Raw genomic sequence first — 143,277 nt, 5'->3', positions numbered from 1 at the left:
TTATTCGTTTTCTTTAAGTTACAAAAGCTAGTATTGGCATTTTATAAAAATTTCAAATATAAATAGCTAAAGCTCTTCCTTTAAACTGTCTCATGCTAAATTTCATAACAGGTAGGCAATATGAAGAGTTTGGTATAAATTTTCTCAGACTTAAAAAAATGCAATATATATATATGATAGTATCTTGCTTTTTTCATTCAAAACAACTCGGCCAAGGGACTGTAATTACGTAACCATTTTCCTATGGAAGAACACTTAGGTTGCTTAAAATCCTTCCCTGTTACACACAATGCTGCAAACAACATTTTGGTACACAGAAATCGCTTGTTCTGGCTATTCTTTGTCCCTTGCATTTCCGTATGAATTTTAGGATCAGCTCGTCAATTTCTGCAAAAAAGCGCTGCTGGGGTTTGAGAGTGATTTCAGTGAATGTGTATATAAACTTGGGGGCGCACTGCCACCTTAAAAGTATTACGTCTTCCAACCCAGAAACATGAAATATCTTTCCATTTATTTAGGTCTTTGTTAGTTTCTTTCAACAATGTTCTATAGTTTTCAGTCTTGCATTCCTTTTGCCAAGTTTGTTCCTAAGTATTTTATTCTTTTTGATGTTACTGTAAATGGAATCATTTTCTTATTTTAGGATTGTTCATTGCTGGTGTACAGAAATACAATTGATTTTTATATACTTATCTTGTATCCTACAACTTTGCTGAACTAATTTATTGATTCTAATAATTTTTTGGTGTGAATTTGTTAGGATTTTCTATATACAAGATCACGTGATCTGTGAAAAGAAAGAGTTTCCTTCTTACTTTCCAATTTCCTTTCTTCCTTTTTGTTGCCTAATTTCCCTGGTTAAAACCTTAAAATTCTGAATGGTTGATGCTAGTATAAAAAAATTATTTTTGCATATTGACCTTGTATCCTGTAACCTTGCTAAATTTACTTAGTATGTTCTTGTAGTTTTGTAGATTCCTTGGATCCTTGGAATTTTATACATAAACAATCAAGTTATTTGTGACTACAGACAATTTAATTCCCTCCTTTTCGATCTTCATGTCTTTTCTTTCATTTGCCTTTAATGCACTAGTTAGAATGTACAGTAAAATGCTGAATAGAAGTGGAGAGTGGACATCTTTGTTTTGTTCCAGGTCTTATGGATAAAGCATTCAATATTTCACAATTAAGCATGTTGTTAGCTGTAGCTTTTTCCATACATACTCTTTTTTTAAAAAAAAGATTTATTTTTATTTATTTATTTACCTATCTGTCTATCTTGGCTGTGCCGGGTCTTAGCTGTGGCATGCATGCAGGATCTAGTTCCTTAGCCAGGGATTGAACCCAGGCCCCCTGCATTGGGAGCGTGGAGTCTTACCCACTGGACCTCCAGGGAAGTCCCTAGATACTCTTTATCTGGTTGAGGAAGTTTCCTTCTTTTTCAAATTTGCAGAGTTATGGCTTTTCTCCTTTATCCTTTATATGATGAATTACAATGATTGATTTTCCAGTGTTAAGCCAACTTCATATTCCTGAGATAAACTGAAACTTGGTCATTAAGGCATTATCCCTTTTTATAGATTGCTAGATTTGAATTGCTAAAATTTCTTGAGGATTTTTGTGTCTATGTTCACGAACAATACCAATTTGTAATTTTCGTTTCTGTAATGTCTTTGTTAGATTTTGGTATCAGGTTATGATGGCCTCATAAAATGAACTAGGAAATGAATATTCCTTGTTTATTTTCTGAAAGAATATTTGTGTTAGGTTTTTCTTAAATGTGTGATATGATTCACCAGTGAAGCCACCTGGGCCTGGAGTTTTCCGTGTGAAAATGTTTTTGATAACACATTTAATTTCTGTAACATAGAACTATTCATATTTTCTATTTCATCTTATGTCAATCTGGTAAGTTGTATTTTTTCAAGGGATTTGTCCATTTCATCAATTATTGAATTTGTCATAAAGTTATTCATAATACTCTCTTGGTAGCATTTTAATATCCATAGGCTCTCTTTCCATCTTGATACTGGGATTTTGTTTTCTCTTATTTTTCTCCAGTCTGGATAGGAGATGATCAAATTTGTTTCCAAAAAAACCAACTTTTGGTTTTATTTTTTTTCTACCAGCTGTCTTACCCCCAGCCCCCATCCTATTTGCTCTTATTTTTATTATTTCATTTTTCTACTTGCTTTTGGTTTACCTTGCTCTTACTTTTCTGCCTTCTTAGGGTAGAATCTTAGATCACTGATTCTAAACCTTTTTTCTTTTAATGTATGCATTTGAAGCTATAATTTTCCCCATAAGCACTGCTTTAGATGCATCTTGCATATTTTGAAATGCTATATTTTCATTATCATTTAGTTCAATATCTTCTCTAATTTCCCTTGTGATTTCTGCTTTGATACCTAAAATATCTTGCTGTTACTGCTTTAAATTTTAATTCTACTGTGATCAGAGATTATACCCTGTAAGATTCCAACTTCCTGAAATTTATTGAAATTTGTTTTATGGCCCAGTATCTTAGTGAATGTAGCATTGTGCACTTAAAAAGAATGTGTATTTCATAATCACATTTATGATTATTATGTCTTCCTGATAAAATGATCCCCTTATCATTATGAAATGTTCCCTCTTATTTCCAGCAGTGTTCTTTGGCTTGTAGTCTACTTTATCTGATATTACCATAGCCACTCTTTTTTATGTTTAATGCAGATTGCATGTATATTGTTTTCCACTCTTTCACTTTCAACCTATCTGTGTCTTTATACTTAAAGTGCATTTGGGGGGACTTCCCTGGCAGTACAGTGGTTAAGACTCCACACTTCCACTGCTGGGGGTGAGGGTTCGATCCCTGATCGGAGAACTAAGATCCTGCATGCCCCACAGTGTGGCCAAAAAAATTTTTAAAGTGCATTCTTTTGTAAATAGCATGTGGTTGGGCTTTGCTTCTTTACTTATTCTGACAGTCTCTGCCATTTAATTGGAGTGTTTAGTCTCTTTTCATTTGATGTACTTACTTATTCTGACAATCTCTGCCATTTAATTGGAGTGTTTAGTCTCTTTTCATTTGATGTACTTATTGATATGGTTGGATTTGGGTCTATCATTTTACTATCTGTCCCAACACTTTCTCCCTGTTCTCTCTTTCCTGCCTTCTTTTAAGTAGTATTTTTAGATTAAGTAAATGTTTTCAGAATTCCATTTTAGTATACATATATTTAATTTATATATTCCAATTCCATTTTAGCTATATATCTCTCTGCATTAAAAAAAATGGTTACTCTAGAATTATATGTCCTTAACTTTTCAGTCTATTTAGAGTTAATATTGTACCACTTCATGTAGCAACATTCCAACCTGTATGTAAGTTATATTTTATGTAAGACAATGTTATAATTTTGTTCTGTTTTTAAAAAATGTTATTATTTATTTATTTATTTAGGCTGCACTGGGTCTTTTAGTTGCGGCATGTGGACTTCTTACTTGTGGCAGGTGAACTCTTAGTTGCGGCATGACAACTCTTAGTTGCAGCATGCATGTGGGACCTAGTTCCCCGACCAGGGATCAAACTCGGGCCCTCTGGACTGGGAGCGTGGAGTCTTACCCAATGGACCATCAGGGAAGTCCCTATGATTTTGTTTTAAACAGTCATATCTGTTTTAATAAAGTTAAGACAAAAAAATGGTTTTGTATTTATCATATATGGTGCCTTTTATTACTTTTCTAAGAGTTGAGTTTCCACCTGGCATTATTTTTCTTCAGCCTGAAAAACTTCCTTTTTCATGTGGCATAGGTCTCTGGCCCACCTGGTATTATTTTTCTTCAGCCTGAAAAACCCTCTTTCACGCAGTACAGGAAGCTATGACTCCTTTTACTTTTTGTTATCTGAAAATGTCTTGATTTCATCTTCATCTTGAAGGATCTTTTTGCTGAATACAGAATTTCAGTTGACAGAGCTTTCCTTTTAGTAACTTAGAGAAGACATTCCCCTGTCTTTTGGCTTCTGTAATTTCTGACGAGTAGTAAACAATCATTCATATCCCTGCATACAATGTGTTTTTTTCTCATAGCTTTCAAGATTTTGTTTATTTTTATCTTCAGTAATTTGATTATGATGTGCTTGGGTGGCTTTCTGTGTATCTACCCTGCTTGGAGTTCACTAAGATTCTATTCTATTTATTTATTTATTTATCTATCTATCTATCTATCTATCTTGGGCTTGGAGTTCACTAAGATTTAAAAAAAATCTATCTACCTACCTATCTGTTTACTTATTTATGGCTGCATTAGGTCTTCGTTGCTCTGTGAGGGCTTTCTCTAGTTGCAGCGAGCGGGGGCTACTCTTCATTGTGGTGCATGGGCTTCTCATTGTGGTGGCTTCTCTTGTAGCAGAGCACAGGCTCTAGGCGTGCAGGCTTCAGTAGTTGTGGCACATGGGCTTAGTTGCTCCGCAGCATGTGGGTGGGATCTTCCTGGACCAGGGCTCGAACCCATGTCCCCTGCATTGGCAGGCGGATTCCTAACCACTGCACCACCAGGGAAGCCCTCACTAAGATTCTTAAATATGTAAATTATGTTTTTCACAAGCTTGAGAAATTCTTGGCCATTACCTTTTCAAACATATTTTTTGCCCATTCTCCTACTCCACTCTTTGTGGGACTCCCAATTACACGTGTGTTAGACCTTCTGATACTGTTTCATGGATCAATGAGGTTCTTTTTTAAACATCTTTTTTTCCTTTTTGTCTTAAGAATAGACACTTCCTAGTAATTTACTTTCAGGTTCACCAAATCTTCCTACTGTCATTTCCAATCTGCTGTTAAGCCTATCCAGTGAATTTTCTATTTCAGATATTGTGTTTTTCAGTTCCAGATTTTCCATTGGTTCTTTTTAATTATCAATAGTTTCTAACTCTGCTGAGATTTCCTATCCCATCATGAGCGTATCTTCCTTTATCTATGAACACAATTATAATTGCTTAAAATCCTTTCTGCTAGTTCCCACAACTGGGTTGCTTCAAGGCTGGTCTCCACTGATGGTCTTTTAACTTTTCACTGTTTCTTTGTATGATTAGTAATTTTGGGTTGTATGCTGGACCTTATGAATAACATGCTGTAGTAACCCTGGACTGTATCATGCTTCTTTTTTTTTTTTTTACACCTTCAGAGAATGTTTCACTAGAGAATTTCAAAGCACTCCCCAGCGCCTCACTTTCTGTAACTGGACAAACACAAGACAATTATGAAACTGTATGGCAACAAATCTCAAATGGGCTGAACCAAAGGTGGAAACTCAGGATTATTAGTGCTTCTAAGACCCACAATTTATCCTCATTGGAAAACACGCCCTATGCAACATGAAAAGTAAATTTCATATAACACATGATTTTAAACCAGGCAGTCTCAGTGGTTAAAAATAAACAAATTCGTTCATATCTATCTTAGCATTTAATATACTCAAAAATGTGAATTATTTAATAAACAAGCTAAAACATGTTCACTGTTTTTGGATTTGAAAATGTGCTGTCAATTTGAAATCACACGTTCGTTAGATCTGTATCAGGAGACAAACCATCCTGCCTTATCAGGCCTGCATGTGGCAGAGTGAGCCCTGCCCCCTCACCACTCCACCCACCCCCACAAAGAAGAGTCCAACCACAGCAGAGCCAATATAATGATTAGACGTATCAAATGTAAACATTATTTTCCCTTTAAAGTATTCTCAAAATTTGGCCAAACTCAGTATTTAATACGAAAACCCGGCCTCACAGCAGTGATGCCTGTGGGACTATTTCTGGCATTCTCTTGCCTTATCAGATCACCCATAACAAAGACAGTCTAGAAAGAGGCCCGTGCCCTCTTTCAATTCAAAGGTTAGAACTGAAGTAAAGGCAGAGCAAGAGGAAACACACAAACACATCCTCAAACACACCCACACAAACTGCGGCAACTTTCACATCTGACATGACTGAATTTCATTCCAAGCAGGTTTTAATGATAGCTTTGCTATTTAGAAAATTCAAGTTAAATGCTCAAGTAAGGATGTTTCAATGCAAGAGGAAAACAGCGGCTACAATCTTAAAATTTTACTCCAAAATGGAATCAAGACCGACTCTGGCTGGTGGAGACCAGGTGGCAGGGACAGGCAGGTCCCATCCTCCTAAACCTGCACTGCTGAGAACCACAAGCTCCAGGCACTGCTAAGGGTGTTTGATCTCCACCATAAACTTAAGGTGTGATGATTTTCCCTTTTCCTCTGAGAGATCAGTTGGAGAGGACATGATGCAGGAATAACAGTTTTACGTTTTGGGTGAGAAAGTGCTACGCTGCACAGATTTGCTTAAAAAATTTGATTCTGGCAAGCTTCAGGTAAAAATCATTTTTAAAGGTCAATTTTTCATTTACATATAAACAATACATCTTACTTACATATACATGACCCAATTTTCATTCAGCTTTCTTCATGTGAAGTCTACATTTTAACTGGTATGTAACCGTTATATACGTCTTTATAGAAAGACACAAGCAGTTCTGATGATAACAGTTTGTCTCCACATTGAGAACTGAATATAGTTAAAACCTCAATGAATAACAAAGATGAAGACCTAGAGTTAAATCTGTGGAGGGCTGCATCAGCTATTCAAGGAGAGAGCAGCTGCATCTAAACACAAAGCAAGGATGACTGAAGACATGGACGACTGCTTAACGCTGCTACAGACGTGAAATTCTTATACTGGATTCATTTTTTCTTTTCAAAAAACACTGATTTTTCTAGTGATGTTTAACTTTAAAACGTTATCTTAGTTCTTTAACCCTCAAAGAACTGCTATATTTAGGCTGCTAACCAAAAAAATAATCAAGAGCATGTACATTTGTCCATAGTCTCCAAGGGTTAAAGTGCAGGAACTGTCTATAACCTGGTATATAAGGCACCCTATTCCACTTTTTTCTTAAAAGAAGCCTTTCCTTTGGTCTCTTGCAGTTTTTCACTGAGCCTGTCCTTTGTCTCCTCCAGCTTCTCTGTGAGGAGCTCCTTTGTCTCCTCCATCCTGTCTTGTGGATACTCCTTCACAGGAGGTGGCATCGACATGTAGCCGCGGCTGCGCAGATACTTCACAGTGAAGGAGGTCCCCCCCAGGGTCACAGTGTACCGTGTAGGCGTTGCAATCTTCAACAGGGCATATGCTGTTAGTGCATTTCCACTCTGGGAATTTTTCAGAATGTTTACTACGCTGTCAGGTAACCCAGTAAGTTCTAGAAACTTTCCCATATTATCTAAATGTTTTCTTTTTTAAAAAATAAATTTATTTATTTTTATTTATTTTATTTTTGGCTGTGTTGGGTCTTTGTTGCTGTGCGCGGGCCTTCTCTAGTTGCAGCGAGAGAGGGCTACTCTTTGTTGCGGTGCGCCGGCTTCTCATTGTGGTGGCTTCTCTTTGTTGCGGAGCACGGGCTCTAGGCGCACAGGCTTCAGTTGTTGTGACACGTGGGCTCAGCAGTTACGGCTCGCGGGCTCTAGAGCACAGGCTCAGTAGTTGTGGCGCACGGGCTTAGTTGCTCCACAGCACGTGGACCAGGGCTTGAAACTTTGTCCCCTGCATTGGCAGGCGGATTCTTAACCACTGTGCCACCAGGGAAGCCCTAAATGTTGTCTTAAATCGTTGGTAAGGACTAACTCATCTGTCTTGTAAAGGATCAGGTTCTTCCTTTTTTTGGAGGGAGTTCCTGGGGATGTAGCACTGGATGACAGAACCCTCTGGGATAAGATATCCTGCTCCCACTGTTTATGGTGAAGGACCCCTGGTTGGCATGTATGAGCAATGAATGGCTTCCTTTCCTTTGCAGCACACTGGGCAGCAGGTAAGTGCAGCCATCGTTTCCGAGGGCCCGGTACCCAAACCACTCTGGATTCCGACGTATATAAAAGTAATGGTTCCTATATGTTTTGACAGTGTCCCCAAAGACCAGCTTTATCTGGTTCCATGCATGTCCTACATGCCAGTCGGAATACAGTCTTTGGTACATTTCATTGCATTTTGAAGAACAGAGATTGATGGATTTCAGCTTCTATAGAGACTCAGGACCTGAGGCCGCTGTCGCCGCTCCCTGCTGTGCGGCTGCTCCGAGCCCCCCCACCGTCCCTCCAGAGTGACAAGCCGAGTGTGGGTCAGGGTGCTGGAAGCTGCGGGCTCAGGCGACTCAGCTTCCAGCCCGCCCACCCGACACACCAGCCCCACCAGCCACCCGCTCGCACCCGCTCTTGCCGGTGCCCTCAGTACGGCCTGATTGTTTTTTAAAGCAACAATTAGTATGGCTGAACTCAAGATCTGTGCACAGTTCATAAACAGAATTTGGGGCTCCCCCTCTGTACTTCTTTCCAGGATTTCCCCCTCATTTTCTGGTGCTATGGTAGCTTCCAAGTATATCATCTGGTTATTCAAGCTAGTGACCACACTAAGACTGTGGGGGTTTTTTTGTTTTTGTTTTCAATAAATTTATTTTCGGCTGCATCGGGTCTTCGTTGCTTCGCGTGGTCTTTCTCTAGTTGCGGTGAGCGGGGGCCACTCCTTGTTGCGGTGCGCGGGCTTCTCACTGCGGTGGCTTCTCTTGTTGTGGAGCACGGGCTCTAGGCGTGTGGGCTTCAGTAGTTGTGGCTCGCAGGCTCTAGAGCGCAGGCTCAGTAGTTGTGGCGCACAGGCTTCATTGCTCTGTGGCATGTGGGATCTTCCTGGAACAGGGCTCGAACCCATGTCCCCTGCATTGGCAGGCGGATTCTTAACCACTACACCACCAGGGAAGTCCCTAGACTGTGATTTTTTTTTTAATCGAGTTTTAGCCCTTGCACTCCCACATCAACCGGGGCTTGCCCTCAGGTAAAAAAAACCATGCAAAAACCGTTTATTTATCCGAGCAGCACCCTATACTTCCAAGTGTCAACTCCCTTCCAGTGTCTGCCTGCTTTGCTCACTCTCCTGTGCCTTCAGGTCATTGCTTCTTATATTTATCTTATAAACCAGAGCGTACAGTTATTATTTGTTGAAGGGTTAGTACGAGGGAAACCATTCTGCCATTACTAGAAGTAAATGCAATCACTTTAAATTTTATCGTTAAGAACAGAGTTATGAATTTAACTCTTCCAGTTTTAATCACATTCTGGAGTTTTAATTTGCAATGTTTTTATTTTCTAAGTACCTGATAATAATATTTTTATTATTCCTTAATCAAGTAGTTATTTAAAAGAGTGCTTTAAATTTCCAAGTAATTAGGGTTTTTTTGTTCTTAATATGAATTTTTAGTTTTATTGTATTATGGTCAGAAAATGTGGCCTGTACAATTTCCCTTTCTTTGAATTTTATTAATAATTTTTGGTTGCTGAATATTTGATAATTTTGTCTGAGAAGAAGATTATATATCAATTAACTCTATCTTATTAAAAGAGTTTGTGTGAAAAAAAAAAAAAAAAAAAGAGTTTGTGTGTTGATAGAGTTTAAAAAAAGCATTTAAAGTACCTGTGGTTTTCAAACAATTTTTTTGGTGCCATGGAAGCTTTTGTTCAAAAGAAATACTTATTCATTTACAAATAAAACAGATCATAAAACAGAACAGCGCTGGTTCTACTTGGGAGGTGGAGGTGTGGAGTGGTGGGAAGCTAGAGCCCAGCCCACTAGATTCTTCTTTCCTTTTGGCTACCTGTGGAGATTCTTTAAAGATGGAAGAGGAGTGGTTCAGGAGTGGTAATGTGAAGGACTCAACGTGCTGTTGCTGGCTTTGACGATGTGCACTATGAGCCAAGGAATGCAGTTTCTCTAAAAACTGGGAATGGCTCTCAGCTTTTAGCCAACAAGAAAACAGGGACCTCGGTCTTACAACCATAAGGAACTAAATTCTGCCAACAGCTCAAAGGAGCAGAAAACGGATTCTCTAGTCTCTAGAAAGGAACACAGCCTGCTGACACCTTGATTTTAGTCACGAAAACTTTACCAGACTTCTAACCTACAGAACTATAAGATAATAAATCTATGTTGTTTTAAGCCACTAAGTTTGCGGCAATTGTTACGACAGAAACAGAAAGCTAATACATAGGTATGGATCATTTTTAATATTTAAACTACACCCCTATCTTGGCCTATCACCATTCCAGCCAAGTTTACACTGCTTATCACTGTTATAGAATACATAGGTCCATATACATAAATTAACATAAAAACATTGAGTATTTTTAAATTGCTAATGTGTTAATGACTTCAGATACTATGCATAATGCCATCTCTGTCAGTATTCCTAGAAACTGTTATACTTTGATTTGCAGGAAGGAAACGAATTTTGTAAAAGTTGTTCTTCTTGGTATTATGTTTTTCAATCAGGTATCTACCTTGTTTTAAAAATAGATGATAAATTCCAGAGCCATTGGATAATCCAAGGATGGGAAAAGCATGTCCCTGAAATAGATCAAGAGCTCACCTTCATTTATCAAATACCTAGCTTTCAGAGATACTCACTTATTCAAATCAATTTCGTAAGTTTGCATATGAGGTTTATCTCCAGTCTTGTCTGGGTCCCATCGATAGATGGCAAATTTCTTCATTCGAGGAGCTGTGGCTGCAGCTGTCTGGGCCCCACGGCAGGCCTAAAATTTAAAAAGTTCACAAGAAGGAAAAAAAAATCATTAAAAATGCAAGATAAATCCTTCTATTTAGTTGCCACTATAAACTGCAATACTGGAAACAAACCCACACATTACTGACACAGTCTTGGGATAGGCAGTCATCCAATATCCAACACACAATAAGTACCTGTAATATGCCAGACATGGTGCTGGGGGCTGGTGAAATGGTGCTTAATGAAACAGACATAGTCTTTGCCCTTGCAGAATCTACTTTGTAGTGAACAAGAAGAGAAATGAAATATTCACAATAAAGTGGAGAGAGGGAAGAATGCAGCAGAGACTTGCCCTAGTCTAAGTGGTCGGGGAAGGCTCTATAAATGATACTTAAGCTGAGGCTTGATGTATAGCGATGAAGGGGAAGGAGAACAGGGTGTTATAAACCTAGGAACAACACATGTAGAGGCCCGGGTGGGGGAGAGCACAGGCACCTGTGAGGACGGAGAGAAGTCCACTGTAAAGCAGGGTGACTTGACAAGGGATGGAAGAGTGGCAGACTCAAGGAAGTTAAGAAAGACTTGTAAGTTTTGATTTTATCCTAAGAGCAATAAGAAGCTAATAAAAATTTATCAGGTGGGTGACACAATCATTTTTATTTTTGAGAAGAATATCACTGGCTTACAAAGGAAGAATTGTCACATGACATCTGGGGAAACCAGTTAGAAAGCCACTGCAGTTGTCAAAATGAGATGCTGGTGTTTTTAGATTAGGTGTCTTAGTCTGGGCCATTGTAAAAAAATCCGAAGACTGGGTGGTTTAAACAACAATCATTTACTTCTCACAGTTTTGGAGGCTGGGAAGCCCAAAATCAAGGTGTCAGCAGATCTGATGTCTAGTGAGGACCTTCTTGGTTTGCAGAGAGCTACATTCCTGCTCTATCTTCACATGTTGGAAAGCGATCTCATGTCTTTTCCTCTTTTAATAAAGGCATTAATCCTATCATACAGGTCCTACCCTCACGACCTAATTTAACCCTAATTCCCTCTCATAGGCCCCATTTTCAAATACCACCACAGTGGGGATTAGGGCTTCCACATATGAATTTTGGAGGAACACAAACATTCCATCCATAGCATTATGGCAGGAAACAAGACAAAGAATATTGTATCTTAAAATAAATTTAGGGAACTAACAAACAGCTGAGACCTGCTCTCTCTGATGATTCTGTTCCATCTCCTGGGCACTTACAGTCCCTGCCAGTGGGTTTCACACAGCGAGCCAAGGAATCCTAGAGTGCCACCCAAGGGCTGCCGGGATAGGATAAGGTTAAGAGGGTAGGCCTGACTTCTCTCACTCCTTCAGCCAGAACAGCCTCCCCATAAAAACATATTTGCAAAAAGGGTGCTGTTGCTCAAAAAAAAGTTTTATATTTAAGTTTATACTCATTAAAAAAACCACTATTATTGCCTGGCACCAAATTAAATGCTTTATATTAATTACTCCATTGAATCTTCATTTTAAAGATGAGAAAAATGAGGCTCTGAGATCAAGTGATGGGCCCATGATTACAGAGCTGGTTGAGTGGAGCCAGGATTGGAACCCAGGTCTGTCTGTCTGGCTCCAGAACCCATGTTCCTAAACACTGTACTATTCATTTGTGAATATTCTCAGGTCTCTTCTTGGTGCTGTTTTCTTCTCTTTACGTCTTAACTCCTTAAGGGCAGGTGTATTAGTTAGGGTTCTCCAGAGAAACAGAACCAATGGTGTATACATATATATACACATATATGAAAACAGATTTATTATAAGGAATTGGCTCACGTGATTACAGGGGATAACAAGTCTCAAGATCTGCAGTTGGCAAGCTGGAGAGCCAATGGTATAGTTCTAGTCCAAAGGCCAGCAGGCTCAAGACCCAGGAAGAGTCGTTATTTCAAGTCCAAAGGCAAGAAAAAAAATCAGTGTCTTAGTTTGAAAGCAGTCAGGCAGGAGGAACTTCCTCTTATTCGAAGGAGGGTCAGCCTTTTGTTCTACTGAGGCCTTCAGTTGATTGGATAAGGCTCATCCATGTTAGGGAGGGTAATGTGCATTACTCAGTCTATCAATTTTTTAAATTTAATTTAAAATTTTTAATACAATTTTATTTTTTTACTTTATTTTCTGGCTGCGCTGTGTGGCTTGTGGGATCTTAGTTCCCCGACTAGGGATTGAATGCCGGTCCTCGGCAGTGAAAGCGCGGAGTCCTAACCACTTACTGTATACAGTAGGTCCCCTACATAAGAACCTTCAAGTTGCAAACCTTCAAGTTGCAAAGGTGCGAACGTGCATCTGGTTCCAGCAAGGAACCATCTCCCACCTCCTCTCCCTCCTCCCGTCAGTAGCTCTTCTTGCCTGTTCACTCGATGCCAGCCCCTGTACGCCAGCTGTTATACTGTACTACGGTACTTTTAAGGTACTGTACTGTAAGACTAAAAATGTCATCTTTTGTGTTTGTTTTTTATGTATTATTTGTGTGAAAAGTATTACAAACCTATTACAGTACAATATAGCCGATGGTGTTAGTTGGGTACCCAGGCTAACTTTGTTGGACTTACGAACGTGCTCTCGAACGGAACTTGTTCGTATGTAAGGGACTTAACTGTAATGCTAAGCTGCCCCCACCCCATAGTCCTTGAAGCCCTTTTGCATTTAGGCAGATGAAACAAGGTCTCAACAAGTCCTGCTGAGCTTCCACTATGGTGATGAGGGATCCTGCCAGTCCAAAGAGCACTTATAAGTTGAAGATAGAAATATTCAGATGGTATTCCAGGCCAGCTATTTCTCTTATACACTGTTAAAGAAAGTAAAAACTCTTAAGGTTAACTGAGTAATTACAAGAAATGCAATGGAGTTTATTACTTGCTGGCAAAAACCGCCCCAAATTAAGTGAAGCTGAAAATATCAGCTCTCAGCATAAAAGAAGAGGATGTATGAAGAAAATAAAAGTGAAGGTGAGGATGAAAGCTGTATTTTATCTTACCACCAAGCTGGCTAAGATCCTTAATAAAAGGAAAGTCATTTCTACAAATGAACACTTTTCACTAGGGGCTCCATTGTGAAATGACAGGAATGTTTGGCTAATGCCACCTTGTGGTGTTTAAGAGGAAGTGGAGGAAGTGAAAAGATTCCTGAAGACATTACTATTATTTTTTTTTGGCCGCGCTGCATGGCTTTCGGGATCTTAGTTGCCCGGAACCTGCAACCTCGGCAGTGAAAGCGTGGAGTCCTAATCACTGGACCACCAGGGAATTCCCTCTTGAAGATATTAGCTCCAGTGGCTTTTGCTTGCTTAACACACCCCCTTTTTTGTTTTTGTTAATTTAATGAGGTATATTCATTACAATAAAATTCACTAATTTTAAGTGTATAATTTGATGAGTTTTGATAAAGTTATATAACTTCTACCACAATTATGATAGAATATTTCCATTCAGAAAGTTCTCTAGTGTTTCTTTGCAGTCAGCGCTCTCTCCCTACCCCTGGCAATTGATCGGCTTTCTATCACTACAGATTTGCCTCTTATAGAATTTCATATACTTGCCATGTGACAGTACATCTTGAGTCTAGCTTCTTTCACTCAACACGATGCTCTGAGATTCATTCATGTTGTTGCGTATGTCCATAGATTTGTTAGTTTTTTAAATTACACTTCTCATTTGGAAATAACTGTAGAATCACATGCATTTATAAGAAATAATACTGAGATCCCGTGTACTCTTCACTCAATTTCCCCCAGTGGTAACACTGTACAAAACTACAGCACAGTATCATAACCAGAGTATTACCACTGATATAGTCCAGGTACAGAACATTATTTCCATCCCGGCAAAGATCCACTTTTACAGCCACAGCCATGCCCCTCAGGCCTCCCATTCCTACTCCTTCACCCCTAGCAATCACTAATCTGTTACATTTCTGTAATTTTGTCATTTTAAGAATGTTATATAATGTAATCATCTCATATGTAATTTTGGGAGACTGGTTTTTTTTCCATTCAGCATAACTTTCTAGAGACTCAGCCAAGTTATGTGCCTCAACAGTCATTTCTTTTTATTACCACGTAGTGTTCCATGGTCTGATGCACCTCAGTTTGTTAAGCCATTCACCCACTGAAGGATATGCAGGTTGTTTCCAGGTTTGGGCTATCATGAGTAAAGTTTAATGAACATTTGTGGACAAGTTTCTGTGTGAACATAAGTCTCCATTTCTCTAGGATAAATGCCCAGGAGTGTAATTGCTGGGTTGTATGGTAGTTATATGTTTAACTTTTTAAGAAACTGCTAAACTGTTTCACAGAGTGGGCGGCTGCTATGCCTGCGGCAGGTAGTAGGGGGAAAGGGATAAAATGCCTTTAAAAAATATACAGGGGGGCTTCCCTGGTGGCGCAGCGGTTAAGAATCTGCCTGCCAATGCAGGGGACACAGGTTTGAGCCCTGGTCTGGGAAGATCCCACATGCCGCAGAACAACTAAGCCCGTGAACCACAACTACTGGGCCCGCGCTCTAGAGCCCGCGAGCCACAACTACTTAGCCCACGAACCACAACAAGCCCGTGCGCCTAGAGCCTGTGCTCCACAACAAGAGAAGCCACCGCAATGAGAAGCCCGCGCACCGCTACAAAGAGTAGCCCCTGCTTGCCACAACCAGAGAAAGCCTGTGTTCAGCAACGAAGACCCAATGCAGCCAAAAAAAAAAAAAAAAAAAAAAAAAATTAAAACAAACAAACAAAAAACCCATACAACAGAGTATCTGAAGGCGATAAAGCCCAACATAAGTTTTGGGGTACCCCAAAGTGTCACTAATTTTTTTCCAAAACAACTAATTTAAATTCATTTTGAGTTTTGTATACAACGTATTTTATACAACATTTGGTGGGGTAAGGGGGGGCTAAAAGGAATGAAGAGAGAAGATACTGAAATCAAAATGGCCAGGGCAGGTTGTGGTTCTAAAAGTGATGGAACTTTGTTCATCTTGAGGGCTGAACTAAGAGTTAATCCACAGGATTATGGGAGCTGTGATTAAAACAACATTCCCCAAACAAAGAAATCTAAAAATTTGTTCTGTAGGTGTCTATGTAGTAGAAAGTAATAATAATAGCTTTCATCACTCAGCCCTTACCACGTGCCAGATGTCGTACTAAATTATGTCTAATCTTTACAACATCTCTATGAGGAAAGTTTTTTATTCTTAATTAAAAAATGAGAATAAGGTCATATAACAGAAGAGCCAGTATTCAAACATAGGTCATCTGACTCCAAAGTCCAACCTTGTAGCTGCTATATAGTGGTGAGAATGCAAATCCAAAACAGAACAGCACAAAAAGATAATTCCTCTCCCCCAAAAGATCCACAGAGCAAAAGTTTTTACTCTACTTATACAATCAGCAAGATTTTAGGCGGTAGTTGGTCCAGATATAGTCATTCACTTATTTGTTCAACTACTATGCTCCAGGGACTGTTCTGGGCTTTGGGGGAATCAAGGACCAAACAGACATACATCCCAGTCCTGTGCAGCTTACACAGTGATTGGAGGAGATGCACACAAATAAAACCTATAGTTTGTCAGGTGGTGATAAATGCCATGATGGGGGTGGAGGGAGGGGTAGAAGGGGAATAGGGATCCTGGAGACAACTCTAAATGGGGTGGCCAGGGAAGACTTCACTGAAAAGCTGACACTTGAGCAAAGACCCAAAGGAGGTGAGTAAGCAAGCCACACATAAATCTAGGGGAAGAGCACAGAACGCAGAGGGAGCACGGAGCACAAAGATCTTCAGGCGGGAATGTGTCTGAAGAGAAACGAGGCGCCGGTGGTAGCTGAGAATGGAGTGAGTGAGAGGGACAGGGACAGGAGAGGAAATCAGGACGTTAATGGAAGAACCAAACCACGCAGGGCCTTGGAAGGACTTTTGCTTCTACCCCGAGTAAGATGGGAAACTACTGGAAGGTTTTGAGAAGAGGAGTGACAAAGACAAGTTTTGAAAGGATCATGTTGTCTCCTGTTTTGAGAACCAACTGTAGAGGTGCAAAGATGAAAGCAAGAAAAGCAGGAAGTAACTGCGATAATCAGCTACGAGATGATGATGGCTTGAACGAGGCTGGTGGCTGTGGAAATGGTGAAAAGTGGTTAGTTTTTAAATACACTTTAAGAAGGAGCTGACAGATTTGCTTACAGATTGGGAGTGAGGCAAAGAGTAAGGATGACTCCGAAGTTTTTGGCCCAAGCCACGTGAAGGGTGAAGTTGTCATCAACTGCGATGGGAGGGAAAGTTGGTGTGTGTGGCAGGATTTTGGTTTTAGGCAAGCAAAGTTTATTAAATATCCATGAGGAGATTTTGAGAATATAGTTGGGTGGCCATCTGAATCTGAAGATTTGGGGTGAAGTCTGGGCTGGAGACATAAATTTAGGAGGTATCTAAAGCCCAAAGGAGTGTCTATAAAGACGAGGCCTAAGGACTGAGCCACAGCATTTAGAACTTGGGGCAAAAAGGAGAAATCAGCAAAGGGAGACAGAAAGAACTGCCAACGTGCAAGGGGGAAAACCTGAAGCCTGGGATGTCCTGGGAGTCAGGCCAAAAAAAGTGTTTTGAGGAGGGAGTGAACAATATGCTTCGGAGAGCAAAGTACCATGAGAACTGAGGACTGACGTTGGATTTAATAAAGCCAAGGTCACTGGTGACCCTGACCCAAGTACTTTCCGTGAAGTGGTAAGCGTGAAAAGTCTGACTGGAATAGGTTCATGGGAAGATGTGGGGAGATGAACTGTGGTCAGCGAGTTTAGACACCTCTTGAGACATTTTTCTGTAAAGATGAGTGGAGAACTGGGGTGGTGGCTGGATCCAGCTTTTCTTTGTTTTTTAAGACGGAAGAAATTACACCATGCTGTGTGCTGCTGATCCAACAGAGAAGGAAAACCTGACAAGGCAGGGGAGAGGGGAGACTTTCTGGAGAGCTATCTTTGCCTCTTTATTTTTTCACATACAAATCTTGTGGGGTCTTAGTTCCCTGACCAGGGATTGAACCCATGACCCCTGCAATGGAAGCGTGGAGTCTTAACCACTGGACAGCCAGGGAATTCTCACGGAGAGCTATCTTTATTTTTTTATTTTTTAAATTTATTTATTTATTTAATTTTTTATTTTTGGCTGTGTTGGGTCTTTGTTGCTGCACGTGGGCTTTCTCCAGTTGTGGTGAGCTGGGGCTACTCTTCATTGCAGTGCACGGACTTCTCACTGTCGTGGCTTCTCTTGCTGCAGAGCATGGGCTCTAGGTGCGCAGGCTTCAGTAGTTGTGGCAAGTGGGCTCAATAGTTGTGGCGCACGGGCTTAGCTGCTCCGCGGCATATGGGATCTTCCCCGGCCAGGGCTCGAACCCATGTCCCTTGCATTGGCAGGAGATTCTTAACCACTGAGCTGCCAGGGAAGCCCTGGAGAGCTATCTTTGAATAAGCAGTGGGACAGAGAGCACGAGTGAAGGGCAGCCACTGGAGTGCTGCCGACTGTCCCACAGGAACAGGCAGAAAAGGAGGATATACAGGAGGAAGTGGGGAGGTGGGCAAAAATTTGAGTTTTTTTTTCTTTGTAGCCTGTCCAGAAATTTATACCACAAACCCATGACCAAGGTGGCGGGGGGGGGGGCGGTCCTTCAAAAGCATTTCTACCTCAATCTACAAAACTAGTGAGTATTCAAGGCTTAGCGCACCTTTGTAGGAAATCTTGGATAAGATGAAACCCACAGTTTATAATTTAAGGGAAGACGCAAGATCATCAACAACTGGACTGAAACCGGATGGAGGATGAGAAGGGGGAATTCTGTATCATGCTGAAGGCAGCTTGTTATGTCCCTAGGAAATCTTCCTTAAGGAGCAGGCTTGGAGCTAGATGTGTGAGTGGCATGGGTCCAAATCCAAGCTCTACCACTTAGTAGCTGGATGTTCTTTGGCAAATTACTTAACCTTTCTGATTTTATTTCCTCTTTGGTAAGAAGGTTGGGAGTATTAAAATCTACCTCATAGGATTAACTAGAGGGCCAAGTTTCTAGCATGGCTCAGAAAATAAGTTCTGCTTTCTAGTATTGGCAACCGTATCAGTTCTCGTATTATTCCGATTGGCAGATAGGTATCCTAAGCCCTGCCAGTGCTAGGAGCAATGACACACAACTGAAAGTAGGTGGTAATTGCCTTCAAGGAATACAGAGTCTAGATGAAGAAATGAGGCAACAACACAAACAACAGTTAATACATTACAGTTAAATACAGGCAGAACTGTGGTTCGGTGGTGCAAACTAAATAAAAGGAATTCACAAGAGAAATCCTACTGTGTCCTAGACTCCTAGGAACCTGAATGTACTCAGAGCTAATACACCAAGCTCATTACTTTTTAGGTGGCTTTTGTGGGTCTGAATTCATATTCCTACAAGTGGGTGCATGTGTGGGGGAATCTTCTATTTTCTCTGCCCTCGGGAGGCCCTACAAGGGCCTCACTTGGAATTACAACACTGACCTATGAAACCAGCCTTTCCTATAATTCATGCTTGGAAGAGGGACCTGAGCTTTAGAACTCACTCTCATTGGTGGGGCTCTCACAACTTAATTGCTTGCTCAGCAGCTATAAAAGGAACTGGTAAAAATGTCGTTATCAATCACCAATTTAATGTTCAGAGGGCACCAGCTTGAGGTTCTGGTAGGCAGTCCTCTTTCTCAGCCCTCCTTCTCAGGAAGACTGTAAAATGACTTGTCTAAGTTCACGTATAGCATAGTGGAAAGAGCCAGCATTAGAAGATGGGCCATACGCACGGTGCTGTGCAGCCAGAGCAGTTAAAATGAGACGTATTCTCATGGGAGTGCAAGAAGAGGAGAGGACCGAATATTTCTTGTACATCTACCATGTGCCCAGATCTGTGCTAGGAGTTTTTCACACATTATGTTCAAAACACTGAGTTTAGGTCCTGGAACAACTGGTTCTTGGCTGTGATATTTTTGAGCAAGTAAAAAAATCTTCTTTCTGGGGCCTCAGTTTTCAAATCTCTAAAAAGGAGGTTAGAATTCCTGCTCACCCACCTTACAGGGTTTTTTCAGGAGCCTAGAGGAGGAAAAAAGACTTGAAAGGTATTTGTAATACCTCAGTCCCTGATATACACAGATTGCAATGGCAGTTTCCCTTCCCCTTCTACCTGTTTCCATTTAGAATGCAGATCTGAAGTGTGTAGTTTCCTGACAATACAAGGGGCGTGGAGGAAACGTATCAATGCACCCGCAATAATATAAACAAGAGCAGTGCCAAGCTCTGTACCTGTTATCCAAGCCCAAACTCTGTCGGTATTATGATACGTCCTTTACAGACAGGGATACTGACAGGATGACGCTGCTTTAAAGAACCCAGATAGATCCTCAGGGGGCTGAGTGGATTTTCCTCCGTTTCTCACTTCCCCTCTTTACTGAGCCCTCAACCTTTGCACCCCGGAGGAGTGCCTCGCCTCCCAGTCCCATACTTCACGCTCCGGCGGTTCTTTCTCAGAGGGGATGGTTTGGTGGCAGAAAAAGGGCTTGGCGTTCAAATGTTTGGACTCGAATTCTGCTTCCAAGCCAGTCGTCACTCGCTCGCCATGTGACCTTGGGCAATTCAAGTCCCCTCTCTGAACTTCTTTTTTATTCTTATGTCTAAAAAAGTCCTCTCCGCCCAGACCAACTCACAGGCTGCAGAGAGGTGCAGAAATATAACCAGCAGGGATGCTCCCGTCCAAAATCAGAGCCCTGAGCAAGCGGGAACTGCTATCCTCCTCCCTGAGGCCTGGCCCTGTGCGCCCCTCAATCTCCTCCGCCGCCCCCTCAACTGCAAGCCATCTCTGGACTTTCATCCCTGCCCTTCCCACCCCAGAGCCGAAGCTCACCTGCAGGCAGGCTCTGCCAAGGGTTGTGGCCGGGAACCGGCGCCTCAAGGAGACTGCGACCACCGCCGCCATCTTGGATCCTGACGTCGAGCCCCACCCCTTAACCCCTGTCACGCTCCGCCGGCGTCCCGCCGAGCACCGCGGCACCGAGCCAGGATCCACCGAGGACCCGCTAGCCGCGCAGGAGCCACCGAGTGGGAGGCGGCTTCCGGTTTTCTGAGCGGGAGGAGGGAAGGAGGAGAAAGCCAACAAGAGCGTGCGCAGTTGCGGTGGGCTCAGCGCATGCCCACTTGGCTTCCCGCGTTGGAAGGTGACCTTCCTCAAGGAAGGGGGCGGAGTCTGAAAAGGAGGGCAGTGGAAAGGGGGTGGGACAAAGAGCATGATGGGGCGGAGCCATCTGATACAAGTCTTAAATCCGATTTTTTTTTTTTTTTTTTTTTTATGCGGTACGCGGGCTTCTCACTGTTGTGGCCTCTCCCGTTGCGGAGAACAGGCTCCAGACGCGCAGGCTCAGCGGCCATGGCTCACGGGCCCAGCCGCTTCGCAGCATGTGGGATCTTCTCGGACCAGGGCACGAACCTGCGTCCCCTGCATCGGCAGGCGGACTCTCAACCACTGCGCCACCAGGGAAGCCCCTTATCCCGATTTTAACCCCTTTCTTCCTGAACATTTATCAATCAATCGCGTCACTCAACTCTGTCGCTGAGTTCTGTCAGACACAGTGCGGTTTGCCTGAGACTGTCCAGGTTTCAACACTCCCACATTCTGAGAACCCCCTTAGTGGCGGGCAAATCAGGGGGGTTGGTGAATGAGCCGAGGGGACTTCAAAGATGACCGACAGAAGTGTCATTCATTCATTCATTAATTCTGATCTCGGGTGGCCTCCGCCTTGCAGCGGCTTGAAAGAGGGTTTCAGTTCCTGGCCAGTGATTGAGGTTAGGTCGCAGCGGTGAGAGCACGAAAACTAGCCACTAGACCACTGGTCAGTGGCAAGGCCTTGTTTCTTCAGCTTTGCAGAAAAAGAATTCCCACAAAGATGGAAAGTAGTGAAAAAGTAAAGTGTTTATTAGGAGAAAAAAAAGAGTACAGTACGTGTGGATAGATACACGGGCGGACTCATAGAGAGAATCGCACCCTTTTGGTTTGAATCACTTTTATGGGGCATTTCTTCCGGGTTTCCTTTGATTAGTCATCTTGCTTTGCCTGGTTCTGAGTCGGTATTTGGTATATCTCAGGGTCCTCCCCTGTGTGCGTGCACATCTCTTAGCCAAGATGGATTGTAGTGAAGAGGCCTATGGGTACTTCACATCACTTACTATGAGGTGGTGCCCCCCTCCTCCCTTTTTGACCTCCAAGGAGCCCTTCTTTTTTCTTTCTTTTTTTTTTTGCGGTACGCGGGCCTCTCACTGTTGTGGCCTCTCCCGTTGCGGAGAACAGGCTCCGGACGCGCAGGCTCAGCGGCCATGGCTCACGGGCCCAGCTGCTCTGCGGCATGTGGGATCTTCCCGGACCGGGGCACGAACCCGTGTCCCCTGCATCGGCAGGCGGACTCTCAAACACTGTGCCACCAGGGAAGCCCCCAAGGAGCCTTTCTGCACGTGTGTAGTCGAGGAGGTCTCCCTGATTCCAAGAATGAGGAATAGGTGGTCTTTTATCTCTTATCTGGTCAGGGCCCAACTCCTCCATCATCCTGTTTTTATGGAGTTTCTGCTATCATGGAGTTTCTGTCCACAGGGGAGAAACTGTTCAGCCTGGGGCCCATCTGTCTCCTGCCTCAATTCATTTGTTTGTTCGTTCCTTCGTTTGTTCAAAAATCTGCATGGAGCACCTATTATGTGCCAGGAGCTGGGGTGCTACAATGTGTGAACAAGCCAGGCGTGGTTGCTGCCCTCACTGAATTTACTCTCAAATAGGCAAGCAACTGGACAATTGCAATACAGTAAGCTCTGTTCTGTAAAAGAGGGGTGAGAAGGGAACCAGGCCCTTCATGGCTTAGCCATTTAGTGTCAGAAACCATTTCTTGAACACCTGCTATGTACCAGACGTTATGATCCATCATCTTACATAATCCCCACAACAGTCCTATGAAAGTGTCGTGTGTGTGAGTGTGTTTTTTTTTAAATTACTTTTTACTGGAGTATAGTTGCTTTACAATGTTGTGTTAGTTTCTGCCGTGCAGCAAAGCGAATCAGTTATACGTATATATATAGCCACACTTTTTTTAGATTTCCTTCCCATTTAGATCACCGCAGAGCATTGAGTAGAGTTCCCTGTGCTCTACAGTAGTTGTGTGACTGTGTTTTAAGGCTCCATTTCAGTCATATCAGCTGCTTTTTCCAGACCCCTGCTTAGGTCATCTCAGACCTGGGACCTGGGACCTGAGACCCTTTTCTGCAGTGCTTGTACCTGGACAAATGGCTCCTGGAGCAACAAAATATAAAGAAACTATAAGGGACTAAAAATAACTGCATTCATGTGCAGTTTGGGCAAATGATGGACAACAAGATACAAAAAGACCAAAAACCCAACTGCCGCTTCTGAAGAGCCAGGAGCAAAAGCAGGGTACCGCGCATGCCCCCTGCACTCACCACCACCAAAGGGGAGGGCAGACCCCCTAAGCCACCCCTCCGGCCTGACCCCTGGACACACCCCTACCCAGCTCACCCCTCCTCAGTGAGCCAGCAAGTGTTCTCGCTCCCTCCTGCTGCAGCAGGAGCCCCAATAAAGCCTTGCCTGAATTTCTTGTCTGGCCTTTTATCAATTTCTATTAAGGAGGCCAAGAACACAGATCGGTAACAACTCTGGGGGCTTGGTTGCCTTGGGCAGGTGTGGCCTCTGTCTTCCAAGTCACATGGTCTCTTCAGTCACCTCCCGCAGTTTATGTACTTAGCTAACTTTGCAGGTACCTGTGTTTCCCAGGATGATGTTTTTCCTTCTCCGCCCACTTGTTTTTGACATATGAAAGGCAGGTTTTTATTTTTCTTTTCTTTCTTTATTTAATAAATTTATTTATTTATGTTTTATTTTTGGCTGCGTTAGGTCTTCGTTGCTGTGTGCAGACTTTCTCTAGTTGCGGCGAGCGGGGGCTACTCTTCGTTGCGGCGCGCGGGCTTCTTATTGCGGTGGCTTCTCTTGTTGCGGAGTATGAGCTCTAGGCACGCGGGCTTCAGTAGTTGTGGCTCGCGGGTTCTAGAGCGCAGGCTCAGTAGTTGCGGCATACGGGTTTAGTTGCTCCACGGCATGTGGGATCTTCCCGGACCAGCGCTCGAACCCGTGTCCCCTGCATTGGCAGGTGGAGTCTTAACCACTGCGCCACCAGGGAAGTCCAAGAAAGGCACCTTTTTATTTTTTTATATATATATTTAAAATACTTATTTTGATTTATTTGGCTGCGCCGGGTCTTAATTGCGGCACATGGGATCTTTATTGCCGCACGCACGATCTTCTTTGCCGCACACGGGAGATCTTTAGTTGCGGCATGCAGGATCTAGTTCCCTGACCAGGGATCAAACCTGGGCCCCCTGCATTGGGAGCGTGAAGTCTTAGCCATTGGACCACCAGGGAAGTCCCTGAAAGGCACCTTTTTAAAACATTGAGGGAGTTCCCTGGTGGTCTAATGGTTAGGATTCGGCACTTTCACTGCGAAGGCCAGGGTTCAGTCCCTGATCAGGGAAATGAGATCCTGCAAGCTGCGTGGCATGGCCAAAAGAAAAAAAAAATTGAGGTTATAGGTTATGTATAATATTATATAAGTTTCAGGTGTATGACACGATTCACAAAATTTAAAGGTTATGCTCCATTTATAGTTATTATAGAGTATTGGGTATGTTCCCTGTATTGTACTATATATCCTTGTAGCTTGTTTATTTTTCTTAGTAGTTTGTACTTCTTAATCCCCTACCCTTGTGAAAGGCACCTTTTTATATTCTTTGGCTTCCACAATCACATAATTTAGATGCTACTGGGGAAATTAGGGTGGCCAAATGAATTGGTGGATGAGGCTTAGTTTCTGGAGTCCTGGGCTAGAACTGCCATGTGGCCTCATTAGAGGAGGTGTGTAGTGAGGCCACAAGAAACAGCCAGGGGCTTCCCTGGTGGCGCAGTAGTTGAGAGTCCACCTGCCGATGCGGGGGACACGGGTTCGTGTCCCGGTCTGGGAAGATCCCACATGCCGTGGAGCGGCTGGGCCCGTGAGCCATGGCCGCTGAGCCTGCGCGTCTGGAGCCTGTTCTCCGCAACGGGAGAGGCCACAACAGTGAGAGGCCCACGTACCGCAAAAAAAAAAAAAAAAAAAAAGAAACAGTCAGGACCCTTGGGTCTAACCTTGAATCTTCCCCTGGAGACTGTGTGACCTTGGACTAGTCCCTCCCCATCTCTGGCCTGTAGTTCCCTTGCCTGTATCATCAGGGTGTTGTGCCAGCTGATTTAAGATTCTGTGATTCATATGGCTGCCTTGGGGGGCTGCCTTGGGCGGCTGCCCTAGGGGTAACTGGTGACAGGGCTGTGGTCACCTTGACTTTTCACTGGGGCTGACCCCGCACTGGAATAGGGCTCCTCCAAGTCTGCCTCAAGGGGCTACCCAAATTGGATGAACTCATGGGAAGATTATCACCCTCCCTTGAAGTCCTCCTGGTTGCATTACCTTCTGAGATGAAGGAAGAGTGACCTCTCCTTCTGAGTGATGTGTTTCTAGAGAATTGGTCCTGTAGGCATTTGCAGGGTTCTTTCTTCTCAGAGGCAGATGCCACTCCTAGGTTAGTGACTACCCTTTTACTTTGCCCAGTCACCTTGGAAAAAGCAGTCTGAGGCCAGCGGGAGTGAGACCTTGATTTATGGAGGTGCTCTTGGTGCCAATGGGCCCATGCGCCCTGCAGTCACATCATTCCTGGGCTTCATGGGGATTTGGGGAGCTCAAATTTATGGAGAAATAAATTCCTGGGCGGCTGTACCTCTGCCCTGAACTTTGGGATTCCAGAAAGGCACAACTATGGGAGGACTTAGAGATTTTCATGGCCTGCTCCTGACATATCTTCCCAAGGTGTCTGTGATAAGACCCAAAGTTATTTGGTTTGTTTCCACTTGTCTAGCTAATGAAGTACTGCTTTTCGCCGGTTAGCTAGAGGCTTTATGTTTATTCTGAACTTCATCACTCACAAATGTGTTTACATAAGCAGTCTCCTTTAGTCCTCATAACAACTTTTTTTGGGGTTGGCATAACTAACTCCATTTTACAGACTTCAGTCTTTGGATAACGAGAAAGCTGAACAATTATGGGTGGGGATCTTGCTTCAGGACCTCTTTCTTCTCCAAGGGCTGGAAATTAAAAAGTAAAACCAAAAAGCATAGAATCAATTGTCATTTGTACACTCAACTATGTTTTGAGTGTCTTGTGATTTAGGGCAACCAGACTGGATTCCCTCCAGGCATAGGGCTAAGGAAAGCTGAATTTAGGGGGGAAATACCTGATGATTTTATAGCCTGGGAGAGTTTTGTCTCTGAGAAAAACTCACTCCACCCCCATAGATCCCTGTGCTGGGACTCAGGGGCCTTCTCATCCAAAATTCAGAATTTTATTTGCCTTCGACTAATGGGCCATCGTCTTCCATCTCTCTGGCTGACCCTCTCTCGTTTCCAGCCGTCTTCTGAGCATTCCCACCTGGGGTCCCAGTGGCCTCCAAGACTGGCCCCTCCTGTCTCGTCTCTCCCTGTGATAAAACCAGCTCTGCTCCCCTCCTTGTTCCTCACCTCCAAGCCTTTGCTCACTTCCATATTGGGATCTGGGGTGCCATTTCCTCCTTTTCCATGTGGCCAGTTCCTCACCATTTAAGATTCAGCTCCAACTTTCTCCTCCCTAGGAAATCACCTCTTGTCCACCTCCATTGAAACATCCTCTGCATCTGCCATCCATGTACATAACACCTGGTTTAGCAATTACCCATTTATATGTCTGTCTCCCCAGACTGTGGGCATGTTGACGGCATGGCCTATTCACTTTATTTTCCTTGTAGAACTTATTGCTATCTGCAGTAAGTTTGTTTTTAATTCTTTACGAATATATTTATCGTCTGAACTTCTCACACCAGAGGTCAAGAACTATGTCTATCTTGTTCACTGTTGTGTCCCCAGAGCCTGGCACGGTGACCGGGCACCCAGAAGGTGGCCAGAAAACATTTAATGAATGAACAAATGCGTCTTTGTCTCCAAAGTGCCTGGCTCGGGACCTAGCACATAGTAGGTATGTAGTCAGTATTGGTTGAAGGAAGGAGTAAATAAAAACAAAGGGTGAGCTGTCCCTGTTCCTTGTAGAAGGTGAAAAGAGAGATGGGGTTAAGGGTGGGTTGTTTGGGGAGAAGGGAGCCCAGTGGAGACCCAGGCAGCTTTAATCTCTGGGCCAGGACTAGTGCAAGGTGAGTGCACAGAATTTAAGATGGTCAAAAAACTCGGTTCATTAAGATAAGTAATATTTTAGTGCACTATTAAAAAAATGCAAAAAAATTCATGACGAACAAAACATCAAAATTTTTTTTTTTTTTAGCTTAAGTGGAGTAGATACTCCCATTTATGAAGTTCTTTACATCCAGATAACAGTTCTTTGGAGAGACAGTTATTATCACATTCATTCATCAAATGGTCACTGCGTGCCTCTGTGTGGCAGGCACTTTTCTAGGCGTCAAGCATTCAGTGGTGAGCAAAGCAGACCAGTTCCTGACTTCACAGGCCTCAATACCCTTCCTTTCACTTAAAAGGAGTGGAAACCCCTAAAAGCTCACGGTCTGCCTCAAATCCTCCACGTCATAAACGGCAGAACCAGTTCCCCTAAATCAGGAATTCTTAACTCGAAATCCGTGTTGGGTGCTCTTGTAACATTAAAACATCAAAATTTTGAGTAAAGGAAGTATTCTCCAAGAAAAACCAGAGAACTGAGTCAGTCAGGGGAACTGGGAGCAATCACCCTGGTTCCTTTTTGTCCTGGTGAAGACCAGAGTCTACTCTTCCTTTACTTATTTTTAGTAACTTCTCCATCTTATCTTAGTCTTGCTAACCCCTGTTTGTTTCCCTGAAGTTAGCATTAGAGACCTTTTAGGATACGTCAGGAGGGTTGGGTGCTTTTGCAGGGACCAGAGTGAAGGAAGGAGTGAGCCTGGGTGGGCAGGAATGGTGGAGGAAACGGATGGTGGTGATCACAGCCCAGGCCTCCACCTGGTCCAGCCCTCTGATCTATGGGGGGTGGGGGGAGGTGGGGGGTGGGGGGAGGGGGAAAGCAGGACACCCTTACAGAGAGGCTGGGGGCTGAGTCACGGTAGGAGACAAAGTTAGACAGAAGGGACTCCTTCCTTCCCTTCAGCTGTAGAAAGAGTCCCTTCTGTGGATCAGTGTGAGCAGGTCCACCACTGTGAGATTTGCAAACATCTGGGCTCCTCCAAGTATATCCCAGCTCTCTGCCTGGGGTATTTTGCTTCCGGGGAGCAGCGTAATTCGGCACCGTGGGGCTCTAGGGAGAAGAGGAGGCGAAAACTGTCTCCCAGAATTGGAATAGACATAGTTGGTAAATCAAAATGCTTTCGGGCTGCCTGGCCCCGATTTCCTCCAGCCCCTGCCCCAGCCCTGCCTGTGCTTGCTCTCAGAGAAGCCCTTCTCCCTCTGCTGGGTCACTCCGTCGTCATCTTTACTATTGTTCAAGATGCCAGTGACAGTGATAATGGGGCTGTTGCTGCTACTGCCTCTGCTGGTAGTAGCTGCCGCATTTGGAAGACTTACTGTGTACCAGGCCCTCTGCAGAGCAGTTTGGGTGCATTTTCTCTCTCTGATCATTACAGCAACTTCACGAGGTAGGGGTTTTTGTCCTTTACAGTTGAGGCAACTGAGGCTCAGAGAGGGTCAACAACTCACCCTAAGTCACACAGCGAGGAGGTGAGATGGCTGGGCTATGGACATGCCCCCAAGGCCCATGGGAACACAGTGGTTGCAGCCCCTCTGGTTTACCTGCAGAGGGCACCCCTGCCTCACAGAACTGCCCAGGGCTCCCTATCAGCCCTTTCCAACCTGCCCTTAGAAAGGACTTATCTAAACCCTCTCCCTTCCACCCTCACTATATAAGTAGACTTCTCAAAATATTCTGTCTGAGTGGGATGGGGACAATCATATGCTACAGACTTCTCCATTTCATGAGCAGTCTCTATGAACTCCCGGAGCAAAAATGTCACAAGCCACCCCCATTCCAGATGGGGCTGTGTTTCACACAGCTGAAGTCAGCTCAGCTGCTGGGACTTAGCAAGTGGCCTGAGGCCTTCTGGGGACTGTCACGTTGGTGGACCCTATAGCACCACACACATACACACACACACACACACACTCACAAATTAGAGCTCACCCACACTGCCAACCTCTGTCTCGCTCTCATCTTCTTGCCACATCACCAGCATACTCTCAAATTAGCAGTTAATTTGGTCTTCTGGATGTGTGTGGGTGTGTGCTTTTTAAACACAGTATGTGATAAAACTCCCTTTCCAGCTGAATCTGAATTTTGAACACCCCTTTGTATCAGAGACAGAACCATGTAAATGAAATGCAAAAAGGGAATGGTGGTAAATTTCATTTGTAACGGCTAGATATCGGCTCAGTGAAAGCAAAAGAAGTCAGAGGGATGCAGAATATTAAAAGCAAGTTGACTTTCCAGAGAGGCAGGGAGATGGAATGGTTAAGTATCCAGTTCTTTGGGAGGTTCAGATCCTGTTATATCAGTCATTTTAATTTATTTATTATGGAGATTTTTTTCTTTATTGAGAAACTTAAGACTTGGGTACATCAAACAAAACCAATTTTGGGAGGAAAAAATCAAAACTCACAATAGAAAAAAAAGTTAACACTGTCTGGGCCATATCAGAACCCAGAGAATATATTCTTTTAATTGAAAAATTCTAGGCATGTCATAATTGACCTTTTGATACAAAATGACCTACTAAATTCGCAATTTGTGGTTCTTGGTGTTGAGGTCCGTAGGACAAGCTAGAAAGTCTTCAAAGCTTAAGCTGAATTCCATGAGGGTTTATTTGGCTTGTGAATCGCTTTGTCCTTGCCTAAGAGGTAGCAGCAGCAACAGCACCCACCTTCTGGGCACCTTCTTTCTTGGCACGATGAGCCTGTAGGACTGCCACAGTTTCATCCACGTGGGAGCAGAGAGACTCGGGGACTCCAGCACGTGTAGCAGCTCCGAGTTGTCAATCTCCAGCAGCATCCCCGTAATCTTCCCGGCCAGGTTTGAGTGCATCGTCTGGATGAGCAGGAGCAAACGTTCACCCAGCGTCTGCTTCTGCTCCTTGGGGGGGGGGGTGCTGCGGCCAGCACGGAGGCGGTCAGTGGCTCCTGCCCCTGCACATGGACCGCATGCTTGGGTGCCTGCAGGGGCTGGATGGCAGGGTGAGGGCTGCGGACACTGGAGACGTATTTGTAAGGTGCAACAGCCCGAGCAGCAGCGGCAGCAACAGCAGCACGAGGCGCTAGGTTCTGCCCAGCTGCGGGAACACCTCCAGACTGGCAGCTGTCAGTCGGCCCTTGCTGGGTGGCACCAGCCCCACCAAAGTCCATAGCCAAGCGGTCTGGGCACTCAGACCCGACTCTCTGAGCGGTAGTAGGGAGGCCGCGAGAGGCCAGAGCATTACCAGTAGGAGCCAGATGGCGAAGAGCTGGACGAGGCCCAGACTGGCGTATAGCACTTGGCATTCCTTGGAAGCCTTGAGGTCTCCCACCTTGCTGCAGCGTGGATTAGGCCTCATCTGTGCTAACTGGTTAGGTAATACGGAGGTCTTCCCTGGGCCTGTGGAACTGCTGGCAGAAAGTAGCCCCCAGCTGCTGGAACTGATTTCAGATGGCATTGGCGGGGAGCGCTCTCATCCCGGCCACCCACTGCATATACTGCTTGGTCAGCTGAGCCTTTCTCTCTTCCTTTCTCTGGGCCAGGGTGACATACAGTGGCTTGAAGCCCATGATGTGTCCGTTCATCTCCGTGACTGCTTTGGTTGCCTCTTCAGGGGATGAGAAGCAGACAAAGGCAAACCCTTTGCTTCTCCCATCCTCCAGCATCACCTTGGCACTGCTGATTGATCCAAAAGGAGAGAACTTTTTCCTTAACTTCTCACCATCAATGGTGTCATCCGCGTTCTTAATGTAGAGATTCACCCCCTGATAGCGACTAATTCTCTCCTGTTTGAGCTGTTCAAATTTTCGCTTTAACTCGGCCTGCCGTTCCACTTTCTTCTGTGCACGGCCGACGAAAATGACTTTCCCACTCATTTCTTTTCCGTTCATCTCTTCCACGGCCTTATCGGCATCCTCGGGTTTTTTGTAACTCACAAAGCCAAAGCCTTTGGATTTCCCACTGGGATCTCTCGTCACCTTGACACTTAGAGTCTTACCAAACTGGCTGAATAGCTCTTTCAGGCTCTCATCATCCACCTCTTCCCCAGAGTTTTCAATATAAACATTGGTGAATTCCTTGGCTTTGGCTCCAAGCTCAGCTTCCCGCTCTTTTCGATACTTGAATCTGCCCACAAACACTCCGCGGTCATCGAGGAGCACGCCGTTCATCCTCTCGATGACCTTGTCGGCAGCCTCCTGGGTCTCAAAGTGGACAAAGGCATAAGCCTTAGAGCCGTTCTCATCGCACACCACCTTGCAGGACAATGTTTCCGAAAGCGGAAAAAGTATCATACGGTGCCTTGTTATCTATATGTCCAGGTTCTTGATGAAGGTATTTCCCACACCAAATTTTCAAAGAGGGATCCCTCTGAGCCCACATGATATGGATTGGCTTTCCCTTAATCACGTCAAAGTTCACGGTATCCAAGGCCCGCTCCGCGAAAGCTGTCTGCTAGAAGTTGATGTAGGCATAACCCAGGGAGTGGCGGGTGAGCATATCGCGGCAGGGCCAGATGGACAGCACAGGCCCCGCAGGACTGAACTTTTCGTTCAGCATGGCCTCGGTGACGTCCGAGTACAGGTCACCCACGTACAGGGGGACCCTGGGGTAGCTGCTGGCCGCAGCGTTCATCTCCCCACCACCCCGAGCCCCGCCAGGAGGACTTCTTAGAGGGACCACACAGGACAAAGGGGGCTCACCTCCGAGCCGTGGCCCGTGCCGCGGCTCACAGGTGGCAGTGAAGCTCAGAGAAGCTGGAGTCGGCTCCGAGGGGAGGGCCTGAGAGGAGTTCGGGGACAGCCCGGACGAGAATGCCAAACCGCAGACAAAAGGCTCTCAAAAACAATATGGCCCTCTCTGGGAGTTTGTAAGTTTCAGCTGTCCTGGTCTGGAAGCTCCCAATTTCAAAAAATGAAAAAAATTAAAACGGGGACTGCCCTCCAAATTACAAAAATTCTTCCAGAGGCAACCCAGTGGTGCCCATGGCGGCCTCCGGAACGTGCGTTTCTCTATAAATATAGGCCTCGGGCTCCCGGCAGTTTAAGATTACAGCAGCCCGGGGAAGAGGGAAACCAAATACTTGTTGGTGCCCACTCGGCAAGCCCGGGGCAGTCAGAGCGCGCAGCTGCCTCCCACACGCCTGGCTGGAGAAGGGCTGCGTGGACACGTGGAGCGCGGAGGCCGGCAGGCGCGGGGCTGCCACGCTGCGCGGCGGGGCGGCGGGTGGAGGCGCGTGAACACGGGCGCCCGAGCGGCTCACCATTGCACCAACGGACGGGGACCGATGGATGCCTAGGTGCGGCGGCAGCAGGCAGGCCGGAAGCGTGCAAAAGTGACTGCCCCGCGCGTCCTACGAGGAGGACTCGCTCTTTTCTTTCTTTCTTTCTTTTCTTTTAAGATTTAAAAAAAAAATTATTTATTTAATTTATTTATTTTTGGCTGTGGTGGGTCTTCGTAGCTGCGCGCAGGCTTCTCTAGTTGCGGCGCGTGGGCTTCTCATTGCGGTGGCTTTTCTTGTTGTGGAGCACGGGCTCTAGGCGCACGGGCTTCAGTAGTTGTGGGTCGCAGGCTCAGTAGTTGTGGCGCACGGGCTTAGTTGCTCCGCGGCGTGTGGGATCCTCCCGGACCAGGGCTCGAACCTGTGTCCCTTTCATTGGCAGGCGGATTCTTAACCACTGCACCACCAGGGAAGTCCCTGGTGGATTTTAAAGCGTTTTGGTTTTTTTTTTTTTTTTTTAAATCCTTTTCTCTTTTTTTTTCTTCAGGCTGCTAGGCCCGAAAGCGGTGGAGGCTGCAGCGACCCGGGGCGGAGAGAGGACAGCCATTTATTACGTGACCTTCAGCAAGTTACTTAACCTCTCTATGCCTTAGTTTCCTATTGTGTAAAATGGGGAGAAAAAAATCATAGTCACCTCACAGGGAGGAGGAGAAAATGAATTAGTATCTGTAAGGAGCTATCAATTTTCAACTGGTGGTGGGAAGCCCAGCTGGGGGGAGAAAAAAGGTAAAAGAGAACTGTGAATTATTAGGAGAAAGAGATTATGCTAATCAGGATGGAAAGACTTCAGCATAAATAGATGCCAAGGGTTTCAGGCAGCTTTAAAAACTTATTTAAAAGTACATATGTAATTAAATTCTCACTGTGTAAAAATTTCAAGCAACACAGATAAATTTTAAATCCCCTCAGTCACGCTTCTTTTCCCAGAGGTGATTACTATTGTCAGTTTCATGGGATTGCTCCCATACCTTTTTCTTTGCGTGTGTATACACATGTATGTGTCTACGGAAATCCATGGCTTTGCTTTTTTATATATCAACTGCTCTGTCTTGGAGCTCTTTCCATGTCAGTACACATAGATCTATTTCATCTTACATGCTACAAAATATATAAATGGGATGTAACATGGTTTGATCATTCCTCAGGTAGTTTCTTTTTTAAAAAAATTTTATGTTATGTGTATTTTTAAAAAATATTTTATTTATTTACTTATTTATTTAGTTGCGGCAGGCGGGCTCCTTAGTTGTGGCATGCGAACTCTTAGTTGCACATGCATGTGGGATCTAGTTCCCTGGCCAGGGATCAAATCTGGGCCCTCTGTATTGGGAGCACGGAGTCGTAACCACTGCGCCACCAGGGAAATCCCTCCTCAGGTAGTTTCTTAATAGCAACAAAGGAATATATGTTACTGTCCTCTTTCTAAATACAGGATTGGTCATGTGACTGCAGCAGCCCCAAACCTTCAGGGGGTTCCCATTGCTCAAAACCTAGTATTTCCAATATGACTTCAGTCTATATCTTTGCCATTCCCTATACTCACCATTTCTCAAGCTTGTCATATACTTACACCCCTTTGTGTCCTTGCTCAGCTCGGCAGCCTTTCTTCCCTTCTCTGCCCAGTCATGCGTTCCTGCATTCATTCAACAGTCTAGCCCAGATGAACACCAAGGCCGCCCTTGGTCACTCTCCTGGCTGGAAATAATTGTGTGTGTGTGCGTGCGCACGCGAGTATGTACGATTCCACAGCTTTTGTGCCTTATTCATTCCTCCATTCAGCAAATATTTATCAAGTGTCTATTCCATCTGTTTGCCTCTTTGTTCTCCTGTCTCCCTGACTCTCTCAGTTCCTTGAGGGATGAGATCATGTCTCAGACACAGGGTTTTCAGGGAGAAGAGACATCCTGGTTTGCTCAGCATGGTCCCAGTCTTCATCTGTTAAACTGGCAGAATTATTAGTAGTGCCCCCTTTCATTCTGGCTTAGATGAAAAATTATATGATCACTCCAGTTTTACACACAATAGATGCTTACAGTAATATTAACAAAAAAGAATGAATGGGTGGATGAATGACTATAATTTACATTTCATGATTGTGAGATGCCATCTGACTCTGAGCGGAAGACTTGAGAGCATATTCTGTATTATGTAGAAGTTATTTCACTTTGGGCTCTATTGCCTTTGAAGGGTTTACAGGAATCCTATAATCTCCAGACACTTGCTTGCAGGTAGCAGGTGTTCTCGTTATAAGATTCGAAATAGTTCATCTAGTATGCTAAAAAATGACAAGTGCAAAGGCAGCATTTATGAAGAAAAGAATGATGACTCATTGAACCTGGGTTAGAAAGTTGTTCCTAAGATGAGGTAGTCAAGAGCAGGGGTTCAGCGGGCGAGCTCTGGAATCAGACCACTTGGGTACAACAAATCCAGGTTCTGCTGCTTCCTGCTGTGTAAACTGGAGCAAGTCACTTCCTCTCTGAGCCTCAGTTTCCTCATCTATAAAGTGGGGATAATTCTCACAGCTTTGTTGTGAGAATTAGATGAGATGATGAATGCAAACTATTAGGCTGAACTATATGAAATCATCTCTATTTGACCCTTGTGACCTTTAAAAATGGCATTTCATATAGTTCAACCTGGCAGGTGCCTGACAGGTAGTCAGTGTTTGAGAAATGGTGGCTATTATTACCTCATCTGATTGGGCTATTTCTGCTTCCATTGCCTAGCTGAAGAGGCGTTTCATTGTTTTATTCAAAACATATTTGCTGAGCACTGACTATGTGCCAGGAACTGCCATCGGGAGGAAAACAAAGCAGTCCTTTTAAAGGTGTCTTTTAACACTTCAGTGGCAGAGAAGCTTATGAGTAGGGCCCTAGAATGCCAGTCAGAGACTGTCCTTAAAGGGTTATCATGGGGTTTACCTGTGACTGTGATAAAGTGGGCCTTAGCTTGCAGACCGTGAGGGGCTGAGGCAAAAGCAAACTGAACTGGGTAGTTTGCTTAGAGACTAGCTAGAGACCAGGCCTTTGCTTTCTCAGAAGTCAGGGCTGAACTGGAGCCCAGCTGGCTGGGGGGTGAGGCATAGGTAAAAAACCAGATTGCCACATCAGCCAGGCTTGAGGCAAGGCTGCAGAACTAAGCTCTCTGCCTGGACATGTCTTTTTCTGGTTGTCCGGCTAGAGGAAAGATTCCACATGCTGCCATTTGGTGTCACCGCACTGTATTGAGTTACCAATAACATTGCCGTCAGTCCCCTGGAGCTGATGCCACTTGGGCAAGGATCCCGGATAAGTCCCACTGGGCAGGCAGAGTTCATCGCTGGCTGCTCTTTTGTTTAGGGGGGGGAGGGATCCCACTCCCACAGGCTTTTGGCTATGTCAGGGTCTGGATCAGATCCTATCTGGAATGAAGGGGCTGAGATAATGGGGACCCCAACTCCCCTCACCTGGGAACCAAAGACATCTTACATTAAAATGCAGAATCAAGTTGTATCCCGGGGAATGATGAGGGAAAAGAGGCTAGAGGTGAGGGAATTATGTTTTCCCTTTCCATGGGGCTGGTGGGGATTCGCTTCCTAAAGTGGGCAGAGGGGACTTGGCCAAAGGCACTCCCCTTGCTAAGAGAGAGGCCAGTCCTGGTAACGTGGCAGCAGCCACGGTTCAGGCAAGAGGACCTTCTGAAGGGACAAGGCTCTGTACACCAGGGCCAGGGAGGGCCGATGTCTATCTTCTGTCTCCCTCTCTGGTATTATAACAATCAACTTTTAGGAATTCCCTGGCAGTCCAGTGGATAGGACTCTGCACTTTCACTGCTGCGAGCATGGGTTCGATCGCTGGTCGGGGAACTAAGATCCCGCAAGCTATGTGGTGCAGTCAAAATCAAAAACAAAAAAACCCCCAGTCAGTTTTTGTTAGCATTGCAGTTGGCCTAGCTGGATTCTGGGGATTTAAGGAATGTGCCTATTTCTATAACTGGGACTCAGCCTGGTAGAGAGGATTCTACAACTGCGCCTTCCAATGTGATCCGCTTGTGGTTAGTCTTCAGAGAGAGGTGATATAAGTATGTAACATATGTCAGCTTTCAAAGACTTACTACCAAAGAAGAGAACGTGAAATATTTCATTAATATTTCAAAATTTTGGTTACCTGTCAAAATGATAATTTGGATATACTGCAATAAAGAAGACATTATTAAATTAACTTCACCTGTTTTTCACTTTTTAAAATGTGGCTACCAGGAAATTTAAAATTACATATGGGGCTTGCATTGTATTTCTTTTCTTTTCTTTTTTTTAAGGGGATGGGGAGCTCTCTGGGAACTCTTGTTTTGTTTTATAAATTTATTTATTTATTTTTGGCTGCGTTGGGTCTTCATTGCTGCGCGCGGGCTTTCTCTAGTTGCGGCAAGCCGAGACTACTCTTCATTGCGGTGCGCTGGCTTCTCATTCCGGTGGCTTCTCTTATTGCGGAGCATGGGCTCTAGGCGCGTGGGCTTCAGTAGTTGTGGCACACGGGCTCAGTAGTTGCGGCTTGCGGGCTCTAGAGCGCAGGCTCAGTGGTTGTGGCTCACGGGCTTTGTTGCTCCGTGGCATGTGGCATCTTCCTGGACCAGGGCTTGAACCCGTGTCCCCTGCATTGGCGGGCGGATTCTTAACCACTCTGCCATCAGGGAAGCCCCTTGCATTGTATTTCTATTGGAAGGTGCTGTTCTAGACGTCTCAGGGTGACTTTCAGCAATCCTGAGGTGAGTGAGTGGCCAAGATGTGAAAACACCAGCAGGATGGGTTTAACACACCAGCATCCCTTGGGGAGTCTTAGAAATAGGTGCATCAGGAAAACCCCATAGAAGATTGGCTTGGGCCACATTAGTTGGGTAAAAAAGGGAAGAATGACCTCAGAGGGCTGGACCCATGGGCTAAGTCCAGGAATAAGTGAACTAGTGATTTTCATTTTGCAGTGGCCTTTGTAAATGGCTGCGTCAGAACATCTGTCCAGAAACCCAAGATGGGGCTGAGGGGTAAGAACCCCCCAGGTGCATTCCAAAGTGCTTGGAAGTGGCTTCTAGGTGTAGCAACCAACGAGGTGGTTCTATTTTAGAGCCTCGGGGGTTTGTTCACAAAGACCCTGTTAGATCGTGGCTATGTTGTATGGATTTTATACCATGGGTCAAATCATAAATACCCACGTGCAACAATTCCATATTACGAGAACATGATATTACTCAGAGCAGTGGACACAGTCAGTGCTCTGTCCAGATCCTTTTCTGGCCCATTCCCCAGCTCTTGTGACTCTGCTGCTAAAAACTACAGCTGTGGAGAATTCCCTGGTGGTCCAGTGGTTAGGACTCTGCGCTATCACTGCCGCCAAGGGTGCGGGTTCAATCTTTGATCAGGGAACTAAGATCCTGCAAGCCATACGGTGTGGCAAAAAACAAAACAAAACAAAACTACAGCTGCATGATTGCCCATAGGCTACGGATGCCCCCCTTGCCTGTTCAGAGAGCCAAAGTCCCCATAGCTAATGACCGACTCGTGTAGGTACACGAAACTCGGCCTCCAGATGGAACAACTGAGCTGCCATTTATGCTCTAGAGCTCTCCTGTGACCAGGCTGAGGCTACATCTGAAATCACACTGTTGGCTTCTTCCTGTTCCTGGCCCTGCTCCCTCCACTCCCTTCCTGGTTTCTCCTGGAGGCTCTTCCTTAATAAGTCACTTGTTCCCAAATGCTCACCTCGGGGTCTGCTTTTGGGGAGCCCCACCAGAAACACTGTCAGACTTTACTGTGGGTGTTGGTCTTGACCTTGGGTGGTGGCCATTTAATACACACCTACTGAATGCATATGGGAGTCCAAACCCTTGAGATACCCTTGCTGAGAGCCCTGACCCTGTGTGCAGAGGGGCAGGAGCTGGAGGACCGGGAGAGGGCCCGCGTATGGCCTGCCTCCTTCCAGGCCGTGGCCGTGAAGCAACCATGAACATCACACCAACAGCCACATGACTTCCCATCTGACCATTTATTTTCTTGCTCTTTACTCAGGTTCTTCCCCAAACGTCTTTTGATCTCCAGCATGGCCTCTCATCCAGAAAAAGCTGAAACTGTGCCCCACTTCTTGCCATCTTCATGATACCCCCTGCTCTCTTATACAAAGTATTTCAAAATAAAGATTGAAACAGGAACTTAGCTGAGTTTTGCAACACAGAAGTGTATTCTAGGTCTACATTTATAGAAAGTGGTGGGTGGGGAAGACTGATGAGCCCGGGGGGACTGGGGGAGATGTCCGTGCCAAGGGTAGTCACATGAGTGGGCAAGCAAGATGGGAATGAGTGAGTCCTGGGGGCTCCAGAATCATCAGAAGTTACTTATTGATGGGGAGAGCCTTAGAAAAATCTAGAAACACATACTGTCTCCACCTGGGAAGCACTCACTTCCCTTTAAGGCAGACTAGAAAAAAATGAAAGCCCCAAAACCCATATTAACCAAACACACACACACACACACACACACACACACACACACACACACACACACCAAAGTCTAAGTCTCCAGATAAACATCCACAAATAGGCACTTGGTGTCTTCAGCTCTGGGGTTGGAGAGATCTGGGGCTTTGGCCCCCAAAGGCAGGAGCCACTGTCCCCAAAGGGGGGGACAACAGCTTCTGAAGGCTCTGGGGTCTGATCTGTTAGGTGGTACTGGCCCAGCTGGATGGGAAGGAGGCCTGTTTAAAGAAGACCCAACCCCCTCATTTCACTGAGATAGTGACTTGCTGGAAGCTCTGTGTCCTGTGCATTTCCTGAATATAGCGAATTGGTATTTCTAAAGAGCACATCCCTGAAAGGGCAAATGCTGGCCATTTAAGTGTGGGCATCTCAGGTTGGGAACTGACCGGCTCCATGAGGCAGGGGCCAGATGCAGCTTGCTACTAAGCACCGTGTCCTCGGGGCCCACCACTGCGCCTGGCACTTAAGGAGGCATACAATATATGTTTGCTGAATGAGTGAATAATCCAAGAAGAAAATCCCATTCTCTAAGAATACAAATTTACAACATTTTCATTGGTTATATATCAGTTCCTCTCTAACCCTCAAAGTGGAATTATAATTCACTTCTTCTCCTGAATCAGCTGGCCTTAAAGGAATCTTTTTTAGCTGAAACTGAGTCTTTTCAGTTGGAGCCAGAGAATGAATCTCATTATGTCCAAATGAGAGGGTCTTCAGCAAATGCACTGAGAAACTTCAATGGGATAATCAATCCGTCTCTAAGGCCAGCAGCTGGCCCAGAACTGGCTGTTCAGGCCGGAGGTTAGGACAGGGTCTTTATGTGTTGGATCTGAGGTCTGGAGAGGAGAGGCAGGTCTTTCATTGTGTCCTGGGGGAAGGTCTGAGCCTGGCTGGTGGGGAAGAAGTCCTTGTCTAGCTGTCTGGAGAGACGGCATTGGAATAGGAAGTGGAGGCTGTGAGAGGAGGGAGGTTAGGGACTGGCCAGAGAATCGAGGACCCAGCAAGAGAAGATGGATATGGCTCACCCTGGAGCATCTTGATACAGTGAACTCTCAGGCCACAAGGATGCTGGTGTGGGGAGCAACCCCCAAGCATCTGGGAGAGCCTGGGTCCATGAGAAAGAAGAAGCATAAGAATCTTGTAAACAGGGAAGGCTGCTCTGATAAAATCCACTTCCAGGGAAGGTTGTGAGCTCAATTACTGGACCCTCAGGGAGTCTAAGTCTAAGGAGGCTATAGCCAACGGTGTCTACGCGGCAGAGGGAAAGCCAAGGGGATTTGACAGAGGCTGTTAAGGAATGAATAATTGGGGGTGTCCAGGTGGCCAAGGGAGGTGAATTTCAAAGGAGGATGACAGTTCAAGGTACATCTGGGGTTCCAGAATCCCTTTCCATACCATCTACCTTGACCCACAAGGCATGGCTACAGGGACAACTGGTCATCCCAGAACCTCCTTCCCTTCTCCCCTCATTCAGTTTTGGACAAGAGACTAAAGATTCTTTGGGGAAGGGTTTGGGTAAAGCGGTTTTTGTTTTGTTTTGTTTTTCACGTCAGGGCTATACAGACACTGGCCAAATGTCCAGCTATTTTCGGGAAGGACAGCATGGAGGCTCAGGGGGTGACTTCGTGGACCCTGAGGCCCTTCTGAGGGAAGGCAAGGCACAGATATCTCAAATCCCCTCCCCGCGTCTGGAGGACGTGGCCTCCAGTCCACGTCAGGCAGGGGGATTCTCTGGGGGTGTGAAGAGTCTGGAGAACTCAAGGAAGGAGGGAGGTGCCCAGGCCCCTGTAGTGTGAACCCTGACAGTCAGATTTTCTCCTTCTTCTAATACGAGTGCCTGACTCAGTTTTGATTGCTGAACATCCACTTCAAACATGGCGATCTTGAGTAAACACGTTGCCAGCCACACAACTACATGAAGAGCCAGGCCGCCTCCCCCTACTGCGGCTCCTTTCTTTTAGAGATCTTGATTGCTTTTGATAACTGACCATTTGGGCCACCTGCCTTTTTCCTCTTTCCTCGCTTTAAATTCCCACTCTTATGCTTTAAATTCACCAATAAAGAGTGAGCCCTCGAAATCCTAGGCCCTCACCCTCAACTCCCGTAAAAGCAGAACCCCAGTTCCGTGGGTTCTCTCTCTCTCTCCCCATGACCTCACTGTGTGGCCCCAGGTGTGCCAGGTTATTTCCAGGTCCTGTAAGTAAAAAAAAAATGAAAAGTAATAAACGTTTCCCCCCAAGTTTCCTGATAGTTATTGCTGAAGCGCATTTTGCAATCATAATAAAAACCACAAGGGTTGGTCCAGCCTCAACACTGGTTGTTGATGGGCTGTGACAGGCACACAACAGACCCCTGCAGGTCAGGGTACCATGTGCCACCACTTGAAGGGGAAGGGCTTCCTTCGTACGTTGGTGCCGCAGTGCACCTCCCCCAGAAATTTGTGGTAGGCGGAGATGTCATCCACGAAGGTGCAGCAGAGGCCCAGGGGCTCCAGCAGGGAGCGCACATGTGTCTCCAGGCAGCACACCTCCTCAACCTGGGGCCCAAATGGCTTGGGGATGCCCAGGTCCTTGCTGAGCACAATCATGTTCACCTGCAACAAGGAAGCGGGGGCCACAGCTCCGTTTAGTGAGCACCTACTATGCCCCGCCCTGTTCTAAGCTCACTGAACCCTCCCAACAACCCTATGAAGTAGGGATTGTGATTATCCCCATTTTACAGAGGAGGAACTGAGGCTCGGGGGGGCTAAGCAACTCATACATGGCAGAGCTGAGTGGAAAACGAGTCAACCCACTCCTGTATTATGTGTATGTCCATGCATGTGCATGCGGCTATATATGTACGCGTCAGCGTGTGCATTGCATGCATGTGTGTATGTGTGTTTTCATGTGTGTACATGTGTGTATATATGTATCTATGTGTGTGTGTACGTGTGTTCTAACCTCCTTCTATCACATAGAAGACTCTGCTCTATGATAACAAGAATCCCTCCTGTCTATAAAGGCCTTTTTAATTTACAAGACACTCTCCAATCTGTTAAAGGATCCCCCAGGACCCCAGGGGGCAGCTAGAATAAGGATATCACCCCAGAAGGGAATGAGGCCCAGAGAGGGCGAGTGCCTGGGGTGGGTGGGAGGCCACACAGCAACTCAGCCGGGACTGGGACCCGGGCCTCCTGATTGGACAGCCTCAGCCGAGGGGTCCCTCTGGATCTGGCTGCCCCTGACTGGCCTGGATGAGGTTTGGGGTCCAGAGCGCCTCACCATGTTTGGGAAGAAGGCTCTGGCCTGGCGGTCCTCGTCCATCTTGAAGAGGGCAGGCAGGTCGATGATGTCCTGCTCCATCAGCCCCAGCTCCTTCTTGAGGATGTCGCGGTTCCAGTCCAGGCAGCGCTGGGCGACGGGGAAGAAGGGAGGGCAGGCGAGTGAGGGGACACCCCTGCCACCTTTGTCAACCTCACCCCTGCCTGCAGGGCACCCGGCACTCCAGGGAGAGTGTCAACCTCACCCCGGCACTCCAGCACGCGCCGACCTCTCTGGTGCCCCTCCCACCAGTAATGGTAGTAATAAAGAGAACGAGAGAGAAGATTACAGAAATAATACTAGAAAATCGCAGAAATAACACTAGTGAGGGCTCATTTACTGAGCACCACCTACTACAAGCCAGACCCTGTGCTAAGTTCTTGCTATGCAGCATCTCATTGAATCCTTAGGCTGTCCCGTGTGGTGAGAATAACAGTGACAATGATTTTGATTAATAATAATTAAAACTAATATGTACAAGAACCCTAAGTGTACTGTTCTAAGTGCTTTACATACATTACTTATTTAAGCCTCAACCTCATGAGGTAGACACTATTATTAGCCCCTTATTAGAGACTCTACCCAAAACGTAGAGCCCTTAGTGAGTTGCCCAAGGTCCAACTGCCAAAACGAGGGGCCATGATTTGACCTCAGATCTACCCGATGCCAAAAAATGTCCACGGAGGGGAGTTACAATAAAGTCAACTTTCAAACAGCCAGTGAGGCATTATGTGAACTTTGGGAAGCTCTGCAGTTGCTTCTACAGCCTCCACTCCACCCCTCCCCCTGAAATGTAGCAGCCCGTTATTGGGTTGGGTTGACTACATCCTCCCCTCCTGGTGACAGCTAATTAGTGGACCCTTGCCCCTGCCTCTTTGCTCCAGTGATTGGTTCAAGGATGGGCAATAAACCAGGATTAAGGGAATCAGTATATGGAATTCCCCTGGCTACAATAATTGGTTCAGGTTGGCACAATCAGAGTGAAATGCAAAGCTTTTGTTTAATTGTTGGGGGCACAGACCTCCCTCTTTGTGGATGGTGTGCTGGATGGATGTGAGACCTTGAACTGTTGCAGCTATCCTCCTGTCATGAGGGCACCTGTAGAGCCCAAGAAGTGCAGAGAAATGGAGCTGGAGCCCTGATCAACCTGTGCCTGAAATCCATCCCACTGCTGGGCTTCCTACTCACATGAGTCAATTCAGCCATTTAAAAAAGCCAGTTTGAGTTTTTAAATTTAAACTTGATACTCTAAATGTGCCCATGCAGGGCTTCCTTGGTGGCACAGTGGTTGAGAATCCACCTGCCAATTCAGGGGACATGGGTTCGAGCCCTGGTCCGGGAAGATCCCCCATGCCACGGAGCAACTAAGCCCGTGCGCCACAACTAGTGAGCCTGAGTGCCACAGCTACTGAAGCCCGTGCACCTAGAGCCTGTGCTCTGTAACGAGAGAAGCCACCGCAGTGAGAAGCCCACGCACCACAACGAAGAGTAGCCCCTGCTCGCCGCAGCTAGAGAAAGCCCGCGTGCAGCAACGAAGACCCAAAGCAGCTAAATAAATAAGTAAGTAAATAAATAAATAAAGAGAGATCTAATTCAACTAAATATGACCCTTTTGACTGGTATCTACTTCTGGATACCATCTTTGAGATTTAGGGACTCCAAAGGTGGGATTCATCCTTAGATAGAAAACTCCAGGGATCTCTGATCCCCTAAAACAAATAAAAATTCATGGCATGTGTTTACATATGAAATTTTCTGGAGAGCAGGTCTGTAGTTGTCATCATATTTTAATGAGTGTGGGTCTCCCCCAAATGCTGTGGGCTGTAGCCTTACAGAGCCCTTGGCTCTTTAGGAAGGCTGATACACCTTCCTTCCCAGGTCTCCTGTCTGCTTCTAGCCTCCACTGACCTGCTTTGTCACCCCATTCAGCCTCCAGTTTAGAGGCGTAAACCAGAAAGGCTGGACCGAACGCTTATTGAGGTCCTTCCCTCTGTCATGTGCCCTGAACCCTTGGCCATTCCCTATGGAAGCCCCGAGGATGTGACAGGTGCCATTGGTCATAGACTTGTCCCTCCCACAGGCCCCTGCCCCGCCCTCACCTGGAAGTACTGGTTCTCCTGCACGAGGCTCTCGTTGGACAGAATCTTGTTGATGGTGATTCGCTTGCTGCTCATCCCGCCCAAGCCTGTGGGGGTCAGAGGACAGGGGACAGTCTAGCTTTAGGTGTCCAGGCTGGGGCACAGGAGGGCAACCCCAGGGGTAACTCCTTTCCGCAGGGTTGGCCATGTCACCTGGGCCAGGGAAGGGGTGGCAGCTGTCTTGCTCTCTCTCTGGCCAGAGGGTAGGGTGGCACAAGAAGCCTGCTTCTAAGGATGAGCAGCAGACCAGAGGGAGTGTGGCAGAAGCAGGATGCCAAGGGGTGTCACCCTTCCTGTTTTCCAGACCTGCCTCATGCTTGGCCCTTGTCCTGGTCTATGCCTACATCTGCCTCCTATTCCATCAGGATGGCCCACGTGGCTTCTGGCTTGATTAGTGATACCTAATGCTCATGGAGCGCCTGCTATGTGGCAGGTAGTCTTCTAGATATTTACATGGATTAACTCAATAATCCTCCCCACATTTCTATAAGGTAGCTTCCAGCATTAAGGATGAAGAAATGGAGGCACAGAGAAGTTACACGACTCGTCCAAGGTCTTACAGCTAGTGGCAGAGCCCGTAAGCACACCAGGCAGTCTGATTCCAGAGCCTAAGCTATTAACTCTTTTTTTTCCCTGCCTGATGCTGGTCCGCTGTGCTTCCTAGTCCTGTAGGTTGTTAGTGGCAAAGAGATCGGTGCTGTTGCACCCTGTACCTGAGCTGTCTCCACACCACCCCTTGGACCTATTTGTACAAAGATAATAGTTCCTATATCCTTATGGGTAGCTTTGAGGGGTTAATAGAGAAAGAAGCCTCCAGGAAGTCAAGACTCATGCCTGCCAATCTAAAAAAAATTTCCTATCGGTGGGAATTAAAAAATGACAGTGGTCTTAAGTTGGTCTTGTCCATCCCAGACACCTGTCACTATCAGGAACACTGCCTTTCGACATGGAGGGTGGTAATGTATGTAAGTATCAACCAGCCTGAGGGGTGCAGACTTTTGGGAGCAGGTGGATTAGAGACGCCAACCTGAAAGGTGTCAACAGGGAATGTAGGAAGAGCACAGAAGAAATTGTCATGGCCTCTCTAACCTGGCTCACCGTCTGCGCCCGATCAGCTTTGTCTCTTTCCACGATTAGTTTAAGGGCAAAGCTCATCCCCGCCTGTCGTCCACCCCAGTCACGGGGCTGTTGGGTTAAGCAGGTGATTCCCACTCCGGGACTGACAGTGATGACGTCTGACTGTACGTCACGGCTGTCCACCCCCACTTTTCTTCCTACCCCTCAAGTGCATTATGTATATTCTTTTCTATCTCCCTCTCGAAAACACAAGCTCCTTGGACACAGATTGCGTGTCCATTTTGAACCGTTTAACTCTCCTTGGGGTCTGGTGCCATTTGAAGTATACACTAGGTCCCGAAGAAGCACTAGGCACTGCTGGTGGTCATAAGGGGCAGTGGGCAGCTCGATGGTCCCGTTGGCCACAGCGAGGGTCACAGAGGCCAGGGCTGCTTCCCACCACGGTGACCTCACAGCCCCAGGGTGGGCCGGATGTCCAGGAAGTGGAGCTGGGTGTTCAGGGACAAGGCACTCATCTGCCCTGTCCTCCCAAGGGTCTCTCTGGGGAGCTCAGCTCCCTGCTCCCTGCCAAGGCCCTGAGGGCACTCACCTTTGAACATGATGGCCTCCCCATGGCCCTCCTTCTGCTTCTCTCGGAAGAGCTTGTAGCAGGCCGAGGTGCTGGCCATGAGCATCCGGAATTCCTGTGAGAGACCATTCAGAGGGCCAGTGTCAGCAGAGAGGAGGTGGCCAAGAAACGTGAAGAAGCCCCCGCTCTCAGCCCCCGGGGTCCCACCTGCATATCGTCTCAAGCCACTCTCTGCCGAGCAAAGGCTGCCTGGCAGGGTTTTCTCTATTTCAGAGGAATATTTCTCACCCTTCCTGCTATAGAAACTCCTCCACCTCAGCAACGCCATCGAGTCAAAGCTCAGAGTCAAAGGTGACCTTGGACAGAGAGGAAGAGCTTCTCCAAGTGGCCAAGAGGCCAGGCCATTTGCACCAAATTTCCAGGGTTTGAAGTTGCAGCTGTTTCTTTTCACTTCTTGGGAAATGAAAGAACCCCTTTCCAGAGCCCCAAGCCCATACCCCATTGCTCTCTAGAGCATTATGGCCAGTACAGTGGCCACCAGCCCTGTGGGATTATTGGACACTTGACTTGTGGCTGGTCTGACTTGAGATGTGCTAAGAGTAAAATACACACCTGATTCTGAACACTTATATAAAAAAGAATGTAAAATCTCTCATGAATAATTTTTATAATGACTACATGCTGAGGCGCTAATATTTTGGATTTATTGGGTTAAACATTTACCTGCCACAGCAACAACGTGCAAACCAGCTTCAGCCTACTTCCTTCTTCCTCTCTGCGGTTGTCTTCCTCTAGATACCCCTCTCTGTTGACAAGAGCTGGTAGTACAGGGGTTCTGCACTATCCTATTCACTCCAGCCTCAGGGACCAGCTCACCTTTGTGCCTGGGATGGGGACGAATGTCATGAACTCATCTACATGGCCCACGGTCAGCCAGTCCGAGTAGAGCTCCACGGGGGCCTGCACCTGCTGGGCCTGCAGGAAGTCCCTCACCACCTTGGTCATCCTCCGACCACCAGACCTGGGGTGGGGTTGGGGAGGAGACAGTTCTTCAGAAGGTTGCCCACTGTGCCTGTCTCACCAGAGGGTCTGCAGGAGGAGTTCAGACTCTAGAATCTAGCCTGGACCCAGAATAGCATTGGCGGAAAAGTCATGGGAAGGAGCCTGAGTTGCAGAGACCCTGGCACAGGCAGAAAGGTGTTTGAGCCCAAGGGGAAAAGGAGGAGTTAGCTGTAGCCATGGTCTGTGTGAAGAGCATAGAGCCCATTCTTTGGCCACTGAGGGTGTCAGTAGGTGTAAGAAGCCAGCTTCTCTGCTCAGGGATCCCTCATGGACTGCTGGAGGGGGCTAGGACACAGGCATGATTCCAAAATCTTCCCTAGCCTATGTACCTCTTCGCTGTTAACTTCTCAACTTCAATCATTTCAAGTGACACCTCTTCCAGGAAGCCCTTCCTGACTTCCACACTCCCTGAGGTCTTCAATCTCCCCATTACCCTTATAATATAACCCCAAAACCTCACAGTGGTCAACAAATGCCTCTGTGATCTGGCCCCTGCCTGTCCCTCCTACCTCATCTTCCTCCCTTCCTCCTTGTTCTGTTTGCTCTAGCCACATGCTAAACTTGTTACCAAGGTTTTGTCCTTTCTGTTCCTTCTATCTGGAATGCTCCTTCCCTTTGATCTTCCCATGGCTGCTTCCTTCTCATCATCTGAGCCTCAATTCCAAAGTCACTTCCTCAAAACCACAAAAGCCAAAGTGCCCCTGCCTCATCACTCTTTATCACGTACCCTATTTTATCTTCTTCATTGCACCTATTAGCACTCAGAAGTATCTTATTTATTTGCTTAATTCCATGTTTATTGTCTACACTGCCTCCATACCTAATGGAAAACTTCCTGAGAGCTGGGACTTTGTCTGTTTTGCTCACTGCTGTCTCCCTGAAGCCCAGAACAATACCTGGCACAGAGAAGACTCTCAATAGATATTTGTCTCTAAGAAGACCCCCCGTGATCTCCCCTAAGGGGGTTAGGGACCCCTCCTTGGGTTTCTCTGACTCTGTATCATTCTATCACTGTACACACCCTCTGTTTCATGTCTGTGATCTCCACCATCTCCTGGAAGGTGGCGGCTGGGCTTCATGTTTAGAACCCCATGTCTGACATAGGGCTTGGTGCTTGGCTGGTGCCTGGGAAATACCTGCTGAATGGATGAGTGACTGTTGAGTGGAGGGAGAAGGAGGGCAGGGTGAGCAAATGGTCACTGTCTGTGTCAGTGGCCTGCCGCAGAAGGTAGAGAATCCCATGTGGCTTATAGGGACTTGGTGCCCAAATCCTGGCTGGTCCCACATGTGCAGGTTCCTGGCAGCCCTTTTGTGAAGTGAGGACCCACAGTGCTCACTCTCTCCCCAGCAACTGCTCTAAGGAAGGCTCTGCCTTCTCATCGACTGGTGGGTGACCTGGGGAGGGAGTAAAGGTGTTGTTGACAGGCCAGGGAGCCAGGGACTCAGGCTTTGGGGCAGAGCCATGTCTTCTCATGTGTCTTTTGTGAATGGGCACCCCCGAGGATTTGTTGGTGTGCTCCCACTGATCCTCTTTCGGTACTCCTTCTCTGAACTCCTTCATCCCTTCCCCACTTTCTTTATAACCCCATTATATTCCCTCCCATTTTGGGAAGAGGGTTATTTATTTAGTTTTGTATTAGGTCCTAATTCATACTAAGATGTAAAGGCTAACTTGGTTTTCTTTCCAAGAGTGTCTGTATCTTGTCAGAGAGTCATGGGAGAGGTTAATTCTCCCAGCCAATCACTCCATGTATGAGCAACCCAGTCTGCTCCTAAAGGGAAACAATAACTCCCACTGCCCCCCACCCCCACTGCCCGCAGGCCCACCCTGGCTTCTCTTACAGAGGAAAGCTGCTCCCGATGAGGATCCGGCCCAGGGGGTATGTCTTGCCATTCACGGTCACTGGCGGACTGACCTCTAGGTTCCCAAAGGAATCAAGGCTGGTGACAGGCTCAAAGAGGGGCTCCCGGGTCACGTAGCCAAAATCTGGGCCCTGGGCAAGAGACACCCGTTGTTAGTCTCTTGCGGCCAGGAGCCCTTAGCCCCAACCCAGCCACCCTCTGATGACCACTTTTCACTACCTTTGGTCTGGCTCTGTGAGCACTTAGCTTCTAGGGGGGTCACCCATGCTCTTCTTATTCCCACTGATGAGCAGGACCCTGGCATGGGGAGGCTGAGTTTGTGAGTATGTCAGTATGAGTGTGAGAATGAATGTGAATATACGAGTGTCTGTGTGTGTGTATACATCTGGGTCTCTGGGTGTGCCTCTATTTCTTAAACACGGAGACATATTGGTGATTTCTGGTTTGGTCCTCATTTTGTGCTATTGACATCCCCACTCATCTCTTAATGTGAGCAAGAAATGGACTTTTGCTGTTGTCAGCTATTGAGATACGGGGGCTGTTTGTTACTGCAGTCTTACCAAGTGAAAGCTGACCAATACATGCAGGAATGGCAGATATGTAACATATATACCATCCCAACCCATTCCCAGCTAACCCTATTTATTCATATTTATATCTGGAGCCCAGATATAGCCTCAGAATCCTTCTTAGCACAGAGCTCCAACAGACTGCAGTTACATGACATAACCCCAGTGACGCACCCTGAATTTTAAGTTTCCTTTCATGATTTTTTGGTAAAAAAGTAGGGATCTTGCTTGGGAGCTTGCACTGGGGCTGGAACTAAGCTTGTCTGACACAAATCCTTGCTAATAAAAACCAAAGAGTGAGAAGATGTGGCTTATCCTGGCCCAGCTTAGAGGCTCAAGAGACAGCTGTGCCCAGTAGGGTGAATGGCTGCAGCTTAGTGCTTTCTCGCCTATGAGCCCCAGATGGCAAGGTGAGACTCGCCAGAGGCTGGGGCAGCTGGGGCTTTACAGCCTCACATGGGCAGGCAGGCATGCAGCACAAAGTTAGGCTTGGCCCAGGCCTCCAGGAATAATGCAGTCTGGGGGCCTTGGTACTAGGCCAGCCTGGAACTCTGAAGGCAGGTGGTGACCTGGGAAGAAAGAGTAAGAGAAGGATCTGAGAGGCCTTGGTTCTCCTGCCTGCTGGCTGGTTTGACTATCCCTCATGTTAGAGGAAGTGGACAGTCCTCACCGAGGACAGTGTCCAGGGCTGTGGAATGAGAACAAGAACAGCAGCTAATAATAGTCATTGTATCAGGAGCAGCACGGATGCCTTATATAATGCTTCCAATCTTCACAATAAGCCTGTGAGATGGATACTGTTTCTATCCCCATTTTACAGATGAGCAAACTGAGGCTTGAGGAGGTTAAGGTGTTTGCCCAAGGTCACATTGCTGCTAAGGGGTGGAACTGGGGCTCAAGGCCAGATCTGTCTGGCATTCCAGAGCTTTGTGCTCACACCACCGGCTGTGCCATCTCCCTGTGATGAAGGGACTAGGTTAGTGAATGTTCTCAAGAAGCAGGTGTGGACCTGGCAAAGGGTTGCCTCTGAGCAGCCCTGATGTCTCACAGGAGGCTGCCCTGTGTGTGACCTTGGCAAAGCCACCTGATCTACCCAGTCTGTTTTGTGTTCTGTTCAAGCCTCCCCCTGTCTGTTCAGGGTGGAAGGTGAGGACAAAGACAACTAATTTTGGTTCTGTCCTCATTCAGTTGGTTGTTGAGGGCATAAAAGGAGAGTGGTAATGACCTCTAGAATCGAGGGTGGGGGTCAGATGGCTTTTTAAAAAACTCATGAACTGAAAAAAATCACAGATTTAATGAGCTTTGAAGTTGGAACCATGCTTTTCAACAATTGCTTAACTATAATTTTCCTCTCTGAAACTTATTTTGCTGTAAGTTGGAGGTGGGGCAATGTCAGGAGTCAGGCCTCTGTCTCCCATAGCTCTCATTTGCCATGAGAGGACTCTCCATGTTTTGGAAAAGCATCAGTTATCAGAGCAGGAAAGGATGTTAGAGATTACTATACCAACTGACCCATTTTGCAGATGAGAAGATGGAGGCAACAGACGAATATGCAGTAAACTGATTTGCCAGGGGTGCCCAAGGCCTCCCGACCACTCTGTCCTGTAAGAGTCCCAGGATTGTGCCCTCCCTCATCCCCCAAGGTGGTCCTCAGCATCGCACCAGGAGCTGCTTCACTGGGAAATCCTTCAGGTTTCCATCTCTGGGGGAGTCCAGAACCACAGGGAAGCCTTTGTGGGGGGCCTCGATGTAGCCAAACTCGATTTCATCCTGTGGGGACACCGGGAAGAGCTATCAGACGAGCCCCGGGGGCCACCAGTGAATACTAGCCAGCCTCCCCAGTTCTCCCAAGTACATGATGGCAGTGGTTTCTTACATATCCCTCCTTAGATAGTCTCTGCGCATCCCCAGCATGTTTGTACTCATACTGACCCCATTTTAAAAAACATAACTGGTAACATCTGTACACATTTTCCTGCAAGTAATACCTTAACTGGAAGTGCATTCTTTATTTATAGATTGGCTTCTTTTTAGCTGATGTATATAGTACTCCACAGAAAGGCTGTCCAATCATATGGTCACCCCCTTGCCCCGTGGATGGACATTTAGGTTGTTTTACAGTCTTCTGCTACCCTAAGAAGCTGCAGTGAATTACCTTGTACATTTCTGTCCCTGTGTACACGTGCATGTGTGATCTGAGGACAGAACTTGCATACGTGGAGCAGCTGGGCGCCAGGGCATTGACATTAAGCTACCTCTTCTTGCCTGAGCCCTGGACCGCATCCTTCCCAGCTTGGGGTTCCTTACCTGGATCCAGCGATCTCCCCGGTTCATGTATTGGAAGCAGACCTTCAGTTCACAGTTGGTTTTCTCAACCAGGTTCTTCACCTCTTTCAGGAACAAGTAATTGTCCTTCATGCTGAGAAGTGTAGGAAGAGGGGGAGGCCAAGAGGGAGGGTGAGGAGGGATGAGGGCCAGCCCACTGAGGTGGCAACAGCAGTTGGCATCTCTGGGCTGTGCTGGGCAGATGAGGCCACATCTGTGTTCAAAGGCACCTTTGCAAAGGCCACTGGAGTCAAGGGCCAAGCAAACTCATCCCCTCATGCAGTGTTTACCAAAGTCATGAACAAACAAAACGAGGAGGGGAATTCTCACCCTCACCTGCCCCAAAGTCTTACATCTCTGACTCCCCAGATTTCCAAGGAAGAGCTATGCCTAGCATGGAGGCAGGGGATGGGTCCAGGACAGCAGGGGTGTGTGGCCAGGTGGTGTGGCCAGTATCACCTGCAGGCACTTCTTTCCCCTGCTGTAGCTGTCTAGCACATAATAGATGCTCAGTTAAAGAATTGCTGGATGAATAAGATGAGTTGAATATCCATTGTAGAGAAAGGTTCCTGACTACATGGTATGGGCCAAGAAGGTATGGGAAAGAAATGCTAGCTATTATTATTATTATTTTTTTTTGCGGTACGTGGGCCTCTCACTGTTGTGGACTCTCCCCCTGCAGAGCACAGGCTCCGGACGCGCAGGCCCAGCGGCCACGGCTCACGGGCCCAGCCGCTCCGCGGCACGTGGGATCCTCCCAGACCGGGGCACGAACCCGTATCCCCTGCATTGGCAGGCGGACTCCCAACCACTGCACCACCAGGGAAGCCCGCTAGCTATTATTTTTTAGAGCACAAAAACTCTGTGCCAGGACTTTGGATGAATACTTCACCTGCTTCATCTCACTTAATCATCACAGTGACTCTGTGATGTGAGCGTCTCAGAGAAACAGAGGCACAGAGAGGCCAAGTGAGTTGCTCAAGGTCACACAGTTGGTAAGTAACAGAGCATGATCTGAACTCAGGTCTGTCTGCCCCTGAAGCCCCAGCTTTAGCCACTCTCTGCGCTGTGCCTAATGCTTACCAGCACACAAACACCGACAAAGGAGGCAGGGTGTTGGGGGTCATGATCCACGGAGCAATCCGGAATGTCACGGTGTCCGTGAAGATGGGTGTGAGGGGGATCTCCTGGGCATGGGAGAGAAGAGGAGGGGATCAAAAAGTCTTGTCAGGGTGCTTTTCACTCCTGCCTAACAAAGTAGATGAAACCAATAACAGTAGTACCTCAGGGAGCGCTTACGGTGTGCCAGGTCCTATTTTTACATGTGAGATTTCATTTCTGCCTTACAATAACCCCAGAGGGTAGATAGTATTATAATCCTTGTTTTATAGATGGGGAAACCAAGTCACATAGCTGTCCAAGGTCACATGGTTAGTAAGTGGTAGAGCCTGTATATAAGCCCGGGCAGTCTGGCTGCCGAGCCCGTACTCTCAACCACTGTCTGATCTCGCTGCATCAAAGTTCTCTTCCTGAAATCGGCTCACATGATGGCTGAACCAGCCCCGGCCTTCCTCTGTTTTTGCTCTGGGCACCTTGCCCTTTTCTATATGTGAGTGTTATAATGTTATTGGGGGAAATTTTGATATGTCCACATTGCTCTTTAAGGAAAGGTTCGGGAAGCTTGCCTGCAACTTGAAGGAAGATGAGATGATTCCTTTGCATGGCTGGCTTTGGAAAGCTACAGGAAACCGGGCCCCTGCCCTCGGTGGGGAGGATGGAGGTGGCCTTTCCTGTATGGGTCTGCCTTTTAAAAAAATTATTTATTTATTTTTATTTATTTATTTTTGGCCGCACTGCACGGCATGCAGGATCTCAGTTCCCTGACCAGGGATCGAACCTGTGCGCCCTGCAGTGGAAGCACAGAGCCCTAACCACTGGACCTCCAGGGAAGTCCCCCGGGGTCTGCCTTTTGAGGGTCCGCTGGAGGGGGCCACTCTGAGAGACCCTGATGGCCAGGTTGCTCCAGGCACTGGGGGAGCAGGAGAAGCCCTCTCCCCACCCCCTCCTGTTAGCTCTGCTTTTCTTGCCTTTCCCTTTTCCCAACGACTTGAGGCTGCTTTGTGAATGAGATCTCACAAGCTTGTATGCTCACAGCCACCCTGGGAAGCAGCAATATTTGTCATTTCTGTTTTCCAGATGGGGCAACTAAGGCATAGGGAGTAAATTCACTTGCCCAATGTCTCATGGGCTCAAACCTGGGCCATCTGACTCCAGAGCCCATAAATTCTAAGCCCTGGACCACGGGCTCATAAATCTAAGCGAGACCTAGCTTCACCTTCGGCAGAGCCCGTGGCCTCCTGCCTCAAAGCGGTCCGGGGATGAAACTGGGGAGCAAACCCTGTGTCTGAGAGGGCAACCAGGTCCCTCCCTATATCTGAACAAAGCTGGGTGGGCCTGAGGGGTAGGGGTCTGGGGCTGCAGTTTTTGATGAGAGGTCCTTGTGGGCAGGACACATCCTAGGCTGGGGGGTGGGGGGCTTCTCCTCGGGAGGGGAAGGTGCTCTCCTTCTCGTCCAGTTTCCCAAAACCAAGAGCAAAGGTGGGTGAGATGTCTGGCCACAGGGAAGGGACATGGCCTGCGATTGGGATTTGGGGTTCGGCCTGTGGTCAGAGTTGGTAGAACCCACAGCTAGGGTGTGGGACCAGGCAGGGAGGGAAGGCACATGTGTGTGGCCTACTTTGCTTCTCGCGCTAACCATTGGCACTCTGTGCCTCAGAACTAGGCCCGCTCTCTGCAGGGAGGAGGCCAGACCAGGGACAGGCATGAGGTAAGAGAAAATCACCTGGAGAGAATCCGGGGGAGTAGGTACAGTAAGGAGGAACCCCCGGAGCATAGCTCAGAGGACGCTGGCAGACACATGTGGATGGTGGGGCATCCGGGTCTCCAAGCCTGGACCCCCTCCCCTTGGAGCTTTGAGGGGAGTAGAGCATACTGGGGATCCCCCTGGGAGTGGCCCTCTAGAAGGAGCCCCACCTGGCCCGCAGGGCAGCCCCTCCTGGTAGAGGCCCGGAGCCCTCACCTCGGCCATATACTCCAGCAGGCTGACGTGGATGGAGACCAGGCCCGAGAAGCCCTCGTCGGGAAAACGCAGGCCTTCCACAAAGAACAGCAGCTCGGCAGAGCCGCCCGTGTACTTGACCACGTGGTAGAGCTTCCGGCGGCCCAGGATGTGGATATAACGCTGGCCGAAAAACGGGTCTGGAGGGAGAAGGACCAAGGTCAGGCCCCACCCACAACCGTCCGTGGGGCGGGGTCACTGATGGGGGACGCGATGGAAGAGTAGCCTGTCCTCTAGACACAGAGAGAAAAGCACGAGCAGAAAATGCCACCAGAAGGGCCGTGGCCTGGTCATCTTCCCAGCACTGCAGGGCCCCAGCCATGTGGCACTCAGCCAGACACCCTTCCTGGCTTCTGGCTTCCTTGCCTATAAAGTGAGCTAACTCTCCCAGGAAGGGGACACGAAATGATAGCAGCTGAGGACCGGGCAGCCAGTGATGTCAAGGAAGGGAATTATTGTTCCCATTTTACAGAGGAGGAAACAGTCCCAGAAATAAGAAATGGCTTGTCCGGAGTCACATAGCCAGTAAGTGGCTGAGCTGGGACTCAAATCCCTGTCTAGTTCTGAACCCCGACCTCTCCTCTCCTTTATATAAATAAAACACCAAAGTGTCCATTTGTGCCCCAAATTCTCCTCCATATAATGCAAGCCACATTGGTGTGTGGGTCTCTGGCTGCACGTTTTTGTGGCTGGTTTCTCCCACGCTCCTGCCCCACTGAAACCACCCAGCTCTTCACAGCGCTGTTCCCCCTGCTTGGAAGAGTTATCTCCCTCCTTCTTTCAGGCCTTCTGGGAATCACAGCCAGATCCCCCAGAGACCAAGCCAGGGGCTCTGTCTGGAGTTTCCGCAGCCCCCGTCCTTCCCCATCACAGCCTTTAAATGGACATGATCTCAGTGTTTAGTTGTTGGCTCTGAGAGACTGTCACCTGCATGGGGGCTGAGACAGGCCCGGTCCAGGGCAGGTTGTATTTAATAAATATCTACTGAATGAACCAATGGCTCCCATACCACTCCCCATGGGAGACTTTTCAGGCCAATTTAGAGCACATGTGTTGAATTACTACTCTGTGACCACATGGACACGGACCTCTGGGGGACACAGAGATGGGCAAGATGCAGCCCCTCTGTCTAGGAGCAGTGCTCAGCTGATAAGATGGCACAGATGTGGGAAGCGTCATAGTAGAGCTACGGGGTGAGAGAGCCCGTGGGGTTACTGGGGTGAGGAGGACAGGGGAAGGGAGGCGGGGTGGGAGGCGTTTGAGCAGAGAAAGGCAGACTTTGAGATGCCCCTGAGGGCGGCAGAGGTGGGGTGCGGTGAGGAGAGGAGATACTTGCATTGCCCAAGGCATGGAGGTAGGACCCTATGCAGTTCCAGAAGGAGTTTCTTTATGCCCTGCAGAGCTGGAAGGGCAGAATCAGGCTCAGCTTAGTACTGTTGTCAACAACAATGGGTATGATTATTGACCAGTCACCTGAGGGCTAGAGCATGTAACTAGAACAGTCCTGGCATGAATAGGGTGCTTGATTAAAACTTGCAAAATGAACGGAGGAACCAGCAAAGCCCAGGCTCAGGATGGTTCCTCACGTAGGACAATGTGCTCAACTAGACCCTGGTTATACATCTCATTAAGGGTGGGTTACCTTATTGGTTATGACTTCCAGAGTCAGAGAGATGCGGGTTCAAGTACCTCTCTGGCTTACAAGCTGCAAAACCTCAGGGAATTCACTTAACCTCCCTGAGCCTCAGTTTACTCATCTGTTAAATGGGGGATAATAACACTTATGCCACAGGGTCCTTGCAAGATAAAATGACAGCATCAGCAATTGAGGTAAGCTCGGTAACCAAGGGTAACCATTGGTAACACAGCTAGGACTTGCTGGTATTACTACTATGAGAGCCCATGAATGTGTCAGCACACCCCTTACTGCAAAATTCATGACCTTTTCATTGAATGGCTTAGGAACAGAAGGCAAAGAAAAATACCTCACCTCACCTTCCCTTAGATGGGCCCAAGAAATGAGGCATATAGTCTCAGACACTGGGTGTCCCAAGGAACAGCTCAAGACAGAAGGTGAAGTCCTTCTCACTCAGAAAAGACAACATATGCCTTGTGTCCCAATCACTAAGTAGATCCAGATGGCTCTGCATAATTAAAAAAATTCTCCCCCAGGCACCCAGGCCCTCCAATGTCCACCTGTCCCAGGCTGCACTTGAACTGGTGCTAGGAAAGAGATCCTCAGGCCTGGAAGCTGACTTGTCTTTGCAGAAAACTCCAAAACTTTCCCAGGGCTCTGGGCAGTTAGGTGGTGTGTGTGTGTGTGTGTGTGTGTGTGTGTGTGTGTGTGTGTGTGTGCGCTCCACCTGGGCCTGGGAGGGTGGGGGTCTGGCAGGGGAGCTGGGCCAGATGGAAGGATGCGTTCTTGCCAATCTGCATGCAGTTTTTTCCCCTCTATGGCCTGCAATTTACATGTGCCTCTCTTTCTAGTGTCTTGGGCCAGCTCTAGGTAGATTGATGACTTAGCGGAAACAATCCAGCCACTGTCCCGAGGAGCCTCCTTCCACCATCCCCCGTCCCAGCTGGGTGCAGTCCTGCCTGAGTGTGGCCTCTCCCTGCAGGAGCCAACAATGACCCTCTATTGAGCAGCCCACGTGCCTTGGGCTGGGCCCCGCCAGCCACCCTGACTTCTCCTTAGCCCCAGGCATCAGCCCTGCAGGCTGGCATGTGGCATAACCCTTCTGGTCACTTTGGAGCCATTCCACCTCCCAAGGAGACTCTTTGATAGTGTGGCCATCTGTCCTGGTTTGCCTGGGATTGAGGGGTTTCCTGGAACGAGGGATTTTTAGAGCTAAAACCAGGAAAATCCTGGGCAAACTGGGACAAGTCGGTCACTGCACCCTGGCAGGAAGAGGTCAGGTCCCAACTTTGGGATCCTGAGGCAGCATCTGAGGCTGGAGCACAGACACCTGGGTCCTCCTAACAGCACTGGAGACACCTGTCCACTGCAATCATTATATAGTAAGTCCCCTACATACGAACCTTCAAGTTGCGAAATTTCAAAGATGCGAACGTGCGTTCCATCAATATCCGGTGTAAGTGAAACTGCAGCTTGCCCTCGGATTGTGTTAGTTGGGTACCTAGGTTAACTTTGTTGGACTTATGAACAAGTTGGACCTACGAACGCTCTCTTGGAACGGAATTCGTCCGTATGTAGGGGACTCACTGTAATTAATAATCATAATAATAACCCCCCAAAAGCAAGAGAGAGTGTTCCACGGGCCGGCTACTGAGTGCTGACACATGTTCCTTATCTAATCTCTATCACCAGCGGGAACTGTCAGGCCTCTCCTTAGCCCCACGCCACATCACAGAAGAGGAACCCAAGGCCTGGGCTGGTAAGTAGACTTGCCCAGATCCAGGATTTGAACCTTCTGGGCTCTAGAGCTCCCTCTCAGGGTCCCTCAGCCTCCAGCCCAGCCCCCTGCCCTTGGGGGACACAGGTGACACATGACATTCATGTAACACAACATATTCTTATCCACAGGTGTACATGGATTTTGATAAAACCCCAAAATGCCTGCACGGATGAAAAGGAAGAAGAGGCAACTGTACCACAGATGAATTATTTTTCATCCTGTTTAGTGTGGCACTGAGTATTCACCCAGGATTCCAATTCTGTGGGAAACTGACGATTCTGGGATCATCGCTGCATCAGTAACACCGCCCCTCCCCCCACATTGCAAGATGGCAGCCCAGATGAGACAGACTGGGGAACAGCATCTCAAAGCACTCACAGCAGTGGCTCCTCCTTTTCTTGTCTGCTCAGGACCCATCTCGATGGCAGTGAGGGAGAGGGATGTGATTAAGGGCCAGATCTCAATCCACTGTCATCAACAAAAAGACGCTCTAGATAATGTCCAGGTGTCACCAGCAGCAACAGGTTGAGGGTCACAATACGACACAGTGTGGTTGAGAAGCCGAGATCCTGCTTGTCCCCTTCCTGTCCGGCCGGCAGCCCCATCCCCCGTGGCAACCCTGGCCTGGACAGGGTAAGCATCAACATCCCCGGCCCACTTAGGCAGCGGAGCCGGCCTGGCTCTGGGGACATTCCAACCTGCGTGAGGTCACTGCCCGAGCCCAGGGCGGATCAGGAGGTGGACTGGCTTCAGGTGGCAGCTGGGTCCACTGCTGTCCTGGCTAAATCCCTCCCTGAGGTGAGGGTGCAGGGCCACTGGGACCAAGTCCTCATGGCGACTGCTCTTAGTGGGCCTGGTCAGAGGAGGGCCCCAGAGCTAGGCTGGAGACCCTGGGCCCCCCAGAGAGCTGGGCATGCGGGGGAGGCCTCACCCTGCACCACAGTAAATGATTTTGCGGAGACAGCTTTTTAATACATAAATCAGACCTTGACAGTCACTTGCTTAAAACCTTCTAACGGCTTTCCAGTGCACTTGGAATAAAATGCAAGCCCTCTCTGCATGCGCTGGCCCCTGCCCAGTTCGCTGACCTTGACTCCAACACATCTCCCTCCTCCGGTCTTCTGTCTGTTCCTCCAATACTGGTTCCCTCCTCCAGGCTTTGTACACGCTGTTCCCTCTGCTTACAACACTCTTCCCTCAGCTCATGAACGGCTGGTTCTTTCTCATGGTTGCTTTGGTTCTCAACTCAAACGTCACCTGCTCGGAGAGGCCTTGCCGGACCATCTAGGCTAGCGGTGCCTCGCCTCTGCCCCTGCCGTTTTCTACTGCTTGGTCTGTGTCATTTCCTCCAATTGTGCTTTCTGTTATGTTTCCTTCATTAGACCGTCTCCTTCCCGAAGGCAGGGTGTGATGGCAGAGTTCACCCAGGGATCCCGGCACTGAGACCAGCACCTGGCACTGAGGGGGCTCGACACCGATTCACAGAAGGAACGAGACAGAGCAGGCAGCTGCGGGGATTAGCTCCATGGCGGAAGCACGTTCCTGACTCACTGGGGACCCAGGAGGCCCTGTCCTTGGCAAGAGGACCAAGGGGTCCGCTCCTTGAAGGTGCCCACAGCATCATCACGGGCTCTTTAAAAGTCAGGGGCAGTTCTCATGTTCAGAAAGTCTGAGATGAGCAGAAAACACCTGGTGGGGGTGGGAGGGAGTGGGTACCTGCCTCAGGTATCATGAAGGTGATGTGATTCTGGGAAAGATGGACCTCAAAAGCCCTTCCTCCCCTGGTTCACGTGGAACTCCTCAAGGTTCCACATAAATCTGTCACTGCCAACTCCTTTGAGGGAGGAGAGATCTATCCCACGGGTCCTCTTGACTTCACAGGACAATGGTGGTCCTGGTTACCATTACCAAGAAGCTGGCCCTCTCCAGTCACCTGCACCTGTGACTACTAAGGGGAGGGGTCTGGGGAGCCTTAGAGGGAGGAGCTGGGCCCCCGAGGGGTATCTCAGAGAGCACTGACTGGATGGGAACTGCAGGAGGGCCAGGCTGGGGACACTCACTCTCCACGTAGAACACGCCCACTTTGTCCGAGTCCGACATGGAAATGTAGAGAACGATCTCGTATCCGGTGGGGAGGTGGTCGGGGCCTTTGGTCCGCAGGATCATCTGGGACATGTCCTTGAGGTCTGAGGGGTGGATGCATGAGGAGGTTAGAATTAAGAGAATTGCGTTGGGGCGGGGTGGGGGCGTGGGGGAACTGGATGAAGGTGGTCAAAAGGTACACACTTCCAGTTGTAAGATAAATAAGTTACCAGGGATGTAATGTACAACATGATTAATGTAATTAACACGGCTGTATGTTATATATGAAAGTTGTTGACAGTAAATCCTAAGAGTTCTTATCACAATTTTGTTTTTCTACTTCTTTAATTTTGTACCTATATGAGATGATGGATGTTTACTAAACTTATTGTAATACTCACTTCATGATGTATGGAAATCAAATCATTATGCTGTATACCTTAAACTTAGACAGTGTTGTATGTCAATTATATCTTAATTAAAAAAACAAAGGAGAATTGTGGCTGGAATGTTGGCCTGTTACTTTTATAATCAGGACAAAGCAAACCCCAAACCTGTGTATTATGAAAAAGCATAAGAAGTAGTTGTTATCTCCAACACTACAGATGACTTCCTATAACCTTTTGGGAACTTCCTTCTGCTCCTTTTTCTACATATGTACAACTTCTTAAAAAACATGGTTCCAGGGACTTCCCTGGTGGCGCAGTGGTTGAGAGTCCGCCTGCCAATGCAGGGGACACGGGTTCGTGCCCCGGTCCGGGAAGATCCCACATGCCGCAGAGCAGCTAGGCCCATGAGCCATGGCCGCTGGGCCTGCGTGTCCGGAGCCTGTGCTCCGCAACAGGAGAGGCCACAGCAGTGAGAGGCCTGCGTACCGCAAAAGAAAAAAAAAAAAAAAAAAAAGAAAAAGAATCCGTCTGCCAATGCAGGGGACACGGGTTACAGCCCTGGTCCAGCAAGATACCACATACTGCAGAGCAACTAAGCCCGTGTGCCACAACTACTGAGCCTGAGCTCTAGAGCCTGTGAGCCACAACTACTGAACCCACGTGCCACAACTACTGAAGCCCGCACTCCTAGAGCCCGTGCTCCACAACAAGAGAAGCCACTGCAATGAGAAGCCCGCGCACCTCAACAAAGAGTAGCCCCTGCTCACCACAACTAGAAAAAGCCCGTGCAGAGCAACAAAGACCCAATGCAGCCAAAAATAAATAAATAAAAGAATTTATAAAACAAAACAAAACAAACAAAAAAACTTTAAAACAAAAAAACATGGTTTCAATTGAACTATATCAATAGTTTTATTGTCTGTTTTTAGCAGGAGTGGATACCTGAGTCCACCATCCTCAGGAGACCCAAGGTCACACCTGCCTCACCCTTGGCCCAGCCCAAGACTTATCATAAGTGTTTTCATTGCTCCTCCCTTCTCCCCACCCCAAGCTCAAGTGTGGATCCTGTGGTACCTTCCTTGCTGTAGACTTTCTCATCGCTGCAGTCCTCTCTGGGTAACCAGGGTGTGTCTCGGTCACAGTTCACCAGCAGGATGGCTCCCTGCCCCTCAGGGCCCCAGGTCCAGGATGCCTGCATTGGCGAGGAGAGAGGTCAGTGCTGTCTTCTCTATCTTCTGACAGATATTCTCATCCCCAGCGCAGACCCCATAGGACACTGGAGAGACAGACCCAGGATGAGACTCTTGCAGCCACTACCCGGGAATGTAAATTGGTGCAGCCATTATGCAAAACAGCATGGAGGCTCCTCAAAAAACTAAAAATAGAGTTGCCATATGATCCAGCAATCCCATTCCTGGGCATATACCCAGACAAAACTATAATTCGAAAAGATACATGTACCTCTATGTTCACAGCAGCACAATAGGCAAGACATGGAAACAACCTAAATGTCCATTGACAGATGAATGGATAAAGAAGATGTGGTATAAATAAATAAATAAATAAACAAACATAATACACACACACACACACACACACACACACACACACACACACAATGGAATATTACTCAGCCATTAAAAGGAATGAAATAATGCCATTTGCAGCAACATGGATGGACCTAGAGATTATCATACTAAGTCAGAAAGAGAAAGACAAATACAATACGATATCACTTATATGTGGAATCTAAAATATGACACAAATGAACCTATCTATGAACCAGAAACAGACTCACAGACACAGAGAACAGCCTTGTGGTTGCCAGCGGGGAGGTAGGGTGGGGGAGGGAAGGATTGGGAGTTTGGGTTTAGCAGGTGAGAACTGTTATATATAGGATGGGTAACAATGAGGTCTTACTGTATAGCACAGGGAACTCTATTCAATATCCTGAGATAAACCATAATGGAAAAGACTATACATATATAATATATGTCAAACTGAGTCACTTTGCTGTACAGCAGAAATTAAACACAACTTTGTAAATCAACTATACTTCAATAAAGTAAAAAGGGAACCCTCTTACACTGTTGGTGGGAATGTAAACTGGTGCAGCCACTATGGAGAACAGTATGGAGGTTCCTCAAAAAACTAAAAACAGAGTTGCCATATGATCCAGCAATCCCTCTCCTGGGCATATATTGGACAAAACCATAATTCAAAAAGATACATGTACCCCTATGTTCATAGCAGCACTAGTCACAATAGCCAAGACGTGGAAATGACCTAAATGTCCGTCAACAGACGAACGGATAAAGAAGATGTGGTACATATACACAATGGAATATTACTCAGCCATTAAAAAGAATGAAATAATGCCATTTGCAGTAACATGGATGGACCTAGAGATTATCATGCTAAGTAAGTCAGAAAGAGAAAGACAAATACCATATGATATCACTTATATGTGGAATCTAAAATATGACGCAAATGAAGATATTTATGAAACAAAAAACAGATTCACAAATATAGAGAATACACTTGTGGTTGCCAAGGGGGAGGTGGGGTGGGGGAAGGAAGGAGTGGGAGTTTGGGGTTAGCAGATGTAAACTTGTAATATATAGGATGGATAAACAACAAGGTCCTACTGTATAGCACAGGGAACTATATTCAATATCCTGGGATAAACTATAAGGGAAAGGAATATGAAAAAGAATATATACATGTATAACTGAGTCACTTTGCTGTACAGCAGAAATTAAACACAATATTGTAAATCAACTATACTTCAATAAAATTAAAAAAAATATTTATGGGATGAGTAAAGAACGTATGAAACTTCACTGGCTCAGATGGAGGAAGCCTGGGTAAGTTCAGACCCACAGGGACTGGGTGACTCCCCAGCTCCTCAGCGGAGGTTGGATGCCTCAGAGGCCTCAGTGGTGCCTACTGGCACGTAGCTTGGCCATGGACACAGAGAACATATGTGTGGGGCTGCCTTGCCCTCAGGAAGGCAGGGCTGGGGCAGAGCCCCCTGAGAAGCCTGGGGGAAGGGGCTCCCCTATAGGCCTGAGGACATGCAGAGAGTCTGCAGCTGGCTGCTAGGCCCCAGGCTTCTCAATGGGCTGTATTTATTTAGCTTTTTAAAGTATCCATCTCCATATAATTTAAACCAGACTTTATGTTGTTATTATAAAAGAAATGTATGGGGGCTTCCCTGGTGGCGCAGTGGTTGAGAGTCCGCCTGCCGATTCAGGAGACGCGGGTTCGTGCCCCGGTCCGGGAAGATCCCACATGCCGCGGAGCGGCTGGGCCCGTGAGCCATGGCCACTGAACCTGTGCGTCCAGAGCCTGCGCTCTGTAACGGGAGAGGCCACAACAGTGAGAGGCCCACGTACCGCAAAAAAAAAAAAAAAAAAAAGTAATGTATGGCCATGGCAAAAATTTAAATGCCATACAAGGGCAGAAAATGGAAAAAAGAAGTCTGGATGTGCATAGAGCAAAACCAGCAGAGCTTAAAAATGGGGTTGAGGAAAAAGTAGGAATCAACGACTTGGAGAACACAATGCTATCTGTCTGCACAAGTTAAAAATACACACACGCAAACCACACGGCATGTTTCGCAAGAATCACAAGAACAGAAAGTGATGTGTTAAAACCATTGAAGTGCTCCTTTGTAGGGGAGCAGAATGGGAGTGGGGAATGCAGGATCAAAGAGAATAAATGAATGAATGAATGAACAAATGAATGAATGATGAATGAACGAATAAATGAAAAACTAAAAACGGGAGAGGGGTTGTGCAGGCACCATTAAAGATGATGTGCCTTGAATTGGGAACGATTAATGCAATCTTCTGCTCCCCATGGTCCAAAAAAAAAAGGCAAAATAATAAGAGCAAATGCTTTGGCAGTACTTCCTCTGTGGCAGGACATTCCTCCTTTCCACCAACTCTATGAACTGGGCGTCCCCATCCTGTGGATGGGAGCCACTGAGACTCGGGAACCTGCTCCATCGCTGTCCCTCTAAGGAGCTTGCTCCTTGGTGGGCTCTGCCATTGGAGTGTGTGTCTGGGAACCTGTCTCCTCATCTGTAAAATGACAGTCGTTGAAGCTTGCTGGGAGGACCACCGCTGCCTGCAGGACCCAGCCTGGGGCTCTGGCCCGGGAAGCCCCCCGTTCAGTCTGCCCTTGTAGCAAGGTACCTTTTTTGGGTTGTTCTTTTCCACCACGCCGTCCCGGTCTGCATCCACATCCAAGGAGATCTCTGGGGACAGACACATGGGTGAGTTGCTGAGCCTGCCAGACTGGGTGGGGCTGGGACAGGAGGAAGATTAGGGTGGGATTAGGGTGCAGCTCACCCATTTGCTTGGTTCCCAGAAGGGGAGTGCCTTGCTGAGGGCATCTTAGCCAACCCCCTACCTCAACACCCCACTGCGGCATGGAAACACCAGCAGATACCGTGCAGACTGCGCAGCTCTTGGAGGGGCTGCCAGGTGGGTCAGGGATCTCTCACCCCTTTACTGTTCCTCAGTCAATTCTGGGTGGTGGATGGGATGAGCCTCACTGGACAGATTTGGGAGCCTCGGTTCAGAGAGGCCAAGTCACGTGCGCAGGGGCACACAGGTCGCATTAGCAGAACTGAAGCACACACTGCATCTGGTCTGAATCGAAGCCACTGCGTCTGGTCTGAATCGAAGCTCATATTTTGAAAACTTTCATAGGATTCCCTACCTGCCTTTCCTAGTCTGACCTAGGCATGTGTGCACACGTGCACGTGTGTGCGTTTCTCTCCCAGAACTCCTGGTGGTCTAGGGCCCACCTCTAAGGACTGAGGGTTTTACTTTGGGTGGGAAACTGGGTCTTCAACGCCTCTTGATCTGAGGGTGCCCAAGAGGCCAGACCACCAGATAGAGGATCCACTGCAGGGTCCCTGTTTATCCTTTCTCTTGGGGGAGGGACCTTCTCTATCCCTCGGGCTGCTGTGGGGACCGTGTGGGGCATTGAAATGAGCCCAAGGTTTAGTACCAGACGGTGCTGGGCTTCAACCTTGGTTCTCTGCTTATAAGCTGTGTGGCTTTGGGCAGGTTAGACAGCTTCTCTGAGCCCCAGTTTCTTTATCTGAAAAGTGGGGCCCTTTCCAGTTAGATGAGTTGCCCTAATTGCAATGGTGGGCACTACTGCCACTTCGAGCCGGATTTCTGTTGTCGTTGCTGTGGGAGCCGTCCTGTGCACTGTAGGGTGGTAAGCAGCATCCCTGGCCTCTGCCCCCTGGATGCCAGTAACTCCCCCCAGCAATGACGACCGAAATGTCTCCAGATATTGCCAAGTGTCCTTTGGAAGGCAACATGGCTCCCTGAGTTACAGACCGACGGGGCGGGGCAGGGGAGTTGTTGGGAAGGTGGTGGGCGTGACACATGAGATAAGCTGGGTTCAGGCCCCTGAACTGCCCCCAGTGGGCTCGGCCTCATGCTGAGCATGACTTGGACCGAGGTAGGAGTTGGGTGGGAATGAATGGATTCCTGGGCAGTACCCCTGGCAGGCGTGCTTTCTCCCTGAAGAGGCAGAAACATCTCCTCTCTCTCTCCTAAGTCGGGGGATTATATTCAGGGCCTCCCTTTGCCCACAGCCCGATTCCCTCTTAACCCTGGTTGTGGCTCTTCTGGGTTTCAAAGGAGGTAGGAGCAGGGGGGCTTTAAGGGCACCTGGTCCTTGGAGAGGCAGCACTCCCACCTCTGCAGCCCCACTGTCAGGCGCTATAGGAAATAGTTAAATAAACTCTTCCCATTGATCCCATTCACGCAGCAAATCACTGTTGAGCCTCTACTGTGTTCCAGGCACCACACAAGTTGTGGGGACCAGTGGTGGGCAATCAGGGCCCCGTGCCTGCTCCCAAGAAGCCCCCAGGCCTATGAGATAAATATTGTTCCCATTTTGCAGGTGAGCAAACCCAGACTTGGAGACGTCACCTGTCAGCAAATTGGGCTGATGAGCTGGGAGGCTGGTGCAGGATAAGAATTCTAGGGAGAAAGCCAAGAAGGCGGCACCACCAGCTACTGTTAAAGAGGCTGATGTAAACTTGTAATATATAGGATGGATAAACAACAAGGTCCTGGAGGAACAATATTGATTTTGGCTCCCAGACCTACCTTCATGAACTTTCCAGCGGGACACTCCCTAGGGAATGCTGCCTTTCGGGGAGGCTGGCTTCCTGAAGCTCCTGCCTGGGGACCGGCTGCAGACCCAGCCTCCTCCAGGAATCACTCTTTGCTTTTCAAGATAACAATCTCTCCTGCGCGTATAGTTCTTTGTGGACGGTACAGCACTTCCCATGTGTGTTTTCCCTTCAATTGCCCCCCTCTCCACCCAGCCACCCGTACCATACAGATGAGGAAACAGAGGCACCCAGCAGGGCATTGACCATGAAGTCCCCAGAGAGTGCAGAGCCAGGGGTCCCGCTCGGGTCTCTGACTCCAGACTCCTGCCTTTGGCCGTTCCCTCCACTGTCTGAGGCTGACCTCTACCCTGGGCTGTTTCCAAAACCCAAGCCTGCCTTTCAAGACCAGGACTTGCTCCGCTGAAGTTCAGGGAAGTTGGCCACTTCCCCACCCTGGCAGCCGTGTGGCTTTGGTCTCTAGGCTGCAAGGTGGTTCCACATCACGGATCCTGTGGTCTGTGAAAGCAGTGGGGCACAGGAGAGAAATTATGAAGCACTTCATTGTGCTTTACTTCATTACTTACTTTTTTTTTTTGGCCGTGCAGCGCAGGTTGTGGCATCTTAGTTCCCTGACCAGGGATTAAACCCAGGCCATGCAGTGAAAGCACTGAGCCCTAACCACTGGACTGCCAGGGAACTCCCCACTATGAATTTCTTAAATTAAATTTTTAAATCAATGTAATATTTGCACAGTGCAAAAAACAAAAAAAAATCAGAGTACCAAATAGCTTCTAAAAAAACCCAGGAGTTCCTTGTCCAGCCTGTCCCCTCACCTGCCTGAGGCAATCTCTATAATACCAAATAACATGCTTATTGCTCTTTCTGGGTTTAATAAATTCAGACAAGTTTCACTGACTTCCCATTATGAAATTCAGGCATTGCGTAATGGGGATCCCTTATCGCCCACCTCCCGACCTCCCACGGTGCTCGACACGTTCTCTCTTATGACCCATGACCCAACTTCACAGTCAACTGGAATGGCTTCCTCTCCCCTCCACCCTCCCTCAGAAACACCCTCAAGCTATAAGCCATCCCTCAAGGACTTCTCCCCTTCAAAGCTTCCCCCAATGTCCAATTTAACTAGATTCCAAGGGATGGTCTGTGTGGGGACGGGAGCAGGGCGGGCATGGTCTGCGCAGGGCTCTGGCCTCCCGGGATGGCTCTGTCTTCCCTGGGGGAGGAGGGAGAGGACATCTGTTTCAGGGCCTCTGGGGTCCAGACATTTCCCAGAGGCTCTGAATCCTACCTCAGCTCCCCAGAATAGCCCCAAGGTGTCAGGTGGCACCTGGGTTATGGGGCAGATTAACTGGAAATGTCACTGGGATTGGGTTCAAGGCAGTCTGCCCTGAGGATCAAAACACTGCCTCGGCTTTGACACAGAGGCATAAGAGTTTCGGCGGGCTGCCGGTCCCCATGGACAGTGGCAGGGTGCCGGGCCTTCTTGCCTAACAGGGCAGCTTGGGGAGGAAGGATTCTCTTCCCCAACAGCCAACTAGGGCAGTTATCCTCAGCTCTCCGGAGGGGATGCAAGGAATGAGGGCCTTAGGCTGATGCTAAAAATTCTCAAGGCTCCTGTACATGTGCTGCTCTCATTGCCAGGACCACAGCAAAGAGGGTGAGATTATTCCTCCCTCCGAGATCCCTCCCCTCCCACTTTCCCCCTTAACCTGGAGGGCTTGGCAAATCAGCCCTAAATGGGGGCTCAGAGGCCCTCAGGGATCAATGAGCTCAAAACTCTCATTTTATAGCTGGGAAAAAGGAGGTCTAGGGAATTCCCTGGGGGTCCAGTGATTAAGACTCTGCAGTTCCACTGCCGTGGGCCCGGGTTCAATCCCTCGTTGGGGAACTAAGATCCTGCAAGCTGTGTGGTACAGCCAAAAAAAAAAAAATGAGGTCTGGAGGGGGAGGGCATATAACAGGTTTTTGGCAGGACTGGGACCAAGACCCACAGTCTGATTTGGCCAAGGGCATTATAGTTTCGCTCTCGAACCCCAGGAGGAAGACTGAGGTACAGGAAGGATCCTCAGCTTCACCCAGGCAGAGGGAAAATGGGCTGCCCCAAGAGGAAGGGAGGAAAGCAAAGAGCATCGACTGAGCACCCAGCCCACGCCAGGCCCTCGGGACGCGCCATCCCACTGAACCCTTGTAAACACTGTGCAAGAGTGCACCGTGAATCGCATTTTGTAGATGAGGAAACAGGCTCAGGGTGGTGGTCACAATGTGGCTGGACGAGGCAGAGCCAGAACACCGTCCACTCTGAAGTCAGGGATGTTTTTGGCTCAGCGTGGACTCAGCACAGAACTAGGGTGAGACAGACTCAGATACATCCTTGGGGGCAGCCCCACCATCCTGGGACATTCAGAGCGTTCCTGCCTCTGAGGTGTTGCCCCTGCATGATTACTCAGGGCATGGGGCTCAGGGGCTCCTGGGGTAGATGCCTGAGGGAATATGGGACCCGGAGGGGTCAGATAGACCAGTGGGTCTCAAAAGAAACCCAATTTTCACTAGGATTGCTGGTGGAACAGGAAACGCAAGTTCAATGGGGTGAGTTTTTCATAAAGCTTTATTTCTGCAATGTAAACGACTGTCTTTTGTTCTGAGATTATGCCCTGCCTACTCTTTAGGTGTTAAAATGTTAAAATGATGGTGATAATTGATGGTAAATGGTTTTATTCCTGTCTTTTCTTTCTGGCCAAGTGTCAAAATGGTCAGGTTTACTATTTTTTGGTGGGGGGGGGAAGAGGGGACACTTCACTGACCCACGGAACCTAAATATCTGGAACTTGGGGCAGTTAAAGAAATCATTGTTCAGTGAGAGCACAGCCTCGGAACCCCAGAAGGATGAGCCTGGTCATTCATCACGTGCGTATTTGGTATCTTCGGACTCTCGTGCCTGCAGCGCCCTGACAGGCTGGCTCCGAGCACAAGCTCAGAGTCTCCTAGCAGAGCCCTGCCTCCTTACAGTGCACTGTTTTGCCGTCCATCCTGAGTCTGCCGTGCTTTAGGGTGGAAGTCTCGTTCGTGGTGTCGTCAGCCCCTGGGCATCTCCCTTCTCTGCCAGGCCTCTGGCCACTGCCCTTCCTGCTAATGTCCTCAGGTGTCCTTGTCTCTGTGGGGTTAGGTTTCCTCAGGGATGGTCACCTGAGACAATCTGGGGGCACCGTGTGCCCGTGAGGTGGACACACGTGCCAGCCCTCAGCTGCGACTTGGGAGGCTTGGGTTTCATCTCCCAAGGCCCCCCGAGGTTGTCCTGAGGAACCCTCCGCCCCCAAGGCCAGGTACTCACTCCCTCGGTGCGGAAAGAAGGGCAGGTGGCCAGCAGTGAAGCCCGTTTGGGAATAAGCTCAGAAGCAGGAGAGCACTGCTGTTGGGCCTGTTTCAGTGGCTAAAGACACAGGGTTGGAGAAGGAGGGGCTGGCTTGGGAACTAGTTGTTTTGTGGGGACAGTTCTGAGACCCCTGGAGGATGTGAGGTAATTGAAATGGTGGGGTGTCCCACAAACCACTTTCAGGGTTTGTGGCCTCAGGTAAGTTTTTGTTCGTTTTATTTTTTTTAGGAGCCTTGATTTTTCTCATCTGTAAAATGGGGACAATACTAGTGTGTATTCTCAGAACAGATGTAAGAATACATTGAGATCATGACAGTAAACCACTTAGTACTGGAGCCTGGCACACTGTAGGTGCTCAGTAAATGCCACCTCTTCACCAAAGTCCCGGACACAGAGCAGGTGTTCAGAAAATAGATATTGTTATTTTTAAAGCACTCAGCGCATAGTTGACTCTCAGTAACTGGTAGTTCCCTCCCCCTGACATGTGGCCACTCTATCAATGTGAAACTGAAGCTGGATGGACAAAATGACCCACTGAAATGTCGCCCTGGCTTAAACAGTATCTGATTTAAAATTTAAAAAACTAATATCTCCACTGCAGAGGAGTCAAGTGAATGAAGCTTCAGAAGACCACAACCAATGTGCCCTGGCATCCAGGGCAGGGGAGTATATTGCAAATGGAAAGAACCCAGGAGGGGAATGATCCTGAGTTCTGGACCCAACCTGCCAGCACACACAGTTGCTGTGTGACTTTGAACTAGTTCCCTAACCTCTCTGGGCCTCAGTGTCCTTGTGAATCAAATGAAGGGCTTGGACTAGGTGAGTTAAGGACCCAGGCTGCATCTTTGTGTCCCTGGGCTGGGTCTGGGGAAGGCAAGTGTGTAGCTTGGATTGTTGAGGATAGCACAGGTTTTGTAGACAGGTCATTCCCCTCACTATGAGAGGCAAGTTCTTCTCCAGGCTGCAGGGGAGAGGCGGGAGAGGAACAGACTTTGCTCTTTCTCCTCCATGGCCCCCAGAGCCTGCGATGCGGACCCTGACATTGGGGTGAGTCGCTGGCAGACCAAGGCATGCCTGCTCCTACAGCATCCCCACCCCAGGACAGGAGGGCCTGGGCACGTGTGGCATCACTTTTCGGGCCTGCATTATTCAGAGGAAGCTCTGAGTGCCAGGTCAGCAGCACTGAAAACAGCCCAAGTGTCGCTGAGAAGAGCAGCAATGCCAGCCCCTGGGGAACAAAGGCACCCAGGCCATAGCCATGTCCACTCACCAATGGCCGTGAGGAAGAGCCCAGCCTGGTCGATGGGGGTGACCCCCTCCTCCTCATAGTAGTTGATGGTGACCTTGACAGGGAGGGGACACATTGGGAGGGAGAGAAGGGCAGAGATCACAGATCACAGGCAGGAAGATCTGCAATGACCACCTCCCTCCCTCACACCTCACAGCCTGTCAAGCTGACCCTCTCTAAACATCTGAACCCTCTCCTCCAGGAAGCACTCCTGGGTTGGTGGGCTGTTTTTCTCAGATTATCCAACTAGATATGGGACTCCCCTTTCTCAGAGTGCATCCAGGGCGCCGACCTGCCCCCTGGTGCATTCTGCTGCTTGTGGGGGCCGCACATCGGCCTTGGTGTGTGTCTAGCTGCCGCCAAGCAACGAGGGGGCTTAGGTTGCTCTTACTGGATAACGCCCAGCGCCATCACTGACATGGGGCACACAGTGAAGTTCATAATTAGAGAACTTAGGGAAGAGAGAGTCTGGTCTCGGCTCCAGCACTTGGGTAAATCATTTTGCTGCGTGGGCGCTCAGCATCCCGTTTGATACACGATGAGACCAAGGATGTTTGTGGCTGTAACTTCCAATGATTCTAATAGTTGGTCATTCAGCAGCACACGCTTTTAACCTGCCATGAAGTCATCATTCTATGATCTAACAACAGGCTGTCTAATACCATAGCCACTACTGCGAATGTTTATTGAGCACTTGAAATGTAGCAAGTCCGAATTGAGATGTGCTACAGGTGTGAAATGCACAGCAGGTTTAGACTTGTGAAAAAAGAATGTAAGCTAGCTTGTTAATTTTTTTACATTGATATCATGTTGAAATGATAATATTTTGATGATGGAGTTAAGGAAAAAATATCAAAATTAAGTCCCCCTGTTTCTTTTTGCTCTTTTAATGTGGTTGTTAGAAAACATAAAATGACGCGTGTGGCCCTCATGCTGCTTCAATCAATAGCGCTGGTCCAGCCTGTCTTGATGCCAGCACCATCGGTCCCCAGTTCCCGTGGCCCTCCCAGGGGAGCCTCCCCGGCCACGGTACCTTGTCGCTGCTGGCCTCGGCGCTCGCCTGGCTCATGGTGAGCCGTAGCGTGGTGCTGGGCGAGAGAGGCCAGCGCTGCTTGCCGTCGGCGGCCACCTCCTCAGGCTGCCTGTCGTGCACCACCTCCACCTGCACGCGCTCCGAGTGCTTCAGGCTGAAGGTCTGGGCCCCGGCTGGGGCCGCGCTGTAGGGAGAGAGGAGGGCGGTCACGGGGATCCCTGGGCAGGTGGGACAAGGGGCTTCAGGAGAAGACTCCTGGAGGGACGAGGCTGCAAGGACACGCCCAGGCTGCCTGGTCTCCCTAGGGACCCAGCTGTACTGTAATCACCTGGTAGTGAAGAGGGCACTTGTTAAAACTACAGATTCCTTAAGTGGGGTAAGGGATAAATTAGGAATTAGGGATTAACCGCTACACAGTACTATATGTAAAATAAATAAACAACAAGGACTTACTGTATAGCACAGGGAACTATATTCAATATCTTGCAATAAGCTACAATGGAAAAGAATCTGAAAAAGACTATATATACACATATATGTGTCCATATAACTGATATAACCGAATCACTTTGCTGTACACCTGAAACATAGTAAATTGACTATACTTTAATTTTTTAAAAAATCACTGTATTCTAATGAAAACATCTTTTGGCCTAAAAAAAAAAAAATTACCGATTCCTTGGGACAATCCTGTACCCACTGATTCAGAATGTTCCAGGGTGGGGCCTGGGGATCTGAATTCTTAACACGCTTCCTCGTGTTTCTGACAGGCAACCAGCTTGGGAGCCACCTGATACTGTATGGGTGGAGGTCTGAGGCTCAGACAGAGGAATGAGTTTGCTCCAAAGAGTGCCAGGCGTAGAACCCTGTCTCCCAACCCCTGTCCAGTGTCTGAGCTGAAGGCCAGGAGACCTCGGCTGACAGAGAGGAGGCAGGTGTCAAAGCGCTGGGTTTGCACAGAGAAGAAGCCTGGAACTCGGGTCTTCAAGGGGCAAGCATGGGCTGGCTCTTTCACAAAGACCCCTACTTTCTGTCACAGCTTTCACAGCTTGTAATTCTCTCTGAGAGTCATTCCTTGAGGTTCTGGAGTGGTTTTCTATTGAAAGGGAAATAACTTTGGAATTCTTGAAAAGCCATGAAGATTTCAGGGCAGAAAACTAACTGGTTTGAGCTGCTTGCTATGGACTGAATGTTTGAGTTCCCAAATTCAGACGTTGAAGCCCTAACTCCCAATCTGACTGTGGTTGAAGATAGGGCTTTAGAAGATAATTAAGGTTAAATGAAGTCATGAGAGTACGGTCCTAATCTGATAGGATTGGTCATCTTGTAAGAAGAGGCAGAGGGAGGAGAGGGGGAGAGAAAGAGGGAGGGACAGTGATCTCTCGTGCACCGAGGAAGGGCCATGTGAGCCCACAGCCAGAAGGCGGCTGGCTGCAAGCCAGGAAGAGAGTCCTCACCAGAACCCAACCATGCTGGTACCCTGATCTCAGACTTCCAGCCTCCAGAACTCTGAGAAATAAATTTTTGTTTTTAAGCCACTGATCCTGTGGCATTTTGTTTCGGCAGCTCAAGCAGATTAAGACACTGGCTTAAGGGGAGATAACAGGAAGGACAGGGAGATAGAGGAGGAAGGTACCCAGGGCTGACAGTTTTGCTAAATCTCCAGCCCCGCCCCCCCCCCAGTCTGAAGGTTCCTATCCTAAAGGCTGAAAAGGGCTCAGAGGGATTTAGGTGGATTCTCATGGGATCTGGGACTAAGATACAGGTACAAGTGTCTGCCTCAAAGGCACAACTGCTATTTTGAAGGTCTGGTGTTCCTGGGCTCCCGAAGAGTCCTCTACTGTGATCGGGCATCAGAATCATCAGGGGGTGCTGTTTAATAAATTTTCACTGTTTTGAAGGCTACAGATCTGTGGATCCCATTCCCAGAGAGTTTGGCTGGCATGCCTGAGGGGCAGCTGAAGTTGTAAACAGTGACCAGGGTTGAATGAGAGCTTTAGGCCAGTGGTTCTCAAGGTTCAGGAGCAGTAGCAGTGGCAGCAAAAGCATTACCCGGAGGGCTTGTCGAAACATGGATTTCCTGGCCCCTTCTCAGCATTTCGGAAATTCAGTAGGTCTGGAGTGGGGCCTGAGAGTTTGCATTTGTACCACGTGTCCAGGAACTGCTGGTGCCGCTGGTCCAGGGGCCACACTTTGAGAACCACTGGTCTAGATGTGCAGCAACGCGCTCTGGTGCTTAGAGCCCTGGGATGAGATGGCCAAGGCCCTGAGTGTGAGTTTGCAGAGTCCCCCAGGCAGGGTGTCTTCGATCCAGGCCGTAGACTCTGGGAGTTACTGGCAAAGACCACTGGTCTCGGGCATTGGCAGGAGAGACCACTGGGCAATGGTCAGGCAGCCTGTGTCCAGGGCTGGGAAAGGAGCTTGTAAAAGAAGCTCCAGAACCACTCTTTTTCTTGTCTGTCCCCTTCTAAACTCCTCAGCCCATCATGGGGACACTTGTTGGCTGTGGTCTGCTGCCCTCCATTCACATCCAGCATTAGGAGAGGCACAGAGTCTGGGTAGAAACACTGGATTGGGAGCACATGTGCAAAAGATATGGGTTCAAGCCCAATTTTGCCGCTTACTTGCCGAGGGGGTCTTGAGTGTGTCCCTCGCTCCTTCTGAGTGTCCACTTGCCTACCCATAAGATGCAGGATGACCGCCCATCCCTCCTGTCTCTCTTTCTTCGGCGGGGACGGGGGACGGGGTACCTGCATTTTGCCTCATGGTGTTACCCCGGGTGTCTGTCTTCCTCTGGATTGTAAGCCCCCAAGGGCAGGGTCTGGTCTCCTCTAGGGCCTAGCACATGGCTGGCACATCACACATACTCAGCAAAGAGGGTGGAGCTGAGCAGGACAGAGGTGAACCTTTTAGAAGCTCCAGGCAGCAAATCCCAAAAGGAGGTGTGGGTACCCATGTGAGATGCTTTTAGGTGACACATGGATGCACAATTTAAAAGAAGACATGTATTTATTAAATGTATTATCTTTTATGGCAAGTGATAAAGGTTGGGCATTTATGGTAATCATATAAGATCTCCACTTAAAGTTATAACAAAAATAATAGTTGGTTTAAAGAAAATTTTTAAGTTAATGGTACTAGAGGTAGAATATGCTTTTGGTAAAAATTACGGGAGTCTGGGCAGTTGTAGGCTCAGATCTAGGAAACATTCCCCTAGTGAGTAGTCCTGGGTTTGACCATCAACCTGCTGGTGGCCTTGGGCAAGGCGTTTCTCCTCTCTCAATTTCATCAAGTGTAAAATGAGAGAATGGGACCAGGTCAGAGGTGGCTGGAGTCTGGGGAGCACAGAGGGGGCAGGCCCGGACAAAGGGGTAGGGAGGAGGTGCTGAAAAGCTGGGGATCTCTCTGCCAGATCCCCACCCTCCCTTTAAGCAGAGTCACATTATTTCATCTTGTCTCATATAATGGGTTTCTGCATACAACTCTATTTAGAAAAAATTGCTTTATAAACTCTCAGGGCAGGATAATCTTTAGGGCCTCAATTCTGACAAGAGTGAGATATAAGTGATGCTTCCTGCCACCCTCATTCCTCTGAGCCAGTTAGAAACTAGAGGAGGCTGCAGAGGCTCGGGGGTTAACGCCCCACCCACACTGGAGCTCTGGGGACTCACACCCTCCCACCCCAGCACCAGTCCTGCTCTGAGCTGAGCAAACAACTATTCTTTCAGCGGCCCTGGCAGAAGTAACAAAGGCATCTATTGTCCCCCGTGGCTGTCCCCCGTGGCTCCGGATGGCTGCCTCCCTCCCTCCCCAGGAAGAACCTCTCAGAATCCCCTGCAGAAACCCAAGAGCCAGGGGCTGCCGCCACCTTGATTGTCCCTGGATGCTGCAGGGAGGGGCCTAGGAAGTTACGGAGGGAAGTAGAGCAGGGATGGTGGTGGCCATGACCTCCTGCTTATGGAAAAGAGGCTAAAGATATGTAGATGGAAGGACAGGCTAGGACCACATCTGCACTGCCCCCCATAGCCCAGTACCCAGGACGTGACCATGCTCAATATATATTCTGGGAATAAACGAATGAATGGACCCACCCTTCCTGGTTTCCCAAACTGTATTACCAGAGTGATTAAAAAAAAAAAAAAGAAATCAGGTTACCTGCCTGCTTGAAAATACTCAATGGCTCTTCAGTGTCTACCAAACAATAAATCCAAACTCTGTAGCCTGGTATTCGCCCAGCGGCATTTAGTCACCGCATCTCAACTGGACTCCCCAGCCTCACTTCCTGCAACTCCTCCCACCCTCTCAACTCCCTGCATGGTTTCGTCTCACCATGCATTTTGCATATGCTGCTCCTTCTACCTGTAGTGCTTTCCCCTGACTTCTCTGCCTGGCAACTGCCCATCCCTGACGACTCAATTGATTTGTCTCCATCCATGTTTATTTCCCCTTGTGGCAGTTTATCTCCTTGAAGGTAGAGATTGGATTTTCTTTTTGTTCCAGCACATGGCTTAGCACAGACACACGGTAAGTAAATGTTTGCTGCAGGAAGGGCTGGAAGAGGGGACTTGCTTATGTGGTCATTCATTCACTCAACATGTATTTATTGAGCACTTACTATGTGCCGGGCGTATACTAGGTCCTGGGGGGTAGAGCAAAAAAGATAACATGTTCCCGGGGCCCATGGAGCAAATGTTCCAGTGGAAGAGAAAGACTTCCGACGGATTACACAATTATGTGATTACAGCTGTGAAAATTGCTCTGAAGGAGACGTATGGGGTTCCATGAAGCCCTCGCCTGGAGGTCAAGAAAGGATTCCTGGAGGAAGTGGCACATTTGAGTTGAGGTTTAAATTTTACACTCTAAACGATAGTTAAGAATTAGTTAAATCAGTGGTTCTTAAATTCGAGTTGCATCGGCAACACCGGAAGAGCCTGTTAAAATACAGGTTGTCGGGCTACCCCCAGAGTTTCTGATTCAGCAGATGGGGTGGGTGGGGCCAGAGGAAACTGCATTTCTCTCCCGCCCCCCCAACTTTACTGAGGAAAAACTGACAAATACAATTGTATGTATTTAAAGTGTATGACAGGATGACTTGATACACATATACAGTGGGAGCAAAGTGCGTTGCTAACAAGCTCCCAGGTGATGCTGCTGCTGCTGGTCTGGGGACCAGTGTGAGAACCGCTGAATTTGGACAAAGCGAAGAGAGGAAGAGGAGCAGGGACTTCCAGGCAGCAAGGACAGCCTGGGTGATGGCCTGAGGTGGAAGCTAGCCCAGCATGTTCAACAAACTGGAAGGAGGTAAACGTGGCTGGAGTTTGGGAGCAAAGGGGAGGGAGAGGGGTGGGGGGAGAGGGCCCAGATCATGGCAAGGAGCTGGCCATTCTCCTGCGGGCACCGAGGCTTCTGAGCAGGGGAGACGTGATCATTTTTGCACTGCAGACAGATCCACCAGGGTGCAGGGTGGGCAATGGATTCAGGAGTCAACCAAAGGAACATTGAGCAAGACTGGAAAGTAGTGTCAGATGTATTGATAGAAGAGGGATGTTCACTGTGCCTGGCCCAAGAGAATTCTGGGTGTTGTGACCTAATATCTGCTCAGCCCCACAAATGCTGTGTGGCCTCTAGGGAGCCAGTCAGCCTCTCTGGTCTTCGCTCAGTCAGTGGAGAGGGTGACCAGCTTGGCCTCGCAGGGCTGGGATGCTCACTCAGCCTGGGACTCGAGTGCAGTACATGCCTGCTGCTCGCTGGCACCTGGCTCTCCCAGCTTGTCTGCCTGCCCTGGGCCTTGTTAACACCAGCGGGGCTTATTCCACAGTGAGCCCAGCTCCCGGCAGGCTGGGTTTAACACCCTGTCCTTGGGTCTTTGCAGGAATCTGAGGGGGTCTGTGGGTGCCAACCTGGCGTGCAACCCCATGGCGAGCACCCTCCAGGAGCCGCCTGGTGTGGTGGTGGCTGGAGGCCTGGGGTGGGTAGCTGGTCTGGACAGGGATGGGTGAAGACAAAACATGACTTTTGTCTTCAGCCAGCCTTCTTCTGTGCCTGGTAAGCTCAGCAGCCTCTCTCACTAGGCACTGGTGCCTCCAGCTGCCCAAGGTCCCTCTGCTGAGGGAAGAAACAATCTAATCTATGGTCGCTCCCTCCGCAGACACCTTCAATGACTCCCTCCTGCCTGCAGAACAAAGTTTAACACCTGAGCCTGGCATTCAAAGCCCCAGTTTAAATGTATCCGCCCTCTAGTCTTACACTCCAGGCTACAGAAACTATGCCCTTTCTGCCCCTACGTGTCCCGACTTTCTTGCCAGGTACACTTGCTCCTGCATGGCCTGTCCTGGTCACACTGTGAACCCCTGTCCACCCTTCAGCTAGGTTGCCACCTCCTCCAGGAAGTCTTCCCTGATCCTATTATGATCCAGGACTCATCTCTCCCTCCCTTTGCTGGTGCTTCAAACAACACTTAACACTTGTTCAACATTTCTCTCCCATGAACGTTATAAACTTTCTGAGGCCATAGTTCATTATTATTTGTTTTAATAATATTATAATAAACCCAATACTAATTTCTGATAACCACTTACTGAGTATTATGTACCAGGCACTGTTTCATGCCCTTGGCCCACGTGACCTCAGTCCATCCTTTCGATAACCCCATGAGGCCTGTATTAATGTCATCCCATTTTACAGATGAGCATGTTGAAGGCCACAGAGGGCAAGCACCTGCTCTGACTCTCAGGGACAGACTGAGATGGGCAGGGTGTGGGGTAAACTCAAGTGCTCCGAGCTCCGGGCCTGGTTGCTCCCTTCCTGGGAGAGGATCCAGAGGTTACAGTCCTCCTTAAAGGTCCTTCAGGTAGGGACACCTGGGGGGGGAGGGGGACTGTCAGGCCTGGCTCAGGAGAGGATCAAATGAGAAGCCCCCTACTTATTTTGCACGTGGGGCTCAGAGGTCCAGAGAGGGGAGACCAAAGGCTGGCTTTCTGTCCTGGGCTCCTGGGTGAGTGACCAGCATAAGCAGGCTTGGGCCAGTCAAAGCCCCAGGCATGGGGTTGGGCCCGGCTGGGCAAGACAGAGCTGTCTCCGAAAACTGGCCTCCCCCAAAGTTGAACAGGTATGCCTGTCCAGCCGGGGGTGGGCACTGGGGTGAGCCCCTGCCGCTGTGCTCAGGCCCTGTGGGTAGGGAGGCAAGGCTCTCAGGGACCCCAGCCGTGCAGGGGGCTGTGGGCTCGAACCACAGGGTGCCAGCTGCCCCTTAGGACCCTGCTGCGTCCCGGGAGCCAGCCTGATGCCCAGGCCCTGGAGCAGCTCCTGGCAGGGCTTCCTTTGTAGAGTCGAGGGCTCTGGGTGTTGTTCTAATTTATGGGGCCACCTGACCTGGCCTCAATGCCACCTCCTGTCATTCTCTCAGGAGCAAGTGCTGCTCTGGCCAAACTCGGCCACATGCCCTTGACCTTCCACCGGCCCATCCAACGGTATCCATCCCTTGAGGCCGGGGGTGGAGAGCCCAGTGACAGGCCAACGATAGGCCAGTCCACATGCATCCCTGGCCACAGCCATCCATCCATTCAGCCAGCCAAGGGGCCCTTCAGTGACTTGAGGGTAGGAAGCTCACAGGAAGAAGGAAGACAGTGAGTAGGGAGAGGATGAGCCTAAAACACGAGCCCTAGCAGGCGGCCCAGCAGAGCAGTCACGGGCCTGGTCTCCACACTACCGCCATTTACCAGCCATGCCATCTTGGACAAACATCCCTTACCTCAGTTTCCCCCAAAATAGCACCTAACTCATAAAGTTGTTGTGAGGTTTAAACACATGTAAATTATTAAGTACACGTGAGATGCGTGTGCAAGGTGCCCAGAAGGCTACCTGGTACAGAATAAGTTAGCTAGCAATATTAAGTAAATAATAAGATCTGCAAAGATAAAAACAATAGTCATGAGGTAGGGAGTGAAAGGGGCTTTGGGTCGGGCACTGCGAAATGGGGTGGGGTCAAGAAAGCTGCTTGGAGGAGGTCACGTGAGCTGAGACTTGCCAGGCTCGCAGAGGTCTGGGGGACAGTGTTCCAGGCAGAGGGAACAGCACCTGCAGAGGCCCTGAGGTGGGGATGAGGGGGGTGCATTCAAGGGCCAAGAGCATCCACAAAACCAACGTGGCTGGAGTGGAATGTGCGCAGGGGAGTCAGCAGGAGATGGGGCTTGGCACCCTACGGGGAGGCACCAAGTCCTCGTTGCTTCAGACCGGACTGCTGACCCTCCCTGGCCTTTGCCTAAGGATACCTTCTAAAACACTCAGACCAACCAAGAGACAGAGAGAGGGGGTCTGAGGAGTTGAGGGAGTGAGATGCGGATGAATTTAGATTCGGCAGGCTCTCCTCCAAGGCAGGATATGTAACTGCCCCATGCCCTGTTTTTCCAGCATTTTGCTATGCTGATGTCTAGGAATTCCTGCCCTGGTACCACCTTTCCTATCTTCTGCCAGAGAGTGATGGGCAAGACCCTGCCGGGAGAAATGGCTGGTTAGCCTCTGCCTTAGGGTATCTCAGAGAAAGGGGCACAGGATCACCCCTACTTCCTACCTCATGGGCTCGTCATGAGTCAAATGTAACCAGGAGAAAGCCCTGGAGGGGCAAGAGGTAGTTGATACCATCGTCTCTGCTCTGAAGCTCCTGCAGACCTCAGGGTACGGGTCCTGACCTCTCTCCACCAGGGAGAAGGGGACACCTGCCCAATTGAGAACTCTCATGCCCCAGGAGAGACGCATGAACCAGGGAGGGATAGGAGAAGCTGTCTGCACAGCCTAGTCTGCGGGAGAGTCGGGCAGAGCGCGATCACCCCATTAATTTACTCCGAGGCTGCCCCTTCTCCAATCCCTCCAGGCTTGGGGGGTGTCCGGCCGAGGTGAGCGGGGAGGGTGAAACCGACATGCGGGTGCCGCTCACTCAATGTCCTCTCTCCAACTCCAAGCCAGAATCAGATGGGGACCCAGGCCAGCCCCAGTGGAGAAACGGCTGCCAGCTAAAGGGACCATCAGGGGAGATTGTGCGGGGACAAGGCGTACATGTGCCAGACCTAAGATAAGTACACTTCGGGGTGGTAGAAGGAAACAGCAAGTGTCTTCAACAGTGACCGCCAAGGAAATCTCTAGAAAAAAAATCCTACTTCCTTTTTTCTGCGCATCTATTTATAGCTTGCCAGAACTCAGAATGTGGCTGGGTCAGGTCATCATCCCCAAAGGACCAGTTTTGCTGGGAGAGGGAGGGTGACTCTTAGGGCCTGCTGAGGAAGGGGCAGGCGAGGCCCCTGCTGTGTGTCTGGAGGGGAAGGAGGTCGTGTGTACATCTCAGGAAAGGCGGCCCAGAGCCCTTGGGAAAAGGGGTGGGTGTTGAGGTCTCTTCACTTGCCTCTGTGACTCAGGAGTGAGGGGTCAAGACACTACTCCCTCACTAACTAGGCCCAGGGTCCACCAGACCTTGTCCCTTGGCGTCTCCATAGAGATTGGAGCCCCTGGGGCATCATGTGGGGTCTTGGGTCAGGACCTTGTGTCTGGGTGGGGAAGGGCTCAGTGGGAAGTGGAGGGTCAGTTGGAAGTGGGTGAAGTCTCTGGGGGCAGTGGGCTCATGGCCTGGGCGGAGGGTGGGAGGGACACATGCTGAGAGGTGCACCCAGTTCAACCTGCTAGTTTTAGGGTCACACAGGCTGGAGTGGAGATTCAGAGCCTGAGTTCTGACCCACACGGAACTAGACCTGATTCCTGTGTGACATCAGGCAAATGGCTTCACCTCTCTGAGCCTCACTTTCCTCATCTACAAAATAGGATGATCCTAGCACAGCCTCCAAGGTCTGTGGAGAGGAAGAGAGGAGATAATGCATTTGGTCTGTAAGTGCTCACTAATATCTCCTGCTATTAATACTGACAGTCGCTCTTACCACTACAGCTATCAGGAGTAACAATGGCCCAGTCTCCTTAGTTTCAGAAGGGGCCTCTGTCCACTAGACCAGTGGTTCTCAACTGGAGGTGACTTGGCCCACCAGGGACTGCTGGCATTGTCACAACTGGGGAGTTGCTACTGGCCTCCAGGGGTTAGAAGCCAGGGATGCTGCTAAACATCCTACAATGTACAGGACAGCCCCTGGCGACAAAGAATTATCCAGCCCCAAATGAGGTAGTGCCGAGGTTAAGAAGCTCTGCTCTAGACCTGCACTGTTCAGCACATACAGTGGCCACCAGCTACCTGTGGCTATCGAGCACCTGAAATGCGGTTAGTCCGCATACAAGTGGGTTGTAAATATAAAACACACATTGAATTTCAAACACTTAGCAAGACAAAGAGGATGTAAACTAGCTCATTAATAATTTTTATATTGATTACATACTGAAATGCTAATATTTGGGATATATTAGGTTAAATAAAATATATATTATTATAACTAAGTTTACCTGCTTATTTTAACCTTAAAAATGTGGCTACTAGAAAATTAAAAATTACACATGTGGCTCTATTTGTGGCTTGCATTCTATTTCCGCTGGACAGCGCTGGTCTAGACTGTACTGCTTCTCTTGGGGGTGGCGGAGAGTCTTAGGTGAAGTGCAGGTGGGAGGTGAGGGTCGCTGGGGCTGTGGCTGGTTTCTTGAGAAAGGACAAAGGGGATCGTCACATGTCTGCCCCCTGCCAGAGTCCACATCTCCCCTGCTCCCTGCCCCTACGCGGGCTGGGCCTCTCTCTGCCAGGACAGAGGGCGGGCAGGGGGCCTGAGCCTGAACCCCTTCTTTATTCCCCACCCTTCAATGGAGGCACCATGCCAGCCTTTCAGGCTGCACTAAAAGTGCCGCAGTGAACAAACAGGCGGGTATGGTGACAGCTGAGGCTTAGAGACCTGAGCGTCCTGGCTCCCGTTCCACTCCCTGGCAGTGCCTAGTTCGGACTCGGGGGGTGGAGAAGGGAGGGGAGCGCTCCCAGGCCACTGAGGCCTGGACCACACTCCAGTTTTGTGTTATGACCTTCAGAAACCGCCCCTGAGGTTTACATGTGGACAACTGAAGCCAGGGGCCAATGAGTGGAGAGGGTCCCTGGTCTGCACGGTGACCAGGCCCTTTGCTCTCAGGGAAGATCAGTGCCTGATGAGGAAGAGGCTAGAGACAGGCCAGCAGGGCCGCCAGGGCCACTGGAGGTGACAGAGACAATGGGTTGGGGAGGATGTGTGGGAAGACACAGGGATGGGGTTTGGTGGGGGGGCCTGAGAGAGGCAGGGCACTCCAGATGACAGAATGATTTGGGAGCAGTAAGCCACTTTGGCACTTCCAGCTTAGCTCAAGGCACAGAGAGGTTCAGGGGACTTGCCCAAGGGTATCAGCATGGGGTCCCCACCCCTGGGTCCTGCATGCTCCCTCCTCTCAGCACTGACCCCTCCCACGCCAGCAGTGGGGAACATTTCAAACGCTTGGAACAGAGGGCTGCAGGATCCCACCCTGGACTCTCCACCCCTTCATTCACACCAGCCACACCTTCGCCAGACCTGCCCCATGCATGGTGGGGAGACGGATCATTGCACTTGGGTAGCAGGGGATCCCTGACTTCAATTCCCCCAGCCCAGGTCCTGCTGTCTCAGAAATCCTGCACCCCACCAGGGTTCGTGGACAGGAGAACAGGGCCGGGGGAACAGCATCCTGAACAGGAGAGCGCCTCTGACAAAGACTCCACCTCACACTCTCGGTCCCCCGACCCCAGCGTGAAGTCAGGGGAAGGCATCTGGGGACAGGGAGCTCATGGCCAGTGCCTGGCGACAGGCAACCACCAGCAGCCCGCACAGGGCGAAGCTGGAGCCTAGGCAACCCCTAGGGCCAGATTCCACCCTTGGGCAGCTCCCCTCTGGCCCTGCCCCAGCCCCTGGCAAATCCTGGAGGAAGCTCAGCTGATCTGGGAGTGGAGGGAGGGGCTGGGCTGAGGCGGGTGGTGAGCCAGGAGGGTCTGAGGGCGTAAGGGAGGTGCTGAGGGGAGAGCGGGGAAGGGAAAGAGGAGAGGATGCTGGGGAAGCTGAGTGGGTGCTGAGGTCGTCCTGGGAGAGGGGCTGGAGAGGTGGGAAGACTCTGGTGAAAGGTCTGGCGCCTGGAAAGGAGTAGTAAGGGTGCTGGGGCTGTGTCAGGGTGTCTGGGAGGGTCTCCGGATTCCGGGGAGGCTGACACAAAGTTTGAGGGCTGTCAGGTTTCTGGGCAAGGTTCTTAGGATTTCTGGGCGCGGGGGCGTCGGATGAGGGACGACTCGGGCTGGAGGCAGGCTGTCTGTGTCCCCGAGTCTGGCGAGGGTCTCAGGATTTCTTGGGCCCAGATTTCGGGCCGAGCCCGGAGTCGGAGGGGGTCTTGGGCCGGCGCGGAGGCCCGGCTCACCTGTAGACATCGGTCCAGAGGTACGTGCCCAGCACGTACACCGCCTCCACGCGGCTCCCGTACTGCAGCCGCACCGTCCGCTCGCGCAGCATCTTCCCCGTAGTGCCTGGCCCCGTGCCAGTCCTCTCTCTTCTGGGTCTGCCTGGAGCACCTGCCGCAGGTAACCCCTCCGGCAGTCCGCAAGCGCCGCGGCCCCCCGGCTCCGCCTTTATCCTGCCGCCGGTGGGCGGAGCGGCCCGTCGGCCTCCTCTCGCAGTGGGCTGTGGGCCCGTCCGTCAAGCGTGGCCACGCCCCCCACAACTCTTCCCGCGGGGCCCCACCCCCAGGCCCCCCAGCCCTCCCCCCACCCCCAGGCCTCCCAGCCCTTCCCCTCCGCCCCCAGGCCCACCCCAACCCTTCCCCCCCTCCCATGGTCTGGGTGATGTCAGCATTTGCCAATTTCCTACTTTCACTGGTTGATTTGCTCATTCTTTCATTCAACATACTTTCAGTGGGCCCCCAGCTGGCCGGCGCCAGGACACAGGGCCAGCCGCCCCTCCGGGCGCCCCCCGGCCCTGCGGGGCAGATAATGCAAATACGGAGTTGTCATAGGGACGGGGACAGGAGGCGGTGGCTCAGAGCGAGTGGATGCGCTGAACCAGCCCAGGGTCCCGGACCTGAGCCTTCTTAAAGGAGGGGTTTGCAAACTAAGGGGAAAGGAGGAGAGGGAGCTTCCTGACCAAACCGGAAAGCCAGATGCAGCCTGCCCCCTCTCCCCCTTAGCCCCCCAACAATCAGATCAGTATTACAGAGGGAAAGTGGGGAGAGGGGTGGGAGTGGGGAACTCAACAGCCTGCAGGGCCAGAATGCCAAGCCAAGGCACTGGTGGGTGGCGACGGGAGCCTTGGCATGGCTTCCTCAGCGAGGAATGGTTGCCGGTGGAAGTGAAGGAGGCCATCTGGCTGCCCTGGATGGAGGTGCCCCTGGGCAGGGTCCATGAAGACCCCTGCTGGGCTGCTGAGGGTGCTGGAGAGAAGGGGATTGATCTGACCCCTGTTGGTGGACTGAAATATTGATGTTCCAGTGGAGGGATAGTGAGGGGGCACCATTCTGGCCTGGGCCACTGGGCAAAGGACGGTGCCCCTGCAGAGGTCAGTTCGTGTCTTGTGGAGGCTGAGGTTCAGAATGACACCCAGTGGGAGCCTGAAGCAGCCCCCACCGAATCCCAGACCCTTCCAGCTCTGAAGCCAAGCCAGGGCCTGTTCAGATAATTCACATAAGACTGAGTGGTTCTTGGTAGAAGGGGCAGGAACTGAAGTGTTCCTGACAGGGCAGAGGTTCTAAGAAGGACGTGGCAGGCTGGAGGGGATGCGTGTTTAGGAAGGGGGTATGTCTGCTAGGGGGATGGGAACCCTGGGACGGGGTGTGTCTGAATAAGAGGGTCGGGGCTCACAAGGGCTCAAGGCTGAGACACATCCAGGCTCCTGACCCCAGCGGCCTCCTCGAGGCAGCCCAAATTAGGAGATAGCCAAGACCCCAGCTGTTCCTGGGTAGCCGGCACCTAGGAGGAATATGGGTGGGGAAGGAGGAAGGCCTGAATCGGGCTAAGGGGGCATCTGTCCTCAAGGTGCACAGACCCAGGGAGATGCTGGTAGCTTTTGATAGGCTCCCGCGGCCGCTGAGTGCACCGTCCAATCAGGAGGCAGGGTGACCACCTGCCAAAGAGGTAAAAAACTTGTGCAGCTCAGAGCTGACTTCGAGGCCTCCGAGGTGGGCTCTTGTCCCGGCATCCCTCTACCAGAATTACTTTTGAGCCCCTACTATGCGGCAGATACGGGGCGTATGCCAGGGTCCCCACCTTCCTGGACATCATAGAGCACAGCACCCTCATTTCACCCACTGGGGCCCAGGGTGGGGGAGGAAGCACCGCACCCGGACCCGGGCCTGGGCAGGTCATCCCAGGAGCAGGGGAGTGATAACATCAGGCAGAGGTGGTGATTGCCAGGAGAGAGTGAATAACAGTGAGCCCTTAATGCGTTCTTTCTGCGTGCCAGGTGCTGTTCCAGCGGCACTTTTCATCCATTGGAATTAGATCATTATACCCTCCCAATAACCCCCACTTTACAGATGAAGAAAGCGAGCCGCAAAAAAGTTCAAGAATTCTCCCTCAGTCTGGTCTCATAGCGCCTAAGAGCGGCAGAGCCAGGATAGGAACTTGCAGGGGTGCGGTGGGAGGGTTGCGGGTGGATGGCAGGGGCAAAGCAGGTAAGAGCTGGGAAGGAATGTTGTCTCTTAACTGGCAGAAGACGAATCCCAAGTTCTAATCCCAGCCCCGCCTTTGTGGAACCTTGGATAATTCACCCAGCCTGCCATTTGGAGCCCCATTTTCCTCATCTGTGAATGAAGTGATCTCTCCGCCCAGATGTAAGGATGACATGACATGAGACGATGTACAGAAAACACTAGCACAGTCTGGCACAGGCGAGCGCTCAAGAAATGAAACTCCCTCTTCTTAAAAAAAAAAAAAATCCCACCCAGGCCCGGCTGACACATGCTCCAAGGCTCCTGTCCCTGGCTCGGGGCCTGCAGTGTTGGGTCACGGCTCCTGGTTGGTGGGATGGGAGCCTCCGGGTGCCCAAGGGTTTAAAATAGCTGAAGTGGTCACAGCTGTTGGTGGATTCGGGGCCGGAGGTCTCAGCCATCACGGCTGCTCCCCTGGGACCCGGAAGAGCCACGAGGCACCTCATTGTGCCTTTTGGGGAAGGTCAGCAAAGGGCAGGCTTAGCTTGGGCCAGTTCTGGCACCGACCTGCACCTCACACCCCCAACTCAGTCTGGCTCCCGCCAAGCAAGTGGCCGGAGAAGCTGGGCTGGGAGAAGCTCGTCTGAGCTGTCTCTCGCTGTGCCAGGCCTTGAGGGGACCGGGGAGATGACCCAGATAATTCACGGGCCTGCCTTGTGCTCAAGTTCACTGATGGCATCATACATGCAAGAATTTAAAAAGGAAGAAATACACAAGTAATACCTGATCATTTTCTTTTTTTTTTTGGCCTCTCCGCTTGGCTGGTGAGATCTTAGTTCCCCGACCAGGGATCAAACCTGTGCCCCCTGCAGTGGAAGCACAGAGTCCTAACCACTGGACCGCCAGGGAACTCCTCTACCTGATCATTTTGGAAAAATAATTTTAAAAAAGGTCTCCCATGACCCCAGGGCTAGAGATGAGCATTGTGAACACTGGCATGTGATCTCACGGGGCCCACGCAGAGGCAGTCTGATGCTGCTGTGGGTGACTGCGCTAAGTGAGTCCTAGGCTGGGCCAAGAGCTGCTCTAAGGGCTTCACATCTCTTAGCTCATTTAATCCTCCCAATAACCGTAAGAGCTGGGAGCTATTATTATCCCCAATTTGCACAGAGACATCGACCAGCCTGGCGGTGAAGAGCATGCATGACCTTTGGACTTGGCAAACCTGAGGTCAAGTCCAGCTCAGCCCCTCAGTAGCTTGGGGACCTCTCTGGGCCTCGGTTTCTACCTCTGTATAGGAGATACTAGCAATACCCAGCCCACAGGGTTGTAAGGAATAACCAGCTGATACACAGCAAAATGCTTAGTGCATTAGGACTACAGACTCAAGTCCTAGTAGATGGAAATTATTTTCTATGCCTGTATATAGTTAACTTTTTGTAAAAATAGTCTTCTGACTGTACGTGCTATTTGATATCACACTTTAAAGGCCTCTGCAATGTGTCACAAGCATACATTCATACCCCTTCATGACATCCAGAACTTCAGAGTCTGCAAATCAAAGCAAGGTTCTAGTTAGCCGAGGAGACTCAGAGAGAGACAGGGACGGTGCAAGGTCCTCCAGCCAGATAGCAAATGAAGGAACCGAGGGCACACAGTGGACATTATTCAGTGAACCACTGTGTGCCAGGCTGTACCGGGTACCAGGTGGTCTGAGATGTGAAAACAGGCAGCCATAGTACAGCTGTGGCCTCGAGGGAGTGGGAGGGCAGGAACAGGGGGGTGCCCTGTGATCACCTTTAGGCCCCCCCGAAGCCACCCAAGCAGATGGCTGTGTCTAAGATCCTCAAATACAGAAGCTCTGGAGGGGCCACTGAGCCAGGGCCCTGGGGGCCCAGAGGAGGGGAAGCAGGGCTAGCATGCCAAATAAGGGGATGGAGCTGGGTGTCCAAGGTGAGACCAGGAGGGTGGGCTGGATGTAGGGAGGGGAAGATGAAAGAGTGTTCCTGACAGAGGGAAGTACACATGCAAGGCCTGGTGAGTTCCATCTGGCCAGGGCCGGGGATGGGGAGAGTCTGGCCTGGCCATAGCCATGTCACACAATGCCTTATTGTATAGGTCATGAAGAGGACTTTTGGCTTTATCTTAAGGTCACAGGAAAGCCTAGGAAGGACCTTGAAACATGGCAATGACATGATGCGTGCTTTAGGCAAATCACTCTGGCTGCCATGTGGAGCTGAATTCGACAGGAATTTTGACAGGAGGCCAGAGTGGTAAGGTGATGGGGCCTGGGTCATCACCCCCAAGGCAGCTACTCTGTGCCCAGGGGCCTCCTCTCCCCCCAACTCTGCCCTCAAGAGCAGCTCCCCATACCCTGGGCCTTTCCTTGGTCCCTCACATCCCCTTTTCCCCAGCAAAGCCCACTCTCTCAGCCTACTCCTTTGCAAGGGTTCCCTGGCCAGCCAGTGAAGGATGGGCTCTGGTATGGGGCATTAATTTTGCTCCTGTTCCTGCCCTTGGTCCTGCCAGATATTCCACTCAGGAGGAGGGCAGAGCTGGGGTGTTACATTGTTATATTTATGCAGTGACTGGAGCCAGGCCGTTATTCAGCCGCTAATAGCATAGGTATTCAGAATGAGGGACATGTGTCCTGCTCTATACTCACCCTTCAAATCCTTCCGGGGCCCTTGTCACCTACAGAAATTTATTTTAAGGAACTGCTTCGTGCCATCGTTCGGGTTGGCAATGCTGAAGTCTGCAGAGTGGGCCAGCAGGCTGGCTGGAATTTGGGAAGAGTTGATGCTGCAGTCTTGAGTCTGAAATTTGCAGGCCGGAAACTCAGGCAGGGTTTCTATGATGTATTCTTGAGGCAGAATTTCTTCTTCTGGAAACCTCAGTCTTTGCTCTTGAGACCCATCCACACTATGGGGGGGGCGGGGGGCGGTGACTTGCTTTACACAAAGTCTATTGATTTATTTTATTTTTTTGGCCATGCCAGGCGGCCTGTGGGATCTTAGTTCCCCAACCAGGGATTGAACCCAGGCCCTCAGCAGTGAAAGCTCTGTGTCCTAACCACTGGACCACCAGGGAATTCCCAAGGTCTATTAATTTAAATGTTAATAACATCTAAATAAAAAATACCTTCATAGGGCTTCCCTGGTGGCGCAGCGGTTGAGAGTCCGCCTGCCGATGAAGGGGACCCAGGTTTGTGCCCCGGTCCGGAAGGATCCCACATGCCGCGGAGCGGCTGGGCCCGTGAGCCATGGCCGCTGAGCCTGCGCGTCCGGAGCCTGTGCTCCGCAACGGGAGAGGCCACAACAGTGAGAGGCCCGTGTACCACAAAAAAATAAAAACAAAAAAACCAAAACCTTCATAGCAACACCTAGTCTGGTGTCTGACTAAAACAACTGGGGAGCCAGAGCCAAGTCAATCTGACACTTAAAAGTAGCCTTCATGGTGCCAAAAAGTGGGCTAACGCTCTGATGCACGAGGTCATTATTTACGGAGCACTGACTTCTTACCAGGCATTCTTTTTTTTCTTATTCAAGTATATTTGATTTACAATGTTGTGCTAATTTCTGCTGTACAGCAAAGTGATTCAGTTATATGTATATATACATTCTTTTTAAAATATCCTTTTCCTTTATGGTTTATCACAGGATACTGAATATAGTTCCCTGTGCTATACAGTAGGACCTTGTTGTTTACCCATTCCATATATAATTGTTTACATCTGCTAACCCCAGCCTCCCACTCCATTCCTCCCCCAACCCCTCCCCCTTGGCAACCACCAGTCTGTTCTCTATGTCTGTGAGTTTGTTTCTGTTTCATAGATAGGCTCGTTTGTGTCATAGTTTAGATTCCACATACAAGTGATCTCATACGGTATTTGTCTTTCTCTTTCTGACTTACTTCACTTAGTATGATAATCTCTAGTTGCATCCACGTTGCCACAGATGGCATTATTTCATCCATTTTCATGGCTGAGTAATATTCCATTGTGTATAGGTACCACATCTTCTTTATCCACTCATCTGTCAGTGGACATTTAGGTTGTTTCCACGTCTTGGCTATTGTGAATAGTGCTGCTATGAACATAGGGGTGCGTGTATCTTTTTGAATTATGGTTTTGTCTGAGTATATGCCCAGGAGTGGGATTGCTGGATCATATGGTAATTCTATTTTTAATTTTCTGAGGACCCTCCATACTGTTCTCCATAGTGGCTACACCAACGTACATTCCCACCAACAGTGTAGGCGGGTTCCCTTTTCTCCACACCCTCTCCAGCATTTGTTATTTGTAGACTTTTTAATGATGGCCGTTCTGACCGCGGTGAGGTGATACCTCATCGTAGCTTTGATTTGCATGTCTCTAATGAGTAGTGATGTCGAGCATCTTTTTCATGTGCCTATGCTTGCCAGGCATGCTTGCTGCAACCCCAGAGGCACCCTCATTTTACATTCCAAAGGGTAAATTGACTTGCCCATCATCCTATCGTAGTCACTGAGATTCAAACCCAGCTCAGTGGGAGGACAGAACTTGGATTCTTAATCCCTCCACGTCCCTAAAGCAGAGCTACGAATGTGGACCTTGAATAAGATGTGATGGGTCAAACCTCTGAAGAGCTGCCATGGGGCTGGATTAAGCTGACTGGTCTGTGTAGACCTGTGCTGTCCAACATGGTAGGTAGTTGTTGCCACCTGGGGCTACTGAGCGCTTGAAATGTGGCTAGTCCAAATTTAGATGCACTGGAAGTGTAAAATACACAGATTTCAAAGACTTAGTGTGCAAAAAATAAAATAAAATAAAAAAGATAATCAAAAATATATTGACTACCTATTGAAATGATAATATTCTGGATGTATTGGGTTACATAAAAATATTATTCAAATTAATTTCACCTATTTCTTTTAATTTAAAAAATGTGGCTACTAGAAAATTGAAAACTACACGTAAAATTGTGCACTTGTGGCTTGTATTATATTTCTATTGGCGGTGCTGGTCCAGACTCTTCTAAACTGTTAGGCAGGAACTGTGGCCACCTTGTTTGAGATCACCCCTCCTGGGTTGAGCCTTGGTGCCTGGGCATAGTACATACATATTTGGTGGAGAGAGTGGAATTGCTCTGGAGTTCCCAGAGGGCATCAGTGAGGTCTGTGACAAGAAGATACAGAAAAGGAAATGTGGTGGAGGATGGAAGAGGTTAGTGACCACAAGGTGGCGCCAGATCCCCATTTTAGAAGCAGGGAGGAGGGAGGTTTTTTTTCACCTGAGAAAAGGTACCAGCCAGCGTGAATCTGAGAGATCAAGGATGCCTCCTGTCTCTGTCCAGCCTCACTCAGCTCCTTCCTTTAGCTTTTGGAACCCTCTCCCCCACAGGCATTTGGGGTCAGAGTTCAGGACTCTGTGTGAGGTCCAGTCCCTTAAAGTAGAGTCCCCTCCCTGGACAGAGGGGAAACTGAGGCCCAGAGAAGGGGGAGTGAGGCCTGAAGAGGGGCAGTGACCTGCCCAAGCCTATTGGTAGCAGAGCCAGGTCCTTTGAGCCTCATCCTTTATGGCTGTCCCGTTGCCTTAATGCCTTGGTCCCTTGAGCCTGGGTTGTTGATTCACTCTAACAAGCTTAATAAATAATCACTGAGTATGTGCCAGGCATTGGGCTGGGCAGGAGAAGGTGTGTGATCTATAAGACATGTGTGCACACATACACACACATACCCTTTTATAAGAATGCTTCTTAGGCATTTATAACTACCTGGGCGTAGGTGCTATAATTATTCTTGTTACACCCCACGAGATGGTTAAATTCTCCATCTCTAGAAGAAGACTCTTAGATTTAAACCCCAGCTCTGACACTTGCTAGCTTTTGAGACCTTGGACAAGCCATTTTACTTGAGTCTTGATTTTCTCATCTGTGTAATGGGGTAACAATGACCCCTACTTCCCAGGTTGTCATAAGATTAAATGAGATAGTACATATAAAGGGCCAGGCACGTAGAAAGTGCTTGATTCATCTTGCCTGTGGTTTTAATAGTCATCAGTCAAGGCCTCTGCTGACCAGTGCTACAGCAAAAGCATCAGCTAAGTTCCATGGAGGGAATGCACTGACAGCTTGGTAAGCGTTCCCCGGGAAGAAGATCCTGTGGCAGGAATTCAGTGCAAGTTGTTTATTTGAGAGGCAGTGCCAGGAAACACCAGTAAGGGAGCGAGGAATTATGGCGGTAAAGGTTAGGGAATAAAGCGATTTACCTTGGTGGGCAACTGCTGCTTGTGGAGCACTAACTCAGTTATCCCAGCGAGGGGTGAGGGAGCTGGGGTGTTCATCCTCCATCCTCCAACTGTACCATGGGTGGAGGGCTGCGCCTGGGTGGGTGCTGGGGTAATTCCCCAGCACTCCTGGTTTGTTGTCTGCTCAAAGATAAAGCCTTCAGGCAGAGATACAGGTGCTGCTGGAAGTCTGGCTGGTATGCACAGCCTCTGCTTCAAGAGAGAAGGGAGAAGTTAATTCAAGTTGAGGAAAGAAGGGAAGGCTTTATGGAAGAGGTGGCCTTTGAACTCACCTCTGAAGGTTGGGTAGGAGTTTGACAAGCAGAGATGAGGGAAGGGTATTCCTGGCAGGAGGCAGAGCACAGCCAAGGAAAGGAAATGTGGAGGGGCAGGGTAAATTGTGGGGGGATATTTTGGGGGCAAAGCCAGGAAAACAGTCCCGGGATAAGCCATGGAGCCCTCAATTGCCAGGCCAGAGAGCATTCTGGCTGGATTCTTTGGGCAGTAGGGAGCCATGGAAAGTAGGATCTCTCTCTGCGGCAGGTGAGGGTAGGTGGGAGGGACTTCTGAGAGCAGGTGGGAGGCTGTACTCCAAGTGACAAGTGATGAGGGCCCAGATGGGACAGTGGTACTGACCTTAGGGGCAAACTGGAGAGCGGAGCACAGGCTCCAGACGCGCAGGCTCAGTGGCCATGGCTCCCGGGCCCAGCCGCTCCGCGGTATGTAGGATCTTCCCGGACCGGGGCACGAATCCGTGTCCCCTGCATCGGCAGGCGGACTCTCAACCACTGCGCCACCAGGGAAGCCCTTGGAGCCCTTTCTTTCCTTCTGCTGGGTAGAAACCTCAGTTGAGCTCCTTTCTGAGTGGCTGTCAATGGCTGTGCCATATGCCCAGCTTCCAGCAGGGGGCACCAATGACACAAGGAACCCCCAGCCTCAGCGCTCAAAGAAGGAAGAAAGAAGGGGCTCGTTCTGTTAGTTCATTAGACGGATTCCATTCTTTAGGGGGAAGTTTGCGGTGACACAGCCAGGAGAACCCTGGAGTTGGGCAGCGTGGATCTGGATTCTAGTGCTGGTCTACCTTTCTGTGTCTTCACCGTTCCATGTTGCCACCTGTAAAATGCGGACGATTGAAAGTACCTTCTTCACATGATTGTTAAAACGATGAAATGAGATAAAGCACATAAAGCCCCTGGTACATAGTAGGTGCTGCTGTTACTGGTGGGCAGGGTCTGGATACAGCATTACCTATGAGGACTGAAGCCAGGAGGCTGGTTGTCTGTAGAAGGTGACGTGAGCAGTCCAGAGACCCTGGGCCTCGTCAGAGTGCCCAGTCCATCTGGACAGTCTGGCGACCCCTGCGAGGACCTCAAATCACTGGGAAAGTGGGAGCAGGTGACCTGATTTTAATTTCCACAGCTATTGTTACATGAGTGTCAATGTGAGTTTTTGGTGTCCTTGAGGGTGGCTTTTCTGAGTAGAAAAAAGTATTCGGACTCTCCTTTGGTTTTCAAAAATTGTTAATTTATGATGTTCAATTTATTATATTTATAAATTCAACAATCTCACTTTAGTCTTTGAGTTAGCTTAAAAATCTTCTTTTACGAATATAGCAACTTTTAAAATAATTTTAAGGGGGCATTGGATGAATGTTTTTTCTATAATTGTTAATTAAACAGGCTTAAACATCTTAAACTACACTTATAAATTTAATATATTCAGTTTCTTTTTAAAATACTTCACTTGCTTTAATGACAAAACTCTCTCAAGCACTTAAATAGATCTTAGAAATCTAATAATTATATTTATAAATATGGTGAATTTAAATTCTTATAACTATTTTAATACTGTTGACAAATTTAGTAAGATTTTGACTTAAAAATCACAAGTCTAAATCAATCAATGATTTGTTTATGCATTTTAAATTAGAAACTTAAGGCTGACCTGTTATTCCCATACAGCACATTCTTTTAAATATTACAAATACTTAAAATTCCAAACATGTGCCCATTATTTTTTTTAACACAAACATGTAACTACTATATGTTTGATTCTCTTAAATTTTTTTTTTTACTCAATTCTTTTCATGCTTAAGAGAGGTGGGCTCAGAGTCAAGGATTTTACCACCTCAAGCAAATTTTGGGGTTGACTTCCCAAGCCATCTTGGGGTGATCATCTCCTCTAAGATTCCCTAACGTCCACAGAAACCTCAGGCTTAGACTTAGGTTTTTGCCCATGACCTTGATGGGACTTGAGTCCCCCTTATCATCACTTGAAAAGGATCTCCCATCATCTAAAAAGGGAGTGGTTATGTAGCCTGGCTCTTGTGAGTTCAGTTTACATATTCCCCATTTCTCAAGTCAGATTTGAGGCTCAGTGTCTGGGTTTGGGTTTGGGTTCAACTGATGGATTTACTCCTTGATTCTATTCTGAGCTCTGTTCAAAGACTTCCTTTTGGGGCCACCCTGTTACAGGTGTCTAAATCACACCCAACTGAATCTCTCTGCTTTTGCCTGGCTCCTCAGGACAATTCTAAGGTTTTTATAGTGATAATGAGTCTAATCTTAGAAGCCAGGATACAGCTGAAGAAATTGGAAGTGGGTGGGATCTTCCTCCTTATTCAGGTCCATCCCCCCCCCATCATCCTGGCTAACGTAGACCCCGCCCCCATCACTCTCTATCACAAAAATCGCCCTAGCTTAGTTTCCTCAGATTATTTGTTACCAGCTGAAAATACCTTATGTAGGCAAAAAAACACAGGACACCCAGTTAAATCTGAATTTCAGATAAACAATGGATAATTATCCCAGGTTCCAAGTATTGCTTGGGACATGGAAAATGATTTGTTGTTTACCCGAAATTCAAATTTAACTGGGTGTCCTGTAGTTTATCTGGCAGCCCTACTTATTTGTGTTGATAATTGTCTGTCCTCCACCCTCTCCCTGCGAGCCTGGAGGGGTCATTCCCTCTGTCTTGTTCGCTGCTGTGCTCCTGGTCCCAGGACAGGATCCAACTCATGGTAGGTGCTGAATGAATGAATGAATGAATGAGTGAATGAATGCAGGAGCTGACAGAGGTACCATAACTGACCAGAACCCTGCCATGTCCCCCGCCTCCTTTTTGTAGAAAAGCTTTAGCCTCCTAGGCTTTCCCTGAGGTCCAAAGAGCAAATTTAATCAGAGAAATGAAAAAACACAGAAGCAAAGGAAAACAGCCAAGCAAGGCAAAATAATAGTTTAACCATAAAACAAGCAAGGACCTTTAGTCCCTCCTCAAGGGCTATAGATAACATTCTGAGACACGTCCTTTGAGCTGTTTTGCAGATACTGAAACCCCCGCCAGGTGGAAGAGGTTAATTGTATGCTGACCACTTAGACCCCAGACTGGCTGGAACTAGAAGGTTGATGATGCTGACTCCCGATTATGTGACCACCAACCAATCAGAAGAATGTCCATGAGCTGACTGTGACCCTGCAACTCTCTCCCTCACCCTGTCTTTAAAACCCCTTCTCTGAAATCCACTGGGGAGTTCGGGTCTTTTGAGAATTAGCTACCTGTACTCCTTGCTTGGCACCTGCAATAAACACTGCCCTTTCCTTCACTGCAACAAGTGTCAGTAGATTGGCTTTACTGTGAATGGGCGAGGGAACCCAAGTTTGGTTTGGTAACAGTATCAGTTCAGGCTGGCCAGGTGGGGAGAGCCAGGACCAAGTGGGGGGCGAGTGCTGCAGGGGGGCAGGTTTGACTTTTCCCAACAGCAGTTCCACACCTCAGGGTGTGACTGAGGGACCATGACATTCCATCTGCTCCACCATCGCGAGGCTGGGAGATGGTACCTAGAGCAGGGCTGAGTGCATCCCGCACCCTGAGGAGGAGCTCAGTCACCCTCTAGTCCCACTCTGGGTGTGGCCTCTGTGTGCCCAAGAGAGAAGACAGGAGTCACGCATGTGGCCTGCAGGAGTGTCCTCTCTCCTGGGGCCAGGTGGGTGATCCTCCTGCCCTCGCAAGCCATGGGCTCTAAGGTGGAGCCCTGGGGTCCCCATGGGGCTGGGACGCATGGCTCCTGGCTGGGGTGGTCAGGCCTGGATTAAGAGGGGCCTGTGAGGGGTCGAAGCCTCAGCCTCTGCCCCCATTAACCAGACTCCACGTGCACAGATGAGCTGATGCTCACCCAGGCCAGCCCAGACGCACACGTGCATGCATACACACACACACACACACACGATCTCTCTTCACTCCCACACCGAGGTCTCACACACGAGCTGCTGCTTCAGTCCCATGAACCCTGTAAGTAATAGCTCCCAGAAGCCTCCTATGCCCCTCCCTGGGACCAGCACCCCTCTTGGAGGGCATGTCTCATCCTGAGCATCAAGGAGGGGTGGGGAGCCTGCCCCCTCCCTGGCAGTGAGCTCCTGGCGTTCAGGGACCTCTGATTCCTCTCTGTCCCCAGTGCCTGGCACAGGGCTTGGAAACACTCAGGAACCAGTTAATGAGGGTGAGATCAGAGACCTTGTCCCCATGTAGCAGCCGGATTAATTACTGCGCACCCGCTTCATGCCAGGCACCACGTTAAGCTCTTTACAGGTATGAACTCACCGAGCGTTCTCACTGCGGTGGGCGCTGCTCACCCTCACATCCCGGAGGAGGAAACTGAGGCACAGAGAGCTTAAGTGATGTCCGTGAATTTACCTGAGCCCTGTGAGCCTGCCAAACGGTGAAGGTTAAGAAATGCCACCACCCTTGTGTTTCAGGAAATGGTTTACTGTGCAGGGCCCCGCCTCGCCCGTATGACTTACCTAAGACTCTCGGACGCTCCCCCTGCTTCCCCGTGACAAGGCCAGACACAGACCCTCCAAACTCCTATTCTTTGCCCAATAAATGCACCGCTCGTTCTCACTGATCAATCAGAACAAAATGCTTGTTAACCAAACTTAAGCTTCTTTCCTTCATCCAGGCCCCTGAACTGTAGCCCCCTGGAGGCAGCCGACAGCCCCACTGCAACCACCAGAACAGGGTAGAACGTTCTCTGATCTACCCTCCCAGCACCCACCCTTTCATCCCACTTTCCCACTCCTGATCCTTCTAGCTCTGTTTACTCCTCTCTGTAAAAGAAAACCTATTTTTGCCCACTTCTTGAGAGGCTTGCAGAATTTACACTCAGAGCATTCTCCCTGGTGCCGTAGCTCCCTGCCACCCCTATCGCAATAGTGCCTTCCCTGCGAGCATCCTCTTGAATAAATTCTCTCCTTGCTCAGTCTGGATTTCTTGGGTTTTATTGGACATAACTTATCCAAGGTCACACAGCTAGCAAGTGGCAGAGTCAGGGCTCAGACCCAGGCCTTCTGTTCCAGAAGCTCTGCTAACATGCCTGTTGCGGCCCTCTACACCCTACACACCTCCACGACTGCACGCAAACACAGGTGCAACATGTGTAAGAAAGGCACATCTCCAGAAATGCAGGCTCGCACCTGTGCTCATGCCCCCACCACCAGTGGCCCCATCCTCAAGGCAAGGCTCATCCTCACACAGGTGTGCACGTCACCCCCTCCCCCCCCCCCCCCACATGCACACGCACACACCCTCACTCCCTCTCCCAGCCTTCCAGGCACAGCAGGCTCACGGCCTTGGTGCCTGGAAAGGAAGCTGAGTCTGAAGAAAAGCTTGTGGCCGGCTCTGACCGTGACCCCACTCTCCCTTCATCCCTCCTCTGCCTGCCGGGATCTCCTGATCCCCCCAGCCCCGTGCTCTCCCAGGGTGTCAGACAGACTGCAGAGGTCACTGGTCCCTCAGTGGGTTTCGATTCAGGCCCCTGGGGGGAGGGAGCCGGAGTGTGTGGTTAATGAGTGTGGGCTCCAGCCCCCAGGATCCAGCCGGCAGTGTGGAAAGAAGGCCTAGCTAGAGCCGCATAGACTCAGGCATTGCTCCCTATCCCACCCCATCCAGAGGGCAGTAGGTTTGCATCCGGGTTTGAATTTTTGCTCTGCTGCCTGCCAGCTGGGTGGCCTTGGACTAGTTATTTAACCTCTCTGAGCCTCAGTGTTTTCATCTGTTGCATGAGGACAATTAAAAAGACAAGCTACTGTTTATTGAGCACTTACTATGTGCCAGACATTGGGCCAACGACCTTAAATGGATTAATTAATTTAATCCTCCCAGCAACCTGCCAGTATAGATTTTAGTTTGAATCACGTGAAATTACCATTTTTACAGGTCAAAAATAGTCAAGTGCTGACAAATTATTTAGTTTAGCCTCTTATCACCATCCCTGTGTTACAGATGAGGAAACAGACTCAGAGAGGCTGTGGCCTGCCCAATGTCACACAGCCATGAAGTAGCAGAGCTGGGATTTGGACCCAGGTCCCCCTGGCTCTCCTGCTACACTTTTAATCTCAATGCCGGGCCTTGGTGAGGACCAAACCAAACCATGTCAAGTGTTCAGCACAGCACCAGGCACACAGTACGTGCTCAATAAATGTACTCTTCCTTTCCTTGCTTGCCAGGGTGAGTCCTCTCAGAGCTAAAACCTTAACCCCCTACCAGGCTAGATGACTGACTCCCCCATTTTTCCCCCAGCCCCTCCCTCTGACCTGTCACCCATTCCAATGATGGGGTGAAATCACACGCTGGCCTCGCCCCACACTTGACCCTCATCCTCCACCATCATCTAAATGGGTCCTGGCAAAGGCAAGCCGCCCTCTTGCAGGGAGTCTTCTTGGATGGGCACCTCCCTGCCAGGTGCCCACCCCGCTTCCTGGGCTCAGGTTCAACACCATGTTCAATTAGTTCTGCAAGTGCCCACGGAGGCCATGTGTCTGGAGCACTCAGCAAGGGCCCTGGAGCCAGAGCACCCCCCGAGCTCCTCAGCTAATGTATGTGCCCAGCACTGGGATCAGTGTTTCCCGTGTTCTCTAATTTCACTCCTACAACAACCCTTTGCGCGGAGTGGGGGGGAGTACTTTTATTCTTCCCATCTTGCAGATGGGAGACTGAGGCTCTGATAATTAAAGTGACTTGTAGTCTTGAGGTGAACCTGAGGATAGAGGAGGGCTGTGACCTCCGCCCAGGGAAATGAAGGGGCACATCCTGGTGGACGTTTGGAGAGACCCTTGAGTGGCTAGACTGTCAACAGGGAGAGGTAGGGAGGTGAGAAAAGAGGGGAAGGGCAAGCTGGGCCGAGGATACCACGTGATCAAGGCTTGGACGTTTTAATGTTTTTTATTTTTAACAACTTAGCACCCTAAGGTTCCCTAATCCTAACATTTTACTGGTCTAAGGTCATATATTTCTTCCATTCTAAGCTTTTATTAACCCAAAAGTTTAGAAACTTGGAGGTTCTATAATTCAGGGCTCCCCAAACCCTGGGTCCGCGGCCTGTTGGAACTGGGCGGCACAGCAGGAGGTGAGCAGCCGCGAGCGAGTGAAGCTTCATCTGCTGCTCCCCATCACTTGCTTTACTGTCTGAACCATCCTCTCCTCCCCTGCTCCCGTCCGTGGAAAAATTGTCTTCCACAAACAGGTCCCTGGTGCCAAAAAGTTGGGGACCGTTGCTATAATTCACACATGCTGAGGAGCCTTTGTGTCTCAGATCCGGTAATTTGCAGATTCTATGATTAATTTCAGGAAGATGCTGGGCACGTGGGTGGGGAAGGCAGGGACAAATCTGGTACATAAGCATCACTCCCCCCACCCCCTTGCACCCGCCTTCCTCAAGTGTCAACTTCCCCAGGGCTGGGTACAGAAAAGGAATCAGGAAATACTTACAGAATGATTGATGTTTGGGCAAGAAAGGACAGGGCTGGCTTGGGGGTGTGGATGGGGGCCGGGGATGGTTCTTGGCCAGGTACAGGGCTCGTGTTGGCACAGTTAGGAGGAAAGGGTCAAGTGCATTTGCTGGAAGCCCACATAAAGTTGTGGATAAAAGGGTGAGCATCTGAGTCTGTATATGAAATGGGAACTATGCCAACATTGGCTTGCAATGGAGTCAGACTTGCAGTCCAGCCCCAAGGCTGCTGTGAGGCCAGGATAAACCAAAATGGGGGTTGGCCAATCTCTTTCGCATAGATGGCCAGATAGTAAATATTTTAGGCGCTGTGGACCAAGACACAGTGTGTTCTTTTAGCACAGATATACTGTCATTGTGGAATAAGCACAATACTTTTCCATCTAATTAGATTAAAAAAATAATACACGCTCCACTGCACCTTAAAAGTGCACCATTTGCCCATCAATGGATGAATGGATTAAAACATGTGACATGGGGCTTCCCTGGTGGCACAGTGGTTGAGAATCTGCCTGCCAATGCAGGGGACACGGGTTCGAGCCCTGGTCTGGGAAGATCCCATGTGCCGCGGAGCAACGAGGCCCGTGAGCCACAATTACTGAGCCTGCGCGTCTGGAGCCTGTGCTCTGCAACAAGAGAGGCCGCGATAGTGAGAGGCCCGCGCACCGCGATGAAGAGTGGCCCCCACTTGCCGCAACTAGAGAAAGCCCTCGCACAGAAACGAAGACCCAACACAGCCAAAAATAAAATTAAAAAAAAAAAAAAGAATGATCCATGCTTTAAAAAATAAAAATAAAAAAAAAGTGTTTAAAAAATACAAAACAAAACATGTGACACATACATGCAATGGAATATTATTCAGCCTTAAAAAGAAGGGGATTCTGACACATGCTACAACATGGATGGATCTTTTTTATTATTATTACTTTTTTAATAGGTCTTTATTGGAGTATAATTGCTTCACAGTACTGTTAGTTTCCATTGCACAACAAAGTGAATCAGCCACATGCATACACATGTCCCCATATCCCCTCCCTCCCACCCTCCCTATCCCACCCCTCTAGGTCATCGCAAAGCACTGAGCTGCTCTCCCTGTGATATGCGGCTGCTTCCCACTAGCTATCTGTTTTACATTCGGTACTGTATGTATGTCCATGCCACTCTCACTTTGCCCCAGCTTCCCCCTCCCCACTCCGTGTCCTCAAGTCCATTCTCTATGTCTTTATTCCTGCCCTGCAACTAGGTTCATCGGTATCTTTTTTTTGTTTTTTAGATTCCATATATATGTGTCAGCATACGGTATTTGTTTTTCTGACTTACTTCACTCTGTATGACAGACTCTAGGTCCATCCACCTCACTACAAATAACTCAATTTCATTTCTTTTTATGGCTGAGTAATATTCCATTGTATATATGTGCCACATCTTCTTTATCCATTCATCTGTCGATGGACACTTAGGTTGTTTCCATGTCCTGGCTATTGTAAATAGTGCTGCAATGAACATTGTGGTACATGAGTCTTTTTTTTTTTTTAACATCTTTATTGGAGTATAATGCTTTACAATGGTGACATGACTCTTTTTGAATTATGGTTTTCTCAGGGTATATGCCCAGTAGTGGGATTGCTGGGTCATATGGTAGTTCTATTTTTAGTTTTTTAAGGAACCTCCATACTGTTCTCCATAGTGGCTGTATCAATTTACATTCCCACCAACAGTGCAAGAGGGTTCCTTTTTCACCACCCCCTTTCCAGCATTTATTGTTTCTAGATTTTTTGATAATGGCCATTCTGACCGATGTGAGGTGATACCTCATTGTAGTTTTGATTTGCATTTCTCTAATAATTAGTGATGTTGAGCAGCTTTTCATGTGCCTCTTGGCCATCTGTATGTCTTCTTTGGTGAAATGTCTATTTAGATCTTCGGCCCATTTTTTAATTGAATTGTTTGTTTTTTGATGTTGAGCTCCATGAGCTGTTTGTATATTTTGGAGATTAATCCTTTGTCCATTGTTTTATTTGAAAATATTTTCTCCCATTCTGAGGGTTGTCGTTTTGTCTTGTTTATGGTTTCCTTTGCTGTGCAAAAGCTTTGAAGTTTAATTAGGTCCCATTTGTTTATTTTTGTTTTTATTTCCATTACTCTAGGAGGTGGGTCAAAAAAGATCTTGCTGTGGTTTATGGCAAAGAGTGTTTTTGCTATGTTTTCCTCTAAGAGTTTTATAGTGTCTGGTCTTACATTTAGGTCTTTAATCCATTTGGAGTTTATTTTTGTATATGGTGTTACATAGTGTTCTAATTTCATTCTTTTATATGCAGCTGTCCAGCTTTCCCAGCACCACTTATTGAAGAGACTGTCTTTTCTCCATTGTATGTTCTTGCCTCCTTTGTCATAGATTAGTTGACCATATGTATGTGGGTTTATCTCTGGGCTTTCTATCCTGTACCATTGATCTATATTTCTGTTTTTGTGCCAGTACCATACTTTTTTTTTTTTTTTAAACACTGTCTTCTCAACAGATGCCAGAAAATAATAAAATATTCAGGATAAGCTACTTCTGGAAGACAATGTGTGATTCTTACTTTTCAAAACTTAAACTGTGGATTAAATGCTTTTTAAAGTTTTTTTTGAATTTTATTTTATTTATTTTTTTATACAGCAGGTTCTTATTAGTCAGCAATTTTATACACATCAGTGTATACATGTCAATCCCAATTGCCCAATTCATCCCACCCCCACCCCCACCCCCCGCCACTTTCCCCCCTTGGTGTCCATACGTTTGTTCTCTACATCTGTGTCTCAGTTTCATACTGTCTTGATTACTGTAGCTTTGTAGTATAATTTGAAGTCGGGGGGCCTGATTCCTCCAGCTCCGTTTTTCTTTCTCAAGATTGCTTTGGCTATTTGTGGTCTTTTGTGTTTCCATACGAATTGTAAAATTTTTTGTTCTAATTCTGTGAAGAATACCATTGGTAATTTGACAGGGATTGCATTGACTCTGTAGATTGCTTTGTGTAGTATAGTCATTTTCACAATACTGATTCTTCCAATCCAAGAACATGGTATATTTCTCCAACTGTTTATGTCATCTTTGATTTCTTTCATCAGTGTTCTATAGTTTTCTGAGTACAAGTCTTTCGCCTCCTTAGGTAGGTTTATTCCTAGGTATTTTATTCTTTTTGTTGCGATGGTAAATGGGATTGTTTCCTTAATTTCTCTTTCTGATTTTTTGTCATCAGTGTATAAGAATGCCAGAGATTTCTGTGCATTAATTTTGTATCCTGCAACCTTAACCAAATTCATCGATTAGCTCTAGTAGTTTTCTGGTAGCATCTTTAGGATTCTCTATGTATAGTATCATGTCATCTGTAAACAGTGACAGTTTTACTTTTTTTCCAATTTGTATTCCTTTTACTTCTTTCTCTTCTCTGATTGCCGTGACTAGGACTTCCAAAACTATGTTGAATAAGAGTAGCGAGAGTGGACATTCTTGTCTTGTTCCTGATCTTAGAGGAAATGCTTTCAGTTTTTCACCATTGATTATGATGTTTGCTGTGGGTTTGTCATATATGGCCTTTATTATGTTGACGTAGTGGATGGGTCTTGAGAACATTAAACTAAGTGAAAGAAGCCAGTCACAAAAAGTACTTAGACAAATTCATAGAGACAGAAAGTAGAATGGTGGTTGCTGGGGGCTGGGGGGAGGGGGGTGGGGAGTTATAGTTTAATGGGTGCAGAGTTTCAGTTCTGCAAGATGAAGAGTTCTGGAGATGGATGGGGGTGATGGCTGCACAGCAACGTGAACTTACTTAATACCACTGAACTGTACACTTAACGATGGTTACGAAGGTAAATTTTATACTTTGTGTATTTTACCACAATAAAAAAGTACAACACTCATTGTCCACTTTTCTTGTTTTGACATGATGGATGCGCACTGGTAATAAAAACATAAAAGGCTGCACTATGGTGATATGCATGCTGTCAGCTGGGCCACTAATTTGTTGAGCTCTGAGTAGCCAGGCAAAGTGATGAGAGGATGAGTCTGTGTCGTAACTACTCAACTCCGTATTGCAGGGTGAAAGTGCCGTGGACAGAATGTAACAAACGGGCGTGGTTGTGTTCCAGCGAAACTTTATTTATGGACATGGAAACTGAGTTTCACTTAATTTTTTTTTTAAATTAAGGTTTTATTTATTTATTATTTATTTATTTTTTTGGCCGCGTTGTGTCTTCGTTGCTGCTCACAGGCTTTCTCTAGTTGCGGCAAGCAGGGGCTACTCTTCCTTGCGGTGCGTGGGCTTCTCATTGCGGTAGCTTCTCTCGTTGTGGAGCAGAGGCTCTAGGCGCGTGGGCTTCAGTAGTTGTGGCACTCGGGCTCAATAGTTGTGGCTTGCAGGCTCTAGAGCACAGGCTCAGTAGTTGTGGCGCACGGGCTTAGTTGCTCCGCGGCATGTGGGATCTTCCTGGACCAGGGCTCGAACCCATGTCCCCTGCATTGGCCGGTGGATTCTTAACCACTGTGCCACCAGGGAAGTTAAGTTTATTTAATTTTCACGTGTCATGGAATATTCTTCTTTTGATCCCCTGCCCCTGCAACCAGTTAAAACCATTCTTAGCTCATGGGTTGAAGAAAAATGATCAGTGGGCCAGATTTGGCCTGTGAGCGGTAGTTTGCCAAGCCCTGGGAACATCAGACAAACCCAAACTAAGGAGCATTCTATGAACAAAATTGCCTGGATTCTTCAAAAATGTCAGTGTCATGAAGCACAAAGAAAGTCTGAGAAACTGCTCCAGATTAAGGGACACCAAAAACATATGATGACTGCATGTGATACATGACCTTGAGTTTTCTTTAGCTGAAATGGATGTTATTTTGACAGTTGGTGAAATCCCAATGAGATCCATGGGTTAGAGTGTTGTATCAATGCTAATTTCCTGATTCTGATAACTATTGTGGTTATGGAAGAGAATTCCATACTTACAGGAAATACACACTTAAGGATTTATGGTAAAAGGACATCATGCCTGCAACATACTACTAAGTGGTTTGGGAAAATAAACAAATATTAATATATAAACTATAAACAAATATATAGTGTATAAATATATATAAACTATAAATAAATAGGAGAGAGAGAACACTAATGTAGTAAGATGTTACTATTTGGGGACTCTGGTTGATCTAGATGCAGGGCATCTGCAAATTCTTTGTTTTATTCTTGCAAATTTCTGTAAATCTGAAATTATGTCAAAAAAAATTTTAGGACAAAGAAGAGGATTGAGCATTCTCTTCTATTTTATGTATCTACAGATAGCTATTGAGAAACTCCTTCCAAAAAAGATACCATTTATCGTTCTCACCAACAGTGAATGAAAGCGCCTTTTCCCCCCATATCTATACTACTACCTAACATTTTGAATCTTTTTTTTTTTCTTTTTGCAGTACGCAGGCCTCTCACTGTTGCGGCCTCTTCCGCTGCGGAGCACAGGCTCCGGACGCGCAGGCTCAGCGGCCATGGCTCACGGGCCCAGCTGCTCCGCGGCATGTGGTATCTTCCCGGACCGAGGCACGAACCCTTGTCCCCCGCATCGGCAGGCGGACTCTCAACCACTGCGCCACCAGGGAAGCCCCTGAATCACTGTGATAAATTAAAAATATATCTCATTTGTTTTATTGGTCATTTCTTTTGTTATAGTTGAGGCTGGGCACATTTTTCTTTGTGTACTGGCCATCTATATATTTTTCTTTTGTGTAACTAGGAAGCGAAGGGGGCCTGGGACCCTGGGCCCTTTTAACATTTGGAGGAGGAGCAGAGGAGTGGGGAGAGCTGAGACAGCGTGGTATTATTGTCGATGCCAAGGAAAGAAGGTGCTTCAAGAGGGAGGGAGGCCAACCTTGTCCAAGGCTGCTGAGAGGGTCAGTAAGATGAGGACAGAGGGGTGACCAGTGGGTTTGGTGGCATGGGGGCAGTCTTAGTGGTGTGTTGGATGGACGCCCAATTATAGTAGGTGGAGGGGAGAATGGGAGATGATGTTTTGAAGGGACAGAATGTGCCAACCCTTTCAAGAATGTTGCTATGAAGGGGAGCAGAGAAATGGGGTGGGAGCTGGAGGGGGAGGTGAGATCAAGGGAGGGTGACACTTTCTGTGTTTGCTTATGGGGATGATTCAGAAAAGAAAGAGAAACTGGTGATGCAGGAGACAGCAGAGACAACAGGAGGAATGAAGAGTTTCAAAAGAAGAGAGGGGGGACTTCCCTGGTGGCATAGTGGTTAGGATTCCAGGCTTTCACTGCCGTGGCCTGGGTTCAATCCCTGGTCAGGGAACTGATCCTGCAAGCTGCATGGCATGGCCAAAAAGAAAAATAAGAGAGGGGACATTACCTTCTCAGGTGACCTCCCCCAGCCCCTGGTGTCAATTCCATCTAGACCCCAGTGACTACCAATTGCAGGCTCTCTCTTTTCACCCTAACTGCCCCTCCGAACTCCAGCTGCATCCATATACCTGCCTGCTCAGTATCTTTCCATGGATGGTCAATGGGCACTCCAGCCTACCCTGGCCAAAAAAGAACTTAACTGTTCTGGGCCTCAGTTTTCCTCATCTGTAAATTGGGGATGATGACCAAATTCATAGGGTGTTTGCGAGGATTATATGAGAGAATCTATGTAGAGCAGCGTTCCCAACCAGGAGTGATTTTACCCCAGGGGATGATTAGGCAATGTCTGGAGACATTTTTGGTTGTCTGACTGTGTGTGTGCGTGTGCGTGTGTGTGTGCATGTGTGCTACGGGCATTTAGTGGGCACAGGCCAGGGATGTTGCTAAACATCCTACAGTGTTCAAGTCAGCCCCATGACAAAGAATTATCTGGCCTCAAACCCCTGATGTAAAGCATGCCAGGCACAGAGGAAAAGCTCAACAAATGTTAGCTAATACTATTATTGCCCACCCCCAGGGAGAATCACGTATTTATTTATTTATTTATTGCCTCGCAGCTTGCGGGACCTTGGTTCCCAGACCAGGGATGGAATCCAGCCCCAGCAGTGAAAGCGCTGAGTCCTAACCACTGGACCACCAGGGAATTCCCTGATTTATACTTTAAAAAATTAATTTTCACACTGAAACATGCACAATATTTCAGATATCTTCTAAATCTTGAAAGGTTATATTAGCATAGGCACAGCATTAATAATGATGACACTTTCTTCCACTTTGAAAAACTAAAAATAGTTAAAATTAGAGTTCTAGGAAGCCCAGTAATTTTACCTTTTTGGTCTTTCCACTGGTGGCTGTCACCAGGTGACATAGGGAAATAGGGAAATCCAGAGCCACTCAATACACTTACTGAGCTTGCAAAATCAGGGATGTCATCCATTTGTATTTCTTGTAAAATAAGAATGTATTTCTGTATAGTAACTAACTGGTTAATTTTACTTGTAGGCCAGGAAATAAAATGAATAAACAAAAATAAAACAAAATAAAATTAAAAAATAAAATATAAAACTTCTGGGGACTTCCCTGGCCATCCAGTGGTTAAGACTGTGCGCTTCCACTGCAGGAGGCATGGGTTTGATCCCTGGTTGGGGAACTAAGATCCAAACTTCTGTCCAAACCAGCTCCTGCCACCCGCCCCCTGCCCCCGCTTCTGCCATTTTTCCCATCCAAGAAAAATACCGCCACCTACCCCAGGCAAAATATATACAGTATCCTTGATTCCTCTTTCCCCCTCATCCCCAAATCCAGTCCGTTATCAGCAAATCCTGTCAATTTCTCCCCCAAACATCCTGAATCCTTACCACCCTCACCTCCAGACATTCACCTGATTCCGAGTCCTCGTCACTTCTCCCCTGGGCTGACATGGGCGCCACCTAACTGTGCTCCCTGCTTCCCCTCTGGCCCCACTTTGGTCAGCTTCCCACACAGCAGCCAAAGTGATTAAAAAAAAAGCATGCAACCAGATCGTGCCCTTCTCCTGCTTCTGATGGTTTCCCCCCTCCCTCATATCTGAACTCTCCCTCCAGCTTACTGAGCCCTGCACATTTGACCCCTCCTGTACTCTACACTCCCCTCATTGCCCACTTCTCTCTGGCCACATGGGCCTTCTTTTGGCGTCCTGAACACTGAGCTCATTCCTACTTAGAGACCTTGTACTACCTCACTGGTCCCTCCTCTGGAGTGTTTTTGTCATTCAGATATCAGCACTTTCTTTTTTTTAAAACCATTAAAAAAAATTGAAGTATAGTTAATTTACAATGTCGTGTTAGTGTCGTGTATACAGCAAGGTGATTCAGTTATACATACATGCATACATATATATGTATACATATATATTCTTTTTCAGATTATTTTCCATTATAGTTTATTACAAGATATTGAACATGGTTCCCTGTGCTATACAGTAGGTCCTTGTTATTTATCTATTCTATATATTGTAATGTGTATATGTTAATCCCAAACTCCTAATTTATCTCTCCCCCCACCCTGCTGTCCCCTTTGGTAACCATAAGTAGTTTGTTTTCTATGTCTGTGAGTCTATTTCTGTTTGTTTGGGTTTTTCTGACCATGCTGCACAGCATGTGGGATCTTAGTCTCCCCACCAGGGATCAAATCCGTGCCCTCTGCAGTGGAAGCACGAAGTCCTAACTGGACCGCCAGGGAATTCCCAGTCTATTTCTGTTTTGTAAATAAGTTCATTATATCATGTTTTTAAGATTCCACATATAAATGATATCATATGATATGTCTTTCTCTGTCTGACTTCCCTTAATATGATAATCTCTAGGTCCATCCATGTTGCTGCAAATGGCATTACTTCATTCTTTTTGATGGCTGAGTAGTATTCCATTGTGTATATGTACCACATCTTCTTTATCCATTCATTTGTTGATGGAAGCAAACTTTTGTTGCTTCCATGTCTTGGCTATTGTAAATAGCTCAGCACCTTCTTGAGAGATCTTTCCTGACCATCCCAACTAGAGTAGCTCCATCACCTTCATCATATCACCGTATTTTTTTTTTTAACCAAAGCTTAAAAAAAATTTTTGGTTTTGGCCGCGCCACGCAGTATGTAGGATCTTAGTTCCCGACCAGAGATCAAACCCGTGCCTCCTGCAGTGGAAGAGCAGAGTCTTAACCACTGGACCTCCAGGGAAGTCCCCATAACACCGTATTTTACTTTGCTACATAGTACTTATCACTGTCTACTGTATGAGATATATATGTTTATTTGTACCTTATTGCTTGTCTCCTTCTCACTAGGTTATTCCATGAGAGCAGGGACCTTGTCTTGTTTACTATGCACCTCCAATGTCTTGAACAGTGGTTGGCATGCAGTAGTTGCTCAATGAATAATTGTTGAAATGATCTGAAATCACGAGGCTTGCCTGTTTGTGACTTTTATCTATTTTTTCTACTGAGTTATTATTTTTATCTATTTGTAACAGCTTTTTGCTTATTAAAGATATTAGCACTTTGTTTTTTTGATTTCTTGAAAGGCATTTGTTGGAACAAATGGTGCAAACTTTTGACTATGGTAGCATGAGTATGTAGCTCCTACCACTTGGATTAACTGCTCCAGCCTCAGAATATGAACAGTGAAAAAACACGAATGGACACTCAGGGTTGGTCAACTCTTATGCAGCATTAAAGGGAGGGAACACTTCCCCTCCTTGGAATGTTGGGGAACTTGGACACCCAGATCCTTGCCCTGACTTAGCTAGTGGCATGAGCAGGTGACTTTTTGGCATGCCTCTTTACCTGAGCTGAGTCACTTGCAAATTGGGGATAATGATACTTGTCCCCGTCTCATCAGCTTGGGGTATTTTAAACTTTTCAGGTGGTAGGGTTTGCGGTTGGGTCAACAGATCCACAAATATTTAGTGAGTTCGTGCTCTGTGCCAAGGCCCTGATGGAGTAAGACATAGTCTGCCTTCAAGGAGTTTGCAGTTCAGAGAGAGAGATAGACAAGTGTGCAAATCACTACAAGGGCCAGCAGAACTGATAAGTGTGTGCACAGTGCACAGACATCATACCCAAGAAGAAGTGGGTGACTGCTTAGAGGGAGAGCAAGGAAGGCTTCCCAAAGGAGACGATAGGTGAATAGAGTTTCAAGGAATGAATAAGAGTTCCTCAGGCAGACAAGGGGGCAGAGCAGTCAGAGTAGAGGGAACTGCACGTGTAAAGGCTTGGAGGTATGCAACAACACGATGGATATGGAAAAGCTACAATTCTGTGGGATTCCTCCCTGGCTCCTACTTCCTACTTCTTTCCTTTCGCAACTTTGGTCTGAGCCAATGTGGTCTTGGGGGGCAGGTGGACGATGTATGATTGCAGGAGTGCTAAGCCTCCCTGGGGAGGGTTGGGAAGCAGCCCTGCTAGGAGTTGCTGCATTGGGGATCAGGGCTTTAGGGGGCTTGCTAAGTCTCCTTCCTCTCACCACCAGGAAAAAGGCAGCAGGAGGCTGCCCTGTGGCTCTCTGGCTTGGCCCAGCGGTCTTACCCATCATGATGGAGGATCCTTTCCAGGAGCAGACAAATCACAAGGCTGGGGGCTCTGGGAGAATTGGAAGATATTGGCTGAACTGGCAGAGCTGGGCAGAACGTGAGCTGCCTTAGTCGTGGGAAGGCAAAATATTTCATCTTCTCTGGCACTTCTATCCTTGGTGTTTGGTGGCTGTTGGGAGTTACGTAGCTGAGGCTGAGATGTGTTTCAGCAGGAAAGCACACTGGGATCAATTAGCAATGTCTGCCATGAGAGCTGGAAGGGAGAGAAGTGGTCTGTGTGCTATGTATGTTGTCATCTCTGACCCAGTCATATGCTCCCATTTTGCAGATGGGGAGACTGAGGGACAGAGAGTCGAAGTGTCTTATTTGTTTTTCTATCTCCAATCCCAGGACAGTATCTGTCACTCAACATTAGGAAAGATCTGTGGAATTGACTTGTATGAGGCTAACAGCCCAGTTCTCCTGAGTTCCAGTTTCAGGTTCTCTCTGCTATAACTGGCCAAGTGGCTGTTTGCTGCACAAACTCTTTCATGTTTCCTGGGATATTTTCCATCAAGAACCAGCCTCCAGAGGAGGCTGGGGAATCAGAGTGGTGCTTCCTCTTGGCAGCTATGGGGTGAGCAGGGCAGAGAGGCTGGGAACAGACTCAGGTACCAGGCTGCAGAAGAGCTGACTTTGTCCTTTGCAAAAAGATCAATTCAAAAATCTTAAATAACCCAGCAGAACCACAGAACTTCAAGTCTGAAAGCTCTCAACAGACTTTTAGTTCAATTCAGTTGGAAAAAAAGCACAGACCTGGGTTTAAATCTCAGTTCTACAGTATGGAGGTTTCTTAAAAAACTAAAAATAGAATTACCATATGACCCAGCAATCCCACTACTGGGCATATACCAAGAGAAAACCATAATTCAAAAAGACACATGCACCCCAATGTTCATTGCAACACTATTTACAATAGCCAGGTCATGGAAGCAACCTAAATGCCCATTGACAGATGAAATGGATAAAGAAGGTGTGGTACCTATATACAATGGAATGTTACTCAGCCATGAAAAGGAACGAAAGTGGGTCATTTGTAGAGACGTGGATGGACCTAGAGACTGTCATACAGAGTGAAGCAAATCAGAAAGAGAAAAACAAATATCATATATATATATTTTTTTACTAATAAATTTATTTATTTTTTATTTACTTTTATTTTTGGCTGCATTGGGTGTTTGTTGCTGCGCACGGGCTTTCTTTAGTTGCAGCAAGCGGGGTCTGCTCTTCATTGCGGTGCGCAGGCTTCTCGTTGTGGTTTCTTGTCTTGTTTCAGAGCACGGGCTCTAGGCGTGTAGGCTCAGTAGTTTTTTGCACACGGGCTTAGCTGCTCCGCGGCATGTGGGATCTTCCCGGATCAGGGCTTGAACCTGTGTTCCCTGCATTGGCAGGCAGGTTCTTAACTACTGCACCACCAGGGATGTCCCCAAATATCGTATATTAACGCATATATGTGGAATCTAGAAAAATGGTGCAGATGAACCGGTTTGCAAGGCAGAAATAGAGACACAGATATAGATAACAAATGTATGGACACCAAGGGGGGAACGCGGGGTTGGGGGGAGGTGGTGGTGGTGGGATGAACTGGGAGATTGGGATTGACATATATACACTAATGTGTATAAAACAGATAACCAATAAGAACCTGCTGTATAAAAAAAATTTTTTTTTCAGTTCTCTTTCCAGCTACGTGATCTTGGGCAAGTGACCTAATATCTCTGATTCCAACTAGTTTCCACATCTGTAAAACAAGGATAATATAATCTCCAGCTAAAAGGATTAAATGAAATACGCAAGCAAATTGTCAGCCCAGGGCTTGAGTTTACGTTTTACAAAGTGAAGCAAAAGCAAAGAAAAATGGGCAAATTCTGCTTCCAAAGACAGTAGTGCTGGTGTTTCCAGCAGACATTCGTATAAAATAGGCACATTTTACCGGCCTATTCCGCACTTTCTAGAATATTCCACCCCCTCACTTCTCCCACGAAGTCTTCAGCCACAGTCTTATCTTTTTCACCTGTTCATTGTGGAATTCTGGGATGACCCCAAAGGCCCAGGTTCACTCAACACCTACTATGTGCCAGGGTCTGACCTAAGCACTAAGCCACTAGTTTAGTCTAGACGGGAACAGGTGACGACAGTCGGGTGACCAGAATTCCACAGAGTCCAGCTCTGCTGACCCTGGGTAAGTTACTTCCTGCTGGGTCTCAGTTTTCTCATCTGTGACATGGGGATGTCGGCCTGGACCAGAAGAACTGCCAGAGCCCTTCCTCTGGCCCTCCGTGGTGATGCTGGGGGGCCCGGGCTGGGGAGGGGTGAACCACGTTGCGTGAGCGGGGCGAAAGAGGCGCGCCCGGCCAAGCCCCGACCCATGACGGCCCGACCTGGCCCTGGAATGAGCCCGGAGCAAGGGTTTAGCGCCTTTCCGCCCAGGATTAGGGCGGGCGGCGAGCTCATTAGTGACTAAGCCCGGGTTCGCAGCTGGAGCCAGCGCCGGGGGCATCCCAGCTCGAGAGGACCAGAGGCGCGCGGAGGGTGGGGGGCGCTCCTCCAATCTCAGGGCTCGTCTCACCGCCCTCCAGATGCTGAAGAAACACCGGAGACCCCAAAAAGAGTCCCTCTTCGTCGGTAGTTTCAGGCATCCTTCGTCCCAGGCATCCTTCTGTTTCACGTCGACCTGGTGTGTTGGTGTGATCAAGGGCCCTGGGTTCAAATCCCACCTTTGCTGTTTGCTGGCTCTATGGCTTTGACAAATTAAGCTCTCCAAGCCCCCACTTTCCTTAAAGGACTGTAGCAAAACTCATTATTAATAATAACAACAATACTGAACACTTATCCTAATCTCGTCAATATGGACTCTGGAAGCTCCAGGTATGGTCTGTGGAGCTTGTTAGAAATACGGCGGCTGGACCTCCGGTCAGACCTGAGCCAGACCGCGTGTTAACAAGATCCCCATGAGACTCCTGCTCAGGCTGAAGTCTGGGGAGCGCTGGAGTGCCAGGACCTGCACGCAGACCCCATGTGCCCCCTGCCAGCTGGGAAGGTTACTCTGGGGCGCAGTTTCCTTGTCTATAAAATGGGGATAATAATAGCGTGCTTTCCAGAGCTGTTGTGAGGATTAAACAACCTAAACATTCAAAAACTGAAAAGTGCCTGGGACAGACTTAAGACTCCATAAACGACAGCCAAGCACGAGGGGTTCCCACATCCCACCTTCGCTGCCTCTCCAACTGCAGGCTGCTGTCTGCTCTCCTTTCCCAGAAAGCAGCTCTGGCCCTTGCCCCACCCCTCTGGCCTGGGAATCCTGGTCTCCCTCTTTCCCTAAGGCCAAGCCGCCCAGCAGGGAAAGGACATAAGTCCTCCAGTTTTCTACCAGGGTTTGCTTGGGCCTTACCCACAGTAGGTCATTAATACCTGCTTGTGAGGCTTGTGAGGTCTGAATGGGCTGACCCTGCTATTATTTCTTTGTGTGTGTGTGAGAGTGTGTTTGTGTGTGTGCAGGGGAGGTACTTAAAGGGAATTTAATGATAACCTTTAGTAAACACTATGTTTCTAATCCTTTCTAATACGTGCTTATTCATGTAGTGCTCAATAAACAGCTCTGTGAGTGAGCTAGGCACTCTTATTATCCCTTTCTCTTTTCTTTTTTTTTTTTTTTGCGGTACGCGGGCCTCTCCCCGCTGTGGCCTCTCCCGTTGCGGAGCACAGGCTCCGGACGCGCAGGCTCAGCGGCCATGGCTCACGGGCCCAGCCGCTCCGCGGCATGTGGGATCTTCCCGGACCAGGGCACGAACCCGTGTCCCCTGCATCGGCAGGCGGACTCTCAACCACTGCGCCACCAGGGAAGCCCTTATTATCCCATTTTTATGATGAGGAAAATGAGGAGGCTCAGAGACAAAGTCATTGGTTCGAGTTCTCACAGCTGGTAGGTGGCCGACCTGGGATTCGGTTTTATCTTTCTGGCCCACTGTGTGACCCCGTTTCTTCTTTATTAAGTCTCTGGGGACAATGGTCAGTGAAAGAACTGGGGAGAAGGGAGTCTAACCTGGATCTGGCTTGAGGTGGGGGTTTAGAGGTTCTCCTTTGCTTGCTCCCTGGAGAAAGTGTCAGCCATGGGCTGGATAGAAGGAGGGAGGGACTGAGACTCTGGGGGCCGTTTCTCTCCAACATCCAGGATGCACCTGGCATCTGGGCCAGGACCTGGGCCCCGCCCCTGTTTCTTCTGGCCCCTCCCAATATTCTCCCTTAATCTGTACTGCTCTGGCCTTGCCAGGTGAGGCAGCTCAAAATCCAAGGTCCAAAAGTGTAGGGGCGGTGCCTCGCTGAGGTGGGGGACAGATTTCCCAGGGCTGGGCCACTTGGGTGGAGAGGTGAAACCCCCACGTAGGTCTGGATTTGAACCCTGGACTTTGGGATTTCAGGGCTGAGCTCTCAACCTCCAGTTCTCCCAGGATTCCATGGAGGTCGGTGCTGTTACCTATTTCCCAAATGAGCAAACTGAGGCTCAGTGTCTGTATTAGTTTCCTATGGCTGCTGTAACACATTACCACAAGCTCAGTGGCTGAACAATACCAATTTATCTTTGTGGAGTTCTGGAGGTCAGAATTCCGACGTGAGTCTCGCTAAATTCGAAATGTCGACAGAGCTGCCTTCCTTTCTGGAGGCCCTAAGGGGAGAGTCTGTTTACTTGCCTTGTCCAGCATCTCGAGGCCACCCACTTGCGTTGGCTCACAGCCTCCTTCCTCCAGCTTCAGAGTCAACGATGCTGTGTCTTTCTGACCCTTCTGTAGTCCCGTCTCCCTCTGATCACAGGCAGGAAAGGTTCTCCACTTTTAAGGACTCGTGTGGTTAGATTGGGCCCACCTAGATAATCCAGGATAACCTCCTGACTATCCTAATCTCAGAATCCTTCACTTTAATCACGTCTGCAAAGTAGCTTTCGCCATCAACACAGGTTCTGGGGATTAGGATGTGGACATGTTTGAAGGGATGTTATTTTGCCTCTCACTGAGGGGTGACGTGAGCTCCCCAAAGTCACACATCCTGGAAGCAGCAGGGCCAGGACTTGAACCCAAACCCCAAATCCCAAATCCCAGTGACCTCTCTCACCGTGTTCTTCTGCCGCTCTGGTTCTAACTGCTATTGTCTGGGTGAAGTTTGTTTGAAGGTTTCAGGGAACTTCTAAATTAATAAATCATCTGAGAAACTAAGAGGTCTCAGTAGGTAATTGCTCAGTAGATAAGATTAGTTGAGGACAGAAATGGAAAGATGGGATGGAAGAGTGGGACTACCTAAGTGTCACCGCTGCCCATGGAAAGTTGATCTTTCTACCAAGGCTGCCTGAGAGACAGGAACTTGTTTGTGAGAGCTGAGGCTCTTTTCAGATGGAGCTGGGGAGACTGGCCTGGCTCTGGCCAGTGTCCTCTGTTGTGGGCTCTTAAGCTCTGCCTCCATGCTTATCCAGCAGCTTCTGGGACTTCACCCTCGATTCGCATCTGGGCGTATAACCTTGAGGTCATTATTTAACAAAACTGTGGAGAGAAGTGGCAGTATGGATGGAGCTGGAGGAGCCGTGCCCCCCTTCCTGTTCTCCTACAATCTACCTTAATAACAAGTGGGGTTATGAGAACCTATAAAAGCCGTCACTGTGTTTATTGTGGGGATGTTATTGAAACCATTTATAGTTGTTAGGGTACTCTTCTGCAGCTACAAGTTGTAGAAAACCCAACTCCAACAATTTATTGGCGCATGGTACTGAAAAGCCAAAGGTAGGTTGACCTTCAGGTACAGCTTGATCCAGCAGCTCATACATGCTCAAAACTGCCTCAACATTAGCTCCGTGCTCAGTCAGACTCTCCCCTTGTGTTCCTAAGATGGCTGAAGAAGTTTCTGTGACTCTGTGTTTCTAGATTCAAATGCAGTAGAAAAGAGAAAGCTACCTGGTGGCTCAAAAAAGTTCTGGAAGGGGGTCTTGATTGATCTGCCTTGGGTCATCTGTCCACCTCCCTATCAATAACTGTGGCCAGAAGAATGGGACATGCTAAGTGGCTTAAGTTAATTGACACTTGCCTCTGAAGCTGAGGGTGGGGTTAATTCCTCCCAAAGCATCAGGTTGGCAAATTCAGGGTCCCATTAGGAAGGGAGAATGGATCCTGGGGAGTCTATGGCATCACCCTCCTCGTTATCGTCATGTCCCCCTGGTAAAGACATACAGCTTTGTAATGTGTGACAATCTGAGCAATGGGCATGTTTCTACCTATGGACACCATGATGTGTGTGTGTGTGTGTGTGTGTGTGTGTGTGTGTGTGTGTGTGTGTGTGTAGTGGTGTTCAAATGACAAAGAAGTTAGGGGGAAGAGGAAATGAACGTCAAATAGTATCAAGCTGGGGAGAAGTAGCGCACAGAAATTAATGTCACAGCTTGTACTTTGCCTCAATCTCTCTGAGCCTTAGTTTCCTCATCTATAAAATGGGAATACCAACCCCAGCATGAAATCAAATGAGAGGAGGTTTGTAAAAGTTTGTGTGAATAGAAAGAGGTGGCCATCCAATCATTCAACAACCATTTATTAAGCACCTACTATGTGCCAGGACCAGTTCTGGGGCTCTAATGATGAGCAAGACAGACGTGATCCCTGACACAAGGGGCCCAGAGTTTCCCAAGTATAGAAGTTGTTGTTATTATTAAAGATTCTAATGCCAGAGGGGCCTCCCCAGCCAGTCATGGGTGGGGAGTGACATTCCCAATGCCACACGTTGGTGGAGCTGGGACTTGAACCCCGAGCCTCCAGTTCTCTCTGCTGAGACTCATAGCCTCTCCCCGCCCCACGTGGTAGCCACTTCCTGGCTAATGAACCAGACTTCCTTCTGGTGCACTTAGGAGCGGTGTTTGATGTTGCTCTTCCTGTTTCCAGGAGCCAACAGGCCCTTCCCAAACTATTCCTGGTAACTGGGATGGAGAGTCAATCACAGCTTAGTGGTTCCACTTTCCCTGCTGGCAGCCCGGCACAGCTGCCCTGAGCAGGAGGCAGAGCACACGTGCCGGGTTATGATTTTGTGTCCTGGGATGAAGCCACCGAGAGGAGGTCAAGCCAGCCCTGTTCTGTGTGTGTGTATGTCTGGGTGCATACGTGCATTTGGGCATGTGTGTTGCGCACGTGTGGCAGAGAAGGGTCTGCAAGTGTTGGGGAACGGCAGGGTCCTCTCCAGAGGAGACCTGGGGCTAGACCTTGTTCCACTCTCCCTCAGCTGGGTCACTAAGGCCAAGTCATGTTTTCTCAGTGGGCCTTAGTTTCCCTAACTGTAAAAGCAGGGGCCATCCCCACCTTAGTCCTTGTCTTCCTTATGAGATGTTTGTGAACAGCAAATGAGACCATGAGGACAAAACTGGACAGGGGAAAGGGAAGGATGCCTCAAGTAGGCAGAATGGCCTCATGGCTAGGGTGAGACTGCCTCTGTTCAGGTCCCAGCTCCCCTGCTTACTAGCTGCATGACCTTGACTTCACCTCTCTGGGCCTCAGTTTGCTCATCTGCAATATGGGGAGAGTACTAGAAGCAACCAAAGTTCATCAAATCTAAGACTCCCACCAATTGTCCGACACCAATATTTTATGGACCATAAATAAAGAAAAGAACCCACCAATTAAACTAGGACAGGATGCTCCCTTATCTCTCAGGTTTTAGTTTATTCTTACCAAAAGAGCTCTTTCAGGCAATGTTCTTTATATGTGTCAGTCTTATACACACATTAAGAGGAAAATATAAGTGAAATGTATTAGTTAAGATGTTCCTCAAACATCTTCCCATTCAGAATCCGACTTTTCCGAGTCATTTTTCAACTCAGACTTGCTGGGAACTATGTTTTCCCATGATTGTGTCCTCTGTGCCGGCAGGAGTGTGGAGGGAGGGGTGAGCAGCATCTCTTAAAAGGGAGCTTGTCCTGCAATGTACTTCCTTTCAACCCACCGACCGTCCTGCATTCGGGCCTAGACATGAGACCTCCCTGGCCCAAGGCAGGGGAGCTGGCCCTGGGGATCGGGGCGAAAGCAGCGAAACTACCACACTGTATACCGCAAAGAGATTCAGAAGAAAACAGACAGACTGCACCCCTCCCCCATTCCCTTGAGACGAGCTCAGAGGGCAGGGGATGAAGCCACAGAAGTTTGGGAATCCGAGAAGAGAGAGAGCAGAAGCCTGGAGCCCAGGAAACAGAGATGTGGGAGGGTTGCCCAGCAGCAGCCTGAGTTCTCCAACCTCAAGTGGGGTGTAGAGCATATGCAACTTCCAAGCAAGTTGTGCAGTGGCACTGTGGGATCATGACAAGGTGACGTTGGGCCAAAGCAGCTGAGACTCCACAGCTGGAAACCAGAAAGGGATGTAGATTCCTCAGAACGGTCACTAGCCACATGGCATGATGTCCACCTCTGATTCCACCCAAATGCCAGATGGCCTGGCTCTGGTCAATGATATTGTGATGCTCTATTTCAGTTATTAACTGGAACTTAAATGCTACTGAGGAAAGAGGGAGGGGTGAGGGATGAGGAGGAAGAACCCTAAATTGATGGAACTCACCCTGATTTGCTCAAGGCAGATGAATCCTTAACTGAAATTAATCTGAAATGACCGAGGTTATCCATTGGCCTGTTCGGGTTTCCACCAGCAGGAAACAAGGAGCTTGAGACATAAACTATGTTCAATTGCAGGAAAATAAAGTTGCATTTCATTCGTACGTGAGTTTGTAGGCTGGGAAATCCACACCCTTTGCATATCAAATACATGTGCCCACATACATAGACGAGTATTCATGTATATATTGATATACGAGGAAAAAAGAATCAAATGTTAACATAGGTTCCCTTTTGATGGGGCTACCCTGCTTTGTATCATCTGGCATTTAGGTTTTGTAGTTGTAACAAAGGCCAGAAAAGCAGTGGCTTTCACAAGAGAGGAGAGGAACGGGAAGAACATACACAGTCTAGGAGTGATATGGGAGCCGACTGACATGTTGGGTCCCGGACTCTTTCTATTTTGTTGCTCTGTCTTCCTAAATACTTGGCTTCTACCTCATGATCTAATCTGGCTGCCCCTGGTCCCTGCATTACATTTATATTCTACCTACTGAGAAGGGAGAAAGGGGAAAGGGAGGGCAGGCTTCTTTCTTTCTTTTGTTTTTTAAGGGCACAATCCAAAAGTTGCACTTATCACTTCCTATCACATGGCTTGGACCTATCTTTGTCACATGGTCACACCAGCTGCAAGGGATGCTGGGAAACGGAGTCTTTAGCTGGGTGGCCGTGTGCTCAGCTAAAGCTTTTACTGTTAAAGAAGGGGAGAGTGGATCCGGGGAGGGGCATCTAGCAGTCTGCCACATGGATGGTTTTCAGTATTCCTCTTTATATTTCCATAGTTCCTGCCCTGTATTATTGATTTCATTTTTCTGTGTTTTTTTCTTCCCTATTTGATGGGAGGCAGTGTGATGTAGAAGGAAGAATGAGGATCTGACCTGGGTTTAAATTCTGGATTTGCCGTTTTCTAGCTGGGAAATGTAGGGCAAGTCATTTAAATTCTGTGTGGTTGGTGTTGCCTACATGCTTCCCTCACTGCCCCCACTAAAACAGAAGATCCTTGAAGAACACGTGCCCCAGCTCTGGGGAATATCGGTGGCTGACTGCTCTTGGACGAGTCCCTCTCCAGGAATTGCCCTTAACCAAAGGGAGCTGCCTTGCCCAAGGCCATGCCCCTTTCCTTGGGCAGCCCATATCTAGTGATTCATCAATGTGGGGTACAAAGCCCCACCCCTCGGCTCGACGTAGATCATCTCTCAGGGACGTTGCAGCTCCAGAGCCTCCGGTAGGGTCGGTTGAGGCCCTGTTGTGGGTGCATCACAGCCCAGCTTCTCCCTTCATCCAAGCCAGCTTCCCACCCCCCTCCCCACTACAGGTGTTGATCCTGGGAGCGCTTCTCAGTTAACCACCTGCATGCAAGTCTCCATCTCAGAGTTTGCTTCCCAGGGAGCCCAACCTCAAATGCACTCTAAACCAGTTGCCTCCATCTGTAAAAATGAAGCGATATGGTTGTGAGGATTAAATGTGGTATTTTAAGCGAAACACCAAGCACATAGCAGGTGCTCGGCAAATAATGATATTAATGAACGCTTAAGTAGATAGCACTGGGAATTCCCTGGTGGTCCTGTGGTTAGGACTCCACACTTCCACTGCAGGGGGCACTGGTTCGACCCCTGGTCAGGGAACTAAGATCCCACAAGCTGCGAGGCATGGCCAAAAAAAAAAAGTAGATATCACTAACTCTGCAAGACCCTGTTCTGTGCTCTTTGATGATGCATGATGTTGTTTACTCTTCACAACAAGCCTACGAGAGAAGTACTACTCTTGTCCCCATTTTACAGATGAGGAGACCGAGGCTTAGAGAGGTGAAGTAACGTGCTCCAGGCATCCAGCTTGTAAATATTCAGATGCAGTACAGATACCGAGCAACTGCTGGGTCAGGATTACGAGCCCAGAGCCAGGAGGATGGACTCTGTGACTCCAGGAAAGGAGTCTGGACCTTTGGAGCCTCTGCTGAGAACCTCCATCCAAGTCACCACACTGGCTCCTTTGAGGCTCCCGCGCGACCACAGATGGAAGTGCTGTGTAAACAGTCCTGCACCGGGCACCTCTGAGGTGTGGTCATCTCTCGTGGTTCTCTTTATAACGGTGATGATAACACCCATTTGTGGTGTGCCGGCCCCACTTGAAACACTTGGCAAACATTATGTCATTGATTCTCACCAACCCCACGAGGCAGGTGGCTGCTACTGTCTGTGTTTTACCGATAAGACAAGGAGGCTCGGGGAGGTTTAGTAAATTCCCTTAGGTCCCAGGGTGAGGAGATGGCTGTGCGGGATGCAAACCCAGGTCACGCTGAGTCTGGAGGTAAACCCTCACCCCAAGGCCGTTAGCAGGATGAGGTCCTGAAGCGACTGCCCAGACAGCCACTTCTTGGATTCTAGTTACTGACCCCAAATAGAAAAGGGATTAGTTTACTAGGGCTGGCGGTCTCCCAGAGCAGGGGGTCCCGGCAGTTTCCAGGGCCTGGGAGAGACACAGGTCCACTCTGGAGAAGCTTCTGTCCAGGCAGAGCCACTAGTCTGAGGAGGGAAGTCCTGGGGGAGCTGCTGGTGTGGCTGGAGAGACACAGGCCCTGCCTTGCAGGAGACCCCAATCTAATGAGGGAGGCTTAGCCCCGGCCCTTTCTCCCCACTTTGGGGAGCTTGGATACCAACAGAGGCCCCAGGGAGGAAGAAACAGCGGTGAGAAGGGCCTGAGGAAGGGGAGAAGCTGGAGCAGGGAGTTGGCCAGCAGCCAAGGCCAAGGCCAAGGCCAGTCTCTCCTGCCTCACCCCTCCCCCTGTCTGTTGGGGCCTCTGTAACAAGCCTGTGAGTAACTGCCCCGGGGCCAGGAAACCAGGCATGAGGACATGATGGGGCCTCATGAGGAAGCCACAGAGCCCCGTGTGGAGGACCTGGTGACTCAGGAGCTACCCTGCGGGGTGGTGCGTGGCCTGCCCGGGCCGTCTGCCCTCTCCCACTTGCTGTGTGGCCCGGACCACTCCTTGTCCTCTCTGGGCCTCAGTTTCTCCATCTGCCAATGGGGGGAATAGCCCTGGACAGCCTTTGTCCCTCCATGGCTCAGTCCCTTCAGGCCACAGACCCACAGGAGCCCTCAGTCTGGGAAATGTGGTCCTGAAGCCCCCTCCACCCCTGATTCCTGGCCTGGCCTGCTCCATTCCGCAGTCCTTCTCAGCCCCCAGTGCCCCCAAAAGAGCCCCTTCTAAGGAAGTCCTCACTGCCAAAGCCAAATGTCAGTCCTTGACCGCACGGCAACTTTGATTTCATGACCTGCACCCTCCCTGGGTTGGGTAACGTGGCAGGTTCCTGGTTCCCCTCCGGCTGCTCCGACTGTCACCTCCTTTCCCCCGCCCTTGGCAGGGTGCAGGAGATGGGGACACTCAGCAAGGCTCAGCTGTCCCTCTGTGAGAGCAACTCCCAGGGCGTTCCCTCTGGGTGGGTGCCCAGTGCAACCCGACAGGATGCATGATTTCAGGCTCACTGCAATTCCCCGTGCTCTGTTGTGGACACGCTAAGTTATTTTTCCCTTCCCCACCATTAGCAATTAATGAAGCCTTTGCATCTCCTGCCCCCAGGAGGGTTCGTACCTGCAACCCAAAGCAGTATGCTTTACAGAGCCGGGATTGTGTGTTATCTTGCACATTTTTTTTTTTTTTTTTTTGGCGATACAAGGGCCTCTCACTGTGTGGCCTCTCCCGTTGTGGAGCACAGGCTCTGGACGCGCAGGCTCAGCGGCCATGGCTCACGGGCCCAGCTGCTCCGCGACACGTGGGATCCTCCCAGACCGGGGCATGAACCCGTGTTCCCCTGCATCGGCAGGCGGACTCTCAACCACTGCGCCACCAGGGAAGCCCATCTTGCACATTTTTGTACCCCAGTTCTGGGCTCCATGCCTGGTGTGTAGTAGGTGTTCAGTAAATATTTGTAGACTTGGCAGGTGACCGGATGGTGGAATAAATGCATGAAGCATCCTCACCTGTGCAATGCGGGTGGTCACAGTACTGACTTCTCAAGGTTGTTGGGAGCAGAAATGAGAAATGCCTGCGAGGGGCTTAGCACGGTGCCTGGCACACAGCAAGTGCCCAACGCACGCCAACTGTGACTATTATCATCTGGCTGCAATTTGGTAGAGCAAAGCGATGAGAGCTTGCACCTGTCACCCTGCTGGATTCCTTGGGGCCTCAATTCAGAGTGCCGCCCATGGCCTTTTGGAGTGAGTCCAGGCCAGCATCTGATGGAGGAACTCAGAAGCTCTGAGTCTCAGCCTCCAGCTCCTGGGGACTTGTGGGCCACCCAGACCCCACTGTCATCGGCCAGTGCCCGTAGCAGTACCAGGGAGGGCAGCCAGGAGCCCTGCGGGAGAATCCCATCTGAAAGAACAGAGCTGAAGCAGGATCCGGCACAGAAGGTGACTCCTGGGGTTGGAGCAGCCTTTGGCTCAGTCTCTGGCCCTCTACGGAGCATCTGCTGTAAGGAGTGTGTGATGTGGGTCAGGTGTGAGAGACGGCTGCTTACCTGGAGTGTGGAGTCAGATAGACCTAGGGTGCCTGTGGAGGAACCCCTTCATCCCACTGAGCCTGTTTCCTCAAGTTGCAGGATGACTGTGGGGTCAAGTGAGCACGGAGCACAGCCTCATATGGTCCTGCTGCTGGGCGCAGGGTGCAGCATTCAGAAAACAGAGCCTACCTTTTATACATAATTATAGGATATGGTCTTGACCCTTGGGGATGTCACATTCCAGCTGAGGACACAGCACTGGTAAGAAGCAAGCTGAGAGTCCATGGTTCCAGCCATGATGTGGGTCCCAAGTGATGGGCAAGTAGGGGGGAAGAGTTAAGACGGAAACTCACCTGGGTTATAGTGATCCAGGAGGGCTTTCTGGAGGAGGGGCTTCCTCAGCTGAGCCCAGGGGAGGAACAGGATGTGGACAGATGGCTAGGAGAATGGAGGGCATTCGGGCAGAGGAAGGAGGTACAGGGAAGTGTGGTGGTGGAGTGAAACCCATACACTGAATCTGGGTACGGTATTAGGGGTGGCAGTGAAGTGGCCTGAGGGCTACCAAGAACACTTTTGGGGTGTAACAAGAACAGGGTGGGAAGCAGGGCCCACAGTCTTCCGGTGGCAGGTGGAGGTTGCTGTGTGGGTCTGATTTAAGGAAGGCTTATCTCTTCTGTGCCCAGCAGTGTTGGGAGTTAGTTTTATCAGGTCAGGAGAGAGAGGAGGGGACTGCAGGATCAGTCTAGGCCTCCCAGCCTGACCCCCAGGGCCCTTTGTGACCTGGCTTCTCCCCATCTCTCCAACCTAAGCCTCCCCACCCGACCCTCTAGCCAAGCTGAACCGTACCCTGCCCCTAAACATGCTTCTGGCCTTTGCTCCACTGACCTTCTGCCTGGAATGCTCTTTCCCTCACACCCACCTGTCAAACCCCTGCTACTTCCTTAAGACTTAAAAGTCACCTCCTCTGTGAAGCCTTCCTTGATCTGCCCAGGAGGAATGGACTTCTTTCTCCTCTGTGCCCCACAGCGCCCCCTACCTTCAGCCGCCATAGCAAATGCATTTTGCTCTGCCGATAACTGGCCATGTGACCTTGGGCTAGTTATTAAACATCTGTGTGCCTCAGTTTCCTCACTTGTAAAATAGGGGTAATACTAGTACCACTTCGAGTGGGCTGACACCTGTAAAGCATTTAGAACAGTGCCTGGCACTTTACTAGTAAGTGGTAAACGTTACCCATTATTAAAAGAATTACTGTCACCTCATAAGGCTGTTATGAGGACCAGGTGAGTTAACACACGTTATGTTCTTAGCACCGTGCTGGGCACATAGTGAGCCCTCAACAAATCCGACCCATCCTCCGCATTGTCACTTCATTGCCACCATCACTGTCATCATGAGTTTGCCATCTGCCTCCCCCAGACTGTGAGGCGCGGCTGTGCCCTGGCTGCTTTTGATCCCAGTGGCCAGCTCAGAAGCAGGTACACAACAGGTGCTTGATAAGTGTTTCTTGGGAGAATGAAGAAGGCAGGGCCCCGGCCTGGGGCTGATGAGGAGGGGAAAGTTGTGAGTGAGGTTCTGGAGGGAGAGTCGTCAGGACCAGCCCTAATGGCGGGGGTCGCGCAGGGAGTGGGGTAGTATAGGGGAAAGTGCTAGGCGGGTATTGACATAGGAGGCTCATGTTAATACCCACCAGCACTGGGAGGCTCTGTCCTCTGCAGATCCATTCCCAAACCCTTTGGATCCAGAGCTGCAGCCTCTGTTGGAGCAGAAGGGTATTAAGAAGGATTTGGGGAAAAGAGATTCCCTCCGAAGACAGCTCGTCCTAAACTTCCAGTCTCAGGAACTGCCTCCAGTCTTGGACTCCATCCTGAGCTGAAGCTGTTGATCCCACAGATATGTGGTGGCCCTGGGCAAGGAGGTGCGTGCGGCTCCAGGACGGTCTTCTCAACAGCCAGCAATGCGGATGGGGAAGGGGTCCCTGGGATACAAGCTGAGGAGGTGGGAGAATTAGGGAGGGCTTCCTGGAAGAGGTGTTTGCAGTTGGGAAATAAATCCAGAGGAGGGATGGGTGGCACCAGTGGTCAGCAGGGTTGAAGAGGAGTGAGCCCTGGGTCCTCAGGCATTCAACCTGTTGACCTTTCGCTACCTCACTGCCGCTGCTCTGGTCCAGGCCCCCGTCAGCCCTGCCTGGACCGCTGCAACTTCCTTCTTCCTATCCTGCCTCTGTAGAATCCACTCCCTGCCTGGCGTCCTCCACTCAGAACCCTGCAGTGATTCCCACCTTATTCAGTCAAAGCCACTGAGGCCCTGGCATGACCCGACCCCCACCTGTCACTTCCATCTTCTACCCTAACCCTTCCCTCCCTCACCTTCCCAGTCACAGATGTCTCCTTGCAGTTTCCTAAACCCTCCAGGCTGTTTTCCACACCCTTTGTTTTCCTGCTGCCTGGAAGACTCTATTCCTGACAATGTCTGGGGCCTTCTCACCCCTGAGGTTTCAGCTTAAATGTTTCCTTGTCTCTGAGGCTTTCTCAGACTTCCTTATTTGATTCCTTCATAGACCTAATTACAATCCGCAATTACCTTTACTGTCCTAAAATTTGTTTATTATCCCTTCTCTCCACTAGAATGTCAGCTCCACAGGGGCAGGGACTTGTCTCTCTCTTTCATTTTCACATCCCCAGAGCCTCAGGCAGTACCTGGCATCAAATAGGCCCTCATTAAATGACATGGAATCCATCCTGTGCTTTGAGAGAAGGAAGGTGGGGAAATCAAGGAAGGCTCCCTGGAGGAGGTGTTTAGAGCTGGGAAACAAATGCAAGGCAGGGATAGGTGGTTGGCAGTGAGGACAGGGTAGAGATGCAAAGAGCTGGGTGGAGAAGGCCCAGGGGAACCATTTTGCCCTCTTTGGAATATTTTAACGAAAACCCCACTTGAGGCCGGAAAACTCCTGTCTAGCTGTGACCTGGCTCCAGGAAGGCTGTCTTGTGAGGCTTTAGAGCCACGTACTCCCAATTCTGCAACCTAGTAGCTGTGTGGCCATGGGCAAGTCCCTTAACAGTAGTGGGCCTCAGTTACCTTGTCTGTTTAATGGGGATGGTGATAACAATGGCCAGCATTCACTGAGTTACAGCCCCAATGCTAAGTGCTTTACAAATGCAGCTAACTGGATCCTCACAGCCACCGCATGAGACAGGTGCTATTGAAACAGGGGCACTGAAGAATTCCACGCAGTAATGCTGGCGAAAGGCTAGGCTACATGTCTGGCCCCGGTGAGCACTCAGCTCTAAGAGTTGCCAGTGAAATTGATACTGTGGGCATTTATTTCCCTTGTGGAGGGAGCACAGGCTCTGGAACTTGCTGACTAGGACTGAGTCAGGCCCATCCTCAGCGTTCCGTACCTTGATGCCTGCCTGTGCGAGGGAATGTCTGCACTTCTCCAGATCTCTCTCTGGAGCCTGGTCAGGCCACTTGTCCCTCTGGCCTGCCCTGCTGGTACCCAGAGCAGTGCCGTAAGTCATGCAGTGCCACTTCCCTGCCCGTGAGCCCAGCCAGCTGCCTGCTGTGCATCACATTTTTCTGCCAGTTAATTATAGCCATTACTGTCATCATGAAAAATGTATGTGATCTCGCAGGTCCAGGAAGCCCCGAGAGGCCCGGGGGGGCTGCTATCCATGGATAAAGCTTGGGAGGAGGCTCTCCCTTGCTACCCTGCTCTGCCTTCCTCCATTGGACTACCAGCCCTTTGAGGATAAAGATGATATCTCCCTCACTGGGCTGGGCCTCTGGACAAAAGATCTAAGAGAATGTTTTAAAATGCGTGACTGAGCTGGCAAGAAATTAGAAGCACTCCAAAGCAAAAAATAGATAAATAAGTTTTAAAAATTAAAAAATAATAAATAGAAAAGAATGTGTGCACAAGTCAGGAGAGCTATGTGAGCCCTGAACTGCAGCTCCCCCCAAAATTCTTGTAAACTAGAGCTTTGCTGGTTTTCAAATGAAGGCCAAATTTACATAGAGTAAAATCCACCTTTTTTTAGTGTACAGTTCTCTGAGTTTTGACAAATGCATATAGTTGTGTACTCACCACCACGATCAAGATATAGAGTAACTTCACCTCCCCTCAAATTTCCCTGTGTCCCTCTAACCATTTTTCTCATCTACAGCCTCTGGCAAACACTGATCTCCTTTCTGTCCCTCTAGTTTTGCCTTTTCCAGGATGTCATCTAAATGGAATCATACACCAGGTCACCTTTTGTGTCTGGCTCTTTCTACTTAGCATAATGTATTCGAGGTTCCTCGGTGTTGTGTATATCAGCAGTTTATGCCATTGTATGGCTGTACCACAGTTTGTTTAACCATTAACCTGTTGAAGGACATTTGGGTTGTTTGCAGTTTTTAGTGATTACGAATAAAGCTGTTGGAAATGTTTGTGTACAGGTTATGGTTTAAGTGTAGGTTTTAATTTCACTTAAGTAAAGAGTTAGGGGTGAGATTGTTGAGGTGTATGGTAAGTACATGCTTGACTTTATAAGGATCTGCCAAACTGTTTTCCAAAGTGGCTGTGCCGTTTTGCATCCCCTCCAGGGCCAGCAAGTGGACCTTTGCTTTTAACAGGTGTGCACGAGGCAGGAGACAAAACCCAAGAGCTGACCAGGTAGTGGGATCTGAGATCCCTCATAAAGTCAGAACCTCTGTAGACAACATCTTTAGTGAAAGGGTAAACTTGAAAAATACCTGTCTTCCAAAAGGAGATGGCAGGAAGAATGACTGGTCTTGGCTTTGACTCAGGACGGAAGGGGAAATAAACTACTTCCTGGATCAACCCTCAGGTGAGATCAGAGCCCAAATTCCTGCTTCTTGCTTAGTCTGGAAACTTCAAGCTGAGAATTTAAAGTAGCTCCTAGGGAGTAATGCTCTCAGGTGTCCAGCAAAAACAAACTGGAGGAAATCCTTTCTGGAGGAAAACGTGTCAATCAAAGCCTTATAAAATTTCCAGATAGAGTTCTAATGATCATGAGCTTACAATGAACAATTTTTAAAACACACAAAACCCAAGATTCCATGAGCAAGTTTTAATAGAAACAAGCAGCAGAATCAGACTGGCGAACACCTGAGCTCTAATATGAATTAGAGCATTCATATTGGGAAATGAGGGTGCTAAATAATTTAAACAAATAAAAGGAAGTGTTGGAAGTATCACCATGGCACAAGAGACTATTAAGAATGATCAGGAACAGTTTCTTATATAATTAGACATATATTTACCATAGGAGTCCAATTCCACACTTAGGTATTTGCCAAAGAGAAATGAAAACATATGTCCTGGAAAAGATTTGTATACGAATGTTTATAACAGTTTATAATATTCAAAACATGGAAACAACACAAATGTCCATCAACACGTAGATGGAGAAACAAATTGTGGTCTATAATGGAATACTACTTAGCAATAAGAAGGAATGAACTATGGATACTTTCAACTACCTGAATTAATCTCAAAAACATTATGTGGAGAGAGAGGAGCTAGGTACAAAAGAGTATGCACCGTATGATTTGATTTATATGAACTCTTTGAACTGGCAGAAACTAATCTATAGTGACAGAAGGCAGATTAACGGTTGCTTGGGGCCAAGAGTGGAGAAGGGGATTGATGGCAAAAGGACACAAGGGGACTTTTTGGGATAATGAAAAGGCTCTATGCTTTGATTGTGGTGGTGGTTATACATAAGTGTACACATTTGTCAAAACTCATCAAACTGTATACTTATAAGTGATGCATTTATTGTACACAAATTTAGACAATATAATTACATCTCAGTAAATTATACCTCAGTAAAGTTAATTTCAAAACTAAAATGGCACTTATCAGGCAGTTTGAAAAAGACTTAGACTGAACTTCTTAGAGATGAAATACATAAAACTGAAATAGAAAAGACAATGGATAGGTTGAGTGTAGATTAAACACAGTTGGAAAGAGAATTAGTGAACTGACAGATTGCTGAATAAATCTCCAGACTGCAACACAGAAAGACAAAGAGATGAAAATTATGAAAGGGAGTTTAAGAGAATGACATGAAAATGTCTAAAACGGATTCAGAATTCTAGATAGGGACAATAGGGAGAAGAAAGAGAAACATTTTTCAAAGGGATAATGGCTGAGAATTTTCCAAAATTAATGAGAGATGAATCCTCAAATTCAGAAACTCAACCAGGAAAACTTAAAAGAAATACACATCTTGACAGTTATATTGAAATTTCAGAACACCAAGGATAAAGAGAAGGCCTTTAAAGCAGTTAGAAAAGTCAGATCACCTACAAAGGAATGACAATTCGGCTGATAACTCACTTTGTATCAGAGGCAGTAGAATGATACCTTCAAAGTGCTGAGAAAAATAGCTATTGGCCAGAACTGGATACTTAGTGAAATTATCTCTGAGAAGTGAGGGGGAGTTTCAGACAGTTTCAGATCAAGAAAAGCTGAGAGTTTAGCTCCAAATGAGACACATTAGAGGAAATCATAAAGTACATCCTTTATGATGCAAAAGGAAAGAAAATAATTTTAGAAGAAAAGTCTAAACAGATGGCAAAATAAACATGCCAAACATGTGAGTAAATCGAATGAAACACCAAATCTGTAATTAGTGGTGATAATGTCTTTTTTGAGAGCTTAAAAAAATATAGTAGAGTGAAAATACCAGACAACAGTAGCATGGTAAGCCAAGAGGGGTGATCAGGGTTAAAGCTTTCTAAGGCTGCTCTATGATTTTGGAGGAGAGTAAATATAGAGATTTTTTACATATGCTTTAGGATGGAGGTCTGCAAAATATGACCCTTGGGCCAAATTAGGACCGGTGCCTGTTTTTACAAATAAAGTTTTATTGGCATACAGCTATGCCCATTCCTTTATATGTTCTCTATGGCTGTTTTCATGAGTGGTTGCTACAGAAACAGTATGGCTAAAATATTTTATAACAAAGCCTAAAATATTTACTATTGGGCACTTTGTAGAAAATGTTTGCCAACAACTGCTTTTAACTACTGAAAAAACAGAAATAGAGGATATAATATTTAAACAAACAGAGGGGGAGAAAAGCATGAGGAGGAAACTAATCCCCCCCACAGAAGTCCAAATGCTTCTAGCCGCTGCCCGATTCTCTGCTTCCATTTCAGCAAAGCTCTGCAGAGGTGGCTGCATGAACAGTCTCCATACCTTGCCTCTCACATCTTCCCCAAATCCTGCAATAAGGTACTTGTTCCCATGGCCCACTGTCCCAGCTCTGGTCAAGGGTACCAGCGACATCCACATGGCTGAGCCCAGTTGTCCAGAGTGTTCCATCTGGAGTCCCATGCACGGAAGGGTCTCACACGCCCAGATGTGGGTTCTTTTCACGCCTGGGGCATTGGGCAGAGCCTTGGGTGGCCAGAGGTCCCAAGTTGGTCACCTTCATCCTCGACAGCCTTGTCGGTTTCCCTGGGGGTCACACAAATACTGGTGTTTTCTGTGTGTGCCATAACTTGGAAAAGGTTGGGAGGCTTCATTAAGGTCCATCTTCAATCCCTTTCTTAGACTCGTCTGCAGCATTCCACAGCTGATCATGCCCCTTCTGGAGACACTTCCTCTTCTGGGACGTGCCCACTCTTCCTCGGTTTTCCTCCTACCTCCCTGGCTACTCCTTCCCAGCTCCTTTCCTCTCCCCGACCTCTAATCATTAGAGGGTTCCACAACGTGGTCCTCGGGCCTCGCCTCTCTTTTATCTACACCCGCTAGGAGTTTTCACCCAGTTTCCTGGCTCAAAACTGCCGACAACTCGCACATTCATAACTCCGGCCTAGCCGTTGCCTCTGAACTCCAGCGGGATTGCCCAGTCCCCTCCCGCGGTTCACTTCTTGAGGGTCTAATTGGGACCTCAGTCTCAACACCTGCAAAACTGTCCTCCTGCTTTGCAGCCCTACAAACCCGCGCCTTCCCCAGATTCTCAGTCCCAGCTCCATGCTTTCGGTTACTTACACTTGGAGTCAAACTTGGAGTCATCTCTGGCTCCTCTCTTTCTTTCACACCCCACGTTTGATTCATCAGTGAACCCTGTCGGATCTGCCTCCAAAAAATAGTTTCAATCTGACCACTTTTTCCCGCTCCACTGCCTGTTTCTGGTTGGGATTATTAACACTGTCTCCAGCTGGTCTCTCTGCTTCCACTCTGGCCTCCCTATAATCTGTGGTCAGAAAGGTATCCAGAGGGATTCTGTCTAAATTCTTCCAATAATTCCTCATCTCACTGAGATGAGTGGGACCTCTCCTTTGGCCTCAAGGTCAACACGGTTCTACCTTCTACCTTTCTGACCTCATCTCTTAGTTCTCTGGCCCATTCCCTCCACCCCCGGCCATGCTGGTCTCCCAGAAGGTCCTTGAATGTGCCAACCGAGCACCTGTATCAGGGCTTTGCACATCCTGTTCCCCTTCCTGGCACTCGGATTCCCCAGATACACCCATTGCTTGTTCCCTCACTTCCTTCAAGTTCCCGCTAGAGTGTTACTCTGCTAGAGAGGCTTCCCGGCCCCTGTATAAAGCAGCGAACTTGCCCTGATCTATGGTGTTGATCACCACATCTTTTCACTGTTGACGTTGGCTTTGTTTGATCACCCGGCTGACCAACTGGTTAGTTTTCTCCACTTGTTATGGGTAGAATGTGTACCCCACCCCAATTCCCATGTTGAAGTCCTCGGGACCCCAGGATGTGACCTTATCTAGAGATAGGGGCTTTACAGAGGTAATCAGGTTAGAACGTGGTCATTAGGGTAGGCCCTAATCCAATATGACTGGTGACCTAATAATAAAAGGGGCGGTTTGGAGACAGACACACATACAGGGAGAATACCATGTGAGCATGAAGACGGCCATTTGCAAGCCAGGGAAAGAAGCCTGGAAGAGCTCTCTTCCTCACAGCCCTCAGAAGCAACCAACCCTGCTGCTATCTTAATTGTGGCCTTCTAGCCTCCCAGACTTGAGGTAATAAATCTCTGCTGTTTATGCCATTCAGTTTGTGGTGCTTTGTTAGGGTGGCCCTAGGAAATCAACACACTGCTGTAAAGTCACTCTTTTCCCCATTTCCATCTTCTATGCATTGGAAGGAAGTCATTATGTGCAGCCCACACTTAAGCTCTACCTCCTTGAGGGGAGAGTATCTACATAAACTACTTGGAATTCTCATGCATGACTAAAACAATGCATGTTTTAGTCATTTGTTTATTGCCTGTTTCCCCCAACCAGACTCGAACTCTCCCGAGGCCATGGATTTCAGCTCTCTGGTTCACTGCCAAATCCTAGCACCTAGAACCCAGCACCTAGGCACATAGTAGGCAGCTGAATATTTGGATGAACAAAATAATGAGACAGCAATGACAATAATTAGAAATGGACTATATTATCTAGTTTAAAGACATATACTGTCAGAATGAGTGAAAAAAGCACACCTTTGTACTAAAGAAAGTCCCAAGATACTAAATCACAGGAAGTTTGAAAAGTAAAGGAATAGAAAAAGACATACCAGAAGAAAAGCCAACCCGAAGGAAGCTGGCGTGGCGTTAGTAACTGTGCATAAAATATTATTAGGAAACAATCATGTAATTATGTTTATATATTGTATATGTATATATACTATTGACGAAAAAAAATCAGTCCATCTAAGAAAGAAATGGAAAACTTTACTTGAGCCAAGTTGAGGAAGAGTTCTTGGAAATCTCCCCTAATCTGCCCATTAGAGGTCAAAGCACCGTTATATGTGCCTTTGAGACAGAGGACTGTACATTAAATGATGTAGATAATTTGCACAGTCCAGATCTACAGGTACAGAGAGGTAGGTCATGATGAGCCCTTACAAGATTAAGAAAGAATGTTGTCTTTTAAGGAGTGGTCTTGTTGGTGCTGGGAGAATGTTCTTTATGGTTGAGCATAAAGTATTTCTGCCGGTGGGGAGGTTTCATCAATGCATAATGCAGATATGCAATGCACAGCACAGGGGAGACAGGAGACCAAAGGGCAGAGAAAAATTTTTATGTTTAAATTTTCCTTGACTTGCCTTAGAATATGAATTTTTATTTCATATGTATATATAATGTATGTATACATTATATATGCAATAATGCAATATATTATTAATATATAATTATATATGATTAATATATATAATTATATGTTAATATATAATTATATATATCAATCATATATAATTATATATGATTGATATATATAATTATATATGATTAATATATAAAATTATATATTAATGTATAAACACAATATATAATTAATAAATGTAATTGTATATAAATATAGAAAACATACATTATTAATAAATATAATAAAGCAGTTACCAGATAATGTTAAAATGTTCAATACATTGGAAAGCTAGAATACTTCTGAACTTGTATGGTTTAATAACATAAATTCAAAATATACAAAGCTGAGTTTCCTGAGTTTTCTTTATGCCTGTATATCCCAGACCACGTACCAGAGAAGCCAGCAACCCAGAAACATCAGACAAAAACACAGACATAAAAACCCCACAAAAGCCTGCTGTCTTTAGCCAAATGACCAGGAAAAGGTCAGCTGAACGAGACTGGAAGCTTCTAGACAATAACCGCCTATTTCGGCCAAACGGCATAGGAAAGACTGTGACACCAGGCTTACCTTGCCAGCGAAGGATGAGTAGGGGACATTGACTTCCATCTTTGTCAGGCAATAAGGAGGTGCCCCCACTGCTCAGCTGTGCTGGTGTCGGAGGAAACTGAGGAGCTGGGTTTTTCATTCTTACTGGGTATTAATGAGGTGCCTCCCCGATGCTGTGGTATTAATGGAGACCACGTGAGGGGGCCTGGTCTCCCACCACCCTGAAGTAATGAGGGGCTCCTTCTCACTGGCATGGTGTCAGAGGAGGTCTAGAAGAGGGTCAGGACTTTCACTACCATCCAGGGTAATGAGGCCAACCCCCCACCCCCGTGGTAGCAGTAGAGACCACATAGGGAGCAGTAACAATTCACCCCTGACTCTCCCAGCCTACTGGGGAGCCTAAGATGCTATTCACACACAACAGTAGTCAGGAGACCCTTCCCGGCAGTTGTCAATAGAAGCTAAACAGGGAAACTGCGCTCACACTTCCACCTGGCAGCAGTGAGGTGGCATCCCTGTTTCCTGACTAGAGCAGTGTCAGAGGGGCCTTGCTATAAAGTAATGTTTAAATAAGATCCAGAGTTTCATAACATAACACCCAAAATGTCCAGGTTTCAGTAGGAAATTATTTGTTATACCAAGAACTAGGACGATCTCAACTTGCATGAGAAAAGACAATCACCATACACCAATGCTGAGATGAAAGGATGGAAAAAGATATAATATGCCAACAGTAATCAAAGAAGGCATAAGTGGCTGTATTAATAATGAGGTAACATAGATTTCAGAGCAAAGAAATTACCAGGGACAGAGAGAGACATTACATAATGATAAAAGAATCATTTCACTAAGAAGACATAGAAATCCTAAATGTGTATGCACCAGTCAACAGAGCTACAAAATATACGAAGCAAAAACTGATAGCACTGAAAAGAGAATAGACAAATCCACAATTATAGTTGGGGACTTTAACTCTCTCAACAAGTGATAGAAAAACTAGACAGAAATCAGCAGTCATAGAAGAACTCAAGTACACTATCAACCAACAGTATCTATTTTAACATGCATAGAACATCCCACCCAACAACAGCAGAATATACATTCTTTTCAAGGACCAATGGGCCATATGCCGAGACAGACCATATCCTGGGTCATAAAACAAATCTCAAAAAATGTAAACAAATTGAAAACTTACAGAGTGTGATCTCTGACCACAGGGAGATGTAAACAAAAATCAATAGCAGAAAGATAATAGGAAAATATCCAAAAGCTTGGAAATTAAATAATATACTTCTAAATGATACATGGGTCAAAGAGGAAGTCTCAGGGAAATAAAAAGTACATTAAACTGAAAATAGAAGTACATCATACCAAAATACATGGGACACAATGAAAGCAATGTGGAGAGGGAAATCTATAGCACTAAACGCTGACATTAAAAAAAAAGGGAGGGGCTTCCCTGGTGGCGCAGTGGTTGAGAGTCTGCCTGCCGATGCAGGGGACACGGGTTCGTGCCCCGGTCCGGGAGGATCCCACATGCCGCGGAGAGGCTGGGCCCGTGAGCCATGGCCGCTGGGCCTGCGCGTCCGGAGCCTGTGCTCCGCAACGGGAGAGGCCACAACAGTGAGAGGCCCGCGTACCCGCAAAAAAATAAAAATAAAAAAGGGAAAACATCTCATATTGATATTCTAAGCACCCTTTTTAAGAAACTAGAAAAAGAAGAGCAAAAAGAGACCCAAAGCAAGCAGAAGGAAGGAAAAAATAAAGATAAGAGCAAAATCAACACAATTGAAAACAGAAGAACAATAGGGAAAAGCAATGAAACAAAAAGCTGGTTCTTTGAAAAGATCAAATAACAGAGTGGGGAGAGAGGCACAATTATCAACATCAGGAATGAAACCAGGAATACCAATACAGACCTGCAGACATCAAAATAATAATAGGGGAATACTACAAACAACTCTACACACATAAATTGGACAACTTAGATGAAATGGACCACTTTCTCGAAAAACACAAACAACCAAAATTCACCCAATATGAAATAGGTAATTTGAATAGCCCTGTATCTATTAAAGAAATTGAATTCACGATTTAGAAATTCTTGAAAAAGACATCTCCTGGCTCAGATGGTTTCACTGGAAAATCCTACCAAATATTTGAAGAATTAGCAGTAAAAAGGACAACATATGAAAACTCAGGGACTCAACTAAAGTGGTTCTTAGAACAAAAACATAGTCTTAAATGTTTGGGGTAGAAAATAAGGAAGGCAAGAAATCAATGAATTAAGCACCCAGCTTGAGAAGTTAGAAAAATAAGATAGACCCAAAGAAAGGAAAGATAAATGTAAAAGTGAGAGATGGTAAAAACAAAAAAAATGGGAGTTTTAAAATTCCAAAAGTTGGTTCTTTGGAAAGATTAATTAAACTGGTAAACTTCTGACGCGATTCATTGGGGGAAAAGAGAAAGGCATAAACAAAGGGACTTAATGAGGCAGGCACAGGAGAGGATGAAGCTGTACATAGAAAACCCAAGGAAACCCCCTTGGTGCCTGGAATGGGAAGATAGAGACCATCTTAGATCTACTGGCCTTTGAATGACCCCAAGAGGGGAGACACCCATGTCCTATGATCTTTCTGGGAGCCAAGCTTGTGAAGCCAACCTTCACACTCCTACATGCAAACACACAGGAGCCCAGGCCTCCAGAGAGGTGCCTGCTACCTCTCCAAAGAGAGTCTCCAGGGTCACAGTCCCTTCCTCTCATACCTCCTTCCTCACTCGCCTCATCCTGAGAGGTAAAAGAGCTCTCAGGCTATCACGAGGCTGCACCAAGCTGCATTTCCAAGCTGCTACACCATTTTACATCCCCACCAGCTACATATGAGGGTTCCAGTTTCTCCACATCCTCACCAGCACTTGCCATAATCTGTTTTTTGGTAGTAGCCATCCTAATGGGTATGAGGTGACATCTCACTGTGGGTTTTTTTTGCGGTATGCAGGCCTCTCACTGTTGTGGCCTCTCCCGTTGTGGAGCACAGGCTCCGGACGCGCAGGCTCAATGGCCATGGCTCAGTGGCCATGGCTCACAGGCCCAGCCGCTCCGCGGCATGTGAGATCTTCCCGGACTGGGGCACGAACCCGTGTCCCCTGCTTCGGCAGGCGGACTCTAAACCACTGCACCACCAGGGAAGCCCCTCACTGCGGTTTTGATTTGCATTTCCCTACTGACCAATAATGTTGAACATCTTTTCGTGTGCTATTGACCATTTGTGTCTCTTCTTTGGAGGACTGTCTACTCAAATCCTTTGTCCATTTTGTAATAGGGTTTTCTTTTTAATGTTGAGTTGTAAGAGCTCTTCATATAGTCTGAATATTAGACCTTTATCAGATATAAGATTTGCAAATATTTCCTCCCATTCTGTGGATTGTCTTTTCACTCTCTTGATATTGTCCTCTGAATCACAAAAGTTTAAAACTTTTTTTAAAAAAATTAATTTATTTATTTATCTTTGGCTGCATTGGGTCTTCCTTGCTGCGAGTGGGCTTTCTCTAGTTGCGGCGAGCGGGGGCTACTCTTTGTCGTGGTGTGCAGGCTTCACATTACAGTAGCTTCTCGTTGTGGAACAGGGGCTCTGGGCACGCAGGCTTCAGTAGTTGTGGCACAGGGGCTCAGTAGTTTTGGCTCGTGGGCTCTAGAGTTCGGCTCAGTAGTTGTGGCACACGGGCTTAGTGGCTCCGCAGCATGTGGGATCTTCCCGGACCAGGGCTAGAACCCGTGTCCCCTGCATTGGTAGGCGGATTCTTAACCACTGCGCCACCAGGGAAGTCCCACAAAAGTTTAAAACTTTGATGAAATCAAATTTATTTTTTTCTTTAGTTGCTAAAACTAAATTTATTTATTTATTATTTTTAAAAAATTTATCTATTTTATTTATTTATTCTTGGCTGTGTCGGGTCTTCACTGCTGCGCACGGAGTTTCTCTAGTTGCAGCAAATGGGGGCTACTCTTCATTGCGATGTGTGGGCTTCTCATTGCGGTGGCTTCTCTTGTTGCAGGGCATGGGTCTAGACATGTGGGCTTCAGTAGTTGTGTCTCACGGGCCCTAGAGTGCAGGCTCAGTAGCTGTGGCACACGGGCTTAGTTGCTCCGCGGCATGTGGGATCTTCCCGGACCAGGGATTGAACCCGTGTCCCCTGCATTGGCAGGCGAGTCTTAACCACTGCATCACCAGGGAAGCCCCAAAACTAAATTTAAATGAAAAGAAAATATAGGTGAACAAATGTGAAAACTTAGATGAAATGGACAAATTTCTAGAAAAGTATAACATCCACACAACCAGCAGTGTGCTGGTAAATGCTTGACAGTTGGCTTCCCAAACCAACCAAACACATACACACACAAACAAAATCTGCTCATTTGTAGCGTTTACCAATTGCTGTGGTGCAAATTTTCCCACCACGGCCAGTTTCAAGCTACCAATATGGCATCGCTGAGTGCAGAGGCAGCCACCAGCACACTGCTGAGCTCTCACACAAGAAAAGGAAACCTGCCATTCCCTGCTGCTGATGAGCAAGACACCCTCCACCCTCCACTCTGGTAGCTGCTGCTGTTGCCGCTAGCGAGGGATGATCTTGGCAGGGTCCCGCCAGAGAGGGGCGGCCCAGGAACTCACACCCACTCCTCGCCTGGCTCTCTTCCTGCGGACTCTGACTGAGCAATGGTCCTGTCTGAATCTTTGAACCTAACCAGGCATGTGTAGACTCATGCATCACAGAATGTCCGTGACCAGCTCCTGGCAATTGCAGCTCAGAGAGGGCCAGCAGCGTGTCCAAGGTCACACAGCAGCATATGGCAGAGTTCAGCTGGGAGTTAAGCCTCCCATCCCAGTCTTGGAACTGCAAATTTGAGTCTGGCCCATGAACCCTCTTCAGCTGGGCCCCTGGGCATCTCGTGCTGTCCTGTGCTGGCCTGGGGATGCCAATGGGATCATGCATACACCAAGGCCAGGTCTGGCTGTCCTCACTGCTTCTCCTCGGGAAGCCTAGGGAGCCCCGTGAGCAGGGCTACAACTGGGGGTGGGGGTCAGCAAGGCCAGCTTTGAGCCATGGGGAGAGCCCATCCCCCACAGGCCCAAGTCAGCAGGGTGAGGTTTCCAGGAGGTTCTGGACACTCCCCAGAGGAGGCGGGCATCCCCTGGGGCCCTTTCGGAGGCTGAGGGTACAATGGAGAAATAAAGCTTGGGCTTCAGAAGCGCTCAGAGCCAGGCGGGCAATCCAGTTCCCCATGTACGTGCTGCATGACCTTGGGCAAAGTGTCTCAACATCTTTGAACCTCTGTTTCCTCTAATAAAGTCCAGCTCAATGGCATGAGGCTCGAATGAGGTAATGTTCAAGAGCTTTCTCTGGGCTGGCATACAGCAGGTGCTCAATAAACAGCAAGTTCCTCTCCTCCTACAGCTATCTCAGCCGGGCCTTTCCCCTGCTCAGGGCATTCTGCCAGCTGACCGCGTAGTGGTGGGCAGAGCGGTGAGGTGACCCTCCAAGCCCCACGACCTCCATAGTGGCAAATTCCTACCACGGCCAGGACCTGAGTTGGCCTCCTTAGGGGATGCTCAGGAGCAGGGGTGCAGAGCCAGGAGGCGGGATCCAGTCCCAAGGTGATTCCTGAATACCCCAAATACAGGCAATCTTTCTGACACCTGAGTTGTCCCCCCAAGGACAGCTTGAGGTGTAGAGCTGCTCCGCCTGGCCCCAGTGCAGGCTAGAGCCATGGCCAAGGGTCAGGGGACCAGTGGCAGGTCCAACCTCTGCTGCTGATGTGCTGTGTGACCTTGGGCAAGTCATTGCCCTTCTCTGGTCCTCACTGTTCCCTCCTGTAAAAGGCGGGTATTGGGCCAACTCAGCCCTGGGGTCCCTCTGGCTCTGATTGTTGATTTCCAGCCTCCACCCAGCTATGACTTTCAGAGAAGTGGCCTGGGCCAGGGCTGCACCCCAGCAAGCATTTTCCTTGGCTCATGCAGGAGCTGCGCCCCAGGCTCCCTGGGCCAGACCAATAAACAGGGCTCGTAAATGTCTGGCAAGGCAGCAGGCCTCCCTCAGATAAAAAGTGTTTTCCAAGCAGAGTTGAGAAAGGCTGGCTCTGGGCAGCCCTGAGTCAGACTGTAACAGGGGCAGTGGTGCAGAGGGCATCCGGCTGCCCAGCCCTCCCAGCCCAAGGGTGTGCGGAACCAGTTGCCTTAGTCATCCACCCTGTCTGCGGCCTCTCTCCTTCCCTCCTTCCCTTTGGATATAAACTTGGACTCTAGTCCTGCCTTCCTGTGTGGCCTTGGGCCTGTCACTTCTCCTTCTGGGCCTCAGTTTCCCCATTTGTCAAACAGGGGGGCCAATCTCTGGCTGGCCTTGCTCCTGGATGGTGTTGAGACTTAAGGGAGACAGCGTGTGAAAGCCCTTTGCCAGAACTGAGCAAATGTGACCCTCACGACAGAGCGGTTCCCTTCCAGGAAGAGACAGGAAGACAGTTTTCTGAGGACTCCTCCATCAGACTGGAGATTCCTCCAGGACAGTGTCTGTGCCTCCCTTGTTAGATCAGAAGTTTCAAAAAAGAGAGAGAGAGGGGTGTTGCCTAACCCTTAACTCCTGTAAGGTAGGGGCTGTCTTTCCCCCATCAGACTAGGTGATCCGTGTCGTCAGGGGCTATACCTCCCCAGCAGATGGGAAGTTTCCCGAGGGTAGGGGCTGTCCTCTCCTCTCAGAGAGGAAACTCCTGAGGACGGGCAGTGTGTCTCTACTCTCAGTCTGGGGGTCCTGCAGAGCGTGGGCTGTGCCTCCCCCTTCAGACTGGGGCCCCACTGTCCTCCTCTACGTTTCTCCTTCCCAGCCAGGGCCCAGGACGCCTGTGTTGTGGATGGCTGCTGGGTGCGGGGCTGGCCCTTGGGGACCAGCGCTGGATGTCAGGGAGAAAGGAGGCCACACGTGGACCGAGGGGAAGTGGAGAGGGAAGTGCGTATTAAAGCAAAGCAGCGGCTCGGAACAAGGCGCCCGCCCTGCCAGGCCACGATGGCACTGAGAGCTCAGGACAGAGGGCCAGGGTCGGGCTGGGTGATTCAGGCCTGCCCTGGGGCTGGTTGGCTCTCAGACTCAGCCCAACCCCACCTGGCCTCACCTGCTTATTTGGCGTGGGAGTGGGTCGCTGAGGTTGGGGGCACTGGGGTGCTGTTGGGGAGGAGATGAGAGAGGGGTAGCAGGTGGTGCAGACCTGGCCTAGTGTCACCGAGTCAGTGCTGGACAGCTCTCCGCGGATCAGAGCTACTCAGTCCTCTCCTTGTACAGCTGTAAAGACCAAGGTCATACAGAGGGTGCCCATGCCACCCATCCAGTCTGCAGGGTGTTGAGCCTGGAACCCAAGGCTCTGACTCCTAGCCCAGTGCCCCTTCCACTCTGCATGCCTACTTCTTGGGGAGACTCAGCTTGTGCTCTTAGGGAGCCTCTCCTCCCATCTGAGGGTGGATGGAACCCCCCCCCGCCCCTGACAACCCCACTGTTAGCACTGAGCCCAGATAACCCAGAGACAAATCTGGGTGCTGTCTGGAAGACTTCCCAGCCCCTCTTACCCAGGACACTGAGCCTGATACTTTCCAGAATTTGCCCCTGAGTAAAGGCACAACCAGATACACACCTTGGAGGGACTCTGGGGTTGCAGCCGGGGGAGCTAGCTGTGAGCACAGAAACTCCTTGAACGTTCCTGCTTAATAGTTGCAGCGTGTGAGTTTTGAGTTCCGCTCTACCGTGCAGGGCTGGTGGTTTATCTTTTTCATGT

General features: G+C 48.3%; 2 protein-coding genes and 1 pseudogene across 3 annotated transcripts in view; all 3 read right to left on the bottom strand.

Annotated features, from left to right (window-relative positions):
- The window catches only part of SDHB (succinate dehydrogenase complex iron sulfur subunit B), a 33,850-nt gene extending 13,000 nt beyond the window's left edge, over nt 1–20,850 (bottom strand). Inside the window, exons 1-2 of the mRNA XM_029228442.1 lie at nt 20,529–20,850; nt 10,502–10,629 (exon numbers count right to left, since the gene is read on the bottom strand). Of these exons, the coding sequence (XP_029084275.1) occupies nt 10,502–10,629; nt 20,529–20,600 (200 nt within the window). The 5' untranslated portion in view covers nt 20,601–20,850. The remainder of the gene's footprint in view (nt 1–10,501; nt 10,630–20,528) is intronic.
- An 8,755-nt stretch (nt 20,851–29,605) lies between these two features.
- On the bottom strand, nt 29,606–31,575 carry LOC114899235 (annotated as a pseudogene).
- Nucleotides 31,576–41,073: 9,498 nt separating this feature from the next.
- Nucleotides 41,074–85,041, bottom strand: PADI2 (peptidyl arginine deiminase 2). 2 transcript variants are annotated; one of them, XM_029229446.1, is made up of 16 exons: nt 84,867–85,022; nt 72,492–72,675; nt 71,441–71,513; nt 64,831–64,892; nt 61,703–61,820; nt 60,218–60,343; nt 54,703–54,881; nt 52,707–52,810; nt 51,606–51,717; nt 50,961–51,068; nt 48,709–48,860; nt 46,681–46,825; nt 45,826–45,919; nt 44,121–44,206; nt 41,983–42,111; nt 41,074–41,312 (listed from the first exon to the last, which is right to left on the bottom strand). In XM_029229446.1, exons 1-16 carry the CDS (start codon nt 84,956–84,958, stop codon nt 41,079–41,081), a joined length of 1,998 nt encoding a protein of 665 aa, XP_029085279.1. In that variant the 5' UTR covers nt 84,959–85,022; the 3' UTR covers nt 41,074–41,078. The 2 variants fall into 2 exon arrangements, with proteins under 2 accessions (XP_029085279.1, XP_029085280.1); XM_029229447.1 differs by lacking the exons at nt 52,707–52,810; nt 60,218–60,343; nt 61,703–61,820 and having other exon boundaries at nt 84,867–85,041.
- Nucleotides 85,042–143,277: the final 58,236 nt, after the last annotated feature.

The sequence above is a fragment of the Monodon monoceros genome, unplaced genomic scaffold (assembly GCF_005190385.1).
Source record: "Monodon monoceros isolate NGI ecotype Baffin Bay Population unplaced genomic scaffold, NGI_Narwhal_1 Super_Scaffold_18, whole genome shotgun sequence".
Lineage (NCBI taxonomy): Eukaryota > Metazoa > Chordata > Mammalia > Artiodactyla > Monodontidae > Monodon > Monodon monoceros.
This window is presented reverse-complemented; position numbering and strand designations above follow the sequence as displayed.

Bases quoted from the DNA above. Each gene is read 5' to 3' on its own strand.
- PADI2 (XM_029229446.1), bottom strand. From the start codon at position 84,958: ATGCTGCGCGAGCGGACGGTGCGGCTGCAGTACGGGAGCCGCGTGGAG. The intron at 61,821-64,830 runs GTACCTTGCTAC...TCGCCAATGCAG, and splicing joins AAAAGAACAACCCAAAAAAG to GCATCCTGGACCTGGGGCCC. The intron at 51,718-52,706 runs GTAAGCATTAGG...TACACTTCTCAG, and splicing joins TTGTCGGTGTTTGTGTGCTG to CATGAAGGACAATTACTTGT.